Below are 133724 nucleotides of genomic sequence, written 5' to 3' on the forward strand. Positions count from 1 at the left end.
CAGTAGAAAAACACGGCAGATACACAGCACACAGTAGAAATACACAGTACACAGTAGAAATACACAGTAGAAATACACGGCACACAGTAGAATTACACAGTAGAAATACACAGCACTCAGTGGAAATACACAGTAGAAATACACAGCACTCAGTAGAAATACACAGTAGAAATACCCAGCACTCAGTAGAAATACAGAGTAGACATACACAGTAGAAATACACAGCACTCAGTGGAAATACACAATAGAAATACACAGTAGAAATACACAGCACTCAGTAGAAATACACAATAGAAATACACAGTAGAAATACACATCACTCAGTAGAAATACACAGTAGACATACAAAGAAGAAATATACAGTAGAAATACACAGTACACAGTAGAAATACACAGCACTCAGTGGAAATACACAGTAGAGATGCACAGTACACAGTAGAAATACACAGTAGAAATACACAGCACACAGTAGAAATACACAGTAGAAATACCCAGCACACAGTAGAAATACACAGCACACAGTAGAAATACACAGCAGAAATACACAGTAGAAATACACAGTAGAAAAACATGGCAGATACACAGCACACAGTAGAAATACACAGTAGAAATACACAGTACACAGTAAAAATACACAGCACACAGTCGAAATACACAGTAGAAATACACAGAAGAAATACACAGTAGAAATACACAGCAGAAATACCCAGCACACAGAAGAAATACACAGTAGAAATACACAGTACACAGTAGAAATACACAGCAGAAATACACAGCACACAGTAGAAATACACAGTAGAAATACCCAGCACACAGTAGAAATACACAGTAGAAATACCCAGCACACAGTAGAAATACACAGTAGAAAAACATGGCAGATACACAGCACACAGTAGAAATACACAGTACACAGTAGAAATACACAGTAGAAATACACAGCACACAGTAGAATTACACAGTAGAAATACACAGCACTCAGTGGAAATACACAGTAGAAATACCCAGCACTCAGTAGAAATACAGAGTAGACATACACAGTAGAAATACACAGCACTCAGTGGAAATACACAATAGAAATACACAGTAGAAATACACAGCACTCAGTAGAAATACACAATAGAAATACACAGTAGAAATACACATCACTCAGTAGAAATACACAGTAGACATACAAAGAAGAAATATACAGTAGAAATACACAGTACACAGTAGAAATACACAGCACTCAGTGGAAATACACAGTAGAGATGCACAGTACACAGTAGAAATACACAGTAGAAATACACAGCACACAGTAGAAATACACAGTAGAAATACCCAGCACACAGTAGAAATACACAGCACACAGTAGAAATACACAGCAGAAATACACAGCAGAAATACACAGTAGAAATACACAGTAGAAAAACATGGCAGATACACAGCACACAGTAGAAATACACAGTAGAAATACACAGTACACAGTAAAAATACACAGCACACAGTCGAAATACACAGTAGAAATACACAGAAGAAATACACAGTAGAAATACACAGCAGAAATACCAGCACACAGAAGAAATACACAGTAGAAATACACAGTACACAGTAGAAATACACAGCAGAAATACACAGCACACAGTAGAAATACACAGTAGAAATACCCAGCACACAGTAGAAATACACAGTAGAAATACCCAGCACACAGTAGAAATACACAGTAGAAAAACATGGCAGATACACAGCACACAGTAGAAATACACAGTACACAGTAGAAATACACAGTAGAAATACACAGCACACAGTAGAATTACACAGTAGAAATACACAGCACTCAGTGGAAATACACAGTAGAAATACACAGCACTCAGTAGAAATACACAGTAGACATACACAGTAGAAATACACAACACTCAGTGGAAATACACAGTAGAAATACATAGTAGAAATACACAGCACTCAGTGGAAATACACAGTAGAAATACACAGTACACAGTAGAAATACACAGCAGAAAAACACGGCAGATACACAGCACACAGTAGAAATACACAGTAGAAATACACAGCACACAGTAGAAATACACAGCAGAAATACACAGTAGAAATACACAGTAGAAAAACACGGCAGATACACAGCACACAGTAGAAATACACAGTAGAAATACACAGAAGAAATACACAGTAGAAATACCCAGCACACAGTCGAAATACACAGTAGAAATACACAGTACACAGTAGAAATACACAGCAGAAATACACAGCACACAGTAGAAATACACAGTAGAAATACCCAGCACACAGTAGAAATACACAGTAGAAAAACACGGCAGATACACAGCACACAGTAGAAATACACAGTACACAGTAGAAATACACAGCACACAGTGGAAATACACAGTAGAAATACACAGCACTCAGTAGAAATACACAGTAGACATACACAGTAGAAATACACAACACTCAGTGGAAATACACAACACTCAGTGGAAATACACAGTAGAAATACACAGTACACAGTAGAAATACACAGCAGAAAAACACGGCAGATACACAGCACACAGTAGAAATACACAGCACTCAGTAGAAATACAGAGTAGACATACACAGTAGAAATACACAGCACTCAGTGGAAATACACAATAGAAATACACAGTAGAAATACACAGCACTCAGTGGAAATACACAATAGAAATACACAGTAGAAATACACATCACTCAGTAGAAATACACAGTAGACATACACAGAAGAAATACACAGTATAAATACACAGCACTCAGTGGAAATACACAGTAGAAATACACAGTACACAGTAGAAATACACAGTAGAAATACACAGCACTCAGTGGAAATACACAGTAGAAATGCACAGTACACAGTAGAAATACACAGTAGAAATACACAGCACACAGTAGAAATACACAGTAGAAATACCCAGCACACAGTAGAAATACACAGCAGAAATACACAGTAGAAAAACATGGCAGATCCACAGCACACAGTAGAAATACACAGTAGAAATACACAGCACTCAGTAGAATACACAGTAGAAATACACAGTAGAAAAACACGGCAGATACACAGCACACAGTAGAAATACACAGTAGAAATACACAGTACACAGTAGAAATACACAGTAGAAATACACAGCACACAGTCGACACAGAAGAAATACACAGTAGAAATACACAGCAGAAATACACAGCAGAAATACACCTCACACAGTAGAAATACACATCACACAGTAGAAATAGACAGTAGAAATACACATCATACAGTAGAAATACAGAGTATAAATACACAGAACACAGTATAAATACACATTGCACAGTAATAATCCACAGCACACAGTAGAAATACACAGTAGAAATACACAGCACTCAGTAGAAATACACAGCAGAAATACACAGTAGAAAAACACAGTAGAAATACATAGTACACAGTAGAAATACACAGTAGAAATACACAGCACTTAGTGGAAATACACAGTAGAAATGCACAGTACACAGTAGAAATACACAGTAGAAATACACAGCACACAGTAGAAATACACAGTAGAAATACCCAGCACACAGTAGAAATACACAGCAGAAATACACAGTAGAAAAACACAGTAGAAATACACAGTACACAGTAGAAATACACAGTAGAAATAAACAGCACTCAGTAGAAATACACAGTAGAAATACACAGTAGAAAAACACAGTAGAAATACATAGTACACAGAAATACACAGCACACAGTACAAATACACAGCACACAGTACAAATACACAGTAGAAATACACAGTAGAAATACACAGCAGAAATACACAGCAGAAATACACCTCTCATGGTAGAAATACACATCACACAGTATAAATACACAGTATAAATACACAGAACACAGTATAAATACACATTGCACAGTAATAATCCACAGCACTCAGTGGAAATACACAGTAGAAATACACAGCACTCAGTAGAAATACACAGCAGAAATACACAGTAGAAAAACACAGTAGAAATACACAGTAGAAATAAACAGCAGAAATACACAGTAGAAATACACAGTACACAGCAGAAAAACACAGCAGAGATACACAGCACACAGTAGAAATACACAGCAGAAAAACACGGCAGAGATACACAGCACACAGTAGAAAAACACATCACACAGTAAAAGACAGTAGAGAGACACAGCACACAGTAGAAATAGACAGTAGAAACACACAGCATAGGGACACGTTTTGGCGAATATTTTCAATAGCTTCCAAGTCATTTGACTCATTGACTCAAAATCAATCCCAAAATGTCTTCTGATACTGGTTGAATGAGACACACCTGTTTTTATTCGATTTTGCTGGAATTTCTATTTTTCATGAATATTTTAAAGCTTGTCTCTAACCAAACCCAAACCCTAGATACAAAAAAACAACAATACAAATAGATACCAACCAACTCCAAATGGCCTGAACCGTGCTCCTAAACACTTTGTGGAGGAACAATTGAAAAATTTTGCCCCTGCCACTTCTCCCTTTTACTCTGCAAGAAAAGCATGGAAGCTGCAGTGCCCCTTAATAAAATGCATTTCTGCTGATAGTAACCTATGAAAACATCAACCTATATTACCTTGTTACCGTATTACCATTTTTTTATCCAAATAATGCACTGATAGAACCGTTTTATTGATAGCAGTTTACCGTATTGTTAGCAAAAAATTACTAAATAGTTTTGCCTCGTTGCCACCATTAAATGTGTTCACCATTATTACTCCTTCTATTTATCTCCTTTATACCTTGTTACATAAATGTCCGTTTGATATTACCCAGATATGCCCTTTGTTATTATCAAGATATTACCTGGTTAGTACATGTATACTGATAAGTATATGAAATTATCAATTTTTTACATCTATATTTCAAACAATTTCCCTTACTTTTACTATGATATTACCAAATTGTAATGTAAAGTGTTACCCTTAGTATAATATTATGTGTCTTTGCTATCCTTAATGGATTTCCAATATTCAATTATGTGCATTTGCCCTCTGTCACTTTCATTCTTCTGAAATAGTTTTTGGGAGTTCATAAGGAAACTTTTCCTCCAGTGGTTTTCTGATATTCTTCTGTGTTTATGTTCAGCTTATTATTTCCAGTTGCTCTGTAATCAATCTTTTTATCTTGGTGATTGTATCAGAGTTATTTATAAAACTAGTTGTTTACAGCACTGGTCATTCATGTAGTTCATGAACCTGAATTATACGGTTTAATTCTGCCAAAACACGACAATCAAGCTGTGGCCGGAGAGCCCTACTATGGGAAGATTACTGTTTTGTAGTAGTGAAATCAAGCAACACAGACAGATTAAATCACACTGCCAAGAGCTGTCAGTCCCAGAGCGGAAAAATAAGATTCAGTAGAGTGTGTGACAGAGGTGATGCCTTGTCTTCTGTAGCACTAGAGTGGAGCTAATGGAGATGAGAAACTGGAACCAATTTTCATTTTTGTAAATGTACATTCTGTCTTTTTCATTCAGTGAGCTGAGGTTTTTATCCATGCTAACATAGTTTCTTTGCAGTTTATACACATGTATGTTTTAGTTAAGTATGTCACTTGTACAGTTGTACAGTGCAGTTTAAACTCACCTCAGATGATATGATGGAATCATTAGAAGACAAAAATGATTGTTTGATAGCACAGTCCAACGGGCTGTACTGAATAATTCATACTCTGAAGCTTTATTCATATCGTTGACACAAAGCTTTTGTATTTGATGACAGATGAATGACACTCAACAATCAACTATCCTTCTCCAGAATTTCTCACCTCAAACATGGCCGTCTAGCAGTAATCTAACAGCTTCATTAATTACATTCATATAACCACAATGACAAGAAATCTTTTTCCGCTCTCACATTATTATGATACATTTCTGAAGTCATTTAAAAAAACTATACTGTACATTATCATTCGCTTGGGGTTCAATTTATCTATTGAATTTGATCTGATGGTTGATGAATTTATTTGTATCATTTTTATTCAAATTGAGGATTTTTCTATTTTTCTAGGTTGATGACTTCATATAATGTGACAAGAGACATCCTAAGCTTTATTGTAAAGCTTTGAATGTAAAAATAATCACATTCGGTACTGCCCTCCTATCTAAATTCCTATTAGATGTATTGTCAACGCACAGTACAAGCACCAAACAAAGCAGTGACAGCCGCCATAGCTCGACAGACAGAAACACAAATTTCTTCAATTACTACAGACACTTAAGATTTAAAAATAGCACTGTACTGCCCTCAGTGTTTGATTGATAACAGCAATGAGTGGTGTGCATCAAAGATGTGATGTGCCAAAATCTATTAAACAAAAACATCCCCAACATTACCCCAGCAGGCCTGTTCTAGTCTTTTCTATTTTCCTTTTGTACATCCTCTCCCTTGTCCTCTTTTTCCTGGTAACAGCAAAGTTTACAATTTATCATCGTCACATTGCAGTTCAATAGATATAAAAGCCACATATCAAAACTTTAATTTCCTTTTAGTTCAAAGATTTGATGCAGTGTCCTGATAAAAACAGAGGGAATAGGGGAGCTTTTCACAGCCTAACAAAAAAAAAAAATTGTGCGCCTCATAATTTTAGGCAGTGGTATTTTGTGAGCCTCGCAGAGGTGCATTACTGCTGGGGAAAAGTGATTAATCAATGGAAAGAATAATAAAACTTTATTGGCTTGCTTCTTCCTTTGTCTTGTTGCAGATGGAAGACTCAAGTGAAGGAGTATTAATTTATTGTTTCCACCTCATTTAAAAAGCTTCTATCCTTTAATGCACCACCAATTCTCACCATATCTGGAGGAGTAAGTGAAGCATACATCAGGATACAGTGAGATACTTTTATAGTTCTGTGCTGCAGGCTTGTTGTTCGCGTCTGAAGGAATATAAATGTACAGTAGATGTCCAGCCATTACCCAGTTTACAGTGATTGATGTAGTCAGGCCATATGGACAAAATATAGCATTCAGGACACGCAGCTCAAGGTTATATAGGTCAGGCTTTTGAAAGGATGCAGCTGCTGCTTAGCATGGTAGCTCATGACTGGACTTTTAAACTTCACTGTGTTTTTCTGTGTCCTCTCTGAAGGAATATTGTCTTTGTTGCGGTGTCTGAATGAAAAGTCCAGAAAGTTTGTTAAAAAAAAAGAAACCGCAAACTGTGGCCATCTCATCTAAATTTTACAGCCATGTATTGTTTTATTTTCCTCTATCATTACAGATTCACAGCTAGTCTACACCATGTCTCAGTGAAAGAATCCCTCATCCAATTACTCCCTCTAAAGTTAAAGCTCTAAAACACAGTTTGAATAGTGTCTGGACGTCTTTGTGGGGCCCTGGGTGATCAGAAGGCTTGGAATCCATTATCTCGTTATTATAGCGAAATAGATGAGAATGCATTTTCAGTCTGCAATAACTCTTTGAGGAAGATAGCCAAATGGCACAGAGCCATGTTGGCTGCCACAGTCTCCTTGAAGTCTTCCCTTATTCAAAACCATCAAGATCTGCCCTGATTATCTGTACAAAGTACAGATTTGTCGTGGGATGAGCTTGATGGATAGATGTATGGCCAAGGAGAAATAACACAGATTTTTTCCTCTTATCCGTCATGATTTCAACTCATGCTGGCATAATTAGCTTCACATGGAGTATTTTTTTATTCAGGGCTGTAGTTATCTTGTAAAAGTTATTTTACTACTTTCTATTTTTTACTGTTACTTAATTTTTCCAGCCATGAAATATCTCAACAACCTTTGGATGAATTGCCATACAATTTAACAAATATTCAGACAATATATCCTATGAATTTGTGACTTTTAGTGATCCCTCAACTTTACCTCTTTTTATTGAAACATTTTTACAAGCATTAGATGATTGCCGTGACATTTTGTAGCCACATTCAGTGTCCCCAGAGGATGAATTGGTAAAAACTTTGATCCTAGATCTTTTATTTACTTCCATTTGCAGGTCAAATGTTGTTGTTTATCCATTATTTTGCTTTATGAAGATATGCTGGTAAAACTAACAACATTTCCACAACCCTCAGTTGTACTTGCAAATGTTAGCATACTTGCACAATAAACTAAGATGAAGAAGAAACACTATGTCTGCTCAACATTAACATGCTAGCATTTTAACCAAAAACTCATTTTAGCTGATTTTACTGTTTTTTCTGCAGCTATAACAACAATAAATAAGGCATCTGTTTCAGAGGCTGCTCTGAAAGTTCAAGAATTGAAGAGGGTTGGCAGGGGTTTAACCAAGAGCCTTTTTATTTTTGATTTACCACTTTTTCATGTCTGACAGACTATAAAAGGAATGGAAAAAATTCTCCCGCTTCACTTGTCAGCAGGGACGGCTGACTGCGTAAATTCCTTTAATCCTTCCCCAAAGCAGGTGAGATACTCAGGGAGAAATGGAGTAGAAAAGCTTCTGTTACAGCCCACCATGTTGTCAGGTCAATGGCCCCTTTGAAAAGTCTAGGCGACTGAAGTTCCCTGCAGCTTGCTATCTCTTCATGCTCAGTGAGTGCTGGTGGTCATTGAGTGAAGCCAAAGAGCCAAGAAGCTGTCAGCAAGGGTCAGCTGTGACACAAAACAGATACATAAGTCATTCCTGTGGTTCAGCTCCATAGCAGCTTTTTAAGCCAGTGTCACACACTGGACACAGTGTTTAAAGTCTGTTTTAGTGCAACATTACAGCAAATATCACTCATAACTGTTCCAGGGGAAGAAAGGAGGAATACACAACTACCTTAGTTACAAAAGATATTGAAACAGGACTTCTTTGAACTAATGCAGTGGTTTTATTTGTTATACACGTGTACAAGATTAATATAAGGATATACAGAAATTCAAATAGAAGGGAGGGGGCATATCAAAGAACAAAACACCACACAACTTGACTTCTAAGAGAGAACAATTCAAGACTAGAATAGAGCATGTAGAGCAAGGAAACATAATCACTCTGACTCAGCCCCCAAACACAGAGGAGGTCACTCACCTCTAATTTATTGTATTTAACATAAGTGAAACTGTGGTGTGTAAAGCAGCACTGGAGTTTTACCAGGTCCTTCTTCCAAAGGGAGAGAACACAGGTGGGGCATATTTGTTTCGTAACCACTTGGTACCTGGACATTTCTGTTTTCTGACATTTTAACCACAAACAAAAAATCCTCAGTGAGGCTTTTGTTTATAAACAGTATAAAAGTGGAAAAAAAATGACACAAAAAAGAGACCCATACATAAAAAGACTGCTCCACTGTGTTAGATATGATCAAAGACTCCACAGGGTACCTTTAAACAATCTGTAGACCTACCACAAAATGGTCATGTAATTACCACTAATTCAAACTAATTCAGGTCCAGAGCCAAGTGGGGAAAAAAGTCAACAAACAAGCAAAAGGAAAAAAAAGAAAGCAACAGCCAAGACACTAGACTAGGGCAACGGCCACAGTGAAGCATCAGTAAACAGAACCACACTTAATAAACTCTTAGCTGTCATGACTAGTTCTCAGGAAGAACATCAAACATAGACAGCAAAGAGAGTAAAATATATTTGGTATAATTACACAAAGAGGGTGATTTCAAAGGGTTCAATTATTGGCCTGAAACTTCCCAGTAACTGTGACTGCTTGAATGAACCAGGGTCAGGACCTTGGACAGCTCCCTCTTTGCTGACAGCAGCAGGGTCAGATGCAAAGTAAAAAGGTAAGTGATTCAAATTTAAAGGTGCGGTTTGTAAGATCTGGACATCATTTTAGTTTCAAACATTTCAGGAAAAAGACTCCCGCACACTGAAACGTTGTTGTCAATAAACTTAATTGCAAGTGAAGTGGACAGTATGCGGGAGTCTTTTTCCTGACTTTGGCGCTAGAGGAAAGCATGGAGTGTGGAGCTCAGGGGAACTCAGAGCAAGGCTGTTGACTGCAGAGGTGCTGAAGGCTGGGTAACTGGAAATGGAGCCACTGGTAGATGAAACAAGGAAGAACACTGAAGGCAAAAAAGCAAAAACTACGTTAGATCTCTTAGTAGAATCCACAGGGCAAAACACAAGAAAACAATAAAAAAGATTAACACAAGCTGAGGCCATGTACCACGCAGTGCTGACGAAATCACCTGGCAGCAGATAGAGTGAAGACCATGGCTTTTCAGCAGGTGCTGATTGCCAATCTGCTGTATGTGTGTGTGTGTGTCAGCGGCTCCGGTAAGGGGAAACCCCGCCCAGCCTCTCAGTGCACCTCTGCAAGCACAACAAGCACAGAAACAAAAACACCAGAGCACAAATCCACCACAGAAAATGACTGACTGTGACAAGCTGACCGTAAATTGCGATTGTATGGACCCAGTAGTAAACCGAATATTGTCATTCAATTCATTATATTGTAACGACTTGGCATAAAAGTTATGAGACTGTTATGTAACTTCGCTATACATTTTTGAGGACATTGCAAGGTTTATTACGTGTGTCTCACTATAGCAGTGACACTGTTAGATATTGTGTACAGCTAGTAAATTATGAACTTCTTTCTCAAGGAGAGAACAAGGAGCAGCTCCAGCTTCTACCCTCATGAAGAACCGACCAGGCCTGCAGAGCTGGAAGATCCTGCTGTATCAAGCATTGGACCGAGTGACAGTCACAAGTAAGTCTAAAGTGGCTGAAGATCTCAGTTAGTTGTTCTTTGTAAACCGTGTGTCCTGTGAAAACTATGTGGCTGGCTGATGAACATGTTTTTCTCTGCAGTCCATGTTTCTGCTACATGACAAATTAAAATTATTAGTTTTGTACACAACTATTCTTAACTGTCCTCCTGAAAGAGGGCAGATGGCACTGTGATGTATGTATTATGAGTACTGACATCATCACAGTGAAATAATGAATAAATCCTGTCTGTTATATTGAAATTAAAGATCTTACTAACCATATCTTACATGTACAGAGGGCTTTACAAAAACATTCAAAACACTGTATATACCATAGCCTGATCACATCACTGTTCACACTGTATAATAAACAGTCCGGGCATGTTCTAATAAAAACAATGTGTCTGAACTAAACTAATTGCCCTGCCACACTTTGTCTTTTTAGGACCAGAATTCCAGTCCAGCCACCCCCAGTGATGAATTACCACCCTGCCCTTTATTCTCATCTGCAGCTGGTCTCATCAACAACGCCCCCCAGAGGACATCTGTCTCTATACATTTCATCAGCTGACATATTTGACCATCATCTCATGACACATACTCTCTATACTGTGAACTTTTGCACATCCCATGGTGAAGAGGTTTGCACAAAACTGTACAGCTTTGTAATTCTTAAACACACATACTTGCTATAGTGTTTGTTATAGCGTTTCTTTATATCTTTATTGTATTTTTTTTATTCTATATTTATGGTATTGACTGTTGCGGTAATATACCTTCATTTTTTATGCACCAGACACCAAGGCAAATTCCTTCCTCTAAAAAAGGAGCAGCATTTTAGTGTCCACTATTGCACTGATATTTGTAAATAGGCTCCGCCTCCAACACTGTGTCCAGTAATAAAACGGCCTTGAATAGACCGCAACCCGAATTCCTTCTTTACTTACGCGCCACCACTGGATGTTGATAACGTGGGATCGCTTCGTGCGACTGAATTTAGCGTGTTTGACATACTTCGTCCACGGTCATTTCTACCTGAGTCACATCCGAGGGTTAGGATTAACACTGAAGACAACAACTCCCATGACCCCCCACACTACTTACATCTTCTATTTTGTTCTACTTAAGAGTCATAAATTGCATGTGTGTTTAATTGCCATCATTTTTTTTAAGTACCCATTAATCATATTCTTTACGGGGCAGCTATTTGTTTATGTTTGTCAGCAGCTGTGATCGTTCACCTCAGATATTAAACTTTAGCCGTGATTGACTAATTAATTCTCCATGCCTCCCACAGACTTAAATAATAACTCTTATTAAGATAATTATACTGACAACATTTTCCTAGAACTAAAAGCTTAATATTTTTTTCTCCAGCCTGTTCTCTTTCATCATTTCATCACATTGTTTGACATTTGAACAGTTATCCTCTTGTCCGCCTCCACGGGTCACACCTCATGTTGCTACTTAACAGCACATTTTAGAAAGGATTACACATCAACAGTTATTTAAAAAAACAGTTATTACCAACATTCACTCACAGAATAAAACCTCTGAAAGAAATGTTTTCTGAAAACTGAAAGAACAAATATCTTGTTAAATGTCTAATGATCACAGTTGATGCTTGGACTTCAAGCAAACTGTTTACTAGTGTCGGTATCATTATGCTGTGGTCTACTGAGATGGAAAATGTTATTAAAAAGTACAATTAGGCATCTTAAGTCAATATTGAGTGAACCTGCAGAACATCTTGGCAGCCAGTGTAGTTTAATAAAGAAATGCTGTGATAGCTAACTGTGCTTATTTTCTGGAGCCAGTAGGAGTTCAAGTGTATCGCTTTGAGAGCTCACTTCAAGAAGGCGGATGTTTGCCAACATGGGGGCTTGAACCCTGCTCCTCTTGTTGAAGGATTGTTGAATTACTTTCCTCCCCTCCCTGCTGTCGCGGAAGAATGTTGGCAATTGTTCAAACAATGAATTACTACCCTGCACAGCGTCTGAGAGCACCTTGAAATGTGAAAAGAAAAATTTGAAATCTAATGCTCTCTTCATTTACTGTAAGAGCCTCAGCCGCGGGGAAGAGAAACACGAGAAAGGGCTGTCTAAATTAAAATGTAACGAGATAGACCGATGTGTGTGACAGCGCATATGGAAAGTGACAGGCCAGAGAAAACAGCTGTGTAAACATGATAACTCATCACTCTTTCAGAGGAACAAATGGTAAGGCTGTAAAAGTTGCCGTGAGCACCATTTTTGGTTCTAACCTTCATACAGCAGAGGAGGATACTAGTTATTTGAAAACATCCAAGTTCAAGTCCCCCTGTATTGCATCAGCTGTTTATATGCTTCACAATCGTTGGCTCATTTCCTGTTCAACAGGATTGCTGTTGAGGCTCCCTCCACCACCCTACCCTCCTCCTAATGTAGTATTTTTGGTATTGTTGATTTAACTGAGATTTATGTTCATGTTTGTTTTTAAAGGAGAGTATCTCAGATTCTTTGACAACTCCCTAAAACAAGAGTACCTTGCACACAATTTAATTATTTTTTCTCATGATTTTATTCCAAAGTGAATATGTCTAAATCATCAAAAATAGATGTTTGATGCTTTTATATACCATTAAAATCAACACAAATGTTATTTTTGAATTGTAATTTAAATGTTGGGCCACAGACTAAAGAAAATGACCAGTTTACCCAAAGCTAGCAGTCTGAGATGTCACTGTTAGGAAGATATCAAAGTCACAGTAGTGAAGCAACATGTTACATAAAGTAAGCACAGCAGAAATGTCCGATAGGCAGGACCATTGTGTTTTACTATAAATAAAATATATAAAATGTTATGGTTATAACTAAAAATGACTCCCTACTGCAAATCTGTAGCATGCGCACGCCTAGAGAAAAGGTGCTGTACCCAGCACTTCATCCTAGTGTCATGAAGCATGTATGTATGTGTATATGTATGTATGTATGTTAAATATTCTGTAACATTTTATCTCTATGTAAGAATTAAGTTGTGTGGTGCAATCCGTTCTAATTTAGCGATGTGTAATATTTCTCTTAATAAACACTTAAAATTATAACTAGGCTACATTCGAACAACCTGCGCTTTTCCAGTCCCCTGACAGAAACACTGATATCAGTTGTGTTTGATATCTGAGGGGAGGAATAAAGAGAATATCTTTTCTAGGTATTAACAAAGGATCATATGATCATTATTCTTCCATGAGACACTGTGTGCAGACCTTGTATATTCCTTCTCAAAATAGCAGTTATTTATATTAAACATCTACAAACCAGTCAGAGCTGCCCAGAACAAGTTGGCTTCAGTCAGACATAAATCTCTGCCTGAAGACGGTAAATGAGCAGAAGTTGTTTAGCAGAGAGGAAGTGTTACTCATTCACTTTTCAAGCCAGCATGGGGATAGAAATCATCAATCATCTGGGAGCTGACACACTTCTGTGACCCGTGAGGACATATGTGGGACTGGATAAAAAAGTTAAAACTAAACAGCTGTTCAATCTGTGTATTTCATTCTCAGTCACAGAAGAATTTTGATCTCTGTGGGCAGATGGTTCAATAAAGTAATCAAACAATTTTACTGCCCTGCATCAGTTTTTATGGGTCCAAACCTTTCACTGGACACAAAAAATATCTGCATGCCACTAATGCCCTGATGTCACAAAGTGACAGGCTGCTTTCTAATTGCCTCACAGGGAGAGAAGTCATGGTTCACAGCCAGCAGCATCCTGGCTAAGACTCACTGCTTGTTAGCTAATCGGTTTGGGTAAGCGACTGAAAGAGAAGTACTCTGTCGTGCTGTGGTTTCTATGGAAATCCTCCCAGAGAATTATCTTCTCTGCGCACCCGTGGCGCTTCTGACAAAAACAGCTGCAACCCGCAGTTAATGCTATTTCCCCTCATTTGCAGCATGTTCTTTTTGCGATTGCCCTGAATGGATCATTGTTGGTGAAAAATGGATTCCTTATCTTCAGATCAAGCTGCAGCATCTGTAGCTCTTTGGAAGCAGTCTGGAAAAGTCTGTCAACAGGGAATATTTGACAGTTTGAAGATTGCTGATATTCCCCAGAGCAGGAAAATTCAACAGTGAATGTTTCCTTTTTACTGCAGTAAGATAAGCAGTATCGTTGTAGCACCATTTACTGACATTCATCCACACAGTCACTAGATACTATCCTACAGTCAGCTTACCTGACTGGGGCTTTAGTTGAGGATGTTTGTACTTTGTTGGACTTGAGCCCTGCGTAGCAACTCTGTTTGCCCTGGCAACAAATGTTATGAAGACACTGTTCAGCATGCGAGATGCTGAACACTTTGCAGCTCGTCCAAGCACACAGAGATGTGTGCTGGCTTTTCACACGGATTTGGGATTTAATGGAGCGGTCTACAGCGATAAATCAATAAAGGCTGGTATAGAAACTATGCAGCCATGTTGTAATAAAAGGGCCGCTGCACATCAAAGTTGACCGCCGTGCTGAACGTGCTGAACAGAGGCCAGGGTTTTCGATTACAGGGCGTTAGGTATAAGGCTGTTAGTGACTCATGTGTTTCAGTAAATCATAAACCAATTACATTAAAACAGACGGCCGGCTCGGTGCATGGAGGCCATTGGCTTTTGTTATTGTGTTACCATTAGTGGTGGATCACTGCTGCTCCAGCTTCAACAATCTCATCACGTCCGAGCCTGTCACTGTAGTTGCATGAAAGCTAAGATCAATACTAAGCGAGTCTATACTACATAAATAAATAAATAGGAAAAATAAATAAATAATAAACACTGTAATTACCCCTTGTACAATAGATTTTATATAATGGGGTTTTAGTGGCATTTGAAAACAGAAGACTTGACAATCAACTACACAAAACATTTCGATTTACACATTGTACAGTCCAAAACCACAAAAAATCCAAAATGGACCGTAAAGAACAGTCTCTTCCCTGATTGTCCGTAGATGTCAATACATGGAGGCATCACATTTTCTATCTCAGTTTACAGTGACTCAGTAAAAGGTCTCATGCTCCTGACCCGAGACTGAACTGAATTGCAATGAGCCTATACTGGACCAAATGGAGGCTAATTGTCTTAGCTTGCATGTGCCAGCTAGATAATTGCAGATTACTGTATGATAAAAGGCTGTTTTGATTGGTGAATATGGATTGGATCACCTCCAATACAAGTGAAGTGTCCATGATAGAGGCAGTGAGGGTTGTGTTTGTGTACAGCTTCTCCAGGCTTACTGATGCATCTAGAATTATGTTTAATACCATTAACAATGCTGTTTATTCTCCATTCCTGCTCCCCATTATTCTCTCGGAGACTGTGATAAAGTCCTTTAATTTTCTACATTAATGATGTTTGGGATCTAGGGGCCACAAGGCCTGGCTTTCTGCAACTTAATTTGAATGCATTTCCATCATTAACTTCTTTTCCTGTTTCTTAGTTATCGTCGCCACAAAACAACTGTGAGAGGTCAGGCCCTTACAGATTCACATCAGACATTACAATGGACTTCACAGTGAAGAAACAAAACTACAGTGATTATTTTACCACGCTGCAGAAATTGAATACATTTTTTTTTACATTGAATTAATCATTTTAAAAGGGACTTTGAAAACCAGGATTCTGTCAACACACTGCCTATTCCTCACCTAAAATGTTGTCAGAAACATATTTTAGTGTACAGTTTAGCTATAATACAATATTGTTTGATACCTGCTGGCCGCTTTACAGTTTCCTGTTTCAAAACTGACTCTGGGCCAAAGCCAAGTATCGCCCAACTCGTTGTATTAACCAATGTTTACTGGTCTGGTGTGGCACAGTGCATTCTGGTTGTTACCTTTTCTTCCTCTCTTACTACTTCCTTCTTTTAGATTACTTGCATTTCAAAAAAATGGAATTCAGTCGTAAAGGGTTAACTTGTAGACATCAAAGTCTGAGGTACTACTACATATTGTATGACGTTTGATGTATTGTTGCTCCAGAGAGAGCTTAAATTGCCTCAACTAATTACTTAGCACTTATGATAACAATATCTCTGGTGCTGCTGAATCGATCCTGATCCTCTTTTCTTTAAAAAGAAAAAACAAATAAAACATTGTGAGCTCAACAATGTTAGTGAAGTGTGAAGCTCATGACTGGTGTCCTCTTTAAACCTGAGTAAAATCTACTGGATATCAGCGTGTGAAACTGAATTTCCAAACAGCTGATTTTTCCATTGATCCATCCAATTTGACAGTTTCACTCGTTTCTTGAAGTTCTTGAACCTCCAGCGGTGTCCTTGTTGACGTGTTCTTGCGTCAACAATACAGCATATGTTTGATTGGCTCCCTCTCTGTGTTAACTGTATACTGTAGTAACAGAAAACCCCATGTCAAGGTTCACTAACGGCTTAGTTAAAGACGTGCTGGGCTGGAGCACATGCTGCAGATCCATAATCAATCCTGCCTCTAATGACTGTGAATGTTGTGGCTTTTTCCCTAAAAACAGACCTGCACCCCCAGCATATGGAGTTACTGCAGCCCAGGGAAGCTTGAGCTCCTGTTTAAACAAATTAGCCAAAGGCAAAACCTTGAATATTTTACAGCTCGCTGCACAGACGTGTTCATAAAATCATCCATATCAATGTTCCTGAGCCCGAGCTGGTCTGCACTTTCTACCAGATGGCTTCAATCAGTCAAAGCCGCACCAGATGAATGTAGACACAGTTTTATTGGCTTAACTGATGGGGATAATGGGTGTTTTTGCTTAGTAAAAGGTCCCTGCTAATGCTGCAGTTATTTATAGGGGAAGGATTTCTATAAACTGCAAGTCTGTGAGCAAACATGTTTTTATACTGTTTCGCTTTTATTGATCTTAAACGTGTGCATTACAGTTGTTTGAACAAACTGAATAGATGGTACGTTTACACTGGCTGTGGCTCAGCTTTTCATTTCATTTGGCTTCAGGATGCTTTTGACGTAATGACCACCTCTGGCCGGAGAAGGGTTGAACATCTGCACACATTTCTGTTTTTACAACATTTGCACTTTAGAAACTGCACCAATCTTCAAAACCTGTATAAATGTAGCATCACAAATTTAATGTACGTACAGATTCGATGATAGATACTCGTCATGAGCCGTGGACATACACATACCTACTGTCTGTGTATGTTGTATAAAGCACTGGGTTTTGTTATTTTCATTTGAACGCAGCACAGGCTATTTGTTACTTTGTGTGGCCCATGTCACACTCTGCTAGATAATGCATTTTTAATGCGTATCGTCAGAGTGAAATGTGTCAATATTAGGCGTGTGCATCTATCCCTTACATAAAGAGCCTCGATACAAATCAGGGATGATACATTTTTAATAAGGGACGATTCGGTGCAATACGATACAATCTAATACAGCTCTTAACATTTGTTTAATGTAGACATTCATTTTCCAGTAGACATTAAAATAAGCCATGTCCATAAAATTGATGAGAGTCTTGCTTTGACCTTTGACCTTAAAGGAGATTGGAGACACTGTGCAGAAAAAGCAGCCAAGCTTCAGTCAACTGATTGTTTATTTAAGATCGGGCCATCGACCAGTTCATAGTACAAATTTAGATCCATCCAAGACCTGCATATCCATGTACTTGCATCTTCAATGTTAAAAGACGATTTTTTTAATGTATCATCTGTAAACATGTATCAGCCTGCTCAGTCTCAAGACATAACATACTGTAGCCAATAGAGCATTTATCAGTATGATGACTGATGGTGATAATGACTGCAACGCCTTCTTGTGCCTTCAGAGTCATTAGTTTTATGCTTCAGAGGTCACAGTGTCAGTGTTACCTGCAAGCGGAGGCTGACAGTAATACAGGTCATGGCTGACAGAAAGGAAGTACTGGTAATGAGATACTGCCAGAGAAAAGTACATCTTTTTTAAGTAAAGTCCGCTCAGTCACAGCAAAATGCAAAATTGAATTAAAATAGGAACCTTATTTAACAAAACATTTATTCATTAAATAATAGACTTTACTTTATAAGCACTACTGAAGTCCACCAATCAAATATCAAATCAGCAGTTTCACCACTTCAGAACCTATTTGAATTTCCATTAAACAAAGTGATGACACTTCTTTATTCATTTCTGATTGTTGGCTTCAGTTTTGTTAAGGCCAATCAGCAAAATTCAGATGACTAAGTAATAAATCATGAGAGTAACGGCACTACTTCGTGTGCTCTTGTGCCGATATATCGTTTTATTACAAAGTAGGAAACAATGACAGAAATGCTGATTGATTTTGTAGTTGAGACTTTGCATCACCTTAATGGCAAAACAAATTTGCTGACAGATGGGTATCATTTACCCACTCACTGCACCGCTGCTCAATAAAACCACAAGACATGAGTATTTGAAAGTGTTCCAAAAATAGTGACTTAAAAAGGGACTTTTATATTCTCAGGAATCATTGTTTTAAATGAAGACTGTGGAGGTTTTTATGACTAAAGCTTTTGTGAGATCATAAACTAGTTGAAGATAAATCTCACTGACTGACTGAATACAGAGAACAGTTTATTTTTTTTAATTCACAGAGTTAATTTTCAACCCAGCCAGCTTTAATGGATCTGATGTATTTGGCATGGAGCATAAGGACATCATTAATTTTCCCAACACTTTAATCTTTATCTGACAAGAGTTTCACTGTCTCAAACATGGAAATGAGATCTTTATAAGTGGATAATCGTAAACAGAGTTTATGGTTTTTGGGCAAGGATGTGTCTCTGGAGGATAACAGACTGGAGTTTCAGTTAAACAAACATTTCTTAAAGGCAAAGCTGCTTCGCCTGATGTAATCATGGAGTTAGACCTGAATAAACTGAGACAAACTACTGCAGAAAAGAAAATGTCCATAGCTTTAATTGGAAGCTCAGTAAACTTATGAAATGGCATCAACATCAGCCTTAAACCTGATCATCATGTGGTGGTGTTGGTGAGCATGTCTTCCTGAGGAATAGGGACTGTGTTGCAGGTGCAGGTAATTGAACTGAAAGCACGTTGGTTAGCAATTGGTTCCTGGATGAGTAAGACGAGGAGCGTCACTTCATGGCTCACTTAATCTGTCGGTGGTGGAAGTTCTCCAGACAACAGGAGGAGGCTATATTCTGTCATATTACCCTGCAACATGAGAGAATACTCAAATATAATAGCTTAGAGCAACCTATTCAGCTGGTGGCCCGTGGGTCGAATGCAGCAACGTAGCAACCTCATTTCCCTTTGATCATCTTGTTAGCAGGCTCAATTAGTCCATTCATAATGTCTGTTGCTAAACACAAAAGAAAACTTAACAACAATCAAACTGACAACCTACTTCCAAGATTAGAAGGTGTGTTGTTTTTTTCCTGTTTCTTTTTCAACTATGAAAACTAGTAACATAACAAAAAAGGATATTGTTTTAGCACATGTAGATTCAGAGTTTTACAGATCAGACATAGGTAATGTAAAAGTTCAGCCCCTTGGTACTTCACTTCTAAAACAGTATTGAACAGGCCTGGCTTAGAAGAAGAAATGAATGGAAAGGAGTAAAAGATCTGTAATGCATTTTTTCAGTTGATAGCTAGAGCATGAAGCTTTATTGTATAAGCTGTTCCTTTTTATTTGTTAGCTTTTATTCAGGGCCTCAGTTTGATTTAATTTATTCATTAAAAAACATACTTGACTTCACTGATTATATTAGGAAACACTTAATCATTTCAGATATAAATAGAACAGTGAGATCTACTCTTGGGGATGTTCCCTGCTGCCGTAACAGTATTTTCAAATATTTTCATGGAAATAACATTTAACAAGACTGCACAAGTGTGCAGCCACGCTATCAGCTCTGTGATGCAGTGCTTAGCTAAATGCTAGTTCCAGCATGCTAACATGCCCACAATGGCATGCTGTTAACATGCTTAAGCTAAGTATGTGTATTGTTGACTGTGCTCAGCATCCTAGCTCAGCATAAAAAGAAAAGGAAAAATGCTAAAATGTATAAACTGGCAATAGGCATGGGAGTAGTTGAGACTGATGAGAATGTCATTAGTGTTACAGGCATTCGGTCATTATCTGAAGTACTGGACCAATTAAAATGTCCAATATTCACTCTCTTTTACCTCTGTTTTGGTCTCTACCAACCATTATCTGACTCTTTGCTCCACTATATCCATCAGTTTATCCTTAAAGGGTAACTCCACCAATTTTACCCATTAAAGCGTGTTCCAGGTCTTTGGGAGTACTACTGTTAATGTGAAAAAAGTAGCATAAAGCCTTTTGTGGGTCCAGAGGAAGCTGCATGTAATTTCATAAATATCCTCCAGTGATGTCACTCAGTAGCTTATTTACATAGCGACTAATGTAGGCACCAGGCTCCAAGGTATATTTGCCTCAGCAGTTCAACAGAGACACAGCCAGTAACCAATTTCAACAAAGAAGATAAAAAAAACTAATATAGCAGGTGTAGAAATTAAACATGTGAGGCATGTTAACAGCAGCATGTGAGAAAATATCATCATTCACTTCACGCATGAACAGCAGCATAAACAAGGTATCAAGATGTGTTTTCGGAACACGAGCGTCTGTTGGTGCCTCTGGGTACATTCAGCCTTTCAACTCAGGCCAAACCGTGAGTAATTGATTATCATAGGAGCTCCTTCAAACGGAAGCAAGAAACTCAAAGGGATGGTTCTGTTTTCTGATTTCTTTATGTCCTGCACATCATAGTTCAGTATTTTTCATCATGAGTCGAATTCGAAGGCAACTCCAAATGAATCAGTGTCTTTGAAGTGCTGCTATATTCCCTGCACATCAAGTGCTCTTCAAGGAGCCGGGCAGCTGTAACATCTGCCTGTGAAACACTACAGCAGCTTGTAAAATGTCAGGCTATAAAATGTAGAAAATAGTTTATATTGTCCATCAGACGTGCAAAGGGAATATAAATCTAAAAATATTTAAAAAAATATTTGTCAATTTTTTCCATGAAAAACATACAAAGACAAACACAAGAACACAAAGACAAACATACATGGAATGTTAACAGACCATCAATAAAAAATTGACATATCAATCGATAATGTAAATAATTATTAGCTGCAGCCATAATCAATTCCACATGCAACCAGCTCCAGCTTCCATTACACATATCATTATGTGCAGAGAAAATAGACTGTGGTGTATTGTAATGTCAATCAATAGAACAGTCCTGTAATAACAAACCTGTGTTGATGCATGACCACGGTCACTTTGGAGTTTGTAATTTGGGGTTTGCTGTGTTGGATTGCATTACATTTATAAATGGTAATGATGTGGACAGAATATTAGAAACACCTTCCAATAAAATACGTCCCCAAACAACATGCATGTTGAGTCAACACACAAACAACTAAAGCTGTAGTCACAACAACTTGTTTTGTTCAGGCCTCTTGTTATGCATTGCATAAGATATTGGAGCTGTTTATAGTCTCCTGTTTCTCATAAGCCCCATTCACACTGCCCTTCAAGGCGGGAATCATGTGCCAATACTCCGCCTCGCCGTCTGTGTGAAAGTTACAGAGGCGGAGAGGGGGGACAGTTTCGTTCTGCCTCTGATCCACCGCCGGAGTTCGTAACAGAGCTGCAGCAGAAGCGTCATTTAGAGCAAAAAATGTATCTATATGATTATAAACAGTCAGCAGATACATGTTTAGATTAACAGGTGGACACCGGGGGAAGCACATTAAAACAAACACATGGATGTCAACGTTATGATGCGTTCCATCATGCCTCTTTTGGTTCCTCAACGTGGGCATGCTGTATGAAATGACACACTGGTGCAGCTTTACGCCGGCGCTGCTTGGTTCAGTGTGAACAAACAAAGGCGGCATGAAGGCGAACCTTCTTTGCGGTGATAATGCAGAGTCTCTGTGTGTAAAGGGCTAATGTATACCTGCACAGAAAGGTTGTAAAACAGTGAGGCAGGCCACTGGAGGGCAAAGAGTCTGACGAGGTGGTCGGTTGGTTTTTGTCCTCAAGCCACTTGCCTGCAAGCACGAGCTGACTAACAGAGAATTTATTAGTTCAATTGATTCACCTTAAACATGTCAGGCCAGGCTGTTTTTCTAGGAATATCAACAATGTTTATTTACAGCCTGCGGTATGTTGTGTTGACTTGTGGCTCGTGAACTCTAAGAGCACGTGGACTTTTTTCACCTGGAAAAGGTCTCAAAGTGAAACTAAAAGAGAACAAGTGGCCAACAAGAGGGCCAAATATAAATCTGATTTATTGTGTATTTGGACTTAAAGCGTCAGGCTTAGCTAAAGAGAGTCCTTAACCAGAATTTACTACACAGCTTGACTTAATGCACAATGTGTTTTATGATCTATTACAATATAAAGGTTATTATTTTGACCTATAAGAGAAAGGAAAAGGAGTCTATAATTTATTACACACTTATACAGCAGTAGAAGAACTTGTGAAACAAATCATCTACAAATATGCTTCCTCTGGCCTAAACTCTCCTCTCTGCTCCACTCATGCATGGTGCGGGAGAATAGGCAGCACTCTTAATGGCATTGTAAATTGGTGTTGTCAAGAATGTAAATTCAGCATAAATGGGGTGTGTATTCTATCTTTGCAAAGTGGCTCTTTTTCATCATAATGTCCATCCAGTAAATAGCTCTTTGTGTAACTGAAATCGATCCAGATCTTAAGAGAGTCACCAGGTTAATGTTGAGAAAGCATTATGTTAAACATTTATCACTCTGACGAAAAGTCGACCAAAAGTCCCATTACGACTTATTATGGCAAAATACTGAGTAACTTACTCAGTTCTGTGTATGTAAACATGTTTTAATTATCTCAAACATCACTCATTACTTCTGTGTCTTTGTCTTGACTATTAAACCGAATCAACATCATTTTGTTTTTGATTATCTCCTGGATTACTGGCGGATTTTGTCTTCATCAGATCTGTTTCTGTGTTCATGGCTTTCTAGCGTTGCAGTATATTCATCTCGGCTGTTTATCATGATGCAAATCAGCCGATGGTTGCCAACCGATTTTGTGTCCATCGACCTGAGGAGAAGGGAACCACATTAACATAATCAATTATGGCATGTGTATTCATTATCTTTGGTTGGCTTATTTTGCTTCATTATGACTTTGAGATAATGTGACACCATCAAATAATCACATGTGGAGTTACTTTTAAAAAGTGCCTTTTGATGAATCTTGACATAAATATATTACAGTCTCACATCAGAAAGTGTCTACTGGTGGTCAAATTACCAATCAGTTACATTCCAGTACAGTGCTATGCTGCACTGGGGGGATATGTAACTGGTTCAGATGATTTATCCTTATAGAAAAAGTAGATCCTGCTTCTGAGCATTTTCATGCAGCCACACCCTTGCACCATTGCAGATCTGTCTGTTTCAGTAAAGGCCCTTATAAATCAGATGTGCCCTATAGGTCCAAGTATTCAGCTTTATGTTGCTGATTCATTTCTCAGCAGCTCGAGCTAGAGTCTGGCACCTCCACATCTCTGGCACAATTTCCCAAACTTCAAGTCAAATTTGAGTCGAAAGCATCACAAGGCAAATTTGCACAGCAGAACAACCCTATCACCAGACACTGGACTAATCCTGGAATGAAAACCTTTTTCTACGACCAATGCCAGCGTTTTCAAAGGTCTTTCTCTCTAAAATATTTGTAAAATCCAATCTCCTGCATTTAATTCAGTCTCACTCCACGCCTCAGGGGTGTGCAGTAGAGAGAGCAGGCCCTCGTGAGAGTTTTAGATTTCCACCCTGGAAATACATCTGTGTTTAAAGAACTACTAATTATAAATGGTGCCATTTGCTACGTATGACCTCGAAATGCAAACCCATCTCCATCATGGCTTTCTTTCTTTTCTTTTCTTTTCTTTTCTCTTCTTTTTTTTTTTGTTTGGTAAAATAGTCAGTAGCAATGGATTACCAAATGATACGTTTTCCCGATACAATAGCCTAAATAACCAATTTGAATCCATCACGTTATTGATAAATAATATATATGTCTAATGGTGTGTGTGTGTGTGTGTGCTTCATAATTAGTAACAAGCATGCACTGGGGCCCGTTACTCTGTAAGTGCACATTATGTGTTTATGTTGGTACAGCGTGTTTGTCTTGGATGTAAATGGTGAGGTGCAGAATCATCCAATATGAATATAATATATATTTTATTTAAACACCTTCACGTTCAATTCCCTGAAACAGTGTGACCTTTGATGAAATGAAATCAGGAAACTAGACAGAGCAGGCTTATGTTTTTTCACCTGATATATGCGATTTGACAACAAAGGTGCATTAGAGGCAAAAGATCAAACATCAACAGATTGCTCCCTCTGAGCAGAGGGCCAGATTTGAGGCTTATGTGCCTGTTTTCCAGATACAGATATAACACATTCTGCCCCACATGCTGTATTTATCAGACACACCAGGAGTCACAATTTGTGCAATTCTTTTAAAGGTGTGCCTCTCACCTTATTGGATATTCATGTATATATATAACCTTTATTTTATCAGGTAATGTTATTGAGATCGAGATATCTTTTGCATCAGAGACCTCAGTACAGCAGGTTTCAGGGAGGATCAATCAAATATCAAGAGGAGACATTCATTGGAGGTTGATGATGGATTCTGTTGAATTCACTGTCGTAGTAAATCAAATGCTGAATACACGCAGATGGCAGACCACCACTGTTTTCCATTAATTTGTTAGGATCAGCAGACACAGCCATTCAATGTCCATGTAGTCTGACTTACCTGACTGTTGGTATAAAGCCTGTCATTGTCAGCGTTTTTCCACCTATACCAGAATTAGAGTTGGTGCAGCCAGACCTTTCTTCAGCAATGACACAGTGCTGTGCAGATAGGTCTGGCTATGGGAGACTAGTGTCCACACATTTCAGTATTTGTCATTCGTGTTGATGTGTTTTTGGATCTGTTCTCACATGTCTGAGGTCTGGTTACTCTCTGACTTATGAAAGGTGTCTCCACATTGTATTGAGGTCTGTTTTTCTTTTCAAGCACTTCTGGATTCAGTTTGACTTCTGATTTAATTTCATTCTCTTTGATGTTTTTCCTGCCTGACTGCTACTCACTCACTCATGCAGCATATTGATTCACCTTAAATCATGTTTATGTGTGTCTTAACACATATAAATGTTATGGAGTAGTAACCCATCAAAGGAGACTGACGAGGACATAAGGCCATGATAAATCTGCAGCATCACTCACCAGCTGATGGGAATGTGACAGGCCTGAGGCACAAACAGCAGGTTTGTGTCTGATGAGAACAAGCACACTTATCATCTGCCAACAAAGATGAATGGATTTAATCAGGACCATGATGTGTCTTTCTAAGCAAACATCACTTAGATCCAATTTAAACTGTAACAGATTTTGAAAATCACTGGTGAAGAAAATCAATAAAGAGAGACAGAAGATGAATTTTGGACTGTTGCTGTAGCCAGAAAAGCAAAACTACTTTGGCTTTGAGTCAGTTTCATTACTTTGCTAACACAGTTGAATATTTTATTCTGCTCATAATGGTTAAGGTCAAAAAGACCATTTTGTTTCAATCATTCAATGACATTTTTATTTCTCCTTTTTTTATGAGTAAAGCTGCACCAAGGAACATTTATGGACTACAGCCCAACCAGTATATCAGATGGTATTAGCTAACTGCAGATGTATGTGTCTGTGTGTAAAACGTGAATCTGGGAAATGTCATAAAACAATTATTAGACCTGGCCTTTTCACATTGAAGCCTTGAAAGTCAATCTCCGGTCTGAAAAATGTAATAACAACTTTTAAAGACATCTGAAGCAGAAAGATCAATCAATAACTGCCCTCCACAGGCAGGCCAGACTGATGTAGGAGCACAAATATCAAGGTATCCAGTGGCCTGGAACACAAGTTAGTCACAGTCCAGTCAGAATAACATGTAGGGACACTGAAGATGGGTTACAAATTAGTGGGGGGAAAAAAACATTCAGCCACTTCTTTCATTCATTATGTATGTTGGAGTGTCTGTTCAAGTTTTCAGGTCATACCGTTTTTTCCTTTAATGTTTCACTTCTCTTTACTTTTGCAACTACCTGTTTATAATTTGTGTAATACTGAAAGTGCAGTTTCATCCCATGGCAATCTCCCCAGCTAATAAACGTGTTAAGTGTTGTTGTGAACATGACTGCAGCTGTTAAAGAAGGGAACATTTTCATTCATTTCATTTCCATTTTCACTTGTAATTTCTTCCTGGGGTCAATATATTTACAGTCATGATACTTTCTTCATATTTAAACTGCACTGTGACATATTCAGTGTTATAAAAAGTACCCAAAAGTCATACTTGAGCAAAAGTAGAGACATTGCGTGAAAATATGACTTTAGCAAAAGTGAATATACAAATATACAATCATACTTAAGATGAATAAAAGTCTTAAAGTAGCAGGTAGTTAATGTACTCAAGTAGCCTAAATTCTACATATATTATAGTATTTTTTTATCTGATTGTCGATAAAATTTCAATTTAAAAATGTTGTCAAATAAATGTTGAGTGAAAGTATCAGAAAATGTAGATACCTCAATGAAGGTACCTCAAAATTAAATTAAGTACGGTACTCGAGTAAATGTACTCAGTTACATTCAATCACTGGATATATTAATTAGCTGATTTATTGATAAATGACTTAGCTCAAACACTACAAGAGACAGAGTTCAGTCTCTCGGATGTAATATATGAATATTCAAATGGTACAGTATGACCATGATGGCTCAAACACAGCTTCACATTCATTTGTAAAACGTACAAAATCCAAACTTACTTCAGGAAAAGTTATATAACATATTATTAATGTTATAGGATTTTTATGGTGCTCTGCTTTACAACTTAACAGTTTTTTAAAGTTTTATATACTGCCAAAATACACTTTATTAATACTGACATTACATATTTATTTATTATTAAAGAAAAGTAATCACTTTTGTGTTGCATCACAAAATGGATTATTTATTACACGTCTTGGTGTTCACTCTGACTCAAACAGCGTCAGATTACCAGTTTAATGGCTCTAATCATCAAACACAGATGCAATAAAGTTTCCATAATGCTTCCAGCAGGTATAAAGCAGAAAACAGCAGGGACAGTGATAAGTGGCACAGCAGCGTATTTGAACAGCAGGAGGCTCAACCACACAGTAAACATCACCTGCTTGTTTTTGAGATGCAGATGCTGTGATGGGCTCCCTCAGGAGGATGTCCATTAACGTACTTGTGTGTCACACGCATCCTCGTCCAAAAATGAAAGCTTCTGGGATTTTGTTTCTGCTTAGAAACTCTAAAATCACCTCTTCTGGGCATCATTTTGTACTGAATATTGTCAGAGGAAAGTTGTTGTGGCCCTGGCAGAGATATGTTTACCTGGGCACATCAGAGAAATGTTGGAAACTGAATAAAAACTCCTTTGATGATCTTGTTCAGTAGGTACAAGACCATCTGTCTCTGTTTTTGAGCTTTAGAAAACTAGAGGGAGCTGACTGCAAATCTAATAAAAGTTTGTGTAAATAAACATACAAATGTTGAGTGAAACCTCCAAAATCGAGTTGTAGCTGTAACTGATTATTACACAGTTCTATATTTACTTTATATATATAAAATATCATTTTACTTTCATGATTCTGGATTTTCGTCAATGGAAAGTCAACTGAAGAGACCAATTTTTGAATCACACAGTGCTTCTTCTTCACATTTCCACTTAATCTCACCTGAGAGAAATCTAATCCAGCAAAAGTCTCCTGCTGTTAACCACTGAGCCAGTGATGGGGCGTTCAGTGCCTTGCCTAAAAGCACATTGATGGAAGTTGTGATGAGGAAAATATAGTGTTTCTCATGCACCTCCTTTCTTTCTTTCTTTTGTTGTGTGAAATGCTGTCACCAAGAATACAGAGAAATTCTAAATGTGCGCGTCATATTGCGGTATATTTCTTATAGTAAATGATTTGATTGATTCATTTTCTTTTATTTATATCTCTTTTAGCCCAATATTCTTCCAAGAGTCCTTAAACATATAAACATCCCTTTGACAGATATACGACGAGACAAACACTATTTGTAGAAGTAGAACAGTTAATATGTAAGAATTCTGCATTAGAATGTCTAAAACAGCCAACACCTTTGTTATATATGTTGTTGAGTTGTGTACTTACATTATCCCCAAATGTTACCAATAATGGTTGAACCCAAAGAAATCCACACGTTTACTTAAGGTTAACTTAACAGTGCGTTTCCTGTGGTCTCCTGTTGCTACTTCTGGAATAGGCAAATCGGCAAATGAGGCTAAACTTAACGTGAATAAAACTATAAAACATTACCTCGTCTGTGAACATTTGTGCCTGAGTCACTTCAGATAGTTTTGTATCAGCGATGATGGTTGTTAAATGGTGTATTCAGAAACAACAAACAGCCAGAGTACTTCACTTTACATTAGCAGTAAGCTAGCAAGCAACGAAACGTAGAGGTTGTGTGTCTGTTTCAGTCAGTTCAACTCTCATTGAGCTCAGGACTCACCTCCAGACTCTGGTTGTCTCTTCTCCCTCCTCTCCTCCTGTAATGTTACGTTCATCTAGTGAAGTACATTTCCCCCTCCAGCTCCAGTCAGCAGCATTATGGTACATAAACACCCCACAGTGGAGGTCACCTCAACGGATCGCTGCTGCAGTTAGGTGCAACAGGAGCAAAGATAAATTTACTTTTTAATCCCAAAAGTTAAAGAGTAATTTCTGAGCTCTTCTCCTGTTGGTAAATGTCTCCGGATCAGAGCAGAATCTGATGTAACTTTGGGTGTTTAATCCTCCAGAAGGTGTGGGTCTGCACCTGACTACTGTGGCCGGCGCTGAGCAGCTGCAGCTCGGCCCAGCCCTCCCCACACAAAGCTGTATATGTTTTGGATTTAAAAAAGAAACGCTTGGCAGCAGATGTGACAACAACCACAATCAGCTGCATACAGTGTGCAGCAGACAAAAATAGTATTAAAACAACAGAGCACAACAATAAAATGCCTGCATCCAGCAGGAAACTGCCCTTATATGCAGGGAAATATATCATTAACTACATATTTCCATCGTTTCACATACACTAACTATATTTAAACTATGTTTATTCGTTGCCCATTTTCCAAGTAGTTTCAGCCTGATATGAGAATCCTCTTTTACAAAGCTCTAATTATGGTTTTGGCAAGACTGACCCGTGTTTACTGAGTGTCTGTCTCTCACCACATGGAAATACCGCTACTAGCTTGTATTTATATGATTTCCTGATACACTTAATATCTCAGTTTTCTTTGTTATGACAAACAAAACCTAATGCATTTTTTCTTGAGCTAAATTGTCATCCCTTTCCAAGAATAACTGTATACACAAGTTTAGAGAGTCGCCCCGTGTTTGCAAACTGTCCGTGTTTAAAGACACTGAGCTGAGCTGTCATCTGGTTTAACAAAACATTAATCACAATATTTGTGTTACTGGTCTCAGTATCTGGCTTTGAGTCATGACAGTTTGAAACACTGAGGATCAGACTCAGAGGGGGCGGTCTGCTGCAACTCTTACTGTAGGTCAGCCCGATGGGATGTCTTTTTTTTTTTTTTTTTGACACTTACCGGATGATGAATTTACAGCAGCAAAGACAAGGACTTCTGGGAAACAAATGAAACATCAGATTGAGATAGATCCACACTGAGAGAGAGGAATCTGCTGTCTGCTCTCTCAACAACACAACACAGCTCAGAGTGTGAATAATTCAAACAGTACCTCGCCTCGACAGGGTCAGGAGCAGGGAAAATATTCCCTGCTGTCAAATCCATCTTATCCATGTTAACACTGACAAAATCATTTCCTTACTGAGGACTTACTTGAGTCTCCTCTAATCTGATGGACTCTTGGTGGATCTCTCAGAGGCAGTAGCGCAAACACATGGCCTATTGATGACTCCTTAGAAAAATGAGTAGATCCAATAGGTCTCAGCAGACGGAGGCTGATAATGAGAAACAAGAGGTAATTTTCTGCTTGATTTATTCCACACATGTATACAGAAGACAGCTTGTCATGCTGTGCTGGTACAGATTTTAGCCCCAAGTAAGGAACATGCACATGTACTGACCTTTGCGTGACATGGTGAGAGTTGCTGCATTGGCACATGAAGGAACATAAAGCATACAAGCACTAATGTAGCTATGGAAACTATGTGTATGTAGCTACACAGGTAGCTGTGAACACAAAAATAAAAATGTTTCTCTCTTGTTTTACATGAGATTTCACCTTATCTCTTTTTTCTTTTGTTTTGTATAGTTATCTTTTATGGCTGTCGGTGGAAACTGGCCACGTTGTTCTTTGTCCGATGTGATGTTTCTATAATACATTTCTCTGAAATAAAACAGACTGTCGAGTGTATGGTCGGATGAGTGTGTGTAGTGGCTTGTTTACTGTGTTCATGGTTTGAATCCACTTCAACTATCCTCTTGTGACGTATTAAGTAGACATTTTCTGAGAACTCAAACACTTGTGCTGTTCACAACATATGCCGATGTTTTTAAAATGCAGGAGCCCATGTCAGCTTGTCTTTTTTTGTTGGCTACTCTTTAGTTTATACTGGACTACATGTTAAAACAAAAAATAATACTGTGCAATAGAGTGATATCCTGTCATTGTCACACTCTCAATACATGCTAAAATATCTATTCTCGGGCTGCAACTAATGCTTATTTTCATAAGCATTCCAGGGACCGTAATTGGCCGTTTTTCAGCATGGGCAGCCATGACCAGCCGAACAGTGTTAGACATAGCCAATTGTGTGATGGTCAGATGAACACACACATTGAAATTTCCAAAAATGTTTGTGTAAACTGTTGTAATAGTTCTGAGTTCAGAATTGGCAGGTCAGACTCTTAAATTATAGGACTCGGCCAAGAAAATTTTAATAGGTGCATCTCTAGTTTTCTTGTCTATAAAACGTAAGAAAATGCTGAACAATGTCATCAGTATTTCCTAAAGAGCAGAATGACGTCCTCAACAACCCAAAAATATTCAGTTTACTGTCATAGAGGAATGAAGAAGCCAGAAAAGATTTACATTGAAGAAGCTGGAATTAGAGAATTTAGACTTATTCTTAAAAAATAACTCATAACTCATGTCATTGTGTCACATTGTGCATCACAATCTTGTATGCACAGTACATTATACATACAGCATATGCTGTATATTAATAACTACATTTTTAGGTTTGCTCATCTTTGTTTAGCTCTATGTCTGTTTTTGTATTCCTCTGTGTGTACTGTAAGTGTATTGACACCTGAAGCCTAATTTCATCTGTGTGTCGTCCTACCTGCCCACTAATGTTGAAAAAGGAACAAGGCAACTTTGCTTGATTGCTCTGCTGCTGCAGGTAATGCCAAAACAAACTCATCAAAAAGGCAGGGTCTGTTGTTGTCTGTTGTCAAAAAGGCAGGGTCTGTTGTTGACTCTAAGCTTATCCTATCTATCTATCTATCTATCTATCTAAAAATGTATGAACTCTGTACTCACTATGGATAGAAGTATCCGCTAAATGGTGCGTATGTAAGCACAATTTCATGATCCTTGTAGATCTGTCTCCTGCCAGCATCAGGCCACCTCATGACCTTTTAAATTCAAAGCCACTGAGCTGTGGTGCTGATCAATATCTACTGTAACAAGGATGCAGACACTTAAAGGCTCATGTGGGCAAAGCAGGTGCTCTGCCTTTATTTACACCTCTGCTAACAAAAGTTTATTGTCAGTATGTGTGTTCAGTTTGTTTAGGAGCCATATCAGTTCAATTTTATCTTGAAGATGAAAAGCTGGTGAGAGCGAGTGGTGAGTCACTATGTTTTTAAAGATTTGATACAAATTCAGCCATTTGATGAGTACATTTGATTAAACCTTTTGCCCTGAGCCTTAGTGGTTTTTCCTTTCCGGCCAGAACATAATTATATTTAATAGCAGTGGTGTTTCAGCAGATAACATCCATCGTGAGTCAGATTACATAGAAGCATCCAAAATTTCCTAAAAAGATTTGTTTTTTCAGGTGGCTGAGCCCTGTTGTGGGTATAAATGCGTTAAAGTAACTCTCCACTTTCAAGATCGACCACTGCTGCTGTTCTCTAGTTTTCCCAGAACAGCAGCAAAATTGACATAATTTAAAATCAATACAGGACTAATTACGTTCTTTCCTTTTTCAATGTAGAGTGGTTGAGAGAAGAATGGGGATTGAAACCTTTCAGACATGTAATTATCGTTTTCTGTCCACCTGACAGTGTTGAATGGAAGACCTAAATATAGATAAGCTTTTAGCAAATTGTAGTAGTGATTTTCTCTTTTGATTGGGCTGTCAGATAATCAAAAAAAGACTAGAAATCGGAGTTTTAAAATGCAGTACCAAGAAGAAGATAATATGTTTATCCACTGAAGAGTAAGCTGGAAAACTTATGTCTATTTTCACTGTCCTAGAAACCACGTCAAGTGTGAGATTAAACTCTGTGTCTATCTCAGTGTGCGAGCTGGCATGGCTGAGGTTCAGGGCTGCAGGACCATTTATAACAAACAAGGCGTGTTGGACATGCTATAAAAATGAACATAAATGTTGGAGTCCATTACAACTAAGCTATATAACATGACACTGTACATGAAGTGTGATGCTCTGAAGGGCAGCTACAGTGGGGTCATTTTTTGTTTGGTTCATTTGGTTGTCTCATTCAATCTGCTGCTATTTCAAGGGCTAATACATCAATTACACTAACATTAAAGGGCAATATGCTCCGTTCAACATTGAGACGCAACCATTGAACGCTGAGAACACACAACCAGATCTGGACTGGGATTGTGAACTGCAGTTACTTTCATCATAACTCTTTACACGTCCTTGACACAGATGGGGCTTTATTCCACTACAACCAGGTTGATTTACCTTTTACTTTACACACAGTAATTTACAAGGAAAATAAAAGTCAGTCCACACACTGACTGTGACACATACTGTTGCTGTTAAACCGCAGGTCCATACTCCATGCAAACAAGCTGGTTAATGTGTGAGAGAGTTAATGGGTTCAGTGTTTATTCACTGTTTAATCAGGAAAACATCAAGACCTGCTCCCTGTGTTTGACCAGATACTGATTTACTTCACCAAACCAACAACTCCCACAGTCTGATGTATAATTGTTCTGGACGTTACAAAACGTACTTTTGATAAACCATCGTGCTGCCCTCTGACATGGTTGGTCAAAGTTTACAGCCTGCCATGCTGTTGCAGTAAAAGTGACAAAATGCGCGACCTTAGCTTCGACTGGAAAAAAAGGGGAAAAGGCTAACCAGCACCTCTAAAGTTCACTGATAAATATGTTATATCTTGTTTATTTTTTACAAAAACTGAAATGTAAAAACACCAAGTTGTGGTATTACATGGGGTCATGCGCTCGGCTATTCCTATTCCTATTGGCTGTGAGCAGTCTGCACTGGCAGCCTGGCAAGAAATTGTCCATATCCAAATCCACAACATGTCGTTAATCTAATTGTCCACTGCATTTTGGTGTAAGGTATATGCAACACTGGTTTGGGGTGAAATGTTAACTTCAAAGGAAAATGTTAACGGTCTCCTATAGAGCAGTAGCCAGAGGCAGATTAACTGCCCACTCTTTCATCTTTCGCCACGTTCATGTCTTTGGACAAAAATAAATGAGCTATTTGAAGTTGATGACACAACTTCTGGGATCTCAAGTCAATATTTCAAACTGCTGCCATATTTGTTTTTGCTGTCACTGACACAGATAGTTGTGTGAGCTCTAAACCTCTTATCTAACAATTTGCATACATGAGTGTCATCTCTGACTTCAGATGTGATGGAGTGCAGATGACCTCAAGTGAATGCAAATAGCTGGTTTATTTTTTTAACGGTGATGCAACAGGTTGAATCCAGGCATTAGGCGCCACAACGGCCACTCCATGTTTATACTTAAGACTCATACTTTGCTAAATAATGCGTGTTATCACCGGTTAAACAACAGTGAATGGAAATTCATAGTCACACCAAAAGCCCACACAGCCACATCATAATCTCCCATGCTTCCCGTTTAAATGCTCGTCAGAGACCTTAATTGATGTTGAAGACTCATCTGATGAGTTCTCCAGAAAAGGCCCCGGCTGACAGAAAGGAGCTGAAAGATACTGAGAACCTGCACTGAATGATGATGTGTAACCACACACTCAGACCCCACCACGAGTCGAGGCAGGGAGTGTTGAGAGCTGAATTTCAGACCCCTCAGTAGCACCTCTACTTTTAATGCATAGCTTCCCGTTCAATCCTGTTTCCATTCAGACCACCACTTCGCACAAATCTCTAAATCTCACTGAACATGCCAGGTTTCAGTCCTCTGAGTTGGTGTTTGTGGCTGCTATGACTGATTTCAGAAGCTCCTCAGAAGTGTAAAACCCATTACATGGTCGTAAGTAACAAGAAATTAAAAGTTCCAGGGAAAGAAAACCTTCCAGAGAGAGAATGGAAACCTGAAGTCTCCCTGTGGAAATGTTATTGATGGCTCGGTCATTAGAACAGCAACTAGCTCATTTGATCCATCAGCTAAAACCCCCAGTGTGCAGGCCCTTCACTACCCAGGCTAAATTGGTTGTGGCAGATCGACTTGCTACGGTTACTGATGCTGAACTCGCGTTTGTACAGCGGGGCGGTTGAGAGGAAGTGAGAGACGCAGAGACTTATACTGCAAACTGATTTTAATGGATTTGTCGGTTACATAAATGACATTGATCGTGAGTGGTCTGTCCCAAATGAAGAGTGTGCTCGAGCAGCGATGTGATGTGTGACTACAGGAGGAGGAGGGAGTGCCTGAGTGAAACAGAATAAAAAAACAATGCTTCCCTGGGAGACATTTTGCTTTTGTCATCGACCCAAATGCTTTGACTCGAGTTCAAGAACACACATCAAACGTTATTCTGAGCTTGTTAAAGCGTTCGGTTGTTAGTATAATAAAAAACCTTGAACATTGCTTGGGAATGCTGGTCAAACAAAACAACCACGTCCACACATTTCTAATCATCATTTTTGAAGTGAGACATTCTTGATATAAAATGATTTGAATGGCAAAGCAGTAGATAACAGTGAAGAGAAAATATATCTGATTTTTGGACAGCAGGTGGCGGCATTAGCTTTGTCTGTATGAGTCCATTAGTCTGAGTAATTAGAAGTCATTAATACAGAGCAAACTATGCCGGTTAGAATTCTTCCATTTGTTCATCAAAACTAGAATGCAGCCTGAAATGCACAGGTTTTTTTTTAGCAAGATTATACAGAAAATGTTTGGTGTTTTTCCTCCAGAAGCTCATACAGTTCATATCAGCCTTGACTGAATAAAGCAAACAAACAAGACTGAAATAAAACAAAAACACGTACAAACATGTAAACAAAGCAAAACCGGCAAAAGATAAATAAGATTAAAACCGATGTTATAGCAAAATAGGCATGAAAAAGTTTCTCATGTAACAATTGTGTTATTCACAGAAAGCATGGATTTATATTTTTTCTTAAAGTTGTTCCCTGATAGATGAATCTCTGCCGTTTGTGCGCTGAGCAGAGGTACTACATGTTGATCTGCGATGATTTAAGACTTCAGGTACCTCCGGGTCCTCATCTGCCTCGAGGACGCTCATGAACACACGTCACTTCTTTGGGTGCTTTTAAAAGACAACAGGAAGAGAAAATTTGATGAGTGAAATCAATACTCATTCAGTCCACATCCAGGAAGCAGCAGACATGAAGCTACAGTTAATAACGTGTTAGATGATAAGTGCAATAAAGGCAGGACAAAAAGCTGATTAACAGAGAGCCCACTGCACAGAAACCCATTCAATAAAAACACAGACCTAACATTTTACAGCTACAGATGGTAAACTGCACCAACCCAGTGATAACTTGTGTGATTCTAAACTAACCCTGGGATGAAGACACTTGACTGGAAATTTAACTGCCTGCCCCAATCTGACCTGCTGTCCCAACCAATTAAACGCTTCAACCATCAAGAGGTGCCTCTTCCGGGGCCCACAGAGGGTCATTAGAGATATTTGTCTCCATTTAATTTCCATTTGCTTCAGATGGGCGGCAGAGGGACTCAGAGACATTATCTGAACCCTGAGGAGAGGAGGTGCAGGCTGCAGTGCAGGATACGGCTGCATGAGCTGAAATGTCTCCTCTGATGGTACTGCAGTCAGTAGGTGGGAATTAGTGGTGAATCATCTGAACACTAGAGGTCAGTTAATAGAGTTATAATGTGTTAAAATCTCAACCAGCGTGGGTCTTCATGAGCCAGATTGAGCTGTGGCACTCTAGCTTTTTCTGTAGATTCTTTCCCCCCTCCTTGCTTAATATAAAACACACATCCACAACCTTCCACACTGGAAAGAAAACTAGTGATTCAATGAAAATAATCTGTGTTTGATTAAACCTGTGCCGCTGTGCCAGGGCAGAGAGAAATACAGAGGTGTAATAAAACCTCAGATGTCGACAGCAGCGGTATGAACAGAGAGAAACAGGATAGATGTGCAGATGTCTGGATGAGAAGAGCCAGATCTGAGAGGCAACGGCGCACAGCAGTGCACAGAGGTGAAGGAAAGTGAAACTGAGCAATGAACTTGAAAGTGGATTCTGGGAATGCTGCACTACTTCTGATGAGCCATCAGTCAGTCTCCTAAAGCAGAAGTACTTTGAAATGTTTCCGCAGGAAAGATACTGAGAAGAGCATGCAGCTAGTAGATCAGTTTTTTTTAACGATACGTTTGTGAGAATCTATAATTATTTTTCCATATGTAAAGAGAGAGCAGCAAGGATGATGTATTACCGTAGGTTAACCCACAAGTTAGCATCACCTTGGATGCCTATGGTTGTTTTTTTTTTTAAAATGGACTTATTGCTGAGAATAAACTGAAATATTGATATCATGTTAATAATACACATGTGATAATATTGTCTGAATAATCCAGGAAAGATGTTCGGCCGTGTGCATCTTTTGTTTATGAGTTCATCTGGTTGCTTCTTCACTAGTAATTGAGTAGTTGATAGTGATTCTTCTTCAGTACACTTTTTTACACTATGGTTGTAGACTCTCTCCCTACACTCGTATTTAAAGGGCAATTTCTTCTGTCTCTGAAATAAGAGACAAAACACACCGTAAACAAGGTAAAGATTTGATTGCTCACATTTTTTAATACCTAGACATCGCGATAATATCGTTATTGAGTTAGTCACATCAGACAACTTCTGTAGTCTCATTTAGCCTCTTGTGAGCAACTGTCTTTTTAAAGACACGTAAACACTTTATAGTTATGATTGCATTATAATAATGAAGTATTTTAGGTTGTAGAACACAACATGAAAATCTCTTAAGCTTGTGCTGACCACGGACCTCATTTCACCCATTAAAAAAACCCCACTGACTTCCTGATGAGGAAACCAGAACTGCAAAAATGCATTAATTCCTGCAGCACTCTATAGGGTAACGCAAAAGAGAGTGACTATATAAATAATATAAACTCTCAGGGATTTGTTGAGCAAGTGCAAATGAAGGAATATCCCCAGTGGACTGCACTGATAGGGTCTTACCCCAGACTGAAGCAGAGATACAGAAACCTCAGTGTGTGATGGATCTGCTCGTGCAGCTGGGAGATTGGGTTTATGGGATGGGTGGATAGGCCACAGCCCTCTACAAAGAGCACAGCGCTGTGCAACCACTGCATACCTAACTCAATCCTGGTCTGCAATTCTTCCTGGCCTGGCTCTCCCCTAAATGTTCCCAAGATAATTGCCACTTCTTCTCCAGGCCAGATTTGTCTTCATTTTGACAGACGGGCCGCCTTCTGCACCAAATATAAAGTTGGTTGTGTGCTCGGAACTGTGCTTAAGTAGTAAACAAGTAGCAGCTTGCCTTGGGAACAGTTTCTTAGATGTTGTAAATTAGCTCATGACTCACTTGATTGACTCACACCATTCTGAGATTAGATATAAACTAGATAAGCACAGCAGTCCTTGGTGCTTTTATTCTCCGATTAATCATTAGCTCGTCACGCGTCTGCCGTCTGGGTCTCCTTCATCTCAAACCTTAAAGTGTAAAGTGAGCGGTGGTGCCATAGACAGACTGTTGCGCATTAAATACAAACAACTTTTTGTGAGATTTTCTGTATGGCAGAGTTCAAATTCAGTGTCAACAACAAAGACAGTTCCATGACCACAAACCTAGATGTCATTGTTTGGCACTCAAGTAATGCTGAGTATTGTGGATGTTACTTACAGCAGCATCCAGCGCCTGCCCCAGGTCCTCGATGATGTCGGCCTCATCCTCCAGTCCCACAGAGAGTCGGATCAGTGTGTCACTGATCCCTAGGACACTCCTCTCTTTTTCTGGCACTGATGCATGAGTCATAATCGCCCTAAATTATGACAGAAGACGATGAGCCAAACACAGAAAAACATCCTGCTGTTTCAATAAAGATTAGAGCAGAGGCATTGACTTCATAATGGAAATAAATAGTCTCAATTAAAATCTGAGTCTGCTAGGGAGTTTGTTTTGTTTCTTGATCTCTGCTGCCCCCTTGTGGTGCTATGTGTTACATTACATCTTAGATTACAGTGACTGAAAGCTTTTAGTGCAGCTACCAAAACAATACATTTATAATAACCATCAATAAATTGTAAAGTTATAGTTAGTACAGTTATTAGACTGTCAACAATGACATACTTTACAATAAACAGTAGCTTAATAAATGGTTTATAAAGCATGTAATTGTTTAACAGTCAAATCACTATTAACTTAAGTTTAATTAACTATATTCAAGGATATTATAAAGTGTTACCGAATACTCTGTTAAGAGGCTAATTCTGCAGGGATACTTACGGATGTTCTGCTAAACTTTCATAACCACCGAGACTCTCAGCTACTGCAAAAATCTGTGACAGGAATAAGACAGAGAACAGGAAGTGAAACAAAGAGCAGGACATAAATAATGTGTACACCACATGAAAACAGGAGGAGGAATTGAAAAATCAGCTCACGTAAAAAGAACAGACTAAAGAAACCACTCAAAATGTGGTATCATTTTTTGCGTACCAACAGTTAGCATGCGGATGTCTGCTAAAATACAATATGGTGCTCTTGGGACAAACAGAGCGATTTAAAAACAATCTTCGAAAGCATCTAGACTTTTATGTGGTCATAAAATTGCAGTGCATTCATAAAACCTTGTGTTGTTGCACCTTTGTAGTTTTTTCATTCACTTGTGCTATGAGTCTGGTGAAAAGCCCCTCCATACTGACATTACCAACATTACCAACTAACAAAACACAAAAAATATCAAATGTACTGCCAAATTACTTTGAGGTTACTGAGGAAGGCAGAGGCGTGCTCGAGTTTCCCCTTAATGTAGAAGGTGATCATCCCCGGACATCCGGTGCACTGTTTCTTCATCACCTCATGCTGAGGGTGAGAGGGCAAGCCTAAGTCCAGTGAGAGAAAACATGAAAAAATTAAGTCAGGTGGTGATTACAGGATGTCTCACTTCACAAAGCAGGGATAAACAAAGTTGTGTCCTTTCATAGACAGTGTGTAGGTTTGATGACACCAATGTTGATTTCAAATAGAAGTGTGTAAAAAGGTTTCCTATCCCTCGGTGTTTGCATCTTTGGTTCACTGCTATTCAATATCTGCAGATGTAGACCTACGGTGTAGCTGCATATGTCAACAGAGGCAATGAGAAGGAGTTAATGTGTTTAAGGAGACGAGAAAGGCCTCAACTGACAAAGTGCAGAGCAACAACTTCATGTTTTGTAACGTTCTTCATCCACCATGGAATTAAAAGTAATTGCAGGTTCTTGTTTGTTTTGCCTATCTTAACAATAAGCTGGTATGATAGGGGGGTGAATGATCAGGGTTATATGACAGTGGTTATGTGTGTATTGCTACACTGCTGATAGTTCACCTGGGAAGATGACTCGCTCCACTCTTGGATCAGCCTCCAGAAACTTGGCAGCAGCCATGCCGTTTTTGAAGTGCCGCTCCATCCGCAGGTGTAGCGTCTTCAGTCCTCGGTTGCACAGGTAGCAGTCAAAGGGAGAGGGTACACAGCCCAGGGCTGAACCGAGGCAAGACAAACAAAAAGGTCACAAAGCCGCCCAAAACCCAGATCAGGCAAACGCAGAAACAAATACTTCTTCTGAGAAGGGACTTTGGCATCAGGAGCATGGTTTGGTTGTTTAATTAGTGAATGTAGGTCAGGTTGAAATAACCAATCCACCAAATACTGAGTGTGGCAGAGTAGGAACACTGAGATCTGTGTCCTTAAATTAATTGGCCTCTTGGTTGATAAATGACTAAAACAATAAATCAATTATCAAGATATTTGGCAACTTTCTGTCAATGTTTCAGTACTAGTCTACTGTTTAGTAGATCTAAAGTATTACTAGTCTACTCACCATTTTGCAGAAACTTCAGTCGTTCGTACAGATCTTCCCGGTTCACAGAGACCAGACCCATCACCACATCACTGTGACCTGTCAAATCAAAATGCAGGAATCAGCCAGGAAGGCTGATTATTTTCTAACATTTATTTAGCCTTTATTTGACCAGGTCAGTCCTATTGAGATCACAGATCTCCTTTTTATGAGAGAGGCCTGGCCATGGTGATAGCAATAAAGGGTAACAGCATTGAAATAACAGAGAACACACACTAAAATAATCAGATAAAATATTTGCATACAGACAACTTGGACTCAAAGGATTTCACCTCAGTGGTACAAAATTCTTAAGATCAAGTTCCAATTTAGTTCGAACTTTGGGAACGACAAATTAGAAATTGTCAAGAGAACGCAGAGAGTGATTTCCATATTTCAACTTTAAAGGGAAGATGAGTAAATAGGAAATTTGCCAAGAATGGCTTTATAGATAAAAAAAAACATACCAGTGACAAGGCGTTCACCTCAAGCAGGCCAATTCACTTTTAAATACAACACCATTAACACAAAATCTTTAATTGTGTGCAAATTTTATAAAATAAATCAGATCATTTTTCAAATTAGCTTCGTAATGTTAAGAATAAAGTCAAAACATTTCAAGAGACGGTAAGGATCATTTGTATTAGTAATGATTAGATTTGGTAGATTAACTAAAATGTGCATGTTTTAGCTTTGCATATGTCTACAGTTGCTGTTTTTCCCCTTTCACAATAAATGTTGGATTTAAATGCTGAGGAAGATCACGCCCTACTCTCAATGTCCTAAAACCTCTAATTATACCATTCTTGGTGTTGAAAATTACAGACTACAGATCCTCAAAATTCTCCATTTTCTTCAGGAACTGTTCTTACCTGTGGTTTACCATCCAACAGCGGCCCTGACACTCTGATGTGTTCTTGTAAATATTTGAATCAAACTTAAATGAAATCTTATGTTTGTAAAATGAGAAAATGGACATAACCTACCGTTCATGTATTTGGTGGCTGAATACATGCAGATATCAGCTCCCAAAGCCAGGGGGCGCTAAGGAGCGAGAGTACAAGACAAACACGAGTTAATCAATGACCAAGTTCCTACTTGAACTGGGATTCGATTGCAGGAAATGACTGAACTGCCATTTCAAAATCAAAAGAGCGTGAAGAGCTCATCAGTATTCTGACCTGGAAATAGGCAGACATGAAGGTATTGTCTACGACCACCACTATGTCTTTGTTCTGCTCGTGGACCAACTCAGAGCAGGCCCTGATGTCGACGACCTTCATAGTGGGGTTGGTGGGTGTCTCGATCCACACCAGCTACACCAAGAAAGAGATGAGGATATTTAATTGTAGCAGGAGGAAAGAAGGAGTGATATGGGCAAAGATGTGCCGAACCACAGTCACCACACAAATTGCTGATTCACAATGACTGTTTCTAGTTTGCCCAATTGATGCATCTGATTATGCAACAGTCTAGCAAAACCAGCCTTGTAGGTGCAACTTTAAGAACTTGTCTTTTGTTTATTATGTAACTAAAATGATCAAATCTTTTGGGATGGAGACCACACAACACAACAGCACACAAAGAGCACTTTATTCTCTGTATCTTTCCTTGACTCACTTTAGTGTTGGCCTTCAGAGCAGCCTTCAGCTCCTCTGGCTTTGTACAGTCAGCAAAAGACACCTCCAGGCCAAGTTCTCTGGCAATTCTTTGGAAGTAGCGGTTTGTGCCTAGCAATTGAAAAAGAGACACACACTCACAAAGTGCCATTTTGTGCCAGTGAATAAAGTTGTTGCAATATTTTTTTTTTTCAACACAGTTGTCCAAGTTACAAATTGAGTCGCACCTCCATACACGTCATCCATGCAGACGATTCCATCGCCGGCCTTCAGCATGTGAGTGATGGTCACTGTAGCTGCCAGCCCCGAGGCGAGAGCGAGGCCTGCAGGGAAAAAGCACGGAAGTCGTTGAGACCAAAAATCCTTTTCAGAAACTGAAGCTGCATTTTTGCATGTAATTTATCCATTGATGATCTAATTTGTTAAATACAATGTCATTAATACTTCTACTACTGTCTCTCTAGAATATACCAGCTGTGATTATGTGAGTGTCTGTTAAACAGTCAAAAAAAGTGATCTTCCCACTCCCACTCAGTGCACAGGGGGAGTGTTGATGTCTACCGTGCTACAACAGGAGCTCTGGACCAGGACAAGCGGAGGCTCTAATTAATTTTTGAATGTTTCCAACTAAAATATATTTTGCAAGTTGAATGGTGTCTCTCTGTACTCAAGACAGTAGTGTCGCACTCAAACTGTGGGGAGGTGCCTTGTTGCACAAAATGCCGGTTTCTACATAATGTTGCTTTAAGTTGAACTTCCACATAAACAATCTGTTTTTCAAAACAGTTCATAGATTCATTCAAGTACATAGAGGAAATGCATGTCAAATTGTTAATTCTGTCCTCTGTAATAAATCACATCGACTCAAAATGATACATACAATGTGATCCTTTACATTCAACTTTTTACATAGAATTAGATGGAAAATGTACCTGTAGTTAAAAAACTTCAACTCAGTATTTGACAGATTATTTTCAAAGTAGTGTTACTTACAATACTTTGCTCCATCCAGAGCAGCCACAGCCTTCTCAAGACAGTTTCTTGTAGGGTTTCCACTCCGGCTGTATTCAAACCCCTACATAAAGACATGGTTACAAGGCTTTTATAAGAATGAACTGTGTTCAAACAATAAGAGGAAGCGGGTTGGCCGAACAAAAGTGTGCATTAATACATTTTATGTTTTATCCCCAGCTACACTAGAGCACTAAAAATTCCTTGATGGCATCATAACTTCTTTATCACCTTAAAAACCCAGCTGGATGGCAGCACACAGGGTTCAACAACACATCCGTACCTGTATCAGCTTGCCTCCCTCACAAACAGCAATGTCAGTGTTTGTCTTTTGTTTGATATGGGATTTAAAGCTGGGAGAACCGCCAGTCAAAGCATTGAAAATAACAAGGTAAAAGGTGAGAGAAGAAGGCCTAACCCAGTAATTTAAGACAGTGGTTATATGAGCTCATTGTGTTTGCTGCAAGTGTGTACAATCACACATTGTTTGGCTGTTAATATGAGATAATATAAATAGATAGATCCACTAGTTTAAATGTAATACAGTTTTTAGATTATATTAAAGTGTTGAGTGTTAAGCAATTCAAAACGGAGGTTTATTAGTTTTCCGCACATGTAACATTAATACAAGACATGTTTGTGTAAGTGAACACTGGAGGCTGCTGCCTTAAGTCACACATGGAGCTTGAACGGCCTTGAGTTTGGGTTTGTGTAGTCTGTCCTCAAACATGAACATATGTAAATATACAGGAGTAAAGCAGATGGTGGATCAGCTTGATAATGCTGCTCTAGTTTACTGGAGTTTGGGTATTTCACAACTGAACAAGCAGCAGAAACAGTTTTAAAAAGGTGCAATAGCTATTTCAAACTTTATTCAAATTGCAATAGAGGCATTGTAAGCTCAGTAGGAATGTTGTGGGAGTACTGGGTTGACGTACCAAGGATTTACAAAAAAAATGGTCAAAATAGGTCAGGAGATCAGCATGAGTGCGATGGTGGGTTGGGGGATTTCTTTTTAGTCTGGTAATTTAATTGAGGATGCATTTTTAGCTCTTAATGCTGCACATATGCCTCAAGATTAGTCTTAAAACAGGGAAACATTAAATCATTCATTGGTGTAAAAAATATACATGAGCTGGGCTATCAGTCATTAATTTTGCGGGTTATCCATGTGAGATTATGGGAATTTAGCACTTAAAGACTTGTGATCTGACTGTCAATTCTGGACTTATCTACAGCATAATCATTGACAGAGACAAATGACAGTTGTAAAAGTCAACCTTGCTTGGAGGAAAAATGCAAACAGCCTTGTTTAAACTACAACGACAATATGATAATAATGAGTGGCCAAAGGCAGACAGACTGGTTGTAGTCTGGATTTATCAGCATGGCCTCGGGTTTATGTGCACAACAAGGGAGGAAAAATTAAGTTAAGCTCTCTTAATTTCCTTTTGACTGATGAAGCAGAGGAGCACCCACATAGGTGGTCATTAGTTTGACAGTTGACAGGTAAGACAGGCTTATGACACACACAGGATACATTTATTACATACTGCCTGTACAGTCCTTTATTGTACATATCTGTAGGTATTTGCGTCATTCCATGGCAACTTTCAAAACTTCTATTAAATTCATGGGGTCTTGCAAAAACACTCCAAAGACCTTTTAGTAATGAAAGTTTGGCCCTCAGAATTGAATTTAATACTTTTTGTGATTCTTTGTATCAGTTTAAAGCCTCAACACATGCCTTTTTTCACTGGATTGGGTTGAAACTGACCGAGGGCGAAACTTAAAAAACTCAGAACTTAAAAAGGAAATCCATTACAATTACTGGGAGTACCTAGGTGAGTTGGTATGAAAAGACCCATTTGTATATACACTACTCAAAATTAGTAAGGGATATTGGGATATGGGTGCGATAAAAGTCTAATAAAAGGTGTCTCATTATTTGAGGGGACCGTAAATATTCATAAAACACAAAAATTCAGATGTAAACGCAATAAACAAGAGAAGTGAAGTGAAACACTGAAATATCCCAGAATAACTTTGAGTAGCACTGATCTGTGTCTTTCCAATGAAGCACACTGCTACATCAATACAATACAGGACAATATACATATATTGCAATGACCATGGAAATATTAATATTATAGATCACTGTATAATTATAGAATATTTAGATCTGAAGGGGGTCTAGAAGGACTTGAACTTTGAGATTTTCACACAAAAATGTCACTTCATGAAGATTACACAAGTTTACTCTAGGTAGCTCCTTCTCTTTGTTCTTCCGTGATGCCATTTAATCCATCTAACCACAGAGCACCAGATGAATTCAGACACACTATATAAATATACTCGGATAACACATAAACTATCATGCTAATATAGTCTGACTGAGGCACGTGCACACCACCATCTTCCTCACCACCCCTCTTCCTCTTCACCCCCCGCTTTAAATAACCAAGGCACAGCGTGCCACTTACGGAGTGGTTTCCTGGTGCGTTCTGCTTGAACGTGGTGGAGAGAGAAATCGGCGGCACCACAGCCATTGACTTCCACTGCTCCGGCTCCTGGCCGACGTGAATCGCCTCTGTGGCGAACGACTTGAAGGCCGTTTTGAAGCCGGCGAACACGTCGCTCTGCTCGTCTTGTTTGTGATTCTGCTCCATGACAGTGTGCTTCCCCCCAGCCGTGAACTTAACTGACCGGAGGATGAGTATGCATTACCTTTGTATGGTAAAGGGTGGAAAGCAATTTAACGTAGCTGTGCGCTGCGCTCGTCCCCGTCAGCCAATCAGCGCTCATCAACAAGCAGTGGAAGGCGCTGATTGGTGGTTGAGCAGGGGCGTCGAACCCACGTGATCGTGCACGTTGTGTGCGTTCTGTGTGTATGTACTGATGTAACGCTTCCTGTTGTTTGAGTCAGAGAGCACATTTTTGTGTCATTTATATGCTTTTATTTACTAAGTTTATCATCAACTCATTGAAACTAAATGTAACTAACATTTTTAGAGACATCTTGAGAATTGTGCAAAAAAATGCCCTATAAAATGTCACTCTAAAGTCAAAATCTAAAAAGAGGCAGCTAAATAGGAGGAACAATATCAAAGCTCTCTACAATGATCAGCCATAACTGTTGCTGTAGTTGTGAAATGAGACATTGACGTGTGCATTTTTGTTCCTCGTGGGGCACACAACAGGATGTTCAGCTGTGTTTCCATTCTTGAGCTATAGGGGGAGGACGTGCCTCACTACAAGCCTGTGCTGCTTCACCCTGTTTAAAGGTGAACAGGTAGATGCTCCAGCCAAAACGTAGGGGACACTGAGTTCACATGCATTGTGCACTGGTGGAATAAGTGTTCAGATCCTAAACTAAAGTAAAAGTACTAATGTTATTCTGTAAAAATATTCTGTTACAAATAAAGGTAAAATTATCGAAGTGTAATCAAGAAATGTAAGTACTACTCAGTGCCTTCTACAAATGTTTATATACAAACAATCATTAGATTGTAATTAGTCATGCATTAATGTAAAAGCAGCATTGGAAAATGAACCTCCAAAAATAAGTTAAAACTATGAACACAACCTTTTTCTTGCTTGTAATAAGTAAAAGAAAAATCTGCCAGTGGAACAAGAAAAAAATGGTCTACAAACATCTTACATTTATCTCACTGAAATGCTAATTTATAGGTGATTTTTTTTTTTTCTTATAGTAAGTGCATGAGATGCTTTTGAATAGCAATATGAAATATCATTGGCAAGAGTCTGGATTAATCCTATTTTTTGTCTCCATTAATCAATTAAATTTTTGGTTTGTAAAGATTCTGAAAATAGTGAGAAATGCCATCACAACTACCCAGAGCCCAAAGTGAAAACTCCACAGTGCTTGTTTTGTTCAACCAAAAAGTCCAAAGTAATGTACAAGTATCTCAAATGTGTACTTATGTACAGTACTTGAGCAAATATACTTAATTACATCCCACCATTGGCAATGGGTCATTGAAAAATGCAATATAGATGTGAGCATTCTTCTTTATTTATCACAACAACTTTTCAATGTGTCTACAAAAAATTCTGTTCAATTTTGCCTCTTACTATCCAGATTTTTCTTCTGGAAACAAAGATTATTTTCCAGCATTGCTGTGGACTTGGAGGTGTTTTATTACATAAAGAAGAACAAAATGATGTTTATTTATCTTGTATGACTATACCCTGAAGTCAACCAGAAAACTGGAAATAATGATCCATCAGTGTGTCTGGGTCTGCTGCTGCTGGTGTCATCTTTGATACATTTTTAATCAATATGTAAATTGAACTTTTATTCATCTTTCACACATTTTCCTCAGGTTATTGGAGCAATGAAGTGTGCGTTCTGCTACTACAAGTATTCTGTATAATAATATTCATTGTCAATAGGCTTATAGAGTTCAAACACACAAGACTTTAACATTGTTAGGTGTAGTTGTATGCTAATGTAATACCATTCCATAATATCCAACCAATAACACTACTTAATATCATGTGTAGTACTACTTCTCATTATTATTCACATTTACTATCATGTAATGTTGATTATCAGGTGCAATATTACTTATTTTTTACTACCTTCAATATCAATCAATTTTACTTTCAATGTCACTTTTTGTTTTCTCTCGTACCTAACTTGTATTACTTCTGTTTTTTATTGCATCAGGCCCTGTTTTTTTGAATTTATCTTCTGAAACACTTTTTTATATTTTTGTATATTTCACTAATATGTAATAGTCTCTATTGTCTGAAGCTGGGCACAGTGTGTGACCCTGACTTGGGGAACCCACTGGTTGTTACTGTTTTTCCACTGTGCTGTACATTTTGTAGCAATCTCTGGCATAACAATTTCCTTTGAGATTAAATACATGTTATCTGATCAACAGACTGTGTAGAAACAGTCAATGGTGGAATAAATGTTCAGAGCCTGTATTTAAATAAAAGTAGCAATTCCACGATGTACATTTTCTTCTATATATGCAATCTAAATGATCTTCATGTAAAAATAAGAAAGTAACATCAAATTCATGTTAAAGAACCTATTGTGCAGAATGGTTGCTGTCAGTGTTGCATTGAGCTAATTTTAGTTAATTACCTAGTTTTTCTTTTGGTTTGGTGGACTATATAGTCGATGTAACACCTACAAAATGATCAAATGGTATGTAAAGTCATGACCAGAAAAGCTGTGAAATATCAAAGTACCTCGACTTTGTACTGAAGTACAGTACTTGAGTAAATATACTCAGTTACTTTCCACCTCTGCGTGCTGTATACACAGAAGTACTGGCCAGTGACCGTTAGTAACCCACCCTGAACTCTCGCGATACTACGAGGCGGAAGACATCAGCCGAATCTTCCGTACTAGTCAACTGGAGCCGCTTATGTTGTGCTGCGACCGACGGCAGCTTTGGACGACAGGAGGAGAGCGAACTGCTTGTTTTCATAGTAAACCGGTGAACAAAAAAGTGTACTTTCTTGAAACGGTTGTTTTTACCTGCCCGGTGGAGAAGTAAGTGTTTTTCATGTTGTGCAATTTACAGTGTTTGCGTGAAGACTTCCAACTGGCGAATCGCATCAGTTCGCCCGGAGGGTCATCGTCAGCGACGACACCCTCTGCTCCGTCAGCGTCGACTGTTTAGAAAATGACCGGAGAGAAGATCCGCTCCCTGCGCAAGGACCACAGGCCGAGCAAGGACGAGGATTTACTGGAGCCGGACGAGGAGGCTGCCACCGGGACGTTCACCGCCTCCAAGACGAACAACAAGAGCAGAGCGAGTAAAATCTTCAGCAATCACAAGTTAATCAAGTCGTCATCCACACAGCAGCAGAACCAACAGTCGCAGATTAATGCTAACACCAACACACTGTCAACATCGGATGTCATCGATGACAATAACAAAAACCCCATTATCAGAACCGGGCAGGACTTTCCGGTGCATGAATGTGTGTTTAAAGGAGATGTTCGACGTCTGTCTTCGCTCATACGGACGCAGAATATCGCCCAGAAAGACGTCCATGGTGAGTCTGACAACTGCTTTATCTCCTAAAGGCAGGATCCCCAAAAATTCATCATGATCTACTAATTTCAAGGTCCATTGCTGCTTAGTTTTAGTTAGCCAATAGGCCATCAATCTCCAGCAGCACTGGAAGTAGGCGAGGCTTTCCCTACCAAAGCCTGTGCAGCTGATCCCCAATATGAGGAATAGTTTTATTCCACTACCCTAAGATTTCTGTGAATCCAGTGTTTTCAAGTTGACAGAACACACAAGAATCTATTGAAATTTCCAGATAAGCCCTATGTGGTTACGTCAATGTGTTTGGAGATTCTTTACAAGACTTTGGGAGGCTTATAGGACCTCTTCTGTGGGGCAAAGTCTGCTCAGATAATACCACAATTTCCCAAAGAAACCCTCCCTGATCTAGCAAAAGGTTAAGATTGGTTTATCCAGTTCACGTGCCAAGACAAAAGATGGCGTGCAGTCCTGCTCATTGTCAGCACAGGAATGTGGTTTCTCCTCAAATCAAAGCTCTGACATGGTGTAACCACAGCAAGGTGTCAGACAGGGCACTTGCCTCTGGTGTTGTTTTGGAACCGGATCCTGTATTGTTCAGAGGGTTTTGCCTGTCTTGTTGAGGGTCGGTATGGTTCAGTGGCAGCAGTTTGTGTGTTTACTCACACATTAGTTTTGCTTTCACTGGATACAGGCTGACTGTCACATAACATCATTAGAATCAGTTAGTGTGTTTACATTTTGATTGACAGTCAGAAGAGTAACAACAAAAATAAAGCTTTATTATTAATTATATTCTTCACATTTGCCTAACATGAGCCACATGTATAACAATTAAACTATGGCCTACAGTTAATCGTTACAGTGGTTTCTCACATAATATTCCAGTATAATGTTCCAGTGTTTTCAGTTGTTCAGTGTAATTGGGCTTATTATTGATTAATCAGACAGTTATAAAATCCTAAGAGAATAATTTGCAGTTAAGTGTTAAATTACATTAAATTTTCAACAGGGAAATGCATAAAGCCCTCACAGAAGCTGGAACCATTTACTTTTGGCAGTTCTTGTCTAATGAATGAATAATTTCTTATAAAAAAATGATGACTAGTTTCAACAATAACAATAATTTCAACACTAGATCCATACTTTTACAAAATAAATAGTCCCAGTTTAAACTAATGACAGCAAGGTCTGGATTATCTGATAGTAACCAACAACAACTAGTTCAGAAAATATGATGATTTAATGGTATTAGGGTTTGCTGTATTACACAATTATTATCTCTGCTAAGGAGGTTGTGTTTTCGCCCATGTCCGTTTGTTGGTTGTTTGGTTGGTTTGTCAGCAAGATTACACAAAAACTATTGAACGGATTCCTCCCAAACTTGGATGGAGGATGTATCTCTGCCCAGAATAGATCCCTTAACTTTTGGTGCTCATCTGGATAAAGCTAGCAGGTTTAAACAGATTTTATTTGATGTTTGATTAGGCTTGATAGGGGCCTATACTCCACTGAGTGCCATTCTAGTTATAATAATTAGTTACAAAGACCCTTAAAGGAATGAAAACAGAATGTTTTTTATATTATGTTGTGACAAACTTGATAAAAACTTAAAATATATACAGTAAATTTGAATAATACATTAGAATTCAATACCTTTGATAAGCAAATGTACACAATAACCTTCAATTTTCATATCACGGTATACCTTGAAACCGGTCTACCACAGCAACCATAACCAGCACACTGATTTTTTTGGAAAGGCACATTGCTGATGGGTTTTAAATTGTATTTTTTTAACAAGCTTTTAGTAATATAAATGAAACTCAGTTCACCTCCATTGTATTGGTTTGGTGATAAAAATCTCAGAGACTGATATCTCTAAACTTCAGCAGAAAAACATGAAAATATTTGCATGGTGTGATACAACCACTGGTGATTCAGGTGAATGATCCTTTTCAGCACCATTTACAGCGTTTGAGCAGGTAGGAGTTCAGTGTCTTACCCAACGACACTTGAACTGTCAGCCGTGACTGTTGGGTCAAAGACCTACGATATCTTAGCGTGCCCAGAAGATGACTTTATTTGTGCCACCACCCTACCTATAAAGTTTATTATTACACATTGGTTAAGGCTGCTAGCTGCCTGATCTCCAGCTTGTATTTTCACTTACATCAGGGTTTCTGCAGGGTGGGCCCTCTTTACTCTGGGTGCTTGTCCACTGCTCTTCCCCTGGAAGAGAAGCCTGCAGGAGCTGACTGGGCAGTTTGTCTTCCTCTTGAGGGATTTTCCAATGCTTATGAGGCACATTTCACGATGCTGGGAAGAAAACCTGTGCTTCTTCACACCTGACTCAAATGTTATTTTACCAGTCAATGTTTACTGTTAACAAGCGATGTCCCTGTCAGTTAAATGCAGCTAATTATGGGGGGTTCAGTAGGTTAATAGACTATAATATTGCTTGTCATGGTAGAAGAACACACAATAGGCATGTAGTTAGTATATCATCAGGAGTTAAGTGGATTCTGCCTCCCAATTTAAATATTTAATTCCCCCTGAGTGTGACAGCAGAAGCACAGTGATTGTCACAGCCTCTCACCTCTTACTGTGAGTATCAAAGACTGCCAATAAATTCTGCTTTTTTCCCTCCTCCTATAGGAAACACACCGCTGCATCTCGCTGTCATGATGGGGCACAAAGGTGAGTTTAAGGAAACACATGTCCATGTGGTTCATGGTTGTCTCTCTGTATGTCTCTGTGGCTTTCTAAATGAATGCTCTCTGTGGGTTTGTTTGTCTTCTGTTTGTGTTTGCGTTTATTTGTGTGTGTGTGTGTTTCCGTTTATTTTCCTGCCTTTGTGTGTGTTCATTTGTCTGGCTAAGCACCACCAGACATTTGTCACAGATCACCACACAAATCCCAGACGGCAAGATGCTCATGCATGAATGAAGAGGTTGTGTTTATGGATTTTTGCCGGGTGAAAAAAGTGAATTTAGCAAGGAGACTATTTTCCTCCTTTCTTATGGATGTCTTTTCTTCAGTTTAATACATATGTGAGTTGTGCCAATCAAAAAGTGTACCAAGTTGTGTATTTACATACTAGAATAACATTTTAAAACAAATAAAAACAGTTTGGTGTATATGATGAATATGTCATCATCCTTTACATGATTTTGTTTTTAGCCAAATTGCACCAACCAGACTGAAAGCATGTGCATAAAACATTAATGCACTGCCCCCCTGTGAGTCGATGCTTACATTAAATTTCACAGGCAGGCTTCAGAACATGCTACTGAAAAATTAATCCCCCTTTTTTGCAGCACACACTCCCAGTGATCAGCTCAGATAGGGTCACTTGTACTGCACATTCCCATTTGTTTAGTGTCTGTCATTTGAGCATGGGTTTCAATTGATTTCACATTTGCTAAGTTCAATTCCTGTCGCTGGCATGAAAGCCCTGCCACTGACTATTGGTAGTGAAGTGCTGGAGTGAGGTGGTGGATGAGACACTATGGAACTGATTGTGCTAATGAGGTTGCCTATCTCTTGCCTGAGCTGCTAGCATGTCCTCCAGGGATGCTCTGGCCAGACAGGCTAAAGGCATTAGATCATAGAGTAGTCTGGGTGTGGCTGCTGGTCTGATGGGATGGATAGGACAAGGCTTTCTTTGTGTATGGCTGAGTGTGTGTGTTTATGATTGGCCTGCCTAGTAATGTGAGTAATGCTCATCTGTAGTTCCTTAAATTTGAGATTTTGTTATTGTACAGGTGAAAAAATACATTGTAGAAGAAGAAGAGAGACTATATTTTCACTACCAGCCAAATTGGAGCATGATACAATCCTGATTTGTGATTCTTCCATTGTTAACTAATGAAATAGTGAGAAGGAGCATTGTTTTTATATGTATGTGCACATGAATACAGATGCAAGGCTAAATTAGCATTTGTCCAGAAACAAAACACTAACTATCTAAATTACACCAACTAGGCACAGCACATCAAGGCATAATACTTTGTCCACACTTATTTTTCCCGTAATGGAAAAATGCATTATGCTGTTTCTGCTGCTATTATGCAGACACTTTTTCTTTCAGAGTTGCCAAAAGTTTTCGGGGGAAATGTTAGCAGCTGCTACAACAAAAAAACAGTTGAATCATTGATTAGTCTGCCAGTTATTTTTTCAGTTATTCTTGGATTATAAATTGTGTACTATACTGACAGATACCTATTATACTTTCTCAAAGCCCAAGCTCACATCTTCAAATGTTGTTGTTTTGTCTGACCAGCATTCCACAGCCCAAATCCATACAGCTTAAAATGAAATAAAACAAGCAAAAACAGTATGGTTTTGGAGAAACACGGTTTAGTTATCAAAGTGCAGCCACACAATATGGTTGTGATTATTTGACAGATATTATAATGACAATATGATTCACAATTACGGGGAATAATCTTTTTTTTGCATCACAATATTCATCTTCACTGAAAAAAACGGATTAAAATCATGATGATGTGACATTTGTTGGGCAAAATGTGTGTTTTTCTTCCAAAAGAAGACCAAGATTTGTAGGTCAGAGCATCTCTGCAGCACTACAGTTCTTCATCATAATGCTGTTTTGACACAATTTGCCTTAATCAGAAAATCCCAGTTTCTGTGATTTGGATATTACACTTGGCCATATTGTGATTTTGATTATATTTCAATCAATTGTGCAGCCCTAAAAAATAGTCTTTTAACTTTCTATCAATCACCTAATTAATGCATCAACCAATTGTTGCAGCTATAAAACATAGGAAAAGTAAAAAGGTGAGAAAAAGTGAATAAACCCAATGTGTAAATGTTATAAATCCTGGACACATTCTCTCGAAATGAAACTCTCTGGACAGTTTTCTCCTGAAGCCCGTTTCGTCAAAGGACAGAAAAGGTTTTCCTTTTTTGCCAGTGGTTGTGTTATCTGTTCCCATGGCCACAAATATAAAATCATATTTCAGAGACATAAGATGACAAACAAGTGGGTGTTAAGAGCTAATGTACCAGTCTGGCAAGGTTAGTCTTCCTCTGAAACGGCACATCAGGCAACTTTTATCTGATTGTCTCCAAAGGAAAAAAAAGTAGTCAGTTAGAGTCCCACTATGTATATTAACAACCTAGCAAACCAGATGACGTGAAAGAGCATCCGTTTTGCGTCAGAGACTGTGACAATGTGTTTCTTTAACTCCTGTTTGATTTGGTGTGCTGAGTATGCGATCTATGGCGAGGAAGTGAGCAAAAAAGCCATTTTATAGATGTACTCAGCCTCGATCAGACTGGGTGCTGATGGTGGGGGTTTTAACAGCCCACAGAGCCTCTTAACAAGTACCCCATCTGTAGCCAGTGCACGTAGTAAAGCATTAGATTAGCACTTTATTTTCTCCATCCTGCTCTGCCTCCCTCATTCCTCTGTTAGAGTTGTGACTCGGGCAGGACCTCCATACAGCTGCTGCACATGCAATCAACCCAGAGACCCAAAAGGAAACGTCCTTTTATCAGTACATTCATGACTGCGTATTGGATTGAACTGGACGGCACACCAAGGCTAATGAGTTATAGGCTAGATGCTAATGTATCCAGGCGGCTCTTTTTGATTTTATTCACATTAATGACCTGCAGTTTTTTGATTATTCTTAACCAGCTTCCTGCAAGGAACTCAGAAAGAAATGTATCATTTTTATATTTACCAAACTTGTATTACATTATATTATTACTGAATTGTGTGATTATAGACCTGAAACAATTAGCCAGTTAATAAATCAACCAATCAGCAGAAAATGGCTTTTTTTTTTAAGTTTAGTTTTGGGGAATTTTATGTTTTTTTGTTATCTGGCAGTGGAGAATTGACAGGAAATAAAGCGACTGTAAATAAGGTTTGAGCTTCTGGTTCTGAAAAGTGAAGCCAGTTGAGAAGTGCCTTAAACCTGCATCATTATAATAGCAAGCAGGGGACGACTCCACTCGTTTAAAAAAAATGTCTGGTTGTATATATACCAAACATCCTGTGGTTCCAGCTTCAAATTCTTACCCGCTTTCTTTAACATTCATTATTAATCAGTTGTATAAAAATATGAAACTGAAAATTCAAGACAGATCTTTAACACATATTTTAAAGCATATAAAACGGATAGTATAGAAGGTCAGACAAGATGGTAACTCAAATCGCCATCAGTTAATCCAGTCAACTCCGTGTACCTGAAAGCCTGAAGCCAAACCACAAGTTAACCTGCAAGTTTGCTGCTGAGGACACATGGGTCTTCTCTCCATCATTATGTAATGTATATCTGCTAAATGTTGTCATTATTATTACACAATCATTGGATTTAGCAGGGTGATGTATGGGTCAGAGGCCTACGGGAATGCAAGGCTTACGTCAGAAAGCGAGTGCCGCCTGTGTCTTCTCGTCATTAACCTCTGTGATCAGCTGCTCAGTCCAGGCACACATCTGACTAATGCATAAACACAGAGGCTGGCCTTTTTGTGCGCTGATGTAAAGCTCTTTGTGAGGCACTCTGCATTTACATCCTTCCTCTCTGGTGCCAGCACAGCTTCTTTATTTAATTAAAACATGCAATATGACCAATATTAGTCAATATTTCTGAAGCGGTCAGCATTTGGACAGCATTCAGCACTTGACATGTGGATCACGTTGAGCAAAAAAATTTGATAAGAAAGCAAATTCAGACTAGTCATGAGCCCCGTCTTTGATCCTCAGCTGCTCCCCCAGTGTGAGCACAATGACTTCCCGTCGGCATTTCTTTCTTCATTTTTATTTTCTCTGCCATGCTTCGCTTCCACCTTAAAGAAAGCTGTACATGGTGTTGCTTATAATTGCTTTTGTGAAGAATATAGCCTAAATGCTTTGGGTGCTGTCACAACAGACCTTTTTATTCCTCCTGCCACTATTCTCTTGGGGTGGCCACATTTCTCTTTGTTGTGTGGATAATTTGTTTAATTAGGAAGAGTTTCAGAATGTGTTCCTCTGTGTCATAAAGAATGTATGAGACCCTGGCCTCTTTCTCATTAATAAAACATAGTGAGTACGTAGATCAGAGGGGTGATGTGGTATATTAAATTATGTGACAATGCTGCTATGTGTTACTTCTGCTTCTGGGCACCAGGTTTGCTCTGTGACTCCGCCCACTTGAGGCAGGTTTTTTAATAGCTTTCATACTGATGTTTAACAGAGAAACAAGTCTGAACATGAAGGCAGTAACCGGTTTGCTTTTGTTCAAATGACTAATTGCGTTGACTCAAAGGATTGCAATGGAAGAGGCTTTACCGAGAACTTCTATGAAGCTTTTACCAACCTAAATGAACGTTGAAAAGACTGTAATAAAGTTTCTGTCCCATCAAGTGAAAGCCCTGCAAAACCACTCAGCAGCAGCCCGTTAGCAGTCAGCCTCTGCTTTGCATTCGAGTGGTTTGTTGCTCACAGGATTGTGACCACTCTGGCCCAGCGCTGGGACAGAGCTGCACAGACGCCAACATCATAATGAATGATGTCACGACCAAACTGACAGCTGAGCTGGAACAACAGGCTTCATTTTTTGGCGAGCTGTAGTTTGTTGACAGGCTGCCCGGAGAGTGAAGGGATTTTGTGCTGCACTTACTGCTGATCTGGCCATAGAAAGGGGATGAGGCTCTTTGGCTTTTTTCCCATTGTTGGAATACAAGCAGAACACGGAGGGTGAAACCGTGCAGTTATCAGAGGATGTCTATATGCAAAGTTTGACATTTTCTTCCTGTAAATCCTCATTTTATAGCAGTATGGACTAAAGTACGATGCTGCTGAGTCTTGTGTAACTGCAGGCCCCATATGTCTCTTTGGTTAATGGGTCAACTGTCATCTCAATCCTACACACAATCTGTCCCTCTATAAAACCAGGATTATCTTTACACGTTGAGTTGAAGCTACAGCAAACATCTTTAGTTTAAATCACACATGTTTATAGCGGTCAGTGAACATTTGTATCAGATTTACTGCAAAGTTGTCAGATAGGTTTGTGATAAAAGTGTTATTAAATTTAACAGAAGCAACATGCAGCACCATTTGTGCAGGAGAAGAAAAACAAAGTAAAGCTAGTTAAAGTGTCCACAGTGTTGGCGTGGAGTAAAAAATTGTTTATTGGGCTTTTATTTGTCTGTTTAACTTATTTCCTCTATGTCGTAACATTTTGTCCAGCGGCGCGGATGTGTGGCATCAAAACATCAGGAAGACACACGAGGAAGAGCTTATTCACCCTTTACCGTTTGTCCTTTAATAAAGGTCATTTTTGCCAAATAGCACATCACATCTTCTGTCCATCTGTTCCTCTGTGTATATTTTTGTCACTCTTGTTAGTAGAAAACAAATTCCTTCTTTCTTTTCTGCCTTTTGTTTTTGATGTTTCCATTCAGAGTCTTGTTTTGCTCTGGTCAAAAGTAATGGGGCTGCATTTGTCATTTTATCACCTGTCTTTTTCTGCTTGTATTAAATGTGCATCCTTTTTAAACAGAAAGCAGCAGTCAAGATTTCAATGTGGACAGAGAAAAAGGGCACTTTAGATGTTGCTTCACTGTTTTTCCATTTGTTGCAGAGGCACATTTTACAGACTTTCTGATCAAAAAGTTGACTGCATAACCCCAGATGAGCCTGCGTGCAGCGCTCTATCCCTGGGCAAACCTGTGCTTATTCCAAAAAAAATCTAGACTGGAGACTAAAAACAAACAGATCTTTGTGATGGGAGCACCTACTGTTCCTGTTGTGTTTGAATGATACATAATTATGTAAAGCTGTTCCCCTTTCCTCTCTTGGGCTGTGTCTTTTGTGTGCATATATGTTGTTTTGTACCTTGTTTGATGATATAAGTTAAACTTATCATGAGGGATGGGGTAAATTATTATATCGTGAATTGTGATATACACTCACAATAAGTTGATCGTGGTGAATCTTTTATTTGTGCAGGATGACCTTATGATTTACGATTACGTATTTGATTCTTTGATTGATCGATCATCAACAAAATGTAGGGTTGAAGTTATTCCATTATGTTTAAATATAATTTTAGTTATTTTGATGACCATTGGGATAATATTGTGAATCACATTTATACTGGACAGGATAATTCTGACATGTGAAGAAACTAGGTGTGTATACAGAGTATAAAAAATGAAAATCACCAGTGACCAACATCATATAAATAGTGCAAAGAAATAAAATACTGAATGAATACACGTACATGGAGTGGAATTAAATAAAGTTGTTCTGTCTTCCTTTCCTTCTTACAGAGTGTGCCCACCTGCTGCTGGCCCACAATGCACCAGTGAAGGTGAAGAACGCTCAGGGATGGAGCCCCCTTGCTGAAGCCATCAGCTACGGAGACAGACAAATGAGTGAGTATCTTTGACTGATTTAAACGAACGTTTGAAGCTCCACCACCACTGCTACATACAGAGACGATGTGGGTCAGTCAGCTTATTTACTGGGTCTTCCCGTGTGAAAATGGAGACGGAGGAGAGAGAAGGTGCGTGCAACAGATGCAAATCAACAGTTGCCTCTGCACATTCTTCCACGCTGCTGCCTCCAAGTGAGGTCACGACACCAGCCTGCCCCCTTTGTCCCTCAGAGAGAGGGGACATTCCTCAAGGCCCTCTGGCCTTTGTGCTGCAATGAAAGGCAATTCATTAGATGTCTCTCTCTCTCCTCATAGGACGATTGTGATCAAGCCCCTGCCTCGCCCATTTTCTGCCCACATTTCATAGTCAAAGTTTGATTTAAACTCTTTTTAATGCATTTTAAGAATTTTATTTTTACAGCAAATTTAAATCTACCACTATAACTAGTACAAAAACATTACTGACATGTAAGTGAAACCATTTATAGGTACTGGGTGCACCTTTACACCTTTGCAGTTTATTTTATCACTCATGAATATTGAAATTTTGGTAATGAGCATTTCCCAGAATGTACTTTTGACCTTTTGTGAGGCTGTTTTTGATATCTCAAACTCTATTTTTACTCGAGAGGTGCATTTTGTTCACAATCTATTAAAAGCTCCTGATGTGTTGGTGATGGTAACAGGAACACTTGAGGTTTGGCTCTGTGTGGTGGGGCAGTGGCGAGATACTACAGAAGAATGTAAAAAACTGAATCACATCACTTTAATACTGCTAGAAAACCACACCCAGGCTAAGATAGGGCCAGTGTTGTTAACTGACATTGACATAACACAGGTATGTGGGGTTTTTAAAAAAAGACAAAAGGACAAAAAGGTGATTCTTCCAGGGTTTTCTAAGACATTTGCAACCCACAATCTGTGAAACTAACAGGCAGAACTGTGTTACATTTTTCTCAAACAACATGTGAAGACCCTCAGAATGAAGGAGGTAGGAGTTATTAGCGCAGCCACTTGGCACCAGCACTCAGCAATCATACAGGGAAGCAGCTTAGAGTGTCTCCATTGACTGCATCCTCTAATTAACTCCCTAACGCCCCTCACCGTACCAGGTTTACAAGTGTGTCTATTGACTGAAGCTTCTTATGAACTCTGCAACACCATTTTTCTTCTTCCTTCTTTTTGCTCTATTGGAAAAACTTGCTGTTTTGCAGTCTCTATTCACCACTGCACTTACACGTTGAGTGCAGCAAGTGGTGAGTGTGTGAATGTTGTTTGAAGGCAGAAAAAATCTGACTGACATGCAGAAGATGAGGCAGGTGGAGGGAAAGCTGTTGTGCCGTAAAGGTTATTCACAGCTCTTGATAAACAAAAAACGGATTTAATCTAAAGGTTTTCTTTGAAGTAAAAAGTTAAAGTGTAAGCATTGAAGTTTATTGTTACCCTACATTGTTTAAGCACAGTGCTGACTGTCAGCCAAATGTTCTCTTTTCAAAAAGCAGAAGTCATTCTTTTCATTGTCAAAGCAGCTTTGGTTCTGGATACTGTGAGGCACAGGTGCACCAGGTGAGGAACCAAACTAAGAGGGATTTAACATAGTTTTTTATTTTCTAATTTTATTGGCAAGAAAAATGGTGCACTGCTGTACCACCTGTCCGTGGTCCTCAGATGCCTAATCTGCAGTGTTTCCTCGGGTAAAGTTTCGCCATGGCAGCAAGTGGGAGGAGACAAAAAGGCATTCTAGGGGTCGCAATTTCTTGTTGCGTTTGCTGTGATTTAAATTAAGAAAAACTGCACCATGGTTTATAATCATTGACATAATGTATTAAATGGTATTGTATCATTGGGTGCACCTAAATTATGTACTGGTGCACCTAAATGCAAAATCTACGTTCACCAGTGTTAAAGGTTAAAGCTCTGGAGCCCTGCTGTATGTGACGTTGTTCTGCAAAGGGGCAAATTCACCAGAACTATTTTTGCTTTTCCTGGATCCGGGCCAGAGCTAAGTGGCCAAGCCGGAATCAGCCTGCTGATTCAGGAGATCGCTAGACAGGTAGAGGCTCGACCTGCTGGCAGACAGGTACAGTAGGTCAGTCTGCTAATTAGTTGGCAAGGGTGGACTGCACCTTCTGTTGCGCTGAAGTAAAACTCCATTGTTGTTTAACAGTCTTTGTGCTCTTTCATGTCGCTCCAAAGTACAGCCTCTGTTCCAACAGCTGAGTCTGCACACTGTAAAACAGACACATTTGGCCTTCAGTACAAAAAAGTTTACCTGGCTGCCATGGTGACAGTAAAGGAGAAAGGTGCTGAGGGAAACTGTGACTGTTTTTCCTATTCAGGGCAGTAAACGTTGAGTCCTTTACAGGCTCAGCCTCGCAGAGCCCTGCCCAGCAGTTATTCAGTACAAGCTGAGTCAGCGTCAGTCAGGAGTCTGTGAGGGAAGTACAGACTGAGGAGCTTTGATTGTTTGATTTACAGTAGGGCAAATGTCCTCGCCCGGAAAGTGCTGAAAACAACACAACAAATACATTTTGATCCAGTTATAGAGGTCTGCAGATTTCCATAGGAACTGTCAGATAAACAATTTCCTGAATGAGATTAAATTCAAGAAAAAATCCGAACTCTGCACTTCTGCTGAGTTATTTTTAGCCAACATTTGTGACTAATTTCCACTTCTGTTGTGATTTGATGTCACCTGATTTTTCTCACTTCTGGCTTTCCATTTGAACAAAGAGGCAAAATGTGGCTCAGAAATAGATGTTGTCATGTGTTTTGTTCAATAAGAGCTATTTCTGTCCACAGTTGCTTTCCACTCACACAGCTGTAATGTTGGCTTAAGGAGCTTGTTTCAAGGCTGCCACATTCACTTTGGTGTTTATTAGATGGGAAACGGCTCACTTGCTGTTATTGTTTTAATGCTTTATTCCCAATTAAAAGGCACATTGGACCATAGATTTAATTTGATGAAATTTTGGTCTTGACATTATTATTATTCTGTGTAATGCATGTTTATTGAACATGTTAAAAACTCTGGTTTTATAAGGTATCAAAAGCAAAGCTTTTCTTTTCTTTCTAAGGCTGTGGCTAACCAGGAGTGTTTTGTCTGTAGTTAAAGCAATTGTCACTTTAAAGATCAGAGGAAAGTGTGGCAGTGATACCATTTTCTAAATTCAAATTTCTTATTTATTTTCCCGGACGAGCAGTGCAGTTAGGCCAGGTGGGATGTTACTCCATAGGAAATCATCACCACCACTGGCCAAGGTTTGATTTTCACCATTTCCAGCCAATTAAGCCAAATTGGTAAGAAAATAGACAATATTTTGAAGGTGTATTATATTGTAAAACACTGTCGCTGGAGCCTAGCCTGTACTGGAGTCCTCTACATTTATAGTATTTGACCTCCTTTAGTCTAATACTTCATAGGTTTCATAGCAAAGTGAAATCAGATTTCCTTTCCGTTTAAAACCTACTTAAACAATTGAAAAAATAGACAAAATATCAATTACAATAACAAACCATAAAAACAAACAAATCAACAAATAATATATATAATAATAGTTATAATAATAAAATATTAAAACAGGTTAACATTTAAATAATTGGTTTTCCTCCCCCACTACATTTATTCATACTTTTTTGCAAAGCTGTTGTGATCAAACAGTTTCCTCAGTCTGTTATCCTCAGTCAATGTGGCTGTTTTGAGCCTTTTTAGATGTCTTGTAAAATTAATTGACTACGCCTCAGTAAGTTGAAATATTTGAAACTATATTCAGATCAACTGCTGCTGCCTGCCTCCTCAGCTCTATTCCACTCTGCAGGTACCTGTGTCAATACTGACTGTTCTCAGACTCCTGGAGACCTGCCAGCAGCACTCGTCCAGTTAGATCCAAGGCCTAATTGTTAAATAGTAGCACTTTGTGGTGATGTGAATGCAAACTTGACTCTGTCTCTTTTCATTAATGCGCAGAGGTGAAATTACTGAGATCACTCACCTAATTAATGCCAGGAAAGTGCCCTAATCGGTATCTGGGTGAATTAGCGCCAGCACGGAGAGTCAGTTTGGGTTAGCGTTAAAGCGGTCAGCCTGTGTTGGCTGGGTGGTCTGTGTGGGCAGATGGTGAGTTTGTAGTTCTTTCCTCGTCCTGCTGAGAGGCGGCGAGGATCAGGAGGAGCCCCATCCAGAGCTTGTCCACACTCATTAGGCAGCCGGGCCACAGAGACGCCCTCGTCCTGGTCTTGTGTCTGTACTACTTGTTTGCTGTTGAGCCCTCCTAAATGCCAGTAAGACAATATGAACAACAACATGTGTGTTGATGTGTGTTTAGTTATGCTAATGATAATGTCATATGTCCATAGTCCTGTTAAAATGTAGGGCAGTCAACTGTTATTAATGTTTCCATTAGTTCATAAGTGGCACAATCATGTTGTCATCTACTCCCCTCCTGGCTTCATCCAAACACCACAGTTATGTCAGTGAGCAGCTGATGCTCCAGCTCCTCTTAAAAACAGCAAATAGATGCTCGCTAGTCGGGCGTGGATCCTTTTTCCTGAAGCCTGCTTTCTTTTCGCATAAACAAGCAAGCAGTCTCTTGCAGTCAACAGGCTAAAGAGCTGTGAATGCTCCTTAATCTGACCCGTCACGCTTAAAAGTCTCCTGTGAGTGCGTCTCTCCCCCAGGTCATTAAGGAGGTTAAAGGCGCAGCTCATTAGCAGGCAGCTCCATATCTGCCAGGCTCGGCCCCTTTGAACTTCCTGGAACGTTTTGATCCCTGCAGGCGGTGTGCAGGGATTGGCGCAGTGCTGTTGACAGTGTCCCATCTGGCTCCAGGAAGTCAGGATACTGTATCCCTGAAACAAAAGTCATCGTTACTGTAAACTATGTGATCTTTGCCCTCGGCGTGTCTCATTTTTGATTGGATTTGCATAGTGAGTCTGTTTCTAAGGCAGCGGTGGTGACTAACGGTACATTCATACCGGCAGTACTGCTGTACCAGCCTTTTACAACTTAAACCTCACAGTGACACAGGATTACCTTTTGTCATGTTGTAGGGGAAGAGTCTGAACAGTCACATTGCATTCACTTTTACAATCACTTTTGGCACCTTGAGTATTTGTTTTTGTCTGACATGAATAGTTTTAGATTCTGTTCATTGTCGAGTAATCTATTGATTAGTTTCCCTATTAAATGTAAGAAAATTGTGAAAAATGTCGATCAGTGTTTCCGTCACTGTCCTTAATGCCTTGTCCATAACCCAAACGTTTTCAGGTTACTGTCAAAGAGGGGTAAAGAAACCATAAGATATTCACATTTAAGAAGCTGTAGTAAGAATTTTGATTTGTGTTTTTCTTACATTATTATAAAAATAGTTGGCCTTTAATTTGATAGTTGACAACTAATAGATTGATCGTTGCAGCTCTGCCTCTGTTAGTTTCAGTCACATTTTGACTTTTCAGGAGGATGAAAGGGCTTTACTCAGAAGGCAGACGCTCTCTAAAAAGCTCCAGATGGAAGAGAGTAGCTGAGAAAAGTTCAATGATTCCAAAAGGCCCCTTCAAAAAATTTATTTTTCCTTGGCCAACTAATCATGATTAGGGAGAATCTTGCTTTGATGCCATGTAGAGAAGATTTGCCAAAACAAGACCAACATGGTGGAGAAAATTAGTTTTTGGTAAAGTGCATAATTTTTTTCTTCTTGGAGCAAGTTTGATGGTGGGATCAGATTCAGCAAAGCAAGAGGTTATTTGGGAAAAATTCACAGCCATTATGGGCACGAGACATTCCTCTAATAAAGTTGAAGATTTTTATGAGTGGAAAAAGTGACCTTATTGCTGATGCTTTTGGTCCGACTGATGCTTCACTTCATCTCTCGTTCTCTTTTTGTTCTTCTGTGTGTTTCAGTCACGGCGCTGCTGAGAAAGCTGAAGCAACAGTCCAGAGAGAGTGTGGAGGACAAGAGGCCCAAGCTGCTGAAAGCCCTGAAAGAAGTGAGCAGTCACCTCTCTGATAGTGATGCACCTGATTTCTTGATGCTCTTTCTCTTCTCTGCTCATCAGATCGTATTACTTCTTAGTTTGTGTTTCTTGATTGCCCATCTCTTCAATCAATCAGATTTTAATTATAATGCACCTTTCAAACAAATAAAAATGCAATCCAAAGTGCTGTACAAGTGTCCTCCTCTCTCCAATTGTTGCATGCAGCAGAGCACATAAACACAAAATGTGTTTTGCAACTGACGATGTTTTAAATTATTGATTAGTCTTCCAATTATGTTCACGATTAACTGAGGAAAACATAATGCTTCCGGCCACAGCTGTTGCATGTGCAGAGGCATTATGTTTTTGGGTTTTCCGTCCGTCCGTCCCAGTTATGTGAACGTGATATCTCAAGAATACCTTGAGGGAATTCCTTCAAATTTGGTACACTTGGACTCGAGGATAAACTGATTAGATTTTGATGGTCAAGGTCACTATGATCTCACAAAACACATTTTTGGCCATAACTCAAAGTGTGAATCAATACTAAACAACTGATTGTTGCAGCTCTACCACAAATACACAAACATCCCTTCCAGTTATCAGGGAAGTTTGTCATTCACAAATAACTGTCATCGCAACATAAGCAATGCCTGGAGGAACACACACACACACACACACACACACACACACACACACATACACACACACACACACAGACACACATTATCAACTAGTCAGTCAAAGACCTGTTGTTTAAGGCTAAATTAAACGTCACAGTGTTTTTGTGGCTGCCTGGTCTGACATCACATGTGTACGCACACACATACTCTGTAAACATGTAACTGCTAACAGACATGCTGTTCAGAGCCGCAATTATCCTTCAGGGTTTGTTGTGGCCGTGTGCCTGACATGATGTCACACATACACACTTTAAACATTCAGACATTTACAGACCAATATAGAATAACTAAACGAGGAGCCTTTCTGTATTGTTGAACATGAAGTTATGGAGGCCAAACTTATGGGCGTCATCATCTGACTATTTTAGCTTCCAGGTCAGCTGTGAAGCAGCGCCGCCCCCACAAGAGAGCAAGTGAGCAGATGTACCAATACAAGACCAAAAGAGGCCAACTATGCAAAACCCTGCGTTTCAACTTCATTTAAAAAGGTCGCCACAGTATAGCAGTATAGGCTAGATTTTGCGTAATTGATGTCTGTACAAGTTGTTTGACACTCAACCCAGCCTGCATTTGACGTGACAGGATGTGATCCCTTCCTGGATGATGTGGCAGAGAGGAGATTTTTCTGCATCATCATCTCTCAGATTATATAGCTCTGGGAAATGATGACCTCCTCCCAGCTTGACATCATCGCTAAATGCCAGATTGAGACCACCAGCGGTGATGAGATCAGATTAAGTGCCTCAAAGGACAATTAGGCTGTATTGAGTTGTGTCAGTCAGGCGTAATTTGTTCTTGATGGACATAAAGGCTCATGTTTACTCTTGTCTGTGTAACTGGAAGGCATTGGTTCAGCATTTTGATTTCTATTCTGCAAAGATGCCTTATTTATTGTTTGTAAAACTGGTTTCTCATATTCACTGTTTTTGTTGCACACACATGTGAAAGCCACAAACAAATATTCAGCCTTTTGTATCATAAATAGCCCTGTATTTCCATCTCTTCCATTCATGTAGTTTTACTTGTGATTGAGATTTCTTTGTCTTCTTTTGCAGCTTGGAGACTTTTACTTGGAGCTTCACTGGGACTTCCAAAGTTGGGGTGAGTCAAGCTACACCTTCCCCTATCTTACAATAGTGAGGTTGACAGAAAACATCATCGTTCACAGACATTATCCACTCTGGAATTTAACCCTGTGTTACAGAAAATGTGATTAAATCTGTCAGTGTTAGTGTTTACCTGTGCCATAATGGACTTTGACTGTTGATGTGGCTACAGGCTGAAACTAACTCCTCCTGCTGGACATGAACTGACACACCATCCTCTAACATCAGTGTCCCTTAATATATGACTATGTCAAGAATATCTGCTGATACAAGAGGCAGTATATGTCCTCCTGTTGCGCTGAATTCACACATATTTTCACCTTGTAAACAGTTTCAGAATACAGATTTCAGATGAAATCTTCTGTATGACAGTAGTAAATGTTTCAACTGCTGAAGCAGCTTTTGCTTAGTCTGCACAAGTCTGCCCCCAGAGTGTGAGCCAGGGCTGATTCTGTGTACTCACTGTATCTTTGTGAATTATTGACATGGTGGGAAAGATTATGTAATGGATGCATGATAGTAACCGAATGTAAACTGGTTGCATAACAGTGTGTGTGCTAATTGTAATTGTAAAAGTGAATACTTTTATGCAGTGACAGCCAGCTAAAAGAATCTGTTTGTAGTTTTTAGAGCGCTAAAGATTTTTGTGCTCTGGTTCAAACCAACACAATCTCATGGACCTGAGGCCTGTTTAGTCTACATGTGGGGCTCTGCTGAGTCGGAGGAGCCACTTTTCAGTCCTTCACAGAACTATTTTGGACTGTTGAAATAGCTCTTGAGATATGTGCAACGATAGAAAGGCAAAGGACGTTTGTTGCTTTCTGTTACTCAACCTGACTGAGTTATTAAATATTTAGCTGCAGAACTACATGTTATATAGCGCTCTATACTAAGGCTTTGAATATATGATGGTCTTCATTATTAAGTGAGCTTTTCTAAATTTAGCCTTCACATGTCCTCACCGTATCTTTTCATGTTGCAGTGCCTTTGCTCTCCAGAATCCTGCCTTCAGACGCGTGTAAGATCTACAAGCAGGGCCTCAACATCAGGCAAGTCCTGTCAACAAATGTAATGCCTTGAAGTTAAATGTGTGAAGTTTGAATACAAAGAAAGACAACACGAACTAACTGAATTAAACTTTAATTCCTCAAGAAAACCTTGTTTTTATCGAGGCACTTAGTTACTTTCAACGCTCACTAATTTATCTGTCATCTTGTGCCACACAGAACAGCTTCTCCTCTTTCTCCCCTCTATCTTCCCCCCCATTTTCTCCTCTCTTCAACCTAGTTTGGTTAACTAGAGTGTGAAATCAGTGCCTGGCAGTGAGAGGAAGCAGAACGACGGTGCCTCTCTGCGCAGATCTTTTTACTTCTGTGTTTCAATTTAAATCAGAGCCTCAGAGAAGAAGCTACAGTTGTGTGTAATGTGCCTCCCTTTTAGCTCGCTTTCAAAAAGACGTCAGCAGAAATTCGTCACACTCTGACGCTCGCTGACACACAGTCACAACAATGAATCTGCAGCGGGAATACACTTTGCTGTGTTTCTTGGCCTTGAGGGCAAAAAGTTAACACCAGGCAGCCTTGAGTTCAGCTCGCAAATATAGGGCACACATACTTTTGTTCCTTGTGTGCTTTTCTCCAACACATAAACAGGTGCAGCTATATTTGGGCATCATAACATATCAGCTCAATCTATCTGAAGAATGAACTTCGTGCATAAAAGTGTGTGTCTGTGTGTTCCTGTAAGAGATATCCTTGATGAGGAGCCTGTCATTATTCTGTGAAACTGCTCCTGGCTGCCTCATTTGGTAGTCAAAATGCCCTCTTATTATCCTGGAGTAGCAGGGAGAGAAAGAGAGAGGGAGAGAAAGTGAAAGAAAATAACTGTCACAGCAGGTTCATTTAAATTCTGGTGCTACAGTGTGTCAGGGCTGTCATACTTACCCACAGCACCTACCACTTTGTGTCTGGTCTTTACAGCAGATCACATATTCCGTTTGCTGTCACGGCTCATTCCTGGACGACCCAAAGACTCTTGAAATGTGCTGCTGGTCTCCCATGGCAATGATTACCATATACATTGTCTCTAAACTTTTCCCAGCAAGCACGTGACATCCATCACAGTTTTTATTTTTTCTGTCTTACAGTTTTGTGTTTGCTAGTGTTATGCATGTGGCCAAGTTAAACTCAGCTCTTTTTCTGTCATCCTCAGTTTCCTTTTCCTGTGTTTGGCTGTCTTCTCCTTTTATCCTTCTGAAGTTCCCACACTGAACTCACTCTCTGTATTTATAGATTGGACACTACACTGATAGACTTCACAGACATGAAGTGTCAGCGCGGCGACCTCAGCTTCATCTTCAACGGCAACGCAATCCCCTCCGAGTCTTTTGTCGTGCTGGACAACGAACAGAAAGTCTACCAGCGGATACACCATGAGGTGTGTGAGACACATGCTGATAAATGACTGAGAGACTAAAGCCTCACATGTGCCCCCTGAAGTTTGTAATGTTCATTACAACCCCACATTTACTTACGGGCTGCAACTGACTGAATTATTTTCATCATCAGTTAAACTGCCATTGTTTTCTCAATTCATCTTTTTTATTCGGTACAAAAGAAAATAGAGATTAGATAAGCAGATGCAGCAAACTCACACTTTTTACAAGAAAGGAAAAATGTAATGTTTGCATTTAATGCCAAATTTACAAGAGGGCATTATAAAATTTTTAATTTCTAATTTTAATTAAATTTCTCCTCAATCAACAACTCTTAAAATAATGCGATTTGTTAAGGGAGTCTGGGGACATTGCGGTGACTAGTTCAATACTTAGTTGGAACAGTGTGTTCGCAAACATCTGCTGTAAACATTGACAGGACTCCACAAATGTAATTTGCATTGCAGTGAACTACTTGGAAATCAGACAGTGTGTTTTGCATAAGACGTCAGTTAAGTAGGCTGTCTCGAATGTGGCCCAGGACCCATGTGCGTACACACTGCTGAAAGAATGTGGTAGATTGCGGCCAAGACAACCTTAAAAATTGGTCTGAGTGATCGGATCTGAAATGCGTCCTCAATGCGTCTTGTATTGAGACCTGTCCACTTCTGATCGGATCACTCAGGACGCATGTTGATACCCTGTCTGAATGACCTAATACTGCAATTTTGCTATTCTCAAAGCTTTACAAGCAGTGGGGCTAAAATGTGTTTTGCTTGTTTGATGTTTCTTATGCGTAAGAGGAAGATATGACCTGAGGGTGAAACTAGAAGAATGGTCAGATTAATAATGTCATTAACAATCGGCTGCTGGGGGCATAAATATTCACGAAAAAACAAAAGTCCAAAGTGTTGGAGGAGCCAACAGACATCAAAGTGATTTGTTCCCTCTGCTAGTGATGGAGAAGATTGTAACTGGTAGTAAGAGGACGTTCTTTCTTATCATAATAAAAGTGTCAAACAAGTGCTAAAATCTTTTCTATTCGGCTGTGATTTGGATGCTCAATTTAAAATACTAAAATGAATTTGGCTCCTCTCTGCTGTCATTTTTTTCATACAGCTTGTTATTATTGTTATCATCCCTCCATGCCTGTGTTGATGCCTCTGTAGTTTCCTAACACCGTCCTGTTTGTCCAGGAGTCAGAGATGGAGACAGAGGAGGAAGTGGACATTCTTATGAGCAGCGACGTGTACTCGGCCACGCTCTCTACAAAGTCCATCACCTTCTCCAGGGCGCAGACCGGCTGGCTGTTCAGAGAAGACAAGACGGTGGGTGTTGAAGTTATTATCATTACTTTATTTCTCCCAGCTTTTCCAAAGTCAGCTGTGGGTCACAGGGGTTCACCTGGCCGTGGAATTTTCCCCCAGACAGAGAGTTGGGAATTTGATGAATTCTCTGGGGGAGGCAGGAAATGGAAGGCAAACAATACACAAGGACACAGATGTATATCAGAATGTAGTTTGGGAGCAACATAACATCAGTTGCAATATATGATGGTTTTCTGCCAGTCAAAAGGTACCCAGACGTTTGAGCCCTTTACAACTTGTCTGACCTGAAAATTTGGGATTCTATATTTTCAAGTGCTCTGTAATGAGAAACTCAGAAAGAGAAAGAGATAGATCCCTTTACTCTTGATTTCTACTTTTATTTTACTGTACGAGAAATAATACAGTCAAGTATTACAGATTAACAAAACTAGTTTGACAGACCTAGATGGAGCTAGATTTTGTTGATATTACGTGTTATTAGCCTGACCTCTAAGTGTTGCTGCAGACTGTCCATTTTACTGATCAGATTTCTTAAGCTACATTTTCCTTACCAAGCAGGAAAAATACACAACTCAAATGAGCATCAGTAAAGGAACCACAGGTGACATGCTCAGAGTTATAAAAAAGTTATAATAAAAAACACAGACAGGACAGGGCATGAAGGGCAGTGAACGAGTTGTGTGGGTATTACTTTCTGTCTTCTTGCTCTTCTGTCTTTTTGTCATGTGTTTAAAAGGGAAATTGGTGACTCAGCAGGGGGTGCACTTATCTAACTGTTTGTTCTAACTCCAGGAGCGTGTGGGAAACTTTCTGGCAGATTTCTACTCTGTGAATGGCCTGGTGCTCGAATCCAGGAAGAGACGGGAGCATCTGAGCGAAGAGGACATCTTGAGGAACAAAGCCATCATGGAGAGCCTGAGCAAAGGAGGGAATCTCATAGAGCAGAACTTTGAGGTGAGTCAGGCATCAATTAAGGCTGATTCAGCACTGTTATGGGAGTAGGCAGAGAGAATCAAGACTACAGCCCCCACCATCATCACCCATGATGTGATAACTGGGGTTGTGGGGCCACACTGAGCATCACATCACAAACATCCTGTCATAGACCGGTGCTTGAAACCTGCACGTTGATAAAATAACTTTACATTAAAAATCCACTTCGACATCCTTAAAAAGAAGAAGGTGAATCCTTACTGATGCCTACAGTCTTGCTGTATAGATGACTCTTCATACACTCTGGTACTTCAAGGTCAGGTCAACAGGTCAGGTTACTGTAGATTTAAGGGTTTCCGCCCCTTTTCAACCGAAAAGTTAAAGGAACTAAACTCAGGTTCTAAAATGTTCTTTTCTTTTTTCGCTTTGTGCTTCCAAAGCATCTGAAGAACCATGAGGATAAAGAGGCAAATATGACTGATGACAGGAAACGACAGCAGCTATTTATCAGAAGCATGTTTGAAACATTTACACACAGAGGAAACAATAACGCAGATGGATTATTTTCTTTGTATCTACTGTTGCATGTCTGTGGTTTGAGTTTAGCTCAATAAATAAATGAAAATGAGACACGCAGAGGCGGAAAAGGAGACTGTAGATGGGTTAGATGTGTTTTAGAACATTATGGCCATAAAACTATCAACAAGTAAAGTTTTATTTCTCTCTCTTTTTCAATGGTAGCTCACTCGACCGCAGCTTCCTCCCTCCCTTTTCTCTCTCTCACTCTCTCGCACACAATGAGATATCTGAGACACAGGATCTACAGGTTCGACAGTTATCGTGTCACATCTACATCCCTCAGTTTATTTTCTTACAGGTGATGAACATGATTCACTGAGCGATAAAATCACACAGAATAATACAAGAATATCGCAATATTTGTTGGCTGTATTGCTATATCTAGATATTTAGAAATCTCCCCAAAACCTCCTCATAAATGCTAGGACTGTGTGACGAGATCAAATATCAATATATCTTTTACTTAATACCTCGATATTGAAATTGTGTCAGTATTGTAGGGATGATTATTGGTACTTTAACACATGTTTACACAGATTTGATAAATAATCTTCAGTAATGTGGATATAATGAGTTAGTGGATAAAAGACAAGTATTGAACAAGTAGAACAACCTGGTAAGTTCAGAAAATGACATCACTTTACTGTAAGGCAGCCTTTAACACCAGGAAAAGACAACACTTATGCCATAACACAATTAAACAATATCCAAAATCTGCCTGGGTAATGTTGAACTGTTTGAAGTTGTCTTCTGTTGGGGAGTTTACTGTGACAGTCATCATCCTGGATGTTTGTCTTCAAAAAGAAACGTGTTCACAGTTTAAAACAGGAAGGATGGCTAATAGAGTGCAGCTGTACACGTCGGGCGAAGATGTACATGAACAGTTGCTTTGTGACTCATCGCGAGGAACTTCCCTGAAAATGAGAACCAGTTGGAGCACTGCGCTGTCGATAAACATCCTGTTTACTTACACCTGCAGCGTAACCACCAGTCCAGTCCTGAAACTGTCCTGTCCCGCTGGAACCTTGGGGTAGGACCTGAGTCTCAAACAAAATAAACCTCACAGTTCTCACTGCTGCATCTGTCCAAAGATAAATCCTGTAGAAACAGCATGGACTTCCTGCCAGACTCTGGCCATCAACTTTGCATGGTTTATTGAAAAATTCCTGTCTGACTCCACGCTGTTGTGTCTTTGATGTTTTATTTGTTTCAAACAGACTCAAACGCTGCCCCTTATCTCACCCCCTCCTCATCCACTATGCATGGGTTTGAGTCTCAGCACTGCCACCTAGTGGGGAAAGTTCTAAAGCTGCAGCTTGTTCACAGGGGTGACTACCACCCTTCATCCCTTCACTATAGTATGTTCTAGAGTTTGCTTAGCAAGCCCCTGTCTAAGCACTGAGCATAAAGCCAGTCACACAGTGAAGACAATGCCTCTCAACACTCAATGGATGCCTTTTAACTGCTCGGTTGTTTTTTGTCGACTCCCCTCGTTCATTGCTGGGCTTTGTCTCATTACAGTGTCCTCTGTTGTGTGTCAGTCTATTTACACTCTTGGAATCAGTGCCCACTCATGTTTAAAGTGGAAAAGCAGTGTTGTGTGTGAGCTGTGTGAGTGGGTGTCGACGTGGAAATAGTCTTTACTTCCAGCCCAGTGGAAAATGATCCTTGGGGGTGGGCGAGAGTGAAAATAAGCAGCTGCTGTGACGTAGCTGTGTTTACCACAGTGAGGGAGAGCAGGTCAGCCCGCGCCTGTGGACACAGAGAAGCCAGGGGGGCTTTCAAACAGGGCTCGACACTATTGATCACATGGATGAAGGCTAAAACCCCTGGTGCCATGGAATGACGGAGGGGCAGGACCGGCATACCAGCAGATCAGGGCCTACGCAGACTGTGTGTACACTGTCCTCATCACAACAACACAGCAGAGCTGTGTGAGAGAGCGGGCACTTCACCGGGCTGCTGCCCATCGTAAAAACACCAAAACATTTCTGTGATGGCTGCAGCGTTAAATGTTCGGTTTTGTTCACACTACAAACAGCTGACTCTGGGCACAATCAGGTGTCTCATCATCAACAAAAATTCTCCACATTATTCTGCCCTAGTTGCCTTATTTAACCACGGCTTACAAAGGAGTGGTCAGCTGGTTTGAATCGATTCTCTTTTTTCCCCTTGAACTTTGGCAAGAACAGCGAGTTCATTTTCAGAGAAAGTCAATTTTCGGTACAGAAAGGAGCTCATCCCAGTTCTAATTCAGGGTCAGCGAGAGCAGATTGTCTAATCTTAAAATACACTGTCACTGAAGGAGAACTCAGAGTTTATTCACCAAAGCTGTGGGAGATCTTTCAGTGTCCTTCTGTATGTACTGAATCCTTTGGCTGATAGATCCACCCATGATAGATTATGAGGTTGACGATGTCATGATGTGATTATGATGTGTTTTTTTCAGCACAGCGTAGGGTTGACTATATTTATTGTACATGTTCTGTTTGTCTTTCTTTTCGTCTGTCTGTTAGTCCTTTACTCCAGGTCTTAGCTGTAGATGTTTTCAAAATGCAACTTTTAGTCTTGAAGTAGTGAAGAAAGTACATATAAAAAAAGTAAAGAGCCACAAAAAATAAATGGTGAAATTGTTCATCCTCAATGTGTAAAGCAAACATCCATCTGGAGGTGTAAATAAAACAGACTACTCTGAGGTGATGTCTTCTACTTCTTTTCTTTCTCACTGTTCACTGCTTCATTTGTAGAAATGTTTGTGAAGGACAAAGCTGCTGGTCAGGGCAGTATGTAGTAAACTAGATGAAAGTACACATTTGAACCATGTGTCCAGTGTTTCTACAGATGACTAGTGGTGTACTACATTGTAGTAATACTGTAAAGTTAAACTGTATCTGTGAGGCCCAGGAGGCCAAACAGAGGTTACTGTAGTTTAGTAATGCACTGGGGCCCTCTAGTGGCCTGTGCTGTGATTTAATTTGTCTGTGGGAGTACCTAAAGAAGGGCAAGATGAACATAACGAGTCAAACTGTCTCTAAAGTAACTAATGCCAAAGTAGTGAAAGTATAATTCATTTCTTGGCAGCTCACAGATTCTCACATAATAATTGTGTCACGTTGGACCTTTTGTCTCTTTGTGTATTTAATTGTGGCAGAAGTTCAGTATGAGATCTGACTTTTTTTTCTGCCCTTCAGCCGGCGAGGAGGCAATCTCTAACCCCCCCATCACCAAACACTATATCCTGGGAAGAATACATCACAGCTGACAACGGAAAGTAGGTGTCTGAAAAAACGAAGGCTTCATTTTTAGGATTTTTCAGGGGAAACAGACCATTAAGGAGAAATAATGTCGCTGTAATTCATATACAGATTTGTCAATTGAATTTGTGATTGCCCCTCTTCTTAAAGAACCATTATTTTAGTTCCTCTCTTGAAAATAACAAAAAGTTAGAAACTAATCATATTTCCATGGTCTTCTTGCTCAGGTTTGAGGCAATATTCTAGATATTATTTAAGATTTTACGGAAATATTCACATGCAAACATCTGAGTATGAGTATGATTGACACAGAATGTGTATCTGCAGGTTGCAGAATATGAAGGACAGAAAGCACAGCAAGTTACTTCCATAACAAAAACTGAATTTCAATACTATGATTCATATGGCCGATTTCTGCATAATAACAAGCTGCAAGCCTTCATCATGAGATTACATCCTGACAGATTGTTGTTTCTCCCTCCTCTTCAGAGCACCTCATCTGGGAAGAGAGCTGGTCTGCAAAGAGAGCAAGAAAAACTTCAAAGCCACGATAGCCATGAGTCAAGACTTCCCTCTGGGCATCGAATCGTGAGTATTCCCTTTAGCTTGGCATCCAGACTGTTAATAAAAAGCAGGCAGCCAAAACTCCCTCCTGCTCTTTTCTCCTGGCATGTGCACAGTGGGGATAAAAAGGGAAGTTATTGATTTATGCAAATGACAGAAGAACTGTTGGAATTATTTATTTTCATTACATTTATTAAGAACTCTGGCTTTGTTTTTGTCTTTCTGTTTTTACATACACTGTGTTACAGTTCTATACTGTGTAGCTTAAGTTCATACTATTATCTTTTATCTTTAACCAGTAAAATGAGCCGTATATTTGTGTGCATTTCTGCCTAAGTGTTACCTGTCAGTAGTTTCTTGTCTGTAAACATCTGTTGGTTTTTTGTCTTCTCTTTCAGGTTATTGAATGTTCTGGAGGTGATTGCACCCTTCAAGCACTTTAATAAACTCAGGGAGTTTGTTCAGATGAAGCTCCCCCCTGGCTTTCCTGTCAAACTTGGTAAGCAGAGTCGAATAATTCAAAGAAGCATACAAAATAAATATAGGATCAGCAAACTAAAGGATGTGTTAATTGAAAGGTTTTTTTTCTCCTGTTCAAAGATGAAGAAAGAAAACATTTCAAAGCATGCCTGTAACATGTCTAAAGACCTAATTTGTCATTCTGCTCATGTCTCTCTGCAGACATCCCTGTCTTTCCGACCATCACAGCCACCGTGACATTTCAGGAGTTTCGTTACGACGAGTTCGATGAGTCCATTTTCACCATTCCCAACGAATATAAAGAAGATCCCAGCCGCTTCCCCGACCTTTAACTTCTCAGCTGGAGCAGGAGACGGAAGTGCAAGAAGGCGACACAATGCTACAAGACAAACTTTTTGAATAACAAAAGGAAAAATTGAGGGAAAAAATATCGGTAATCTTTTCTTGACAATTTGTGGATTCTATTGCACATCCCGACCCCGAATACAGATGGCAACAAGTCGTGGTTGACATGACGGGACTAAAACGGTGCCGTAAGAGCTGACAGAGGCCACAGTGGCACATTTCCTCACGTTAGCAAAGTGTTTTGAAGCGTAGTGTTGCAGGTTCTTACTTTCACCTTCAGATTGAATCCAGCAGCCGAGGCGGGAAGTAACTTGAAGCTGAGAGTGTGAAACTCATCAGTGAAGGCCAGTGAAGTTCAGACAGGTGACAGAAGAGCAGGTGAGTTACTGTAAACGGGGTATAAGTAGTAGACACACAACCAGTTCAGTTGATGCTATGTATGTATGTATGTATGTAAGTAATGTTTATAAAGGGAATGTTTTTAACTGACTTGTAGTAAAGCACTGATATTACTGAGTTACACGTTTGGGAGGAATTCCACCAAAAGAAAAAACTTTTTAGGTTCTTTTTCCTGCTTAAGTAGACTATAATAATTCTGTCCTTTTTTTTTTACATTCATTTCTTTAACATGATCAAATTTAGAAATATTCCCAAAGATGTAAACACTGATAACAAAAAAATCAGTTTTAAAATGTTAAGTGAAGTGGCTTCTTTTGTAAGTTAAAAACCTAAAAATCAGTTTTTGCTGAATTCTCCCTAACTCTGCACATTGTAAAAATGTGTGTGTACGTCTGAGTGTGTGTGTGCCTGCGCGCGTGTGTAACATTGATCTTCATGGGCATGGAGTAGCATCACTGAACTTTTGGGCACTATTTAGATCCACTACGGCCACTCGTCATTCAGCGGAGTTTATACGCACTCATTTTAATTCCTGCATTTGAAATTGCAATTTTTATGGTACCACAAAGTTTTCTCTTTGTTTGTTTGAGTGGCAGCGAGTGTAAGCTCTGATGTCTAAGCCTTTTGTTTCTAACTACACCTTTATAAACTATGTAACTAACTGTAAGATCATGCTAAAAGAAGCAAACTGGGGATTGTAAAGGAAGTAGATATTAGGGAATGAATGAATGACAACAACATTTATGCCATTTTTACACACAACGAAGACCAGGCTTTTCCCCTGCACAGTATGTAAATACAGGTTTGTCTTTTGTGTTATTTTCTTATTCTTTGTGCCGATGAGTTTAAGATGTCCTCTGCAAGAAGAAGAGTTGTGGATTTTTTTTTTTTTTTTATGTAGCGTCTTCATGAGTTAATTTGAGAGTTAATTGGTTTGTAACATGGTGGCAGTTGCTATTTTTGTACATACTTGTCATGTTTTAAAGAAAGAAAATGAATCTCTTAATTCTCCTGTCATTATTTCCCCCCTCACTATTTGTGATGAACCTCCTCTAGATGTGTGGAACAATCAATCACTTCCACAGGGTGAAAAGCACAACGCACTGAGGTTCGTCCAGAAATGGGTTCTGTACAAGCCCATGAGGCGTTCATGGACGCTGGGAAAGTTCATTTCGTAAGGGGGGTGATAGTTCATGAGCTTTGAATCATGTTGTTGTGCTCATGTTTGTTAACTTGCATTCTGCTGGAGTTTAAAATGAAGGTGTGCTAGACAGATACGGTGGTTCAAATTGTTATAAGTACAATTTGCTTATTTACGTCCATAATAGTGGCAGTTTAACCAAATACAGTTCATTTTTCACATTATGGGCAAGAGCAGCTACTGAGACCGTGCCTAATCACCTACACTACACTTTATTTCATGCTCCTTCCTTTCTTCAGCTGCTTTCATCTTCCATGTTTTATGTAGGAAGTTCATCATTCATCTACATGTCCGTTGTACAGTTGTATAAGTCTGCGACACTATTTTCATAATAAATGTACTCAAATAAAAACGTCACATATCTAACAGTTTGGGGTCCATGTTCTTTCACGCTCATAACTCTGGAAACCTTAAAACTGAAGGGAAGAGATCGACATTTTGAGAAATGTGCTCACTCGCTTCTAGCAGAGGTGAACGTTGTAATATCTGTCCACTATGGAGCTACAGCTGATTGTCTTCATTTCTTCTTCATTTTATGTATTGTGTTTCTAACTCGAGCCTGGTTGCTGTTGTAACTTCCGTTGTGTAAATAAAGTTTGTATCTAAAAAAACTAGTTAGGCGGCGGCTAGCTAAACTAGCTCTCTCCAACATTAACAAAGACGTTTACCGATCGTGCGTTTAAAGCTCACTATTTAACATGTTATATTGCTTGTTTATCTGTACAAAAGCAAAACCATAAATGTGTAAAAACCGACAAATTCACCACTTTAACCGTGGTAAAGGAGGTTTATACGTTCAGCGGCTGCTAGGCAACCAGCTAAGACTCCCGGAAGTTGTTAGCGGAAGCGATCAATCATAATACAACGCTTGAATTGTCACCATGCTGTCTGTGTAAGCAAATAAACTCAGTCTTCACAGTTCAACGATGATTTTTATCGCCAAAAGCACACGCATTTTTACTTAAACTATAACTCCTCTTAATCTGGGTTTACTTGTCAACATACGCCGTCATTCATTTGGATGTTTTTCATACACTCTCACAGTTCCACCCTTTCCTCTTTGTTTACTCACAAGATTATACACATTTTATACACGATTATTTTCTTAATCGCGTTAACAATAGTAATAATAAAAAAAACAATTACACCCATTTATTAGAATCGATTATCCATATGCATTTATCACATGTGGATAAGAACAAAGCCAAAATGTCTTCCACAGCTTACTCTTTATCCCTCCAGGTAGTTTTGATGCTCATCACCATGCTTTGGTAAAGCAAACAAGATTCAGTCTTTGGTAACTATTGTCTTCATTGAGGTTCACATGAAGCACATTCCATCAAGGAGACAGTTCATTACCTTCAAAGGTAACAGGCACATTCCACTGCGGGCATGTTCAAAGGATAAGTTCACCCCCATGTCGGTGGAAAGTCAGGTGAAATTTCATGATCTGCAAAACATTTCTGTAGCTTCATAGTAATACAGTGTAGCAGCATGAGCCTAAACAACTGAGGTGGATGGGGACTTGTTTTAAACTGACAAACAACCATAAATGGCTCCATACAGCTTGTGGGGTGTAATCCAAGTCTATGAAAGCCCTAAATTCCCAAATTGTTTAGAAAAGACCTCATTTACAACCTTTTTTATAAAATAACTCTCTGGGCATCATGGGGGGGCAGTCGTTAGCGCTATCCCCCCAAAGCTAGAAGGTCCTCCCAGGGCACTCTGGCTTTCCCCCCACAATCCAAAGACATGGATTCTGGGTTAGGGTTAGTGGAAAATGGAAAGACAAGTTCATCGATTACTCTTAAATTGCCTGGAGGTGTAAATGTGAGCATTAACATTAGTACACTCCTTATCTATAGTACGCGGGCAAGCTTGACCACAAACTGAGGGTGAAAATTTGTAATCGATTTGGGATCCCATGGCTTCCAGACTTGGATAATGCCCGACAAGCCGTATGGAAGTTTTCGGAGTCCCCATCTACTTCTGTTGTCAAGTACAATGCTGCAATGCTGTTTTGCTGGGAAGCTCCAGAAATGTTTTCTGGACAACAAAACTTAACCTGACTTTCCATCAGTATGGGGGTGAGTAAATAAAGACTGAATTTCCATTTTTGAGTGAATGTATCCTTTAAGCAGCTGCCAAGCGACCAGCTAACCAGTTAGATAGCTGCAGAAGCGGCTAACCGCGAAGGTACTTCCCAAAATGTCAGACAATTCAAAGTTTCATTTCAATGACACATCAAGTTGACAGTTTGACCCAATTTTATTAGTTTCCTTTGGAAAACCTATTGCAGACAAAGTATTTCATTGCAACAACACATTTCAATCTACAGTGTACACTTACAAAGGGGTGTAAATAGATAGGTCAGCTGAAACATGACTTGGTGCATTACAATTAAAGCAAAAATGGCTCAGCAACCAAAAAATGACATGTAGTTGTTGCCAAGTGGTGACTAACGGTCTGAATGAGGGAAGGACTCGATCCTGACTCGTAAAATATTTACATACACAACATTTGGAAAATGCTGTGTATTCTACTGTCAGGAAGTTTAAACACAAAGGCAACAAAAAGAAAAATCAACAGGATCTTAAAAAAGTACAGTAATGACAATTTAAAACCAGGTCTCATGTTATTCAGATTTTAGTTCGTCTTTACAAAAATGATTTGACTGCTTTCCTTCTACACCCAGTCCCCTCCGCAATGCTTCTACAGTTAAGACAACAAATCTTTTTTACTTTAAGTGATCAGGCACGGACATGTTGTGGCCTATATTAAAAATATAAAAGAGGACAGTGGAAAGATAACACGGTCGGTTTGGGATGTTCTTAGTCGCTCATCTCCATGTCTTCCTGATGGTGATCGTCTCCATTCAGCTTGGACTTTTTGGGGATTTGGCCCTCAGATCTCTCCATCTCCTCTTGGCCTTTGGGGGATGACGCAGAGTCAGAGTCGCTCTTCCTCTCATCTTCATCCTCCTCGCCTTCTTTTTCACTGTCATAACCTTGCTCCTCTTCGTCGTAATCCCGTGTCACCTGTCAAGACAATTTGTTTGTTACAAAGACTTTAGAGGCTGTCCACGTTTTTGCATTAGCTCCATGTTCTTAGCAAAATCACGATTGTAGTCACCTTCTGATCTGAACGCACCTTAACGTCTCCTTTCTCACTATCAGACTTGCGGTCTCGATCTCGTTCCTTGTCTTTGCTCTTCTTCTTCTTACTGGTGGAGCGTTCTCTTTCATCTCTGCTGCGGTCCCTGTCCTCCCTCCTCTCTCTGTCCCGGTCCTTCTCACGCTCCTTGTCCTTCTTTTTCTCTTTCTTGTGACTGAACATGACAAATACATCATTTTTAAGTTGTTGTCCTAAAAAATATGAATTAACTTCATGTAAAATGCACATGACAACTCACCGTCTTGGCGATGGAGACCTGGACAACTTCCTCTTCGGGGACCGAGATGCACTTCGGCTTCGTCTGTGCCTCCTAGGACATAAAGGGAGAGATTCATTTTTAAAAATGACTTATTTGCTGTTGTAAATATAGCAGAGCCTCAACATTATTTGAAAGAAGGTGCAGCTGCTGTGACCAGCATGTTTCACCATTACACTGTGCTCAGACCCACTCACCGACTTATGCTTCGAGACCTCCGGGCACTGCTGTAGCTCTTGGGAGGCGTCTTTGACCTTTTCTTAGACTTTTCCTCCTTCCTCCTGTCCCTGATCAAGACAAGCAAGATCAACAATGTTAGCAAACAGCAGTACAGTGCAGGAAACAGGGGAAGCTTTGCTGAGCAAGGCATCTGAGTCAAAGTAGAACTGTTCAGCATCATTGTTACAAAACTGGATGTACTAGCAGATCTTTTAAGTTTTTGCAAATGATTGTGTTTATTAGAAAGAGCCACATCACTTCACTGCCAGCCACATGTGGTCAAGAATAAAATCAAGTAAAAAAACATTAGCTATTTTGGTCCCCAGGACAATGAGTGAGATACTGACCTAGATCTACTGCGGCGGCTTCTATCCCGGGAGTGAGACCTCCTCCTCCGTGGACTCTTGGACCTCCTCCTACTCCTTGAATGGGACCGTCGCCGAGACCTGCTCTTCGAACGTCTGCCAAAAGTAGCATGTCTTAAAATCATAACAAGTTATTACCAGAGAATAAATACAGAATAAAGACCACATCTTATATTGCTGATTCACAGACTGAATTTGTCATGCACTAGTCTTTACCTGTGTCTTGAGCGAGAGCTGGACCGCCTGCGCCGTGACCTGGAACGGGAGCGGGAATGTTTGCGTTTGTCGTCCTTCTTATCTGCAAAAATGATGACAAAAGGTAGATATTTACTACCAGGTTGGAGACTTATTGTTCACAAATATTCCACAGCCGACTGAAAGCTAGATTAAAAACACTCATCACTCATGATGTTTTCACTCATCATAAAATACAATAAAAAACAGAGCACTCACTTCCTGGTTCAATAGCTGCAGAAATGAGAGACTGAGCCTCTCGGACTCTCTTCATGGCCTCTTCTATCTCCTTATTTGATGCATCAGTCTTCAGCCCTGGATTCAAGTTCAGTCCAGCCGCTAATGGATTCAATCTGAAAGAGCCATCAATTATTTAGATTTTTCCTCAAAAGAATATTTAAAATCATTGGACTGCAGAGATGAAGAGCGCATAGAAGTTTCTCTTACTTGGGGTCCATGGACTGCATGAGCTTCAGGAAGTCTGCAGAGAGAGCCTGGAGAAGATACAAGAAGGATATCATCATGAAAAACAATTTGTTTTAACGTGCAGCAACTATGAAGGAGACTGATCGAGTGCTCACCTGTGGGTTCATGTTAGGTCCCGGCATTCCCATAGCAGCCATTTGCTCCATGTTGGGAGCTCCAAGACCTCCAAATGGCGTCCCTCCCATCTGAGATAACAGACACGTGAACTTAATTCATTATCTATTCACCCCCATGTCGGTGGAAAGTCAGGTGAAATTTCATAATCTGCAAAACATTTCTGTAGCTTCACAGTAATACAATGTAGCAGCATGAGCCTAAACAACTGAGGTGGATGGGGACTTGTTTTAAACTGACAAAACAACCATAAAGGGCTCCATACAGCTTGTGGGGTGTAATCCAAGTCTATGAAAGCCCTAAGATCCCAAATTGTTTAGAAAGGACCTCATTTACAACCTTTTTTATAAAAGAATAACTCCCTGGGCGTCACGGGGGCGCAGTCGTTAGCACTTCCATTAAAATGGAACTTATTCTGAGTTAGAGACACTTCATCTACAGTTATTTGGACACGATTAACACTATTAACAACAAGACCCTATTTATTAAGTGCTGTTAAGGCACGCAAGACTTGCAAAGATTATAAATATTATATAAGCTTTTTAAAACTCACGCTTGCCAGAGGATTGGGTGTTGGGAGAAGGCCTCCTCCAGGCATCATTCCTGCCACGGCATTGGCTGGAGCGAGCAGCGACATAGCTTTAGATTCATCAGGAATGACTCCTGGAGAAAAACAGCAACATTTCAGTCCATGCTCCAAGCAAACATCAATAAACACTCAGACAAGACTTGCAGACAAGCCACCTCAGTCTAACTACTCTGTAGTCAAAAAATAATAAAAAATCCACTGTTTGTCTTGTCTGTAAATCTTGATCCCTCACTTTTTTGTGAAAGTATGATTGTAGGATTAGCAGCTATGAGTTTAAAAGTCACAATACACACTGTGGTCAACACTGCCAAGATTTTATCACCTGTACTTGTTTTTTAAGTCATGAACCAAACGTAAGCAAGCACAGCCAGTTGTCCCGTGGGATGTGCTCTCAACTTTCATTAGATGTTTTATGAACAAGCGACTCGCGCCGGCTGCTTCGCTATAAAGCACACAAAAACATTGAGATACAGAAAACAAAGTTCATGATTTGGTTGTAGACACAAGGTTACATTTCAACATCACTTACCATTACCAATACAAAAACAGAAAAGGTTCAGTCATATTACCTTTTCTGGGCTTTTGCTGGTGGTTACTATGTACAATTCCACCACAAAAAGAAACTTACTTGGCAACCAGATAAAGTGCTGCTAACAAGCTACAGTACTGCTATGTTTTAGCCAACAGTTTGTCACTAAAAACACTAAACAATGTCAAAGATAAACTGCACTAAACAGTCAAAGGCTATAGCCAGCAAATCTGTGATAAAATCGTGAAAAATGTGCCCAAAGCTGAAGAAAAACCAAACAGTAAAATCAAAGGGAAAATCTTATGGAGATGATCGTCCATGGTTGTGCAATCTGAAAACAGGCTATTTTTGTAATCTGACACTTTACATTTTAAAAAGGGGGGAGAGAGAGAGAGGGGGAGAGAGAGAAAGGGAGAGAGAGAGAGAGAGAGACATACACACATGCGCGCACACACACACACAACAGAAAGGACACTTGAGAAACGGGATAAGGCTGCAGAAGACAAAACTGTTGGTGGCATTTTCAGCAGGGCCTGGTATATAGGGCTGGCTGAACCAGGAAAAAGAACTGTAAAACACAACAACAAAAGAAACACCACTGTTAAACGTGAGAGTCACTCAACTCTTTCAGAGTCATGTGTGGAGAGGGTCAATAAAAAAATGCATTTTTACTGCAACATCAAGCAGAGGCTTAAACTACGTTTATCTCTTGAGTGTTAGTGATAATTTGGAAACAATGCACAGTGTAAAATGATACAAGGCTTTGGCGCATGAAGCAAGTAAATGCCAAAGGCAGTTTGTGTGCTTATCATGATTAATAATCAAATTATGTTCTAATTAATTTCCACCACATCTGATGACAGTAACTGTGTAGATGATGGCACACACCGTCACAATCTATTCTAGCATGCACAGCTGATTAGTTCATCTATCCTGCATGCTTTGTGCTTGGTGTAGGGATGTCCCGAACATTTCCTCCCCATCTGAGCCATTTAATATGAGGTTTCTGCCATCACCAAGTCCTGCCCCACTATTTGTATTTTCTCTTGAAATCTTAGCCTCATCAGGCCAACACTACGTTTGATAAGGCAGTCCTGCTTGGATGCGTTTGGTGACCCACTCTGAAGTACATCCATGTCGGTGTTTTCACTTATTTGGCTGATTAGACCTCTCCTCCTCTTTTGCTTGATTCTCATCTCCCTCACTCTATTGCTAAGTTTTGTTGCACCTGTTAGACCCACCACAGTCCCGCCCAACTTAAATCTAATCAGCCAGTAACCGAAAACACTAGTGTGCATGTGCAGGGTCTTTCTAGAGTTTCCTAATGTTGCACATAATATCAATGGACAAAGGACTGTCAGTGTGGATCTGTTATGGCAGCATATTTTGATGGTTACAATGCGCAACCTCACCGCTAGATGCCATTAAATCCTACACACCGGGCCTTTAAACGGTTTGTTTTCCTGCAGATCTTTTAGCGGTATACAACACCTACAAAAGGTGTCATTTAATCTGCATGTTGTCAGTGCAGATGTCATTAACTGAAACTGAATTGTTGACGTTCATTGGTTCAAGCACAATGAGACATTTTGACAACTGGCGAAACCAGAGTGCAAAGGTGAAAATATAAACAGAGGATCAGAACTGGTTCAAGCTTCAAGTCCACACCAATCGGCCTCTATAATCTGCTCGGGGCATCCCTAATTTGGTGCATACCTTCTATTCGACATACATTTTATTCGAAAAATCTTAAAATCCTTTGAACATGTGAGGAATTGAGATGGCCTGCACCCTCTCCCCCACCCCCTCATTTTGCTTAAGAGTTGTGTGGCAGTAATTTTTTTTATTTTTTTATAGAAAAGATGCCTTGAACATAGAGAAAAAAATAATGAGTTAATATTTTACTGCAGAACAAGAGAGAGAAGGGGGCTTGCGAGTCTGGTGCCATTATTTTTTCTAATCTCCTGATGGCAGCAGAGGACCACTTTCAGCCAGCAAGGAAGGGGCTCTCTGCAAATGACTTGTCCACTATGAAAACCACAACACAAATAACAGAGAGAGAAGTTTACAGCTAGATTGTAAGACATGGACACAAATGTACATTTCCCTTTCACATACCTAGAAATGCCAAGCACAGAAAAGCTTAGCTAATTTTGCTTGGTCAGAAAAAACTCACAATGGCTCAGATAGTGCTTGCAATTCTAGTAAAACAACCTACACACATTGTGATGTATGTTCAGAAATAGCCGTGTGAGTGAGACACGAATAAATGAAACACCCACCTTCAGCAAAAGGGACCACAATCAAGGCTCTGTCCACGAAGACGGTGTTCGTCAGGTGTTGGGAAACTCCCACCGATTCAGACTCAAGGAACTTTACAAAACAGACACGTGAAGTCACAGGCAAGGGAGAGTCACTGGAAAAAAATACAGATATGTTGTGCAAAGAATACAAACAAGGAGAGCCAACATGCCTTCTTCAAACTGAGTTTGTGTCCCCAGGGACAGCTAAGCTAATAATGGACTATGGACTATACAATCTTGTCCTCTGCCGAGACCAACAAGGTGTCTTATTAGACATATCTGTTGTTGTGTTGTCACAACTCTCATCGACAATCTGTTGAAGAGCAAATGTCATAGTCAATCACTTTATCTATATTCCCACTGGTTGCCTTCCAGTTAAACTAGGATTGAATTAAGTTCTTGTTACAGTCCTTGACATGTCCTACCTGCTGAGACGCCAGGTGTTACTCGATAGAGGGGGATACAAAGGAGAGAGTAATCATTTCCTAATAAAGTGTGTGTGTTGCAGTCATTTAGTAGCACCCCAAGTAGGATGAGGGTACTGACAACAGGAAGTCACTGACAACATTAACATTGAATTACACTACTCAAAATTAGTTTGGGATTATCGGGATACTTGATTATTTATTCTGTGACATCTGAATTTTTATTTATTTTGCATTTATTTTTTGTCCCCCCCAAAAATGAGACACATTTCATTTGACTTTTATTGCATTTTCATGCACATGCATATATGCATCCATATCCCTAACTAATTTTGAGTAGCGTCATTTGTTTTTCCAATTGGTAGAAATAAGCATTTACACCTAGGTCTGCAGTGATTTATTTACATTATTGATTAATCTAACAATTACTTTTCCAATTAATCAATTTTTAGTCTACAATATGTCAGAAAAATGCACAGATGATTTAATTTAAAATGATGTTAAACAGAAGTGCAAAAAAGCTTCAACAGGCTTACGTTTACCTTTTTCAATGCTGTAATCTAACTGACAAGTTGACCGGTTTTCACATTCATTTATAAAAAAAAATAAATATTTGGCACTTTGTTCAGTTACTTAATAGGGGTAGACCGATTATCGGGCCGATATTCAGCAGTTTCCAACTATTTGTATCAGTGCTTTTTCTGTCAGATTGCCAGTAAAACAAACTAATTTAAAAATTTGCTACTTTGGCTCTGATGCAGCATCCTCACACACAATTTCCCACCCACAACAATATCTGATTGACAACAAACCAGAGTTAACAGCCTATAAAAACGTGCAGAGTAACTAGTAACTAAAACTATCAAATACGTACTGTACTCCTCTCTGTAGTGGAGAGGAAGTATCAAGTAGCAGAAAATGGAAATACTCAAGTACCTCAAAATTGTACTTAAGAACAGTACTTGAGTAAATTGTACTTAGATTTATTTCATCACTGGTTGCTGATAATTTTGACACAAAGAGTTAAATTTTTTCTGCAATATCGGCCCCACATATTGGTTTTCAGTCTCTTGGTTTCTAATAATCGGTAACGACCCTGAAAAGGCCACATCTGTCCACCCCCATTACTTCTATCTGAAGAATTACCACTTTGTTTTCTTTCATTTGGAGGCCAACCAATGACTCAAATCAAATAAACTTAATACACATAGGACAAAACAACAAACCCAACCTTTAGCTTAAGTCCTAGCATTTTCCTTGATAACGTTTACAGACTTAATCAATTAAAAGATCGCCGAAGCTGTTGCGATTAATTATCTCTCCACATGTTCGTCGGCTAACAGCTTCGGTGGTAATGTTCTGAAAGAATGAATTTAAATCTGTGCTAAACGACCAGCATAAACACACAGCAGGAGGATAATCAATAACATTATACGTCCCTCACGCCGGAACGTTAACGTTGAGGGGAGTGACCGCTGCTGCTGCATTCACTGAAGGCGCGGGCAAACGTTATTAGCATTAGCATGCCGTGCAGCGAGGCCTACTCAACACTACAGGCCTCAAGAAGAGCCCGGCGAGAGACAACGTTTTACCCACTGAAAGTTCACAATACTCACTCAGGTGGAAACAGTTTGAGCTCCTCTATGTTTCCGAGGAATCCAAAGAGAGTCCTCATTTGTTCGGATGTTGTGCTCGGGGACACATTTGTCACCTGAATGACGTGCGTGTTGGAATTCATTTTCGCGAGTGCTAATCAAGCTAGCTAGCTTTACGCTAGCAACGTGCCTGAATATAAAACAAAAAAGACGAGCTAAGTAACGTTTACGACCGAAATAACATCAAGCGAACACAAAAGCTAGCATTGTTAGCTTTGGTGGAAGGTGTTCGACATTTGCTGCGGACGAGAACACAACGGCCGCGAGCAGAGAGCAACAATGCCGCTGCCCAAAATGTCGTGAGGCAGGGATGCTGCGTTCACGTGCAGTCTGAAAGCTCGTACTTAGGAAATTTGGCCTCGCAATTATGGAGGATCACAAGTGTTGCGGAAATAGTAATAAAGCATTTAACTAATTGCACAATAAATATAGGCATTAATAAATTGGTTTACAAATGAAAGTATTAATCTATTAATAAATAGACTAAATTACAACGTAATTAATTATTTGATATTTTGATGGGCAATAAAAAGAGGAATTAAAAATAGAATTTACAAATGAAATATTAATCCATCAATAAAGAGTTCAAATTAACAGTCAATATATACTATGGCTATTAAATAAACATAGTGGAGTAAAAGTACAATTTTTTTTTCTAAAATGGTATGAAAGGGAAATACTAGGAAATCACCCCAAAACTTAATTTTAGTACGATACTAAATACTTTGTTACTTTCAACTATAAACTTTAGGCCTACGTGAAGCAACAGAAAAAATGACATAGATGAGAAACTGTGTATCATATGTGTAGTTTATGAATATGATCCAGTGTTTATGTTATTATGTTTTCTGTTTTTAACTATAATGGAAACTATATACAGTATAATTGCTGGTGTAGAAACAACCTGACTGACTATTTGACATACAGAAATATTTTTTTGTTCTTAAATGCTGAGTAAGTTTACACGTGTAACTCAAACTGTAGAATATTAACCTCTGGCAAAGAAAAAGATCTACAAGGGCTCGTTTACCCCAAATACAATTTATGTAATCAACCAATTACAGGTAACTTAAAGATGAGAGTGTAAGATGAACACTATGGTTATGAATGCACTGACAGTTGTAAAGTTGAGAGATCTTTGTTTTATTGATGTGATGTGTCTTGTTTTCGTTTATCATCCTGTGGACATGTTTGTCTTTGTATTTTCCTGGGTGAGACCAGAGACTCAGAGATTCCTGCTGGTTGGACAATAAAGTTATTCTATTCTTCTATTTTATTCTCAATGAACTACGACAAAGAACGGACCAAAAATAAGGAAATCGATGATAAGATTAAATTAATTTAGGGCCAAGTCTCAGACATTTCTGAATCGTTAAAATTCTAACTGCCAATTGTCCAACTGTACCAGAAGGCAGCATGGGTCGGAATACGGCTGACATCACAGTGGGTGTGGCTAAAGTTGCGTCACAGTATTTTGTTGCTAGCTAGTGGTTTCTGCAAAGAGGCTTTTCGGCGTTTTTCTTCTCGAAATCTCAAAGCCGTGCACATACCGTCATAAATTAAGAGGCGCACACGCATGCAGAGCAACATGGGTATTCTTAAACAGTCAAACAGCGCCGTGCTGCGTGCTCGGGTTTAACAAACAGCAGCGGAGGACAACTCAACGACACACGTCTCGGCGCAAAGTCGTCGCTTGCTAACTTAGCATCCTCGTTTGCAGCTGGCATGTCAACAGGTTGCTCCAATGTTTCTCACTGCAGAGATTTCAATCACAGAGAATCCAAGGAGCGTTAACAGTGTCGGTAAATTTCAGTGTGACGTTTGCTAACGTGCTGTTGCATGAAGTTGAGGATTTACTGACGTTAACGACTCGGGGCAGCATAATCCCCGAGCAAGCTGTCAAGATGCAACTGCAGAGATCGACAACATGAGACGGGCAAGTTCCTTATTCTGTGAAGATAAATGATATTTTATGTGCATGATAGCAATGCGATTTTAGACACGGTACGCGTCAGTGTTTAGGGTCCAACATGGGCATGAAATGTATGGAAACACTGCCTGCAGAGCTCTGGGAAAGCCTTATTAAAGGCAATATAATATATATAGAGAGAGACACAAGTGTTAGTGGCAAGCTGGGAGTACTACATAAAACATTAAAGGAGCACATGTGTAAAAATACCACAATTAAACCTTTAAATTGCCCAGTCAAGGAAGATGATGGTACTGGAATAATGACAGGAAGAGAGAGAGGTGGTTACCCAGCAGGACAGGCACTTTGATTTTGGTGGCACTGAACAACATTTTGCTTGTGGCCCCCACACACTGCTTGTACCTGAATGAACACACACTAGGGGTAGACCCATTATCTGCCCTTGCCGATGATTGCAGCTGTAATTCAGCATTTTTTGATTACTAGTATCAGTGATTTTTTTTTCGTCAGGTTGCTAAAAAAAATAAACTAATTAAAAAATGATGAAGGTTCTCAGTCATCCAGGTCATAGAAAATCTAGGTGCTGTATCGTAGGCGACTGGACTTGTTTCAGTTTCTTGAAGACGTGTCACCTCTCATCCAAGAAGGCCTCTTCAGTTCTAACTAACTGGAGGAGTTGGCTGGCTTTTATGTCAAACTGGAACGACCGTCTTTGAACAGAGTTGGTGGCCTAATACATTACTTATCACCCACCTACAATGCTGTACTGAGTTCTCTCCCCAGACAGCTTAACAACCATTCACACCTGAGCTCAGGTAGCCCTAGCAACCCACATGAAGGCCGGTTGGGTCAACGACCCACAAGTGGCCCCAAGGACTCTGAAACTCAGAGCTCACACGTGACATTAACGACTCTGTAAGGTCGCACCCACACAGAGTGTAAAAGCCTGCAACTCCTCTCCAGTTAGTTAGAACTGAAGAAGCCTCTTGGATGAGAGGTGCAACGCCTTCAGCAAACTGAAACAAGTCCAGTTGCCTACGATACAGCACCTAGATCTAATTAAAAGTTGTGCTACTTTGGTTTTGATGCAATATCCTCTCACAAAATGTCCCCTCCCCTCTAGCGTTGCAAGAAAAGTTGGCAGCCTTTCTATATATGAACTTATATTAGCAAGCAAATGGCAAGAAATCAAGCTTGTTCTAATGAAAAACATCCCAGAATCAGCATAATGCAGTTATTGCCAGTAAACCAGGTTTAATTTAACTATGGCTTTGTTCTGTTTCATTCAAACAAAAATTTTAATTTCACAAGACAACTACCAGATTCATTCACTCATTCATCCTGTGTCATTCTTTCAGTATTCAGTTTTCCTGTGAAAGTGTTTCTGTTTGGAGCCGTTTGTGTGATGTCATTCGGTTCATCAAATAACTCCAACAGTGTCGCTGCGTTACCATGGCTATGCACTTGAGTGTTCTTGAAGTGAGGGTGTCGACTGAACACCACAAGCAACACAGTCACACTCATTGTGTGGCCCTACATGGCTGGCCCTGTTACCCACAGTTAAAACAAGATGGATTAAATTGGCTTTGATTTTTGAAAACAAGCGTTTATGGGGAGCATAAGAAAAAGAAAAACTATCCTAAATGTTTTTTGATAAAATTCACTCGCTAAATAATACCTGGAATTGTTTTTAAGTTGACCGTGTCTAAATGAGTGTCCTTTCTCTTACAGGAAAATGTTGGACCAAAAATAACTATGAACTAGAAGGACACCGAATGGTGAATATTTTCCAATGTCGACTCCCATTCTCATGACACCAGCAGGGAGATATGGGCATCCTCAGACTGGTAGCCAGAATCATGGGTAGGATCAGTACTTTCAGGTCCTATCAGTTTGTGCTTCTCCTGGCCGCTGCACTCGCTGTCGTAGCTTTTTACTACTTTGGCTCAGAGAGGCAGAACTTCTCCAGCACCACAAAGAGGATCAAGCAGAGCCAGGCCAGCCACAACACCAACAGGAACGATGCAGACCTGACCGTGGACACCGGGCTCTCACAACCTGCTGGATCTGAGGAGCAAGGAGAAGAAGAGCGCAATGTGGGCGAAGAGAGCGAGGGATTTGGGTCCAAGACAGGGGACGGTGATGATGGTGTCCATCGCTACCACGCGCTCATGATGTTCACCAAGGTGGACAAGAGCCGCAGCCTGCAGGACAAGTTCAGGGTGGCCATGTTGTCTATGGTTAAACACGGACGCTTCCTGGAAGGAGAGGTGTTGGTGCTACATTTTGTGAGTGACCCGGCCAGCAAAGACGTGGGAGAGAGGATGCTGCAGGAGTTTCTCCTTGATGCAACGTTCAAGTATGAGGTAGGCAGTCTGAACCCTAAGTGTTTGCACGGTACCATAGCTCGGTTATCTAGAGGCCTCCTCCATGAGAAAAACCTGTAGGTGCTGTTTAAAGTTGAAACTCATGGGGGCAGTGTTGGTCTTCCATATCAGTCCCTCACTAATGGGGATACCCTCCTCCCCTACTGTGTCCTCCCTGCCAAAACAGAGAATTATGTCCCCTCTTTGTTGCTCTTTCTGTTGAATGCAGTGTCCTGCTCCGTCTTTCCTCCTTTGTATTCTACTCAGACCACAAGATCATAAACTTGTTTACAAATTACTTATCCCTTTCCAAATCCCCATCACCATTCCTCTCAGGAATGTCTCATCATGGACAACATCTGGTGTGGATGTTGCAGCTCTGTATTAGCTCAGGCTGATCTCATGCCTGCTTTGGATTGGTTGGAGGTTTGCTCAGCTTGGCATCTTGGCAGTTTTCTGAGCCTGTTGGTCTGATTGCTTCGTGTTCATTTCACTCTCTGAACTCAGACTAAGGTCAAAGTCTTGGAGGAGCACAGCTGAAGTGTGTAATATAAAATACAGGACAAGTTTACTGTTCAGGTCTGACATGTGATGGTGGTGCTGTAAGACACCAGTATTAAATAGATCAGCTGTGTTACCAGGGTGCGACCAGACGAAATTGCTATGCAGAGATGGTCCCCCCGTCCACCCCCTCTTTTAACGTATGATTGAGTCAATACTAGTAGTTGCTCTGTGTGTAACTGTTAAAGATAGCCAAGATACACACTTGTAGGACATTTGTTTGGGTAGAACAAAGTATTGGCAGTATTGGCAAGGTCTCGGGGAGTCATAGAAAGACATATTACATATAGAATTGATTGATTGACGTTACATTTTTGGGAATATTTACTAAATCCGTCATAAAAAGCATAACTTAGAAGCAGATTGTTGCCGTGGAGATACAGTGTAGATATTGTGAGGTATATCAAGTTTAGAGGAGATCACTCCATGTTTATAGACCATCCTAATGACAAAGTTGTGCAATGCATTGCAACTCAAGTGTACATAGCAGGGCCTGACGAATACTGGAGTGGATTTTATTTATTCTTATTCTCTTCTTTTTTCTTATTAGAGCCAGATGACAAATCTGTGAGGTCTTTACTGGCTTTTTGCAGATAAAATATGTACTGATGTGTATCTCAGTTGATAAGTGACTAGGCTTGAAGTAATTCAGAAACAGTGTCACTATTACATCGTTTGTTCACAGGAAAGGAACGGACATGTAAAATGTTCACTCAGTCACTAGCTTGGTCATAATTCCTTAAAAAAATTAATCTAAAGGATCCATATCAAGATGGTTTGTTCATGTTAATTAAATTAAACCAGTGCAACCAGTATAAAAAGTTAGTCTGGAGCCCTGTATTACATTATTTGACGTTTTAAATTGATAAACACTGTATCATCATCAAAAATCCAGTATTGGTCAGGCTTTAATGTTAAGGGTTCCTTACATTTAGGTATTAAAGAATTGTGACAAAGAGGTATCTCAACATATTTTTTGGCTATTGGGTGTGTATCATGAACCATTCTGGAACTAAAAATCCTATTTTAAAGGGCCGGTCTATCTGTACTGCTACACTGAAGTGTCTATTACTCACCAGCTTACATATGCGCTGATGCCAGTGTATCTGTGATAAGCTGATACTTGCTGAAAATATCACTGTTGAAGTATCAGTCAGGCTCTAGTTGGTACATTGTGGCCCAGGGATGGATTGTACCAACAGGCTGCACACACAGTGTTTTTTTCATGGCATCATTCCAGACCAGCTGCTTTTACACATCAATGGTTGAGATAATGAATCGTGGAATTTCATGTTCTGACACCACTGACACAAGTACAGCCACTGTGTCCCCAGTGTCTCTACAAACAGGCACAGAAGTCCTGCCAAAGCTACAGATGGGATGGGGACTCCCGAGGGGCTGACGGAGACGGTGCACAGAGCATGTTGACATCCATATCTGCTCGTCATGAGCCTCACTTCTTTTAATTATTCATCTTAGAGGGGGAATGAGACAGCAGTTATGCAAGATTTTTAGCCTCCATCACTTCTCGCCACTGGTAAATTCAGTGACCCACTTGACATTCGCAACAAACAGCCCGCAGAGTCGCACTGCCCAGAGGCTGTGCTCGTTACCGCTGACCAGCATTAACACAGCAACACACAACATCTTTCTGCACTTATTGCTCGATGAAATGTTTCACTTGCATGTAATTTTAGGAGTGCTGTAACACTACCTGAAGTACATTAACAAGCTCCACTAAATACAAAAACAATGGTACATGAAAGGGATAGAATCATGTTGTTCGGATGGCCTTTCGAGGCTTTAGGAACGTGTATGTGGATCCACAACCACATTTTTCCCTTCTCCTCTAAAGTGAATGTCCTTGCTAAAAGGCACTCTGTGTCGAGCAGCTGTTCTGACTGTACTTTGTAAACTTTTATCTTGTCCTTGTCCTTGAATATATTAAAGGGTTTTTATTTAAAAACCTGCCCACACAAAGGCAATAAATGTTGTTAATAGTGAAACGTCTAAATAAAAGGACGCTGTCGTTTGAAGGTTATGTGCACAAACAGCTTTTCCTGGATATATTTTTCAGTCTGTATTCGAGTGTAGTCGGGCTTAAACACATCGATTTCTCATCCTTTGTCCAGTACAAGTTATGGTAAGCAAGCAAGTCAAAAAAGGACATTTTGCTCAGTACTATTTCAACAAACTGTTCAGTGACTGCCAAACATGTCCAGCCGCTGAAGTCAAGTATGTGCAGCTGGTTTTGTATGTGAACTAATAATATCACTTCGCCAAACACACTGAATGCCAAAAGTATCAGAAATATGGATAACAGAACATTTTTCATATTAGGACTGGAGAAACAATGTTGTTTGGCCACTTGGCGCTTGTCAATTTGTCCAAAAATGTGTGATCTTTGAAAAGTTTGTTTAAACATTTAAATGTTAAGCAGGAGCCTGTACGCAAAATATAATGTTCTTCAAACTTAATCAGAAGCTTTTTGTCACATCCCTTTCCCAATCAACAGCTGCTTCTCACACATGTATTTGTATTCGACTTCTTGGTAAAGGGTGGGTCCTTTTACTTGTCCCACACAAACCACAGATCCTCAGCATAAAATAGTAACTAATACTTAGCTTCTTTAAAGCTTCTTTTTTGTGTGTTCAAGCATCAGTTTTCAAGGCAACTCAGTCAGTGAACTCCTCTGGTTCTGGTGTCTTTTATTAAAGAAAAAGCTGCAGGAGCGACTGTTACATTTAATGCTTTTTTAAAATCAATTTAAAAAAAAAAGACCTATTAAAGTAATCCTTTGTGTGGCACAGATAAAAATACATGACTGTTGGTTGTCTTTTAAGAGCTACAATAGTGAAATCATAGCTGCTAACATGACAAAACTGTGTCACACACAAAAAAAAAAAAAAAAAAAATATATATATATATATATATATATATATATATATATATATATATATATATATATATATGTATATATATGTATATATGTATATATATGCATGTGTATATATATATATATATGTATATATATATATATATATATATATATATGTATATATATATATATATGTATATATATGTATATATATATATATATGTATGTATATATATATATATGTATGTATATATATATATATGTATGTATATATATATATATGTATATGTGTATATATATATATATATATATATATATATATGTATATGTATATATATATATATATATATATATATATATATATATGTATATGTATATGTATATATATATATATATATATATATATATATATATATATATATATATATATATACACACATACATACATATGAGAGAGAGAGAGAGTTACAGTTAGATGTGGGTAGGCTCCCCAAATAAACTGTATGCATACATATGCATACCTGTGTGGTCAGTCCATCTTTAAGGCCTTAGAAATACTCCCACAGAAGTCTTCCCTGTGTCTTTATATGTAGTTATTATATTACTTGCTGTTGGCCCTGTTTTTCTTTTTTTTTTTAAAAACTGATCTCAAAAGAGACACAGTAAGAGTCTTTTGTAACTATTTCATCAACACATCAATTGTTGAGTAAATTACACTGTGTTAGAAATGTCTAAAGCTAATTTCTAAAGATCCTGTTACATTATTTATTGTGAGCAGCTGGGGAAGTAGTAAAATTACGGTTGAGCTGAGTTCTCACCATCAATTGTTAATGGAAACATTACAAAACAGTTCCAGAAATACACACGATATAAAAGGTGCATCAGGTTTGTCTGTCTTCAACTGATTTTCATTGTTATGTTGAAAACGAGTCGCCCCATGTTGTGTTCAAGGGACAGTTCCCCCACAAAACCAAAATACATATGTTCCCTCTTACCTGTAGTGATATTAATCCCTCTAGATTGTTTTGGTGTGAGTTGCCCATTTTTTGGAGATATCATCTGTAGAGCTGTCTGCCTTCTCTCAAATATAATGTAAGTAGATGGCACTCGGCTTGTGCTGCTCAAGAATAACGCACAGCACTTGTTGTGAGCAGTTTCATTGAGTAGCTGTTTTCTTTCGTATCATAGCGAGAATGAAGTGTGCATCTACTCACCGACGGGAGGCTAGCTAACTGAGCTAAGTTAGCTAGTTAATGTTACAGCTCAGCCGAGAAGGACACCGTTAATTTTTGCTTTACATCCCACTACTTCATGAGCATTAACCTCTCGTCCATGAGCAGATGCAGGTTTCCTTCTGCGTGTTGTTGTGGATGTAGTTTGGTAGAAAGAAAATAGCTGACATTAAGTTGTTGAGTTTTTTTAATGTATTCTTTAGGCCCTTTGAGCACCATAAGCTGAGTGCAATCTAGTTCCATTGAATCCAAGCGGAAGCAGATATCTGTACGGTCGATATCTCCAAAACTCTTCAACTCAAACACGGAACAATCTAGATGGATAAATGGCACTACAAGTAAAAGGAAAAATATCAATGTGCCCTTTCATAAGAAACAATGAACACAGATCCTGATATCATTACAACCACAGTAATTTATTTTGGATGAGTTAGGGAAATCTAATAAATGTAAAAAATGTAACTGCAGTGAGTTAACTTTTTGTTAAATGGGCTTGTATTTCTACAGCACTTTTCCAGTCTACTGACTGCTCAAAGCGCTTCACAACACTTGTCACATTCACACACTGATGGCAGAGGCTGCCATGCAAGGTGCCAACTGCTCATCAGGAAGCAATGTGGGGTTCAGTATTTTGCTCAAGTATCGAGGATACTTTGACATGCGGCTGAGGGAGCTGCAGCCCACAGCAGTGATTTATGTGCCATTACATCACATTACAGACCGAAGTCCAGGACAGCACTAATTTCCACAGACGACGAGGGCTTACCTTAATCTGTCAGGGATCATTAAATGATGTTTGCCCGTTGAGGTACATGGGCCTGATTTTAATATGACAGCCATATTGTCCAGGTTTATCTGAAGCCTCTAACGTCCACATGTACTGATGCCAGACTTAACCAGGCCAGATTCTCCTCAGGATACACGGTTTTGTCCTAAACCAACATATTTATCTTTCCTGGTGCAGGAAAGTTCTATTAATAATCAGTGTTTACTATATTTAAAGTAAAATCCTCTTTCAGTAATCTGTAGAGATATCTCCTGTACATGATCAGAGCATAAACTGCTGCCTCACAGCTGTCGAGGGATTTAAAGCTCAGAGGAGAAGCACTGAGAGGCTGGAAACTTGGACAGAACAAGACGGTGTTTAATGGATACCGGCTTGGAGATCAGTGTGACTGTGTCTGATCAAAATATGAAGCACCATTTATAGTCAAAGTCAAGACACTTTGCTTCTCTCTACTAATTGTAGACCGTTAAAGGTTTCTTTTAAAGGTTATGTGAGGCTGTAGACTCGCTCTCCATGTTCATTGTCAAATCTGCTTTAAACTTGAGAACTACACAATCCTTTCCTGTGTGCAGCTTGTTATTTTGTTCTGATTTTATAGGGCACACGAAAAGTATTAATGTTTAAAGTCATTGACGTAAGTGTTTCATTGAGTGAACGTGGCTGTCAGGAAGTGCTCAGTTATGAAGTTTGAAATGTCTGTGAGTCATTCAGATTGACATATTGTAATTTCATTTCATACTGTGTCACATTATAGTGACTAAGACTTGCTCAGTGTGAGTTTGAGTGTCTGAGCCACTCCTTCACACCTCTAATTCCAACAATAAACTGCAGCTACCAGCAGTAAAAGGCTGATTGATGCTGGCGGATTCAAATATTCTGATACCTTTGACCAAACACCATAATATGATGTAGATGTAATTCAGTTTAATGTAGTCATGTTTTGGGAAAGAATATTTGTGCTTAAAATGATGAATACCACAGGGAAGGTCGTTGTTGAGGTTGATTTGAGGCATTCACTGCCTCTCAGAACTAAACCAGTCCAAACAAACAGGAACAAAAGGTAACATTTATAATAATTATCACTCAGAAATTGTAAATGTATAGTTATGTTACTGCTAACAAACAATTAAATGGTTTGGAAACCATGTATTAGGCATAAATAAGGTTTATAAACAACACAGTTGCAATTATATAATAAACTGTTGATTAATAAATGGTTTATAAAGCATTTCATTGTTTGTTAACAGTGAAAAAGCTATAAAATAAAGTTTAATTAACTACAAATGTACCATTTATGAATGATGGCTATTAATGATGGCCGTTAACATGAAGGAAACGCACATTTAAGCCATATTACAATAACTATGTACCAATAGCCTCATAAAATGCTAGCTTTAGTAGGTATATATATACTATATGTCCACGCTCTACTGCAGTTGGAACAAATTGTGCTAACATGACACCACCGTGTTGATCTGCCGTGCAGGTGTTGTTCCATGACGTGGTGGCTCTCACACAGAAGCTGTTCCCTATCGTGGAGGCCATGCAGAAGCACTTCAGCGCCGGCTCTGGGGCTTACTACAGTGACGCCATCTTCTTCCTGTCTGTGGCCATGCATCACATAATGCCTGAAAGTAAGAAAAGCAGATTTGTCATAATATTCAATCAGTTGAATGAGATTTAGCTTTAGAGTCCAACAATGACTTTTAACAGGTGTTTGTGTCTTACTGTAATTTTTATCACTGATGCATATTTTCTCTCCTAATCCTGGTGGTAACTGTCCATGCAGTTTTGGTTTATTTGCAGAGGTTATGAGATATAGGTCTCTGGGATTCCTGCCACCACCCCTAAACAATTGTGTTCAATGTAATTTCATTTGTGGAGCTCTACATTAAAACATAAAAAAATAACATTTACAGCAAAATGTCTTTCTAGAAACAATGCTCCATAGATGGCAAGTAGATGTAGGGATGCAAATTCTTTGTATGATAGTCGGCTGTCCTAACAATCAATTATTGGCTAAGTGTTGATAATATATGAAATATAGTGGCCGTTTTTTTCTTTAAAAAACATGATCCATGTTCGATGCACAATCAAGAGAAGGCTGCATTATGAGTTAAAGGAACAGATAAAGTAAACACCAGGTTACTTGCAGTGTTGCCAACTGTTTTCCAATTAAATCTGCTAGCACTAGCCCTGAAAGTTGCTAAAAGTTGTCAGTTTAAGCCATATAAAAAGGTATATAGAGAACTCTTTAGCCAAATAATCACAAACTCACTACAGGGACCCCATATTTTTTAATTTAAAAAAATCTACTAAGTGAGGGAGAAGATCAAATGAACTATTTAAATATTACAAGCTGCAGAACACCCTAATTCAGAAAAAGAGTGATATAGAAGCTCAAACAAACTATTGTACAATGTACTATGTGTACAAGCTCCATTACAAAAAAGGTTTCAGAACAAGGGCGTCACATAACCACAGAAAATCACAACTGAACCCCCAGTACTGCTGTGAGCAGCGTCCTCCTACACGCCCCTCACCTACTGACAGCCTGCACACGGTGGGGCAGGAGGAGAGTTAAAAACCCCAGGAATTAATTAAAAAGTATAATATATGTATGTATAATACATTTGAATATCTTTCTTGGCTTTCCCCTGATGGTCAGAATAAGTTACCAAAGTGGTTGCTAGTTGCTAAGAGGGTCTGAAAAGTTGCTAAATCTATCAACAGAGTCAGCAAGTTGGCATCACCGATTTCTTGTGCGATAAACTAAATAACACAAAATAAGGAATTCAGTTTAATTGTGGAGCTCCCATCTGTCCAACAGGCCCAACAAAAAACAGGCCCAACAAAAAAAAGAAGAATTATTCAGTTATTCATTAATTATAGATGGAAGTAGATGAAAATGCTTTGGGGTGTTGTACAGACATTGTTAATGTAAACAAACCGTAACTAACAGTAAACATTAAAAACTTAGATTTGATCGATGTTTAGTATTTTTCCATGTATTGAAATGAAATCGTGAAACTTATACCAGGTTGTAATTCTGTATTTTAACTTGTGTTATTAGAGCTATCATTCAAATTTCAAGTCAATAATTCTGCCTTAAAGTTTTTATGTCTCTTTCCATGCTACATCTTTTATGTAGGTTGTGTAAGTTAGCATTCTGCTTTGATTCTGTGGCAGAGTAGTTTTTAAATTCACTCAGATGCTCACTCCTCTGTCCTGGCGCTGCTGGTGCACAGCTGGAAAAGGCAGTGTGGACAGATATCTAACAGACACGTGGCAAGCCGCTGAGCCCCCGGAGAGTGAGGAGGGAAGGATGTGCTGTGTCGCTGTTGCCCACATTAGAGCCCCCTGTGTCGGTGCTGACCGATGGCAGCGACCTCCTCTGGTGTTCACTTCTGTAGATGTGCCACTCCACAAATGCTCCACAAATCCAAACTACTGGGCTTTGGGGCATAAATATGAAACCTGAAGCGTCCGTCTTGCAGACAGCAGGGATGCGTCCCATTGGACATTTTTAGACTGTACCACACGGTGCACAGCTGGTGTGATGGGAACACTTTAGATCATCACGTTTCTTGTTTTATAAAATGTAAGCAGGAAGCTGAAATTCTCCTTCACCAAAGAAAGAAGCTGTGTCCACATTTGAAGGATTGACAACATGTGCGGTCAAATTCAGGTTTTCTTTAAGGTCTTCTTTAGCACATCAAAGTACGCTGTTTGCATTACTCAGGAAAAGATATTAATTAGGAAGTAGAAGAAGAAAATTGTGGAAGGCAAAACAGGATGATAAATGAATGATTTTGCTCGTGGGTAAAATGTTTAAGTTGTCAGTTCTGAAAAATAATTTGTGTTGGAGCACAAAGTTATATTGACTAGATTTTAAATGTTGTATGATAAATGATTCTTTTGCCATCAGTCCCTTGTGTGAAGTGGAGGTGCGTGTCTGATGTTGTCTCGTGCTGTGTCCTTATTGATTTACCACGTGAGCCCCCGTCTGCTCCGTGTGTCCAAGTGGTCACACATTTCTATTTGAAGAACCCTTTTATCTATAAAGGACAAATTGTGGTCGTCTTAACAGAGAGAGTGAGGGGCTACATCCATCTTTGATTTAACTATTTCTCTGATAATCTCGCAGCACACACACATCGTTTGTGATTAATGACACTGTGAAACAAAACTGACATCCACAAATATAAATAGCAGCTGTAAGTGGGAGGGCATGTTAAAATTTAACATCCTGTAACTTGTGAAGTGGGAGATGTGATTTCAGCAGGTTTAAATTGGCTTTCAGAAGAGAAGAAAATGTCTGCACTTCGGGTTCAGTGTTGAGGCAGGGCTACACAGCCTGATTATGAAAGTTTTTGCTCAATATAAATGGGAATTTTAAAAAGTTTGTGGCTGCTGTATTTTATTTTTTATCAGACTTATGGAGTTGAGACTCATAAACTGACATTTCTGTCAAATAGCAGAGTCAATTATGTACTCGGCTATATTTTTATCGTAGTAAAATGGTAAGCTAAAGAGATGAGGTAATCAAATGGTTATTTCTTGTACAATACCACCAGAAAGCTTTGCTCATAATAACAGCGACAGTCTCAATAAACACAGTCATTCTGTACATTAAACTATACTGCAAAATAGAGATTGATCATAAAGCTCTATTTATTTATTCTGGTTTATTAGGAAGAGCTTTCAGTGTCAGCGTTTTATAGGAAATTGAGACAAACTGTCATCTAATCATTAGATGACTAGTGGATATGCATTAGATTCTAATGCATATCCACTAGATAGATGCAAAGAAGAATGAGATCGTCTGAAAGAAGAGTTTATTAGACAAATATCAACCATAGTCCGACTGATACTGGATCTGTGAGGCCCACGTACAGTTGAAAAAACTCAGTCTAGCTTTAGACAAGTTTTGGTCATGGACCTTCATCAGGCATCAAATTCACAATGTGTAACAACAAAAGCCTGTCAAACCACAGCCGAATCTGAAACACCTGGGACAGTTACCAATAATAATAAATAAATAATAAAAAGATCCTTAAACTGAGACTGAGAATATTAGAGCCTGACAGAGGTATCGATGGTATATTTAGTTTTATTTCTACAGAACATAATACAGAAAAAGATTCCTCGGCTAATGTATAATTATTAAATTAAAAGTTGCATCTTTAATAAACCCACTGCTTACAATGTTTGGGAATTCAACCTTTACTTTCACAGACAGTTGACACAGAATATGCACCAAAGTTAAGTGAAATTCAACACATTCATATCACAGTTTACAGGACTGTGGTGACTCAGAGTGATCAGCTGATTCCGGCGATCTCGTAGCCAAAGTAGAATGATCGCGGAGGGAAAGACGGAAAAAAAGACTCCTCGCACTGATCTGAGCTCTCAGTTTGTTAAAGAGATTTTATCTCTGGCTGTGAGATATGAAGTCATTTAAGTCGTCCATGAGTGAGTGGATTCTGTTTTATTCAGTCCGTCTGCCAGGAAGCTAACACCAGCTATCCCACTGTCTACGAATATCAGACTGATGTCTAGTCAACACGAACAGCACAGAATTAGTAAGCAGACTTTCAGTTTCTGCCCTGTCTGTGCTTTAAGTGAAAACTAAAGTTGACGTGCTGAAGCATCATGTACTGTGACAGTCTGTGCATAGCTGTATGGGATATATTTTATTTTTTGAAACACTATTTTGCACAAGTAGACGTGCAAAGAATATAGATGAGTCAAGTTTCAACTAAAAGTGTCCTTTTCTAACCAGGAGATGTGTTTAGCCTATAATGTGCTCTTTACACAGTTTTATATTTGAGGAAACAACAATTTTAAACTCATTTAAACTCCTAGGATATTTTCTGAGAAGTGCTTTTTGCCATTTATCAGATGTAGCTTATTTGTATTTATCCAGTCTGCTTTTGCAAACATCTAAATATGTGATCTACTGTTTATGTGACATTGCTTAAAGAGAACTTCATGTGAAAAGCGTAACACTGCATCAAGCTAACAGACGTTGATGAAAGCAGGTGATAGACTTATGGCTTAAAAATAGGACTCTATTTTCACATCAGCTGTCCTTGGAGGATGACAAATTGCACAATGGAAACCTGTAATTAATGATAAGGTTCCTATGAAACACTGTTTTTGTTCTCGAAGAGGTGTTCCATGTCCTCTTGAGGTCTCAACATGCTGGGACTTGAGTGTTTCCTACAACCACGACGTCAGTTTCCCCTCTCAGGCAGAAGTGGCACTATTAATGTGTCAAATGCTTTGCCAAGTGAGAAAGATGTTACCTGTAGGCACGACAATTAATTTTAATTTAATCATTAAATCATGATCTGAGGTTTGTTTGTGGTGTACGGCAAAATAACGAGGGTGAAAATTAGTTGTAAGCGATCTCCTTCAGAAGAATCGGGATGTTTTCCAGTGAATCTTGGCAAAAGCAGAAAACGGTGACCCTTATATAAAGGGCTGTAAATGCTCACATCAAGACTGATATTAGGGCTTAATAAGGTTGACCTACTTTCTGTTATACAACAGTATCTGTTGTTTTGTTGCTGTGGCTGAGTTGAGGACCGCCTGATCTGACCAGAGCCTGAGGCAAACTCGTAACAACATTATTCCTGCAATAAATTGACAACACCCACGCACCTGGTCAAGATTTAATTTTACCTTCTTTATTTCTACTTATCCATTTTGTTTCACAGTCGTTGAAAAAAGTAGTTGATGTTTGATCACAGAGGTACATTCTTCTTCACACATTATATCTTCCACTGTCCGCTTTTCAGTTATCTGTTCATCTAAATGTGTTTCGTTATTGTTCATCCGTGAGAAACCTAGAGTTCAGCAGAGGTCTGCCATCATTAACAATGTCTGAGTTTCCTTAAGGCTGCTGGGAGGAGACGGAGAGTGAATCTAGGTGAAAGACAGTTTTAAGGGCCTCTGTGTAACAATTTATAGTAATTTACATGTGTTAATCACTTTTTTATGGCCATATGTGAGTGGATTGTAATGTGACATGAAAATTTAGACCCTTCCCGTCTCTCTCGGTTGCCTATTCAAGCAGTTGACGATTTGTTAAAGTAGTTTAATCCTGCTGGACTGAATTTCCATGACAGTCCAAAGGATGTGACTTTATGCATGTTCTCGATTGCCTCGTCTCAGTGCCTCTCTCCACTCTGCTAAAAGAGAGCAACAGTAGCTAACGTTAGTTTAGAAATGGAGTCCGCTTCCCTAAACTAACAACCAGTTTCCAGCACGACATCGAGCCCCTTCAAACAACCAGCAAAAATCGTCAAAACATTGAGCTGTAACAATATTTATACCTCCCAATAGTTAATGAGTTTAAAAAGACGTATTGAAAATATTAAAAAAAAAAACTTTGGTTGTCACCTGTAAAATCTTGCTGCATAAAAGTTACATTTTAAGCTTCACATTTTAAGACAATGATATAGTACAGAGGAGGTTAAAGTCTGACTGGTGATCCAGCAATTAACCGGGAACGACAGCACTACAGAAACACATTTGTTGAACACTAAGTTCAACAAAAAAACCTGCCTTGATTTTTTTTCCCCCCATCTTTTACTCTCATGTAATCTCTGCTGAGAGGAAATTAAGGAGGATAAAGAAATAAAAATAAAATAAATGCACCATCTGTCTTCTCTTTATTTTAAATTTCTCATCTTCTCAGGCACATACCCAACAATTACTCTAAAATCTGTCTTTCAGAGTTTTCAAAATAATTATTTTTCTCTTTATGCTCATTGTGTATCATGAAATGGACGCGCTATTTTCAAGCAATGGATTTTGTCACTTCATAGAGAGTGTCAATGCAACTTACAGCATGTTAACTAAAAAAGTGGGGGCCTTCTTTACCCTTAAACAAATCTGACTCAACAAGTCAGGTTTTCTTTGGACTAAGTAGGCAGAAAATTGGTGTCGGGGTGACATTAAAACCATCTTTTATCGTGTCAAAATGAAAAACGTTTTTGGGCAGCAGGAAGGTTCGAAGTGTACTTAATATCAGTCAGAGGCAGCTTTAGTTGTGCTGTAAAAAATACAACCACAACGCAGTCATGGTTGCTGCAGCCACTGAAAAGTCCATAGGTAGAAGGGCTTTTATAAACAACACTATTCGGCATTTATGGAAGACATGCTGCTCGTTCATACTGTTAAGAGTGATGGCTATAAGGCAGTGGTGAAAACAGAACATTTATTATATGTAGTACCAAACCTCAAACTAAGCTCTACCACAGGTGCAATGCAAAACTAGAAAAAGCTGCAGAAGTGACTTGCAATAGATTTCATTCACATTTGTATAGAAATCAGAATCATACTATGCTGTGATAAAACCTGTACCACAAAGTTCTACTTTCACCTTCACAGGACTTTGTGTTTAGTCATTGATCTTACATCAAACCCACCACATCACAATGTTGTAACAACTTACGGCCCTCTTCCTGTTATACTCCCACCAGTTAAGCCCCATCAGTACAAACAAACAGCGCTGACCACTCACAGATTACTCTTCCGAGCCCCTCTGTGTTGCCACAGCACATGAAGGCATTGTAACGGCAGCTTCCTTGTTTGGAGAGCACAGAAAACAGGTCGTTGCTGTGTTGCTGAGTCTTCTTTTTCCGTCGCTTGTTTAAACAGACAACTATGCTAACTAAGCTATGATCTACTCAATGTTTTTCATAGTCTTCATAGTCATAGTCTTGACTTTGTAGAGGCCAACGCTGTCTTTTTTTGTTTAGTTTTACATCTGTGATGAAATGTTTGGCCCATTATGGGGCTTTTCTATACACATGTTCAGGCTTGGCATGACTCGGTTTGACAAGGCACGTCAGCCCAGCGTGGGAGGGAGATGCATTTCCGTTAAAAATGGAGTACCTGCTTGAAGGTGTGTCTTTAACTGATGACGCGCTCATCTTGAGTAGCAGTCAAAGGGGTAGGTGTAAATACTCTTCCTACCCGTGATATTAACAAAGAATCACCACTAACAATGCAGCAACACTTTTCCTTTCCTATATATTCTTCAAAATAAATGTTAATTCAATGTTTTTTCACTTAATTTGCTAATTTGCTTATTCAGTTATATATAAAACCTACAACGTTTACAACAACTGTAACATGAGTGACAACATGGTAGATTGAATTTTTGACTATTAAGTTTTAAACTGATTATGATTAAACGTTTTAACTTCTCTTCATACACAACCTGAATCTCAGGATCCACCAGGTTTAAGCCGGACACATACAATTATAGAAGCGAGACACGATTGCAGTCCTGTTTTGTAAGTACTGTAAAACAACATTGATGTACATGATGAAACCACTGTAGGTAAACAGTACAACAAAAAGATGGGACAGTAGAATCTAGATTAGAGCATTAAATGTACATCTCATATGCTGCTGTGAAGTTGAAATTCAATTAGTCGGCCTTGTGTACACATAAACTGAACTAGGAGGTGATTATGTTTATTTTCCAAGTGCAGCCTCTTTAATTTCCTCCTCATAAATATCTCTTGGTGTATACTGGGGAAAAAAACAACATTTTCCCCTTCTTATACACATTTTGGCTGCTAGATCTCAACAAGGCTCAGAAGGACCATAACATATCTGATATTTACTAATTTAAAAGGGACCATGTACAATATTAAACATGAATGTTGCCATGATTTGATGTGTTGCATCAGAGTTAGCCTAAGGCTAATTTTCATCTGCAGTCCCCTGGAATCATGTTGAATTGACGGTCCATGATTCAGACCCAGCAGCTAATTAATTTTAAGTACCCTCATCTATTAAGTCCTTCAGCACCAGTTGTAATTCCACAGCTGTTGTCAAACTAACCTTTAACGTTGCCAATAATTTTTTATTGCACTTGAACTAAACAGCGTCCACTTTGACAGTATGTCTTAAGCTGACAAGTGTTTTCATCAGTCGTATAATCGTGTTGTGCCCCTGGCGCACCATTCCTGAGTCAATCCCATCTATTCATCACCATGCCAACCTGCAAAACATAGGAAGCTGAAACAATGAACAGATGAGGGCCTGAATATCCTGGATACAGCTGTTACGGTTTCATCCACAAATAAGATAGTGTTAATCATTTACTAGTTGTACGCACCCAGCTGCCCAAATGCAATTTTTAAAGTCAAGCTCCACATATCCTACATTTCTCCTGACATTTTCATGCCATTTAATTTTTTTTAGGTCAGTGGTAACATTGCAGAAAGCAAAAGTAATTAACACCACTGCACAGAAATCATTTAAAAGTGTCTTCTCTTATTTCCTCTAACTATATATTCCTGGAAGGACCCTTAGAAGTGATAAGGAAGGCAGTTACAGGATGATGTGGCAGCCATACGTAGTTTCTCCATGTGCACAGTTAACTCAGAAGTGCAACAATTTTTCTAGTAGTTTACACCTGTTTACAATAATCTTAGATGTTTTTCTAAAGTTGTGCTCTTCTTTTAGGTCTGATGCGCATCGTGCAACTTGACCTGGATCTGAAATACAGGACCAACATCAGGGACCTTTTCCAAGAATTTGACCAGTTTCCTCCAGGAGCTGTGATAGGCATCACCAGAGAGATGCAGCCAGTCTACAGGTAGGCATAGTGGCATGACACAACAGCTGTTAGGGATGCAAACAGGGTGATACAAAAATAATACAAGTATTTATCAGCTGGTATTTATGTCACACACACATACGCCTTTTCCATCAACCAGTAACAGGTTTTGTTCTGGTTCATGCACCTAAATTTGCGCTGGTCGGAGCATTTCGACCAAACTGATTTGTTTTGGAAGCCGAAAAGTTGATTCCCCGCTGTAACCAAAAAATATCAGGTTTTAGCTTCAAAATGTTTAAAATGTTTATGCTATATTTATGCCTGGAATTGGTAAAGCCGTATTCAGACCAAACGCAAAGCTAACTTTTCACACGACTAGATTTCATACAAAGTCAAAGATGAAATGCGATTAGATGCAAACTCACGTCTATTCGCTCCGGCGAAGACATTAACATTGCTGATAACCAGACATTCATGAACAACCATGGAGGAGAGGATAATAATTACTAATAATGGCCGTTTGTGGACACCTACAGCTGTACGATAACATCTACTCATACCAAGACAGGACAAAGTAGGAGCTGCCGTGGAGGGAAGTGAGTGAGAAGTTCAGGCTACCTGGTTAGTTTTGGATATACATCTCAGCACTGCACAGCATAGCTCTTATTGAGCCGAACTCCATTTAGGGAACAAGCATTTTAAAAGTTGTTCGCTTGTCGTCTGGCCGACAGACCTGATGAAGCATTCATTCAGGCTAATTCAGGCTGTTTACAAGGCGGCATTAGGATGTTGTTATTTCGGCGTCGTTTCTGATCCATTTATTGCAGTCAGATCACAGAGAAATCTCGTCGTTTTGGGTTCATATTGATGTGGTGTGCGGTCATTTTTATTCTGCATTACTCATGCGAGTAGACGCGACCTGAATATTTTCTTCATATTTGGTCTGAACACAGCATAAGAATATCCTTTCTGTTTCCCCCATATCTCTTTCTTATGTAATGTAATGGGTTAATAGCCACCACACTGATCTCACTCACTCTTGCTGACCCCAGATGGAGTTGAATTTTTACGGGCCTCACTTACACATTCACAGTTTCTAAGTGAGAAAGAACATCAGAAGTCTCTCACACAGACTCTGATTCACAAGAACTTCAGTAGTGTCACCAGTCTGTCGTCACCCAACTACAAGCCAAAATTAGGGCGCCATACCAAAAAACATTTAGTTGCCTTTCGGATGATCAGTGTAATGATTGTCAGTCCAGGTTTTTGATGATAAATTAAAATACTGCAGAAGAAGTACCACTCAGTAAAGTAATAACATCACATTCCTAAATCTGCAGAGTAGTATGAAAGTCATGCTCTGTCACACTTGAATTACCTTGGTTTGGTTTGCGTCATTTTCAGGCAGAATTTATTTGATGTGAAAAATATAATGTTACCAAATGCAAGGCCTTTGATCATTTACAGTGTGCTGAAGAGTTGCTAATGTGCATGATGCAGCCGTCTGGGCTAGAGCCAGACCCTGCAAGGTAGTGATCCATGATAGCAGCTGTAAAGTCATAGTTGCAAGATGTAAGTGTAGCACTGACTGCGTGATATGATGTTTTCACAAACAAGCTATTTTAAGTCCTCCGTGCCAGATAAATAATTGAGGATTTGGCAGAAGAGAGATGGCTCTTGTCAGGAAATGTTTTGCTCTCATCCTGTGATTCAGATGCGTCTCCTGTCTCTTTGCCAGACCTGTCTGGAGTAAATAAACAACCTGCTCATCCTTAGAAGTGAAAAGAACACCGATACACACATAACCCTCTCGAGCTGGTATTATTTTATTGGGAATTTAACTTCGATCAAGTAAACTGATTGAATCCATTTTGACTTTAGGTTACGGCACCCTTGTCTCATTCTCAGCCTTGCACACAATCTTCTCAGTCACAAAAAGTGTTAAGAGTCAACGTCTTGTGCTTTTTAGTCCTCGCAAAGGTTGTCAATCACTGAGAAGCTTGGCTTTTAGTTCCTAGAGTTGAGATAAACATGTGCTTCTGTTGGTGTACTCATGTCTTTTCATATCAGCTTGAAAGTTGTTGAGTGAGAAATTTTGTGGATGAGGAGAGGTGAACCTTCGATTAAAGGCATTAAGATAATGTAGATAAACACAAAACACCCAATAATACCACCAACCGTTCATCGAAATCCAAATGTCATATTAATTACTAGCAATGAGCTGTGTGTGTGTGCGTGTGCGTGTGCGTGTGTGTGTGTGTGTGTGTGTGTGTGTGTGTGTGTGTAAACAAGGGACTGAGACTTTCAAAGTCTTTGTTCCTCAGCTGATTTTTCCGTCCCTCTTCCAAGAGAGGTAAAACAAACATGGCTCGTCCGTTTAGACTACTTCACTGTTTTCCACGAGGCATGGCATCAAAACAGGACGTCACTGTGTGTGTGTGTGTGTGTGTGTGTGTGTGTGTGTGTGTGTGTGTGTGTGTGTGTGTGTGTGTGTGTGTGTGTGTGTGTGTGTGTGTGTGTGTGTGTGTGTGTGTGTGTGTGTGTGGTGGGGGGGTAGTAAGACTAGATGAGTGAAGGTCAGGTGGGAGGTTTCATAAAGCAGCTGCTCACTGTGATAAACATACAGGCAGGTGGTTTCCTCGGGGGTTGTAAAGATGGTGTGTGAATGAAACAATGAATCAGAACATTTTGATTTCAGTTTTAAGACATAATAAGATAACATTTGTTTTTTAGTTTGAAACTTTTACACAACATCACAACATTTTTATCTTTCAGTATCTTAATGAAATGTTTGAAGGGATTAGCTTTTCACTGCAATTTCAGTGCATGTAAAATTGACGTTGAAGTTTTAAGCACATTTCACATCTTATGACTTTCTTATGACCAGTGATCTCTTGGCTCCAGCCAAAAGGGAGTTTTTGTTTTAAACGACATTAAAATTGTTATGTAGTAAAGATGTCCCGAGCTGATCCCAAACATGACACGCAGCTTCTCATTTTTAGCCGAGACTGACTGTCGCTTTTAAAATGACAAACGTTGCCAGCAGCAGATCACATCAGCTGTCGCCAATTAACTCTGTGAGTAACTTAATAATGGGACACAATTAAACGGTCTGTCGCTGGCTCTGTGTTCTCTATGCAGCCAGTGTCTGCACTCAAAGATTGTTTATGTGGGAAGAAGCTCCACTTGATACCTCTTCTCTCTAGTTTTAAGAGTCGCATTCTTCCAATTAATCTTTCTTAAATATATTACTCATTATTTTAGCTTATTAAAATTTAGTAGCCCATGACAATTATTTCTACTTTAACAAATTTAATCAACATTTAGGTAAATATAAGATCAGATCAGACCCAGTATTAAAAGATTCGGATCGGGACATCCCTAGTAGTATATACACTCAAATGTGTATACGTTTTTTTCCTGATTAGTTGGATAATATGGTTGTTAGGGTGTACAAAGTTGTCAAATGTCATCAATGGAAAGTATCTGTATATTCATGTGAGACAGTAAAGCTCAGTCTGCATTACTGTAAATGTTATGATGTGATGTCAGAGTTCTGCATGAGTAGTTTTAGAAGTGGAGTTTTCCTGCCGGGCCCCAGTTGGCACCAGCATCTCCAAACAGATCTGTATCTCTGCCCCGCCACTGTACAGGCTCAATGGGTTACTAACCCTGGGAAACCCCTGCTGATGTCATTCCTGTGGGCTCGGACGCACTCATTTAAATCAAATCGTGCCGCTGGGCATGCACCGACGCACTGGCTGAAAAAACGTTCACACAAACTGCCACCAGTAGTTCTTTGTGTCTTTGTGGACCAGTATGGGTGTCTATAGATTTCTCTCCAAGTCCAGAAGCTGCAGTGTCACGAAGGACAACTCGTTCTACCAGAAAATTTTAGTTTGAGGTTCAGAGTGTTGAATCACATCCTCGAACCAGCAATAGATTTTCTTTTCTCACTTTTCTCGAAAGGAAATTTAAAAAATGTTGACAGCAGTTGGAGATCTATCTCCAGTCACTGAAACTCTTATTGATACTGCTCTCCCAGTCAATAGTGGTCTGCAACTTGGCTATAAAAGTTGAAGGAACAACACATCTTTATTGTTATGTGATTTGTTGGATTTATTTTCAATCTGAGGGGTCTGGTCATGTCAGATGCGTTCAGTGCAAAATCAATGTAGTAATGTTGTATGTGTAGTATCGACAGGTGGGTTGAGCATCATCAACATTATTGGCCTGAATATGGTTTTGGCAAACTTCACTTTAACATGCTTGATGTTTTTTCAAAAAATTATGTTTGGAAATTCCAGATGACGAAAAACAGGCTGAAACCCTTTTCCAATATCGAAAATCGCAAAATCGAACCAGCAACCGAATCATCTGTCATATGTGTTATATTTCTAGGTGAACCAGAATGTAATGAAAAGTCAAAGCAAATCATTTTGACTGCTGAGAGCCTGACAGGAGAGAATATGTGACTGAGAAACACGCTGGATTTACGTTACACTTAATGGAAGACGTTTAGGTTTCACTTTACAAGAGAAAAGTTTTATGTGAGAGTTATTCATGGACTAACACTATCTAGGGAAAACATAACTTATAATCAGTTGTCTTTTATTAAGAGCAATACGAGAGTCTGCTGGAATTTACTAACATACCATCATAGTTACACTCTCAGTATATGAAGTGTCTTCTTTAAGGGAAAATCCAGCCAGAGTGACTAGTTGAGAAACAAAGCTTTGTTAGCCCAGTGAGCTGGCTTGTTAGCCATTAGCTCACGTCCAATGTACGTTGTGATATTTTAATATTGAAACTGGGTATTAGCGATGCATTGTGTGAATCCTCTCCACTAGAGTGTTTTCCTGTGCTAAGTGAAGAAGGCTCTCAGCTCCTACTCTGTTGTGGTGCTAATGGACAGAGCATTATGCAGGAGAACACATCCTCCCACCAGCTGCATTCAGAGCACATCCTGCCACTGAAAAGTTCATTATTGGAAAAAGTGCCCCGTGTCATTTCCCTGCAGCTGCATTTTTAATGTTTTAAACCCCCAAGAGACAAGACCCACTTACATAAGTGTCACAGTCAAAGCCCCAAACACACAACAAGAGACATTAGCAAGTATTGAGTCTCTGTTGTGTGGTACAACCCACGTATTCCCAGTTTTGGCTGTTATCAACTGTTGAATAAGAAGTAACTTTGCAATGGTCTAGTATGTTAGTGTTTTGCAGTCCTGTTGCTGTGAGCTATGTCACACTCTCACTCTTACACAGCCTGATCAAAATGGGAAAGTCGGCTGATACGCAATGGGGGGACATTGTTATTACGCCTTTTAAGATAATTACAGAGCCAGATCAAAGTTTGTCGGAAAAGTGTGTGTAACGGGAAGTCTGTGAAAAGGGCTACCATGACCTACTTGTCTTTGTTCTAATCAAAAAGCGGTTCACCAAGTAGCAAATATAATGTTCTTGAAAAGATTGTACCACCATCATCCTCGAGCTAAATAAGCAGGTGGTGTCCAAGGCTAGCATTTGTGGGGTATGCAATCATTTAATTGGTTTAGACTTGTTATGATTCTGTAAACGTTTATTTTAAATCTGCAGCAGCACTGTAGCCATTCACAGTTGTTGGCTCCTTTTTCTCATCAATGCTGGAATTTTCTTTAATACACCTTCGTCATTTTTCTCTACTACTACTCTGATGAGCACTCTCACTGACTCTCAGTCAGTGAGAGTGCTTTATGCAGTTTCCAGAGTGCAGGCTATTTCTTGTCCTGAACAAAATGGAGGACACATTTGGATGGGACAGCAACACACAATGTCCCTGTCACCTGCTAATGCTTTTCAATCTTTCATGTCTGAGAGAGAGAGAGAGAGACGCTTCAATGAAAGACTGGCAGTGAAAATTGGAGGCAGGAGATGATGTAGGTGTGAACTGGCAGAGCATGCGAAGAGGCACTTGCAGGAGCTCTGATCTGAGAGGTTATGTGTCTAGTTTGATTGTACTACTTACAAGGGTACAGAAAACAACTGAAGGCATAGTGACCGAGAACAGTGCTGCGTTCTGTAGGCTGAGGTGACCAGTTTCACTGAGTACTGAAGCAAGAGAAACTTCAAGAATAAACATGACTGAAGCGCAGTTTAATACTTGATTTTAAAAAATGCTGTAGATATTGAAGTTATCCCATGTGTTTTATATGAGCAAGTAAGTTATTGTGTAATGTTGCTGAAACTCTTTCCAGGTTTTTTTGTGCTTCGAAATGAGAAGTTATTTGATACAAGAGATGGTTGTAGTTAAGATAGTAATCGTAAACACATGCATTTGTGCATCAAGCCTGCAGTTCTTCTGTAAATAGTTCCTGATGTTATTTATGTAAGAACTTAATTGGGAATATCGCTAAACTTTCTTGTCGTCTCGAGCAGCCAGCCAGAAAGAAATCAAAATGTGAATGATCAGGTTTATTGAAAAACCTAACTGCAGGATTGTTGGTTGAAAAAAAAAATTAAATATAGCTTAATATATGTTAATAAAAGTCATTTGTCATTTTTAACCACAAAAACCTGTTGCATGTGCCTATGATACAGTCAGCTTTACTGTCTGTCGTGTCTCACCACCAGTGTGCTGCCAGTCACATATTTTGAGATAATGCAGCGTGTTTCACTGAGTACATTCTTATGTCAAAACAGCAGCATGGAAAAGTCTGTGTAAATGTTCCCTCACCAGCTGTGCTCACCCTGAATGTGTCTCAAGGCACGTAGACCCCAGTGTACGTCTTTAAAATGATAAGAGCTCCATGGGGGCAACAAGTCCCCAGACACCAAACCAACAGACTGTAAGACTGAGAGAGAACACGCTACAGCTGCTGAATATAGGTCAGCAATAATATCAAAGCCTGATTCAGAGAAACTGCTGCTCCCTCTAGATTTGGTCAAGCTGCACAAAGAGAGAGAGGAGTCAACACTACAGTAAGAAGCACAATTATGCTGCACAAGTTTCACATATGTTTTTATCACCAATTTATGAATGTGATTTGAAGGGTGATTTTAGTATTTTTTGACTAGATTAACTGTGCTGTCTTTTATATATCTCCATATTTTCACCATTAATATTTAATCTACTGTAGGTTTCCTCAGGCTTGGCCAGTACTAAAAATATTCACAAATCTGTGGAGAGTGAGTGTGTGTACAAGAAAGGGTTTATTCCCATTCATCCTCGTGTTTGGTTGGAATGAAACATCATCGCATCGACTAAAAGGACATTTTGTACTTTCTTGAAGCAAACAGCAAAATATAAAAATAGTTCACCCACAGCATAAAAAACAGTGGTCTCTGTAGACTAGATAGAAGTGTAAAAACCACAGCAACATGAAAGCACTGTAGTAACAGACAGTACACTGTATTTTATTCGTCCCACATGGGTTGTGTCTGTTTCTCCTGAGAGATAAGATAAATAACTCATACATACTTGTAAATCAGCAGCTGAATAGTCAAATAAACACTCATTAAAGGGGTATATTCTCTTTTTCCGTCTGCAGGACAACTGTCAGTTGAACTGGCCCTGACCCAAATGTCACTTCCCTCATTGGGATTCTCACAACTCTCCTTCTAGTACAAGTGTAGCTCATGTACTTATAACATCTGGTCCCAGTTTAGAAATATTTTACAAAGATCTTCCATATATTCTGTTATTAATGTCATTGCCTCATCTCTTTGCAATGCATTATTTCAGAAGAGGGCAAAGGTGTTGGACAAATACAATAAATACCAGATTAATAAATTGTACATTGCTCCTTGAGGCTACATGTCAGGGTGGAAATTTATGAATCTCTTCATGCTGGACTGTTGCTGGCATGCACGTTAGTCAAGTCTGCCAAAAATAGTGACCCTGTATTTCACTCTGCATTACATAATATAAAGGAAGTGCTATCTATTAGACTAGACTCGAACCTTTCTTGCCAATGCAAACTTTGGAAATAATGTAAGAATAATAATCCAGGAAAGGGTCTTAGTTCTGGGCATACAAATGCTCTTGAATGAAGCTCTGTGTGTCATTCAGCTGCTTCAGTGTTGGTGTGTTGGCAGAACAGGTTGCTGAGTTGGCACCAGCCTCTGGCACCCTGACATGCTCTGACACTCCTGGACCAGCTCTCTTCCTGTTTTTGGCCACAGTGCTGTTTGTTCAGCAAACGAGGACTGAAACAGAGTTGACCCTCACTTTTCTAACAGCCCAAACATACATATGAGTGAGACATTTCACCATTGGTGTTCAAGTTCCAGACTGTTCAGAGGGATGAGCGCTCATTTAGAAAGATACTCTTTTTAATCACCAACACAAGAAGTGATTGTGTTTAACAGGCAGCTGTGTTACACTGTGTTCCTGTCAGCAGATATATATTCTTTAACCATGTGAATTAGTCTATGAAATATTTGTGCCATGTACTACCTTTCTGCTGGTGTTTGGTGGTTGTCCAGTGACACCATGATGGGGCAAAGCAAAATTCATTCACGTGTCCTTGAAGAAATGGTGCAGTTGGAAGTATGGTGAGGTCTAGTTGACAAGCTGTCATGGCAGGTGAGCTGACCTGAAAAAAGTGAGATTAATAGAAAACCAATCTATATGTGGATGTTGTCATATTTTTACAGCATACATTTTCTACATTATACTGTGTAATCACTATTTACTTCAGAATGATAAGTAGAAGCAAAAAAGTTGTCTATTGCCTGTTTAGGAGACTTACTTGTACCTTGGATGTTGTCTTACAACTCAAAGCAAACCATTACTGTGATGGCTTCTAAGATTTTGGACTCTCACATGTGAAAGTTAAGCTTCATTACAAACCTCCGCACAGATTGTTTTCAATGATTCCAATGATCATGACAGTTCCACAGCAGTGAATTGATTGTGGTCTGAAAATCATAAATGCTGATGAGACCAGGAGCCTTACAACCTCTCTCCTTCTTCCCTCAGGCACACCTTCTGGCAGTATCGTAAGGAGAACCCTCAGACCAGAGTTGGTGAACCTCCTCCTGACGGCCTCCCAGGCTTCAACAGCGGCGTGATGTTATTGGACCTCGGTGCTATGAGGGCCTCAGCTCTCTACAACCAACTGTTGGAGCCTGGCAATGTGGCCAAACTAGCAGACCAGTATCGCTTCAGGGGCCACCTGGGCGACCAGGACTTCTTCACCATGATCGGCATGGAGCATCCTGAACTGTTTTATTCCCTCGCCTGTGGCTGGAACCGGCAGCTGTGCACCTGGTGGAGGGACCACGGATATGGAGACGTGTTTCAGCTGTATTATCGCTGTGGTGGACCAGTCTATATCTACCATGGGAACTGTAACTCCCCCATTCCGGATGACTGATGCTGGAACTGAAAAGAAGTCTATGATATCTACAGTTTAGTAAAAGGGAAATATTTCTCCTGCTTTTTGGGTAGGAGGATTGTGACTTTTTAAGGCACTTTCCATTCTTGACCACTGTACTGCCCATGTAGTCACAGACTCTGCCCCTTGCTGGCCAAGGGACCGCTTACACTTGTTGCTACAAATGTGGTGCTCATTTGTGTCATTTTAGAGTAAATTTTGACATTCAAGCCGAAAACAGCCTTTCCTTACAGCTAGGGCTGCAACTAACACGTATTTTTAATGTTGATTTATAATTGATTCATTTTCTTGATTAATTGATTGTTTTGGTCTATCAAATGGAGAACATGTTGATCAGTATTTACCAAAACCCAATATGACGTCCTCAAATGTTTTATTTTGTCCACAACCAAAAGATACAGTTCACTGTCATAGAGGAGTAAAGAAGCCGAAGAAGATGGAATCAAATAATTTTTACTTTTTTTTTTCTTAGAAAATGTATCAAACCAACTCATCAATAATCAAAATAGTTGGTGATTAATTAATAGTTGACAGCTACTTGATCATGGGAACAGCTCTACTTACAGCAATGCAAAGAAGCTGCAACAATGTTTCTTCAGGTACTGAGCTGATGAAAAGAAGGAATTTCATCTATGAAGTTTCAACTTGACTGTAGAAATACGCTGTTCAAATTACCATGAAATCACACTGCATCATCGGGTGCCTAATGTCAGTATGAATGCGGCCAAATGCATCGTACATTCTCAATGTTAAGTAATTTGTCTTGTCATGACATTTCTTGATGATGTTGAGGAGAATCTACAGGACAACTATCCTTTACACAGAGTGGCTGTATATTTGAGTTGAGGATTCACAAGGAATTCATAATGCTAACAGATGTCATCTGCAATGAATAAAGGGTCAGCAAATGTGTTGATTGGCATCAAAACAAACAAGTATTTTTTTTTTTTTACTTAACTCCCTTTGCTCATTCTGTGTCCTGCACCTCAAGCTTTCCATCAGTGGCCTGAGTTCACCCTGCATCGCCTTGTCCTCCTGCAACACTTCACCAGGTGAGGGCTAATGTGGTGCTTTTTAGTTCACCTCTGTGGCTTGTAGAAGAACGGGAGGGGTTTGCTTAACACTAGCGGACTCCTCTTGGTGCAGCCAATTGCAACACACTGCCACAGTTTCTTTCAAATGGTAGGAAGACAGGATATTAAAAAAAAAATCACGTCAGAGGGCGGAGGAGGCTTCAGAAAGATAACAGTTAACAATTACAGCACTGTTGTCGATTGTTCGTGCCCTGCATTCGTAGTTTATCCGAGGCCAAACACACACGTTTCAGACATAGCAAAGGAAGGAACGTGACTGCAGACACTGACCCACTTTTTGAGTTTTCTTGCTGTGCTCAGTGAACTGGTACTCGGATTCAAAGAAATGTCAACACTCAATATTCATCAGTCAGGAAATTGTCTGAGGTGATGCACACTTTAACACACGCACGAACAGTGAGAGTGAGGCAGCTGATTACCCGGCACCATCATTGACGACAAAGGAAAGGCTACTGAAGGCACTTGAGAATAAACATTACGGCAAAAATCAATACACTTCCCTTGACCTCGCCCTGAAGCTGATCAATATTTTTATCCGGCTCTTTCAGAACAGCATATTTAGTCTACGTGGCTCTAAAACACATTGTTAGCAAGAAAATGAAATGTTGAATCAGGCTGAATACTAAAAAGTAACATCTATTCTCACTCCCTGGTTGCACTTTATAGCCTCAAAGCATATGTTTTATTATTAAGGGTTTTGTGACTAGATGATGGTTAGATTTATTTTACTGTTTATTATTATTATAAAGTGCTGCAGGGATGTTGAAAATGTTTTGGATTATTGCAAAAAATAAGCTCTCTGGCAAACACAAGTTAATGATACTTAGGTGTTGACTCAGCAAGATAGTCTTCACAACTTAACACCATTTTTTTTAATGATTTTTGCAGTGTAAATGCAATCAACATTAGTAAAATGATAACATAAGGCTATAAACAAACTACATTTTAACTAATGCTGCGTTCACATGCTCCTCGGGTGATCCCATTTTCCAAGTTGGGATGTCGTTCCTCTGACTTCAGTGTGTTCATGGGGTTTTGTGCATTTTGTGACTCAGAGCCTTTAAACAACACATTGATAGCTGTTTCCAGTATTTTGATGACAAGGAAGAGCAAAGGAAATTATACAATGACTATACAATACGTGACTTTGGTAAAAGTTTCTTACCATCAACCCAATGTTTACTTTCGTCTGCCATGTTTTAGCGTCATATGATGTCAACTCGGCAACTCATGCACAAACTTTTCTAAGACTTTCCGAGTTGTTCGAACTTTAGACTTACCCTTTTATTGTAAGTGTACCAGTTCACTTTTTCTACATCCCTATAATTAGTATTAAATGACATACCTGCAGTTCTTTCCTGGAAAGTGCTTTTAAATGATTAGGAAGTTACAGATCTGTCAGATTGAGTGTTCATTTTACCACTTTCAAACACTCCTGTGTTTCACATCGGGTGCTGAAAATAGCTGGAGATTAAAGATGATGTATAGTGAGAGTTACCTGTTTTAACTTGATAAATGTGATAAAAAACACTTCCTGGTTTGTTGTTTCAGTGTGAACAGAGTAATTGGCTGTTGTGTATCAGCAAATTGAATGTGCAATTATAATCTTAAAGGGCTAAAAGATGTTTGCAGATATGTGTTTAATACATGCAGTACATTAGAAATACTTTTACAGATTAAAAACCTGCTCCTTTCATTGTTAAAGACTGAAGTTGACATGTTTCTTTAAGTGACATGACAAAATCAAATGTAAAGGCAGCTTTACATGAAGCCGAACATTATCTTTTTAAATGCCCTTTTGAAAGATTGTTCAAACTTAATGACCTTTCATAGATGAGGTTTCTGTTACACAAATACAGTAAACTTCCCATTTTGTTTCTCTACTTTTTCCTTTTGTGTTCAGCTGTACTAAATAAATTATGATAATTTTTCTCTTTTTTAGGTGTTATCGTTTATTTAAACTAATACCTTCTTGTTTCAGGTGTAAAACGGCTCACATTAGGGAGAAAGCGCTGACAACACTCCCATCTTCATGATAAAGAGGGTGCTTTTAGTCACTTAAGGGTTAGAACAAGGTGATAAAACAAATGTATGTTAATGGGGCGCACTCGCATTTCTCATTCGACAAACCTCTGCCTGTGTTCTTGTTTGTCTGCTACAAGCTAGAAGTGACCTATTTCTGTCACTCAAATGTGCCAACACAGGCAGCTAACGCTCTGTAGACAGAAAAAACAACATCAATCTGCCCTGACCCATGAATGTGCTGACATTAAAATAACCCAATTCACTTTTTAATTTTATTTAAACTAAAACTTTTCATGAGTTGAGATCTGCTGGAGTAGAGTGAGAGTAGAGTTTATTTATTATATTGCTCTTGTTGGTCCACATGTCCTTGACAACAGCTTCTATAAGTTAGACAGACAATAGATGACGAAGATAGATCAGACAAGATATACTGTATGCATTTCTAGCCTTTTATGAAGAGATTTATCTGACAACGTTGAGTGGATAAAATGGCACAGGAAATATGGAAAGCTTTTTGTGTCATGCATGTCATTTATTAGTTTTTTAACCATCAAATTGTGTACATGCATAAGCCCAAATTTCCACTCTCACAATTATCCATGATTGCATGGATATTCAGGCCTTCAGCTGTTTTCAGCTGTTCATCCCATTTTGCAAAAACAGACTGCACCATTAACAAAGTGGCTTTTTATACTTAGAAGTTCCAGTGCCTGGTCTTGTATTACTGCCCCTCCATTGATGAAATTATATTAGGTTGGGCATAATAACCCTGGGCTGTGTAGCCTAAAAGTGCTGTGCTTCTTAAAATCCCTCAGCCCGGATTCATTGGCACATTTACCTTCAGGGCGAGCAGTAGAAACAGCAGGCTGCTATAGATTTGATACAGCAGCAGCATTGATGTCTTATCCAAGAACACAACAGCTCAATCTGGAGCTCAGTGAGACTCGGATTGTTTCTGTGCAGCTCTGTTTCCTACAGATCGACAGCGGAGGGAAGACAAATGATCTGCAGAATCTATTGCTGCTCTGACTGCTCGTCATAGATGGATCACTAAATTAGCACCAAATTGAAAGTCAACAGGAATATCACACCATGCACACAAAGTTAATGGCATGTGAATGAGCCAGTGCATGTGTGTATGTCAACAAATCAAAAGCTGTTTAAAAAGGTGACCTATGACCTGGTTTTTGTCTGTGAGACACTGGGAGAGCCCTCTCTCAGTGAGAAGCTGGAAATTAATTTCACCATATATTTATGTAATTTTTTCATTCATTTGTCTTGTTTTAACATATTCCAACTCTACTTTTATACCTTGGTAGACAACTTTCTTCTTGTTGCAAAAAAAAAAGACAAAACTATCTCCTTATTGTTGGCGTTGACTGTTGTGTCGAACAATTTGTTACCCAATCTAATCAAGGCCTTCAAAAAAGTGTGAAGTCTAATATAAAAAGAAGCAAATGTTTGCAAAATACCTACCATTTCGAAAAAAATTACAATGACAGTTATGATATCAAAAACACATTTCACTTTTGTCAGTCCTGAATAGCACTACTAACATCTGTCACGGTCTCTTAATTTTTTTAATTTGACTTGTGTGGTGATGTAGGGGCAGTAAGAGGAGTTCTGGCTCACTGTCATCAGAGAAAAAATGTATCCTGTATCATGCACATTTTCAGGGCAGGTTTATGTTACCTCAGGGTTTGAGTCTCGCCAAATCCATTGTGATGGCACTCCTTATGACACCCACACATACAGTGAGCATATCAAACTATGTTTTATTTTGGCAGTGAGAGATTTATTTTTTCCTCTTGTGCTGTTGTTGCTGCATGTGTGGCCGCTTGAAAAAATGACTTGGAAAAGCATGTTTTGTGTAAAACAGTGTGGTGAGCATGTGGAGCAGAGATCCGTGCATATCATATGTAATCAATGGAAAAAGCAGTGTAACTCTCTCTTGCACTGAAACTCTGAAAAGCAGCAGCTAAGTCTGTTCAAAGATAATTGTTCCAATTCGACGTAGATTATTTTAGGGTGTAGATTATTTTACGCCTGTTACAAACCATCTGTCCTCTCTGGCCAAGATGTGTACATTGTTGTCCAACAATGTACACAACAAACGACAACAATGTACACATGTACACAAAAGAATCCATCTACCTCAAACTGGAATGACCGTCTTTGAACAGAGGAGGTGGCCTAAGACATTACTTATCACCCACCTACAATGCTGTACAGTTCCCTCCCCAGACAGCTTAACAACCATTCACACCTGGGCTCAGGTAGCCCTAGCAACCCACATGAAGGCCAGTTGGGTCAATGACTCATAAGTGGCCCTAACGATTCTGAAACTAGTTCACACGTGACATTAACGACTCTGAAACTCAGAGTTCACACGTGACCTTAACGACTCTGTAAGGATACACTCACACAGGGTTTAAAACCTGCAACTCCCTTCCAGTTAGTTAGAGCTAACTAACAAATCAAAAATATATTTCTGTCTCTGCTTCTGAAACACATATACAGCAGCCATACATGTTTGACAATGTGTAAGTAACCTCATGAGTGATGGTGTACATATTTGGCTTGAAACAGCAGAATTTCAACCTTTATGTGTGTGTTCATCTGACAAAGTGCTCCACTAGACAAAATGTAGGCCAGTGTCTCCCTCTTCTCTCTGTCGGTCTCTCTCCTCTCCCACCACCACTCACTCCCCCAGATAGCGGGCAGTCTGCCCAATAACAGGCTGAACATTGAGAGACTTTCATCCATGTGTACACATTGATTGTTATGTCCTCTACTTTCCTCTGACATACTGACTAAAGTTATTTTGGAGCTGAAAATAAGCAGAAGGATGTTTTGATAATAACATCAGTTAAGTGTATTCAGTACAGTCATGGTTAACTTTGCTCAAAGACTAGAAACCGTGGAGGTTCATGGTTGAAGCTTCAACCTCAAGGCCACCACGGCTCTTCCTATCAAGTTATTTATTGAGACACCAACACCAAAACAAGTCCTGAGTGATGTCTGGAGCTTCCAGCTTCGCACACATTCATAATGCTTAACCAAAACAAGTGATTCTTTGATTTGGGAGATGACAAGCTTTCTTTCTAACAAGGCTCAATAATTTTGAAGTGGTTGGTTAGGCTTTTCTCTTCTTTTTTTGAACTTTGTAATGAAGGCTAGCTGTTTCGCCCTGCTTCCAGTCTTTCTGTTAAACTAGGCTCAACACCCTAGTCAAGTCCTGTCTCTATACTGGTTTAAAGAAAATCTGAAAGGAGATTAATAATCCATAATTTATAAAGAATAAACATAATTTTTTTTCAAGTTGGAGAAAATGAAAAACATAACATCCAAACCATATCTCCTCTGTCACTGCATTTTATTCCTTACTGAAGAGTTGCATGTGAACAAGGAAACTTTCATACACAAATGTTCTGCCACTTTTAAACAACTGTTAAAAATGCAATGACAAGTAACAATTCTGCATCAAAATGTCCAAATTTAAAATTCATTTAAGGTAATGGTGCGTTTCATTTGATTGACTGTTGCTATAACTTCCGGGGTTAACATCAGATCATCTGTCAGAGAGTGAGGAAGGCAATCAGTGAACATTACTAAAGGTGACATGAATAAAACTATAATACATTATGATGTTACTTTTCTGTTGGAGTCACGTCACACAGAATTTCATTGTGATGGTAGTTGTTTATCAATGAAGAAAACAGCAACACGACATCATCAAACTACCTCATTTGAGCGGCAAAAGATACAAACTGCGCATTTAACTCACGTGTTTGTTTCGAGGTTGTTCGATTTATATTTGTTGTATGTATGAAAACACACCAACACAACATGACAGTACACATAGACTTGAATGTTGATTTATAAGTTTTTCAATGTCAGGCTGTAACTTGCAAAATGGCCTTGGATTACCAGCATCTAATGATTGCTTCATGACAGCACAATGATAGTAAACCTAAGCTGTCACTGGCATGTTCTTTTAAAACAATTTCACCTGCTCTATTCAGCTGTGCCCTGATGCCTCGCTGCTGTTTTCCAGTTCTCACACCACCACTGACTCATCCTCTCCTCACATGGAATATGAATTAAAGTCTTTCATGCAGGTACTGCCACAAAAGGTGCTAAACTCTGATTATTTCCTGACACCTCATTGTCTGACAACTATGAACAATCTCAAGGTGAGTGTCAGCAGTGACAAACAAACAATGAACGCTGCTGCTCATGTATAAAAATATTTCTCGTGCCTGTGAGTCGAAAAAGTAGAAACCGCTCAAAATCACGTGTGATTCAATGAGGGCTTCTTAAATGTGGGCAAACTGTGTGACCGGTGATCATACCCCTACACACCACTAGAGTTCGATATTAATTTAAAATATAAAAGAATAAAACCTTTGTTCAAGAGCAGATAACAAGGACAGTTGACTGTATGCAAATGTTCTGTTGCGTCATTAAAGGATGTCTTGTCTCTCTTTTCAGTTCTGTTTTTAATCATGCTCCAATCTTCACACCCAAAGTTTTGCATCTGCATCATGAGACACAAATGAACATGCGCTCGCTCACATCACCTCCATCTGTGGTCCTCAGAGATTACTCTGTTTTCCACATCTCTGTGTCAGAACAGCTGTAACTTATAAACAAGAGGGAAGATTATGATGACAGCAGAGGGTCATTTTGTGAATCACCAACAGTGATGTGGCACAGCTTGAAATTGGGCCACTGACTGTCAACATCATTTCTGCGGCTCATTAGTTTAAGTATATATAATAGCAGGCCTGAATCATGAGTGTGATTTTACAATTGATCTCATACACACCACTATCCAAGTGGCAACACTTTGAATAACCTGAAATCTGTAGATGGACAACATTACAAACAGGAAAAAAAAAGATGAAACAATATATGTAGAACACTGGAAAGACTATGTGACTGAAAAGATCAATAAGTTAAGGACCTAAAGAAGACAGAAGAGCATCTTTTATTTCCACACATCCTCTTCCACACTAAATCATTATCCTATAATGGATTTCTCTACTCTAACTTTGTTTTACACACTCTGGTCTACAGGTAAATTTCTTGGATAAACAGTTTAAAAAATATACTTATTGCCTTTCTTGTCGAGATTTGGATGAGAGGATTCCTGCCTATGAAAAAACAATAAGGGGTTTTTGTGTTGGACCACACCTTGTCGTTGTTAAATTTTAATGTTTGTACAGATTTAACAAAGATGTGGAATTTTTTTTAGCTTTAGTTGATTTTATTTCACCTGTTTCTGGTCCTTTAAGCTAAGCTTATAGGGTTATAGGCTTAAATTGGACAGATATGAATATATTGATCTTCTCATCGAGGCCTTGGCAAGAAAGCAAATAAGTGTATTATTCCTTCAAGAGACGCAGGTGTATCAGCAAACCTTGAACAAAAAAATACAATATCTAGATTTTAATGAAGACTTGCATCGAATTTCTAAATTGGAAGACGCAGACACAAAAGTAGATAAGCAGTTAAAAGTTGTCAAAAGCTCGATCTAATAGGTTGATATGAAGTTAACTGTATTTATTTTTAATCAAAGATTATTTTAATACAAATTCTAATCTTATATTTCTTTGAATTTTCCACTTTTGTATGCATTATTCTCCCTCTTTTGACTGTTTAACAGAGCTCCTGACTGAGGAAATGACGAAAACGAAATAGTACTCTCAGTGCACAATGATAATATCTCATCTCCTCTTGTGCATTATGCAAGTACAAAGTATATACATGTATGATATCTACCTGTAAGTACATTATGTAACAAAGAGATTTTCACAGACTATAGCTGAAAGTGAAAATAAGGTTTTCAAATTTCTAACACAGCGTGATGTGATTTTATATGCGTACAGAAACAGGAAGTACAACCCTTGAGACATGTAAGTCTATGGTAATCATGAACTGTATGTGCTGGTTTTATTCAGGTGAATGACCGAGATAAATAACATGAGATCAGGTGAACACATAAGATGGATTTGGGAGGTGCGTCACAAACGGCAGGGAACACGGTGTCTGACAATGAGCAGACAGTGAGATATATGAACAGACTGTCTCAAGAGCTACACCTAGACATAATACAGCCATTTATTCACAAGATATGGAATCACAATGCCTTCTGGGAGGATGCAAACTGTGAACACTGGCCGAGAGGCTGACCCACATAATATATGGCTCTATCTACCAGAAATTAGGTCTCTGTGTCGCCCTACTTCAAAGTCCAGGGGGAGAAATGTCCACGTTAACATCTAATCTTGTATTCAGCTGTGGAATCGGATTTAAAATATGAGGTGGTGAGCTATTCTCATGATGGGGTGAGTTTTGATTGAAGTTGTGCCAAATGCAGTGGAGCTGAATCATTAAATCTGCCTTATGTGCAAAAGGAGAAATTACTAGAAATAAGTTAAATAAGACGTTAGTTTCTTTTGTGATTTGGCGAAGTCTTCAGTACAGTTGATCAGCTTTAATCTTGTTTTGAACACAACTTTGTAACATCATTTAAAATGTATTTTACAGGATAACAGCACAGAGTAAACAGTTTCCCTCTGAGTTTATTAGTGATTCACAAGTTGTTGTGCATCATAGTGCATGAGGTGAAACACGTCCTCTCACTGTTTACAACCCTGATTCCAAAAAAAGTTCACATGCTGTAAAACCTGAACAGAATGTGATAATTTTCTGATCCTTTTTGACATATACTCAATTAAAAACAGTCCAAGACAACATATTTAATGTTTTACCTCAATTTCACTGATCTTTGTAAATATATTGAACCATTCAGCATCCTTTGAGGAACTACTCGCAGCTATGGCTGTGGTTTAAATGCTTCAACCACAGAGAGAAGCAAATGTTTGTTTGAAAACAACAATGGCAGCTCCTCAAGATGTTAGCATAGCTGCTATAGCATAATTTATATCATAACTGGAGAGTATATTATTGAAAGAAGAGCAAAAACAAAATGGCAGTGAAGACTTTTCTCAATGGTAAAGATGTTTTTTCGCAGTTTCTAGTGGTGCCTTTTCAGATTGTTCTGTGTATACAACCATCTGGTGCATCAGGTTAGAAAAGTTGTGGAATGATCAAGAACACCTGTTTGGAACATTCCACAGGTAAACAGATTCATTGGTAACAGGTGATAGGATCACGATTGGGTATTAAAGAGGCATCGTTAGAAAGGCTCAGTTCTTCACAAGAAAGGACTGGGTGAGATTCACCATTTTGTTAAACACACGACTGTATAAAAGGATATTACTACATGGGCGCAGGAACACTTGGTAAAACGGTCATTGGTAGACATAGTTCGTTTGCAAATTATTGCATTCTCTTGCTTTACACAGCATCCCAACTTTTTTAGAAACAGGGTTGAGGAAGAAATAAAAATGCTTGCTTTTCAGGAGCTCTCACACATGCCACTGATGATCATCGATTAGTTGACCTAGTTCTTCTACTTTAGCCCACTCCCGCTAAGAACTGTTGTAAAGCCCAGGGTCACGTCGGACGTGACTGAGCAGAAAATGAATCTCCCTTCCTGTTGGGTTTATTGAAGATTGATCAAGTAAAAAAAAAATCCATGACCAAAGAATCAAATGAGATTATATCAGTCAAACTGGGCCATCTTCTCTCCCGTAAAGTCAATATCTTTGATTATAAGGCACTACAGGGACAGAGATATCTGCTCTGGAAAATGGCCAAAATCAAGGGTTAAGTAAACTTGTTTGGTGTTGAATAATCCTGACTGACATGACCTTTACGACTCTAAAAGGACATCAAAGCGTGAATGACCCAGATTTTAAAGATGTTTTAAGACTAAACAGTGAGTCCAGGTTGACCATGTAAGTAATTTTTTTACGGTTATAAATCAAGTTAATCCGAAGTGTGTGCGCTGAGAAATGGCACATACAGTATGTCAGGTGATTCTGCTCAATGCTGTATGTGCCGGTTACCTCATGAGACGTAAATGTGACGTGAAATGACCCCATTTTGTGGTATTTGCTGATGATATGACATCTGATGCTTACTGGGAAAACACAGATTGTTTCTGGCAACATCTTAAGATGACATTTATGGGAGTTCTCAAGAACTGTGTGTGTGTGTGTGTGTGTGTGTGTGTGTGTGTGTGTGTGTGTGTGTGTGTGTGTGTTGTGTGTTTTAATGTAATGTTCTTACGAAACATTTTTAATGTGTCTGTACTGATCCAATAACACTGTGACTACCCATCTCTCTTTCTCATAACATAATGGAGCTATTACATACATGCACAGTCTGCCACTCATAATCCATACACACATAGGCATGCACATACATGCATACACCCACATAGCTCCTCTCTTACACAAGCTGGTAAGAGATGGAGTCTAACAGGTAAAACCAGAGGAAAAGGTCTTGATAATGAGCCCTAATATGTCGGCCCAAGCTGCTGCCTGTGAGTCAGACAAGATATAAGTCCCAAACATCATAAGTAGGTCAGTGTGCTATACCGCATGCAACAGGCTAGCAGCAGAGAAGCTCCATCAGTGATTAACAGCCACTCAGATCATGCCGCAGCATATGTTACGAGGATGACTCACTTTATGTAACAAGTTGCAGGTACCGAGGTCGCACTCAGGAGACCTTCTGATATTTTGTCTATTCAGGAAATGTATTTTCTGCCACATTAAAAACCAGAAATTCATTACCATTGCCTGCAGGATGGGGTAATAAACAAATAGAGACTGTCAGTTAACCAGAAGCCTCCTGACAGTGAGCAGCTGCCCTACTGAAGGCACTGAACTCAGTTCAAGCAGTGCTGTTCTGTAATTGACCGTTGACCTCTCACTTCTATGTGGAGAAGGGCAAGAAAAAAAAACAAATAGACCACCAAGAATCAATAACACTATCAGGGAAAGTCCATCAGAATCAGTTTCAATCGAACCAAACAGATTAGGTGTGAGAGCATCCTTAAAGTTTAGACTGAAATTGAGCCAAGTCAGATGATTTAGAGCCTCGTCTAACATGTCCAAAAATGTCCATAGCATACTTGATGATTCCCTTTTATTTTCTATCCCCTTTCCTAGTTGCTTGTCCATCCAGATGCTTTATTTTCTGGTTTTGTGTTGAGAATGAAAATCTCATGAGGCTGCCAGCACGACTATAGGAACTTTCATTCTTGTTCAGACACAGAGTGAATATTAATTAATCCATGAATCAATGATCAATTCCTAGACGAGATGCCTGGTACAAACACCCAGCATTACCATGGCAACAAGCACACTGTAACTTCTCAACAGGCCCAGTCTCTATTGTGAGGAGCATCATTATGAACCACCATCAAATGAGTGCATGCCCCGCAGGCAGTCTGTGCGTCCACGGCTCTGTCCTCATTCCTTGGCCCAGATGGCCGGGGTCCACACCCTGTGTCCCTGCCAAAGCAGTGGTGGTGACTTACTGGCATTTATGACAGAGAAGTCAAAGGCTACTTAGCTGATGCACATGCTGTTTCATGACTGACATAGCTGACAAGGAGGTGTCTCAATCACAATGTCCCTATATGGACAAGAGATGCACTTTTTGTCAGTTCCGATCCGAGTTTGGAGTCTGCCTATACTGATACAAGAGCTAATTTTTCTTGAATATTATCATTATCATGATTTTTGTTGTTGTTGGTGTTATTATGTATAAGTTTACGTGAGGCAGTTGTTAACCACACAGCCATACTCGCCATACAGGAACTCCATTTATCACTCTTTATCAGTCATGTGCCATTCATATAGTGATTTCGACATCAGTTACCATGGCAATGGTAGGAACTTTGAATCAGATGATGCATTTGGGTCAGCCCTAATTAAAACAGTTAAAAAATATTCAAAAATGTATTAAATTAAAATGTATTTTAAGTAATTTAGTTGAACTGTAGGTTAGGTGGGCTTCACATACGCAAGAGGTGTAAGAGTGCAAATTGCTGTGGCAACTCTTTTAATGTTTTGAGAAATTTGAACAAAGCAATTGCAAAGCAACACATTACCAACTATTAGTAAGTAGATTTTGATGTAAGTTCAAAAGTAATACGAGAATTTCAAAGAGTGCAATCGGAAATTGACAGCTCCTTCATCGATACATGGATCATTGATAACTGAATGGCATCAGTATCGGCAACTGATACGGATACTAGATCTGCTCACACTCACTCTGATGTACAGTATTCTGGACCTCATCATGGAAAATATGACAGTTGGTGACCTGTGACAGAGTGGTCCATGATGATGCTAACTGTCTCTGACACAAGACAATAAGACAAAAATAAACCATACTGGTGTCAACCAAACCCTTTATTACGTTTTCCTATCACCAAAATAACATTTCTGTATTCCATTAGTTATCTGGACATGGATGACTACACAATAAAAACTATTTTAACAAACTGCAGGAATATACCAAGCCGCATAAAGAACAATTTGCTGCATACATACCTGACACTGTAAATGCATGTCCATGGAAAAGCACACCTACATAAATCTTAGCTGATGCTTAACAAAGGTTAACACTGGGTGTCAAGGCAGTGTAGTCTTTTACTGATATAGGTCAAGCATTGGGACCACCAAAATGTTGAATGAAAGGCCTACTGTATCCACTTCCACTCAACCTTCAGCTCCACATACAGGCAATAATAACTTACCTAGAGCCACATAAGCCCTTCTCATTCATCAGCTCAGTTTGAAAGGCAAATTTTCTGAGGTCAGGGGAGCAGCCTTCTGCATGTCATCCATGAACAGTACTGGAAATTGTTGCTCCCTTTTTCTTTTTGTACTCAACAGAAAGCCAGTGCACTAAGAGTACAGGGTCAGTAGAGTACATTATGGCACTCTGAACACCCCCTCTTAGGATATTAGTGTTCTGATTAAGTATTAAGCAGAGTGCTTGCATGTATGAACACATGCATGCTCAGTGCAAGTATTTCTTTAAGAGTACTTTCTTAGCTTAAGAAGCCACATGAATCATCATTCACTTTATGACAAACTATGACTTTCATGAGTTGAAAAATTATCCTTCAAAACAGACACACATCATATGTGTGATTCATGGCACAACTCAAACGGGATAAAAAAAATTATAAGTCTCTCGCCATTAACTACCGTACATATTTTTTCGGAAATAAGTGGACTTCACCTCTCTGTGTGACTGTCATGGTCCTGTCATCTTGTTCATTGTTCTTCCCAAGTCTGCTTTCCCTCAACACCTGTTTCTAGTGTTTTTTCACTCATAACCCTCACCTGTGTTTCTCTGCCTAACTCCTCCTGTGATCCTACTGTTCTGTTTCCCTATTGCTACGTTGTGTTTGCCTGTCCTTTGAATTACTGTGATGACAGGAATGAAGCATTTAAAAGATTGGCAGCATTAGTCAATTTCGTAATGCTGTATAACATATTCCTTTGTGCCAACTGTACACTAAGTCCAATATTCTTTCTGTCTCTAATTTTGTTCATCACCGACTCTGAGGAAAATGTCTGTCTCTTTAGCTGCTAAATGCTCCACTGTGTTCAGCAGCTAATTGCTACCTGTGCCTGTCTGCAGATGGTGTACAATGGGATTATTTGAGCTTGGTTTGCTAAAACAAACGGCCTGCTGCAAATGGAAATGAGGTAGATGAGTTTGCAAGCCGGAAAATCAAAACAATACGGTTGAGCTGAAGGACAAGACAGACTTTATTCTCTGTGGCCTCATCAGTGCAAGCAATCACTTCCACATTCCACGTAGCTTTATTTTCTCTGCTTTTCCCTTTTTTTCTCTATCTCATATGTGACTGTCCCTGCATGAAATTACTGATGACTAAGTGCTTGTGCCATATCCAGTGACCTCAATAATATGCTGCTAATGGGCAGCAAGGACACTCACTAGCATACAAATGA

At 39.3% G+C, this 133724-nt stretch overlaps 4 protein-coding genes and 1 long non-coding RNA gene across 13 annotated transcripts; 2 read left to right on the forward strand and 3 right to left on the reverse strand.

Moving 5' to 3' along the window:
- Positions 1 to 35481: 35481 nt before the first annotated feature.
- LOC141004967 (cystathionine gamma-lyase-like) lies at positions 35482 to 46649 on the reverse strand. The gene is made up of 12 exons (XM_073476687.1): positions 46371 to 46649; positions 43870 to 43951; positions 43104 to 43199; positions 42878 to 42987; positions 42439 to 42573; positions 42244 to 42301; positions 41240 to 41317; positions 40747 to 40899; positions 40143 to 40264; positions 39666 to 39718; positions 39063 to 39201; positions 35482 to 36456 (listed from the first exon to the last, which is right to left on the reverse strand). Exons 1-12 carry the CDS (start codon positions 46554 to 46556, stop codon positions 36442 to 36444), a joined length of 1227 nt encoding a protein of 408 aa, XP_073332788.1. The 5' UTR covers positions 46557 to 46649; the 3' UTR covers positions 35482 to 36441.
- Positions 46650 to 49285: 2636 nt separating this feature from the next.
- On the forward strand, positions 49286 to 78979 carry LOC141004446 (ankyrin repeat domain-containing protein 13C). 3 transcript variants are annotated; one of them, XM_073475936.1, is made up of 14 exons: positions 49296 to 49367; positions 49455 to 49932; positions 52584 to 52625; positions 59226 to 59330; positions 65232 to 65317; positions 67044 to 67089; positions 68077 to 68143; positions 69386 to 69530; positions 70725 to 70856; positions 71649 to 71810; positions 75560 to 75639; positions 76112 to 76210; positions 76585 to 76685; positions 76868 to 78979. In XM_073475936.1, the coding sequence occupies exons 2-14, from the start codon at positions 49557 to 49559 to the stop codon at positions 76996 to 76998; spliced, it is 1572 nt and encodes a 523-aa protein (XP_073332037.1). In that variant the 5' UTR covers positions 49296 to 49367; positions 49455 to 49556; the 3' UTR covers positions 76999 to 78979. The 3 variants fall into 3 exon arrangements, with proteins under 3 accessions (XP_073332036.1, XP_073332037.1, XP_073332038.1); XM_073475937.1 differs by having other exon boundaries at positions 49343 to 49359; XM_073475935.1 differs by having other exon boundaries at positions 49286 to 49932.
- On the reverse strand, positions 62919 to 69450 carry LOC141004447 (uncharacterized). The gene is made up of 3 exons (XR_012179817.1): positions 69038 to 69450; positions 68057 to 68926; positions 62919 to 64180 (listed from the first exon to the last, which is right to left on the reverse strand). It is a non-coding gene; the product is annotated as an uncharacterized lncRNA (long non-coding RNA).
- Positions 78980 to 80860: 1881 nt separating the features above from the next.
- On the reverse strand, positions 80861 to 89277 carry LOC141004360 (uncharacterized). Of its 7 annotated transcripts, none has more exons than XM_073475802.1 (12): positions 88922 to 89277; positions 86860 to 86993; positions 84013 to 84122; positions 83441 to 83530; positions 83307 to 83353; positions 83079 to 83212; positions 82842 to 82923; positions 82608 to 82739; positions 82239 to 82328; positions 82024 to 82095; positions 81762 to 81939; positions 80861 to 81649 (listed from the first exon to the last, which is right to left on the reverse strand). In XM_073475802.1, the coding sequence occupies exons 1-12, from the start codon at positions 89041 to 89043 to the stop codon at positions 81443 to 81445; spliced, it is 1398 nt and encodes a 465-aa protein (XP_073331903.1). In that variant the 5' UTR covers positions 89044 to 89277; the 3' UTR covers positions 80861 to 81442. The 7 variants fall into 7 exon arrangements, with proteins under 7 accessions (XP_073331903.1, XP_073331905.1, XP_073331907.1 ...); XM_073475804.1 differs by having other exon boundaries at positions 82608 to 82721; positions 88922 to 89274; XM_073475803.1 differs by having other exon boundaries at positions 81218 to 81649; positions 81744 to 81939; positions 82608 to 82721; positions 88922 to 89274.
- A 1149-nt stretch (positions 89278 to 90426) lies between these two features.
- xxylt1 (xyloside xylosyltransferase 1) lies at positions 90427 to 119608 on the forward strand. Its single transcript, XM_073477244.1, has 5 exons — positions 90427 to 90896; positions 92622 to 93256; positions 100201 to 100348; positions 109212 to 109344; positions 118267 to 119608. The coding sequence occupies exons 2-5, from the start codon at positions 92720 to 92722 to the stop codon at positions 118661 to 118663; spliced, it is 1215 nt and encodes a 404-aa protein (XP_073333345.1). The 5' UTR covers positions 90427 to 90896; positions 92622 to 92719; the 3' UTR covers positions 118664 to 119608.
- The last annotated feature ends 14116 nt before the right edge of the window (positions 119609 to 133724 follow it).

The sequence above is a fragment of the Pagrus major genome, chromosome 11, assembly GCF_040436345.1.
Source record: "Pagrus major chromosome 11, Pma_NU_1.0".
In the NCBI taxonomy this organism is placed as follows: Eukaryota; Metazoa; Chordata; class Actinopteri; order Spariformes; family Sparidae; genus Pagrus; species Pagrus major.

Excerpts from the sequence above, each read along its gene's own strand:
- LOC141004967 (XM_073476687.1), bottom strand. The coding sequence starts at position 46,556 with ATGGAGCAGAATCACAAACAAGACGAGCAGAGCGACGTGTTCGCCGGC. Across the intron at positions 43,200-43,869 it reads TCTGGATGGAGCAAAGTATT|GCCTCGCTCTCGCCTCGGGG; the intron begins GTAAGTAACACT and ends TTTTCCCTGCAG. Across the intron at positions 40,265-40,746 it reads GGAGCGAGTCATCTTCCCAG|GCTTGCCCTCTCACCCTCAG; the intron begins GTGAACTATCAG and ends CACTGGACTTAG.
- LOC141004446 (XM_073475935.1), top strand. The coding sequence starts at position 49,557 with ATGACCGGAGAGAAGATCCGCTCCCTGCGCAAGGACCACAGGCCGAGC. Across the intron at positions 59,331-65,231 it reads CTACGGAGACAGACAAATGA|TCACGGCGCTGCTGAGAAAG; the intron begins GTGAGTATCTTT and ends TGTGTGTTTCAG. Across the intron at positions 76,211-76,584 it reads TTCCCTCTGGGCATCGAATC|GTTATTGAATGTTCTGGAGG; the intron begins GTGAGTATTCCC and ends CTTCTCTTTCAG.
- LOC141004360 (XM_073475801.1), bottom strand. The coding sequence starts at position 89,043 with ATGAATTCCAACACGCACGTCATTCAGGTGACAAATGTGTCCCCGAGC. Across the intron at positions 82,740-82,841 it reads AGCTCTCGCTCAAGACACAG|ACATGCTACTTTTGGCAGAC; the intron begins GTAAAGACTAGT and ends TATGATTTTAAG. Across the intron at positions 81,650-81,743 it reads AGGTGCGTTCAGATCAGAAG|GTGACACGGGATTACGACGA; the intron begins GTGACTACAATC and ends TTGTCTTGACAG.
- xxylt1 (XM_073477244.1), top strand. The coding sequence starts at position 92,720 with ATGGGCATCCTCAGACTGGTAGCCAGAATCATGGGTAGGATCAGTACT. Across the intron at positions 93,257-100,200 it reads ATGCAACGTTCAAGTATGAG|GTGTTGTTCCATGACGTGGT; the intron begins GTAGGCAGTCTG and ends TCTGCCGTGCAG. Across the intron at positions 100,349-109,211 it reads GCATCACATAATGCCTGAAA|GTCTGATGCGCATCGTGCAA; the intron begins GTAAGAAAAGCA and ends CTCTTCTTTTAG.